Source organism: Mustelus asterias, unplaced genomic scaffold (assembly GCF_964213995.1).
Source record: "Mustelus asterias unplaced genomic scaffold, sMusAst1.hap1.1 HAP1_SCAFFOLD_74, whole genome shotgun sequence".
In the NCBI taxonomy this organism is placed as follows: Eukaryota; Metazoa; Chordata; class Chondrichthyes; order Carcharhiniformes; family Triakidae; genus Mustelus; species Mustelus asterias.
In genome coordinates, this window is record NW_027590134.1 from 913,148 (window position 1) to 1,056,324 (window position 143,177).

Genomic DNA, 143,177 nt, shown 5'->3' on the forward strand with positions numbered 1-143,177 from the left:
TGATCAGTGTGAGCAAAGCACAGAATTAAAATGATAGGAATTATCACAAATAGTGTGATACTTGTGGACTGAATGGAAATGTTCCACAATCTGTGCATCTGTCATCAGAATGTAGAGCAGAGTACATTGTGAGCAGCAAATACAGCACACTACATTTAAATGATTAGTCCAGGAGGATTCATTGAGGGGGTTTCTGATGAGGAGAAAAGAGGTAAAAGGCCTGTTGTTGCACCTTGACAGGTGCCATGGAAAGTCAAAACGACTAGTAGAAGCTGTTAGAAAAGGACTGCGGTATTCGGCGGGGAAGGAATGTTTGGTGACAGCATCACACAAGCTAGAGGTGGTAAAAATGCTGAGAGCTAATCCATTGAAAAAGTTGGTAATTTAAAGGAGGAAGCATTATCATAATATAGAGAAGATAGAGACGGGGTGAGAGCAGAGGTGTGGGACAAGAGCAGACACAGATGAGTATGCTGTCAGCCACAGAGTGGGGAGATCAGTGGCTGAGGAAAAAGGAAGAAATATCAGAATTTCTCAAATGGAAAGCTCCATTATCAGTACGCATTGTTCAAGACCTTAATTATACGGCCAGGAGAAATATTGATGTATCTGAACGTTTTATGTTTCAATTTTGTAGAATACATTCAATGCTCACAATGTGGTTTGCTCTGGGTTGGATAGATTGAGTGTCTGCTTTGTGAAACACCTGTCTTCAGGCAGAACAAAGATTCAAATCCAAGCTTAAACTGAAGTCCCAGCTCTAAACAAAGGAAACTCAGAATGTATTACAGGTGAGTTGGCTAAAATAGATTGGGGAACTCGATGAAGGGGCACGAAGGTGGATAGACAGTGTCTGATATTTAAGGAAGAAATGCTTGCATTGTAACAGTTGTACATTTCCTTCAGTCGCAAAAACATAACAGGAAAAATGACCCAATCATGGCTAATAAAATTAGGTATTATTAGATCTGATGATGATTTTTATAAAGTTGAAAGAAAAAGTTGAAACCCGAAGGATTGGGAACAGTTTTTATTTCAGGAAAGGAGGACAAAGAGATTGATTAGAGGGATAAAATGCTGTACGAGAGTGAACTTGCAAGTCGCTTACAATTGGATTGTTAAAGCTTATGTTAGTATGTGAAAAAATATAACAAAGATAAATTTAGGTGCTTTGCATTCGGATATGGGCAAATTTATAATGGAGAACAAGGAAATGGCAGCGCAATTAAATAAGTGTTTTCATGCTGTCTTCATGGAGAAACACACAAATAACTTCCCAGCAATGCTCGGGAACCATGGTCTAGAAATTGGGGGGATTTAATATTACTAAAATATATAGTGCTGGAGAAATTACTGGGACTGAGGGCTGAAAAATCTCCAAAGCCCAATAATCTACATCACAGGGTTCTAAACGAAGTGGCAATGGGAAGAATGGATCCAACATTCTCTACATTCTTTAACAGTCTAAGCAGTTTGGAGAGTGGAAAATCTAACCCCTGAGCACAGTTTCACAGCAGAGAGCACAGTTCCACAGCAGAGATCACAGTTTGACAGCAGAGAGCACAGTTCCACAGCAGAGAGTATTTTTCCACAACAGGGAAATGAGTTCCACAGCGGAGATCACAGTTCCACAGCGGAGATCACAGTTCCACAGCAGGGATCACAGTACCACAGCAGATATCACAGTTCCACAGCAGAGAGCACAGTTCCACAGCAGAGAGCACAGTTCCACAGCAGGGAGCGCAGTTCCACAGCAGGGAGCGCAGTTCCACAGCAGAGAACGCAGTTCCACAGCAGAGAGCACAGGTCCACAGCAGAGAGCACAGTTCCACAGCAGAGATCACAGTTCCACAGCAGAGATCACAGATCCAGAGCAGAGATCACAGATCCACAGCAGAGATCACAGATCCACAGCAGAGATCACAGTTCCACAGCGGAGAGCACAGTTCCACAGCAGAGAGCACATTTCCACAGCAGGGAGCACAGTTCCACAGCAGAGAGCACAGTTCCACAGCAGAGTTCACAGTTCCACAGCAGAGCACAGTTCCACAGCACTGAGAACTTTTCCACAACAGGGAAAAGAGTTCCACAGCAGAGATCACAGTTCCACAGCAGAAAGTACAGTTCCACAGCAGGGATCACAGTTCCACAGCAGGGATCACAGTTCCGCAGCAGGGATCACAGTTCCGCAGCAGGGATCACAGTTCCACAGCAGGGATCGCAGTTCCACAGCAGAGGATCTATTTAGAAACAAGGAAGCAGAATTAAACAAGAAGAAGGTGGTTAGAAACAGGAGACATCTTGGGATTTACATTAATGACCACTCAGTCCATTCTCCTTTGCCTGTGTGTGATCTTGTGTATCCTGACTATCTGTCGCTTCGTCTGTGTGTCTTTCTGTGTTTTCCATTCTTGGTGACAGTGGAATTGTGGCGCCAGGGGGAGCAGCCGAGCGCATGCACTCCAATGATGAACACGGAAGTGAATACCTGTGACACATTCACAATAGCTCGCAGGCAATTTTAATTGTGGAGCAGAGTGGCGCAGCGGAAGCGTGCTGGGCCCATAACCCAGAGGTCGATGGATCGAAACCATTCTCTGCTATTACGTTTTGAGCAACAGCAAAAATAATTCCTCAGCGGCTCCTTCAAAATGATTTGACATTTCCGCCCAGGATGCTGTAATTTTCTTCCGCTTCTCGCTACTAGTTAACATTTGAATGAACAACAGATCGCTAAAATGCCATTTCCTCACACACGGACACAAGCTGTAAATATTGCAAAGATACACAAGCCAAGGTTTTTCCCTTTCAGCCCGTTTCTCCCAAACAGCTGACACAGGCGTGATGATCCGAATGATCTTGAATTATTCACCATCACTCTATGATTGTCCGAATAGAAAAAAAGCTATTTTCTGAAAATGAAAACAATCTAGTGAAGTTTAGACATATTAACTGCACTATTTCTGATCTCCGGGGCACTCTGCAGTAAGCCACCATGCTTATATGGGCAGCAGCGTGCTCCCTGTGACATGTACTATTCAGAAGGACAAGAATATCAGCACAGTGGACACAGCATCACGTTAAAGACAGAGTTAATCCTTATTTGGACAGAAATCACTATTTTTTTCTTAATTACTGGTTTAAAACATGAAATTCAGTTCCCAAAATCACCATAAACTGAGAAAGTGAAGTTTCCTTTCTTCAGGCTTGCATTAGATACACATTGTATGAAATACTTTTTTCAGTCTCTCTGATTGTTCCCTTGATTGGCCTCTTCATAGCTGGACGGATTTTAACGTGTTCAGTTTACAACACATTTCACCCTTCTCGGCCTTACTTCAGGTCAAAACTGTGACCTGCGTGTGTCCTTTCTCCACGCACTGAATGTCTGCCTCTAAAATATTGTGGTCACTCAGTGTTTGATGTTTATTTACTGTCAGATTATTAATTAATCCTGCTCCTGCCTCATTACTAATATTAGTGGAACCTTTTGTCTTGTGCTTTCCAAAGCAAGGTGGAGGGCAGGAGTGATTAAGTAATAAAAGAATTGGTGCTGCAAGGCTAAAGGGAGTGGGAAAGGAACAAGTAACAGCAAACAGAGATGTGTCTGAAGGAGGTGTGAATGGAAGAATGATGAACAGCTGCCAGCTGAAAGCAAAATCAAGAGAAAATATAGATGAAAACCAAAAATCAAAATAAAATGGAATCAATTATGACGGTTACTATCATGTTAGAAATACGGACAGGAGTCAGGCCATTCAGCCCCTCAATCCTGCATCATCATTCAAGAAGGGGAGGCGATGGTCTCGTGGTATCATCGCTAGACTATTAATCTGGAAACTCAGCTAATGTTCTGGGCACCCATGTTCGAAACCCTCCACAGCAGATGGTAGAATTTGATTTCAATCAAAAGTAATTTGAAAATAAGAATCTAGTGATGGCGATGGAACCATTGTTGGAAAAATCCATCTGGTTCACTAATGTGCTTTAGGGCAGGAAATCTGATGAAATTACCTTGTGTGGCCGACATGTGACTTCAGAGCGACAGCAATGTGGTTGACTCGATACGTGGATGGGTAATAAATGCTGGCCAGTGATGCACACATCCTATGAATGGACCAAGGAAAAAGATCATAACTAAAATAATTGTGGCTGCAATTCGACTTTTCGAACTTTTGCAGCAATCATTCACTCCCTTGTATAATCTGTCTAATTCAGCCTAGAACATATTCAATGATCCAGTCTCAACTGTTGTCTGGGGAAGGGAATTCCACTGACTAACGATCCTCTGAGATGAGATGAGAGTGACTGCCCTTGACATCAAAACAGGATTTGACCGAGTTCAGCATCAAGGATCCTCAGCAAAAGCAAAGTCGATGGGAATCATGGAAACCTCTCCACTGGTTGGAACTTTATCCAGCATAAAGCCAGATGGTTGTGGTGGTCAGTCATTTCATCCTCAGGAGACCATTTCCCGAGTTTGTCAAGTTACCGTCCCAGACCCTTCCACCATAAGGTCAGAACTGGAGATGCTCGCTGATGACTGTGCAATGTTTAGCACCATTCAGGACTCTTCAGTTACCGAAGCAGCCCATTCCTAAATGCAGCAAGAACTGGACAGTATCCAAGCTTGGGCTGAGAAGTGGCAAATAACACTCACACCACACATGTACCAGACCAAGACCATTTCCAGCAAGACAGAATCTAACCATTGTCCCTTGACATTAAATGAAATTATATCAATATCTTTGTGATGACCTTCAATTGGACTAGCGATGTAATACAAGGGCTACAAGGCAGGTCAGAGACACAGAATCCCATGGTGAGTAACAAAGATCCTGACTGCCAAACACTGTTCACCATCTACCAGGCACAAATCAGGAGTATGATGGATTAATCTCCACTTGCCTGGGTTAATGCAGCACCAGCAACACTCAAGAGGTTTGACACCATCCCGGACAAAGCATCCCTCATGATTGACATCCCATCTGTAAACACACATGCCCTTGACCACTGACACACAGTGGCAGCAGTACTTACTACCTCCAAGATGAGCTACTGGAACTCACAAATGTTCCTTCAGTAGCATCTTTCAAACCAAAGAGCACTACCGTCTAGAGAAGGACAAGAACAGTTGACTCATGGAAACACCATTAAATGGACCTTCCCCTCCAAGTCACTTACCATTCTCACTTGGGAATATATCGCTGTTCCTTCATTGTGGCTGGATTCATTCTGTATCTGTCATTCTCTGGTGCAATATATCTGTACCATATGCCATATGTATCTTGCATTTTTTGCTGCAGGATGCATGTTGCATCATTATTTGAACCTGTGTTTGGAACAGTAGTTGAGCAAGGGATTTTGTCTATCAGTTACTTTCTGATACTGCAAGTGAATTTGGGACTCATTCTGAATCTCTTAAGAATAGCATGTGTGAACATTCAAAATCTGAGCAGGAATAGACCACTCGAGTCTGCTCCTCCATTCTATAACATCATGGCTGATCTGATTTGAACATCGACTCCACACTCCTGTCTAACCTTAATACCTTTTACCTCTTTGCTTATCAACAATCTATCTACCTTTGGCTTAAAGACTCCATTTCAGTTAGTGTGTGTGTGTTTGTGTGTGTGACTATCAGTCAGTGCTATTGTATATGAATTTAAACACAATTCTGAATAGGAATCTTTCTGGTACCTCACGAGTGCAGGATTCAGTATTCTCTGAAATTGTATGAGTTTGGCAGGCATTCTGATCTGTCACAAAGATGGAATATTAGGGAAGGATTTATGTTTCTGTCTCTGGTACCATACGTGATTTGGGGTTCATTCAGCATCTGAGTATATCTGCTGCTGTTTCTAAAGGGTGCAAATCATGTGTATTGGTCAGACTGTCATAATGTGTGTGAGTGTGGGATCATTCTGAATCTGTCACTGGTACTCAATGTCTGGGATACTGCAATGTAAGTGTGATAATCAGATGTAACTTTCAGTCCCTGGTGCTGTGTGTGCAGCATGAGATTCATTCATCTAACACTGAGCACATGTGTGAGAATTATCGTGTGTATGTCAGAGTCTATGACTCAATGTGAGCATGGGATTCATCATGTAATCTTCAATCTATTTATAAGTTTGGATTCATTCTATATAAATTTCCAGCAAAGCAACAGGCCACTGATGTGGTAGGTTTGAAGCAAACAATGTATGTGAATTTCGGCCCAACATTAAATCTGTGTCACTCTGAACACAATTGTGAAAGATAATGTATCCTTCAATCTGATACTGGATTGCTATGCAAGCTTCACTCAGGTTGTTCACATTGATTTGATCTGTGACACTCAGCCTGATTCTGAGGAAGAATTTTGACATGAATGTTAAAGGAAACTCAGTCTGGAATTCATATAGTATCGTCTATCTGGCTCAGTGTGAGTGGGGAGTTAGGATTAGTTAATAAGCTATCGTTCAATTCAAAGTAATCAAATTGATATTGTAACTTTAAGTTTCATAATCTGGGTGAGTTTTCAACTGGAATCTGAATTTGTATCTCAGGTTATACTCGCTCTCAGAATATCTCAATCTGAGAATGTATTTGAGATTAGGCTTTGTATCGAATGTATTTGTGAGGATACAAACTATGGGCCACTTTTAAACCCCTGATGTGGGTGGTATTTAACTCGAATCTCAGTGTACATTATTAAGGTGCATTGTGTAACTTTTAACCGAAAACCATTTGTCAGTTTTCTCAGATATTGAATTTGGAGCTGTGGCTGCTCTATTGTGGGATTGACACAGTGATGATCCAATATTAGGTGAGAATTTGGACTGGGATTTATGGATCCCCCTATCAATGGCACTGAGTTTGATTTGATGTATTGGTATACAGTGAAAGGTATTGCTTCTTGCGTAAAACGGACGAATTCATACCGTTCATAGAGTAGAGGAGAGAAGGAAAGGAGAGGGTGCAGACTGTAGTGTTAAAAATTCATTTACCAGGAGTCGGGTTCGAACCCACGCAGATCTCTGGCCATTGGATCTTAAGCCTTAACCACTCGGCCATTCTGGTACGAGAACTGGCTGTCAAATCGGCACATCATCTGTCTCTCCTGCTGTTTGGGTCTGTGGAATTGATCAGCTGTCTGTGTCTCTGAGCTGTCAGTGACAATGTACGGACTGTGTGTGAGAAGGAGTTGGCGACAATTTCCCCTGTAACTTGTGTGGAGGAAATATCACGTTTGTTTTGGATCTGTCAAATATTTGTCTGTGAAACAAAGTACATTCAATAACTCAAATACAGATTCCGTCAGTTTAATCTCTATTAATAATCATTGTGAGCGGTTTGTGAGGCTGCAGCCAGACTCTAGCTCTGATTGGTCACTCACATTTCAATCACATTCTTAACCAATCGGAGTGCCAGGTCGAAGAAATGGGAGGTTTTGATTGGTTCACATTTTCAAATTGGAAAAACCCGCCAATTTCAGTGCAGAAAAAAAAATAACGGAACGCCTGAATGTTCAGGAAACTATTTCAATCTCACACTTTATAATCTGTTTATTGTATTTTCCCTCACAGAATCTTGGCGCTATTGTAGGAACAGTTTGAATTTCTCAATCTCTTATCTATAACCCGCGGTAATCAGACCCCGTTCAGCAATTTAAAACGGAGCAAATCTCAGCTCAGTGAAAAAAGCAGAACCAAAGAGATCACCAACCAACCCCTTCACACAGGCTTCACAGGGACAGAGAGAAACGGCTGATTTCTGATCCTATCCCCTGAAAGCGGCCGAGAATGTTACAATGGGAAGTGCGGAGAGAATCCCTGACTCTATCCCGCCGGTGGAACAAGGCAGCTTTGTCACCGGAGAAGGAGGAGGGCCTGGGGGAGACAGATCTGAAAAGCGCTGCAATGGACTCAGGTCCTGTGTGTGCAGAAATCTCAGTGATTCCGTCCTCTGGGAAAGCTGCGGAATAAACAGATCAGCCCGAGAATAACCTCTTCATTCCCGCCTTTACTCTGTTCCGGGAGCGGCTCCCAGATCGCCCGAGAAAAAAATAATAATTTAATTCAGAGTCGTGAAACTCTGAATATAGTTATAATCAAATTTAAATAATTACCTCCTGATATTTTTTCTGCCCATTGTCCGTGACGATCCCCAGACTGGGATTTAAAATCTGCTCTCAGTTCAGTTTGATTGTCCCTTCAATGTGAAAGTGTGTGTGAGGGGCGGATATGAAGTCCCATTCACAGCATTCTGCACCGGGACAAATCTCTATCCTCCAGAAAGACATTTCTCATTCACTCAATAAGGGAAAAGATGGCGCAGCTTTTTCACAGAGATTGTGGGTGGCTCTTAAAAGAGCCGTTGTGTTTGGGGTGTTTTTCAGTCCATGGGGGAGTTTTACTTGGAGCTGGTGTACTTGGTCACCGCCTTTGTCCCTTCCGACACGGCGTGCTTGGCCAGTTCTCCGGGCAGCAGCAGGCGCACGGCGGTCTGGATCTCCCGGGAGCTGATGGTGCTGCGCTTGTTGTAATGGGCCAGGCGGGAAGCCTCACCCGCGATGCGCTCGAAAATATCGTTCACGAACGAGTTCATGATGCTCATGGCCTTGGAGGAGATGCCGGTGTCGGGGTGAACCTGCTTCATCACTTTGTAGATGTAGATGGAGTAACTCTCTTTCCTCGACCTTCGCCGCTTCTTGCCGCCCTTTGTTCCCGGTTTCTTAATCACTTTCTTCGCTCCCTTCTTGGGAGCTGGTTTCGATGTTGGTTTCTTCTCATCAGCCATCTTCAATTTCACGCAGAAATAAAGCAAACCCCTTCCGAGCGCTGATTAAATAGACAGTCCCACAGAACTATGCTAATGAGGAATTGGGAAAGCAATGATTGTGATTGGACATTTTGAAAGTTATTACAGTCACTTATCAGGGATTCATTTGAGTGAATATGAAAACAGACCAATCTGATTGAGGTGTTTCCGCCAATCACAAGCCTCCTTACTAAATCAGGAAATACATTTTACAAAGAATCTCCAGCGCCAGTTTGTCAGTGTGTAAAGATCCACCGGGAAATGTCCCCTGACTGTCGGTGTGAGGGACCGTTCTCCACAGAGGGACTGTGCGGGAGTGTGGGATTCCTTCAGGAACTGTGAATCTCTGGTAAAGTGTGTGAGTGTGGGATTTACTCACTCTCTAACACAGTGTGTGTGTGGGATTTACTCACTCTCTGATACAGTGTGAGTGTGGGATTTACTCACTCTGATACAGTGTGAGTGTGGGATTTACTCTCTCTGATACAGTGTGTGAGTGTGGGATTTACTCACTCTCTGATACAGTGTGAGAGTGTGGGATTTACTCACTCTCTGATACAGTGTGAGAGTGTGGGGTTTACTCACTCTCTGATACAGTGTGTGAGTGTGGGGTTTACTCACTCTCTGATACAGTGTGTGAGTGTGGGATTTACTCACTCTCTGATACAGTGTGTGAGTGTGGGATTTACTCACTCTCTGATACAGTGTGTGTGTGGGATTTACTCACTCTCTGATACAGTGTGTGAGTGTGGGGTTTACTCACTCTCTGATACAGTGTGTGAGTGTGGGATTTACTCACTCTCTGATACAGTGTGTGAGTGTGGGGTTTACTCACTCTCTGATACAGTGTGAGTGTGGGATTTACTCACTCTCTGATCCGGTGTGTGAGTGTGGGATTTACTCACTCTCTGATCCGGTGTGTGAGCGTGGGATTTACTCACCCTCTGATGCAGTGTGGGATTTACTCACTCTCTGATACAGTGTGTGTGGGGGTGGGGGGGGGGGATTTACTCACTCTCTGATACAGTGTGAGTGTGGGATTTACTCACTCTCTGATACAGTGTGTGAATGTGGGATTTACTCACTCTCGGATACAGCGTGAGTGTGGGATTTACTCACTCTCTGATGCAGTGTGAGTGTGGGATTTACTCACTCTCTGATACAGTGTGAGTGTGGGATTTACTCACTCTCTGATACAGTGTGAGTGTGGGATTTACTCACTCTCTGATGCAGTGTGAGTGTGGGATTTACTCACTCTCTGATGCAGTGTGTGAATGTGGGATTTACTCACTCTCGGATACAGCGTGAGTGTGGGATTTACTCACTCTCTGATACAGTGTGAGTGTGGGATTTACTCACTCTCTGATACAGCGTGAGTGTGGGATTTACTCACTCTCTGATACAGTGTGAGTGTGGGATTTACTCACTCTCTGATGCAGTGTGTGAATTTGGGATTTACTCACTCTCTGATACAGTGTGTGTGGGGGGGGATTTACTCACTCTCTGATACAGTGTGTGTGTGTGTGGGATTTACTCACTCTGATACAGCGTGTGAGACCATAAGTTATCGGAGTAGAATTCGGCCACTCAGACCATCGAGTCTGGTCCGCCAATCATGACTGATATTTTTCTCTTTCCCATTCTCCTGCCTTTTCCCCATAATCCCTGGTCCCCTTATTAATCAAGTCTATCTATCTCTGTCTTAAAAACACTCAATGACTTGGCCTCCACAGCCTTCTGCGACAACGAGTTCCACAGATTCACCAGTCTCTGGCTGAAGAAATTACTCCACATCTCTGTTTTAAAGGATCGTCCCTTTAGCCTGAGATTGTGCCCTCTGGTTCTAGTTTTTCCTGATTTTGGAAATAACCTCTCCATGTCCACTCTATCCAGGCCTCACAGTATCCTATAAGTTTCAACAAGGTCCCCCCTCATCCTTGTGAACTCCAATGAGTGCAGACCCAGAGTCCTCAACCGTTCCTCATATGACAAGCTTTTCATTCCAGGGATCATTCTTGTGAACCTCCTCTGGGCCCTTTCCAAGGCCAGCACATCCTTCCTTAGATACGGGGCCCAAAGCTGCTCACAATACTGCAAATGGGGTGTGACTGGAGCCTTGTACAGCCTCAGAAGTACATCACTGCTCTTGTATTGTATCCCTCTCGCCATGAATGCTAACATTGCCTTTGCCTTCCGAACTGCCAACTGACCCTGCCAGTTAACCTTAAGAGAATCTTGAACAATGACTCCCAAGTCCCTTTGCGCTTCTGATTTCCTCAGCATTTCCCCATTTAGAAAATAGTCTATGCCTCCATTCCTCCCTCCAAAGTGCATAACCTCACACTATTCCACATTGTATTCCATCTGCCACTTCTTTGCCCACTCTCCTAGCCTGTCCAAGTCCTTCTGCAGCCCCCCTGCTTCCTCAATACTACCTGTCCCTCTCCATATCTTTGTATCATCTGCAAACCTAGCAACAGAGCTTTCACTTCCTGCTTCCAAATTGTGAATGTATATGGTGAAAAGTTGTGGTCCCAGCACTGATCCCTGAGGCACACCACTCAACATCGGCTGCCATCCTGAAACAGACCTCTTTATCCCCACTCTCTGCCTTCTGCCAGTCAGCCAATCCTCTATCCATGCCTGGATCTTACCCTTAACACCATGGACTCTTAACTTATTTAGCAGTCTCCGACTCAGCACCGTGTCAGAGGGCCTTCTGGAAATCTAAATAAATCACGTACACTGGTTCTCCTTTATCGAACTTCCTTTTACCCCCTCAAAGAACTTTAAAACTTAGTGTGGGATTTACTCACTGATAGAGCATGTGAGTGTGGGATTTGTATCTGTGAATGGATGAGAACATTTCTGAGTTTATGATTCATTCTGTATCTGGGTCTCATTGTGTGTCTGTCCAAAAGTGGTGCATGTGATTGCATGTAGTAATAATTCTCTTCTTGGTGGTATTTGTTTTATTTTTGCATGTATCCCTCTCCTCCACAATATCAGTGTGTTCATTTTATTCTGCATCTGTCAGTCTCTAGCTGTATTTAAGTGCACGTGCTGCAGAATGGCAGTGGAATCACACACTGACTCTGTTTGACTGTTCTTCCTTTGCGCTTGATAAGCAATTGCTAAAATACTCAATGTATAGCGTATTTTCTACCTATCCTCTTAAATTTAATCAACATTTTTCCTTCTGACAGGCAAAGAGTTGAAACCAGCAGAATAAATGGAGAGATTCTTTCACACAAGGAGAATTGCAGCCAGCTCCTCACATACAGTAAGTGTCACTCACACACAGCAGAGATGGCCAAGAGGTTCACTTGCTGGAGTTCTGATCCATTGTGCTCTGCAAGCACAGGCCCCAAGCACAATATTGTTGTTGGTTTATGGTTCAGTTGTCTGGTTGGTGAGGGTTTCAACTAAATTGACAGCGGGTTCGACACCAGCATATAGAAGTAGCAGAAAGGAATAAGGGCAGAAAGGAGGGAGAGTGATGGATAATACTGGAGAAGGAGCAGACTATGAAGCATTGAAGTTAGTCCTCTTCCAATTTAGAATGTCTACTTCAGATTGTTCCTTGCTAATGTCAAGCTTGTGATACAATGATCACTGGATAAAAACACAGACACTTGATTCATGTGGCCAACCTTGGCCCACCCCATTCCCCAGCACCAGATCCAGCAATGCTTTGTTCATAGTTTCTTGAGAATACTCTGGTCCAAGAAATTCTCTTGAACATATTTCAAAAATTCCCAGACTGATGAATGTATGAATTAGGAGCAGGCATAGGTCATTTGGCCCCTTGAGCCTGCTCCACCATTCAATATGATCATGACTGGTCTGATTGTAACTTCAAACCCACATCCTTACCTATCCCCGATAATCTTTCACCTCCTTGCTTCCTCATAGAACTAGGGAGCCGGGTTCAATTCCAACCTTGGGTGACTGTCTGGAATTTGCACATTCTCCCTGTGTCAACATTTGTTCATTTGGGTGCTTTTTCTGAGTGGCAGTCAGTGACTAGTGGGGTTCTGCAGGGATCAGTGCTAGGACCCCAACTGTTCACATTATATATTAATGATTTAGAAGAGGGAACTGAATGTATTGTCTCCAAATTTGCAGATGATACGAAGTTGGGTGGGAGGGTAAGCTGTGAGGAGGATGCAGAGTTACTTCAGTGTGATTTGGACAAGCTGAGTGCATCGGCATCGCATGTCAGATGCAGTATAATGTGGATAAATGTGAGGTTATGCACTTTGGTAGAAGGAATCGGAAAAAAGATTATTTCATGAATGGTTGTAAATTTAGAGAGGTGGATATTCAATGAGAGCTTGGAGTCCTCATGCATCAGTTGCTGAAAGTAAGAACGCAGGTAGAGCAGGCAGTAAAGAAGGCAAATGGTATGTTGGCCTTAATAGCGAGAGGATTTGAGTACAGAGATAGGGATGTTTTGCTGCAATTGTGTAGGGTGTTGGTGAGGCCACACCTGGAGTATTGTGTGCACTTTTGGTGTCCTTATCTGAGGAAGGATGTCCTTGCTGTAGAGAGAGTACAATTGAGGTTTACTTGGCTGATTCCTGGGCTGGCAGATCTGTCATATGATGAGAGACTAAATCGCTTAGGATTCAGAGAGACTAAGTTGGCTGGAAAGAATGTTCCAAATGGTGGGGGAGTCCAGAACTAGGGGTCTTGGTTGAGGATAAGGGGTAAAGCTTTTAGAACTTAGGTGAGGAGAAATTTCCTCACCCAGAGGGTGGTGAATGCGCAGAATTCACGACCACAGAATGTAGTTGAGGCCAAAACGTTGTCTGGTTTCAAGAAGAAATTAGATATAGCTCTTGGGTTCAAAGGGATCAAGGGATAGCGGGGGGCGGGGGGGTGGGGGGGGAAGAGTGGGGATCAGGATATTGAATTCAATGATCAGAATGAATTGTGGAGCAGGCTCGATGGGCTGAATGGCCTACTCCTGCTTCTGATTTCTATGTTTCTATGCTCCAGTTTCCTCACACATTCCAAAGATGTGCAGGTTAGGTGGATTGACCATGCTAACTTGCTTCTTTGTGTCCCAAGATGTGTAGGTTAGGGGGATTAGCAGGGTAAATGCATGGGGTTACAGGTTTGCAGCAAGGAGTGGGCCTCAGAAAGATGCTCTGTTGGAAAATCGGTGCAAACCCGAGGGGCCAAATGGCCTTCGTCGACACTGTAGGTATTCTATGATTTTCTATCCACCTCTGCAATCAAAATATTGAAAGACTTTGCTTGCTTTGCCTTTTGAGGAAGGGAGTTCCATCGACACACAACCCTCTGAGAGAAAATAATCTCGCCTCATCTGTGCCTTAAATGGATGACCCTTTATTTTTAAACAGTGACCCCTCATTCTAGATTCCCCCACAAGAGGAAATATGCTCTCCACATCCATCCTGTCAAGACCACTCAGATCTGTAAAGTTTCAATCAAGTCGACACTTACTCTTCTAACCTCTCGGATGCAAATTTATCCCCTCCAACATTTCCTCATGAGACAACCCGCTCCTTCCTGGTATTAATCCCGTAAACCTTCTCTGAACTGTTTCAAGCACATCTACATATTGAGCTGAAGCTAAACGAAGCACGTTATTTATTGGGAAAATTATTATATATTATCTTTATTTGTTCTAGCAAGAAGTCTCACAATACCAGGTTAAAGTCCATCTGGTTTTTTTGGTGGCATGAGCTTTCAGAGCGCTGCTCCTTGTTAGAGTGTAACAGGGGACAACTTTGATTGGATGTAATGTGACCAATGGGAACAAGATGTAAGGGTCAGCTGACCCAACAAAGCATGGAACCAATCAGAGTGATGTAATAGTCAGCTGATGAGCTGATACACTATAAATAAGGATCTGTGTCAAATTGTGGGGAGCCTGGAGTGGCCCAGGGTGAGGCCCCAAGTTTGGAGTAATGATGTTTCTTTATTAAACCCGTTCTTTGATTTATAAGATGGAGTAAGTTTTGTTGTATTTTCACTCGCTGCATTTTGAAGAGTTCCTTCTGAAGAAACACTCCTTCCTCAGGTGAGTGGAGAGTTGGATTCACAAACAGGGCATATATAGAAACATGTCTATCTATGCCTTGTTTGTGAACCCAATTCTCCACTCACCTGAGGAAGGAGAAGTGCTCCGAAAGCTCGTGCTACCAAATAAACCTGTTCGACTTGAACCTGGTGTTGTGAGACTTCTTACCGTGCCCACCCCAGTCAAATGCCGGCATCACAACATCTGATTTGTTCTAGTATAAGGTGTAAATTTTACATTGAAGACACGTCAGGTGAAGACAGCTGAGTGGAATGTGCGGTTTGTCTCATGTGGGGAGTCTTGGATGCTGCCAGTGTCTTGAATGACCACATGTGCAGGAAGTGTTCCCAGCTGCAGAAACTGGAGCTCCAGGTTTCGGACCTTGAGGAGCAGCTGGACAGACTGTAATGCATTTGAGAGGCTGAGAGTTATGTGGACAGCACATTTAGAGAGATGGTCACAGCACAGCTCAAGGTTCTAGAGGAAAGAAGGGAAGGGGTGACCACTGAGCAGTCCAGGAAGAACAGGCATGTGGAATCATGGAATAGAATCATGGAATCCCTCCAGTGCAGAAGGGGGCCATTCAGCCCATCGAGCCTGCACCAATATCCATCCTACCCAGCCCCTATCCCCATAACCCCAGGTATTTACGCTGCCAATCTCTCCAACCTACACATCTTGGGGCACTAAAGGGCAATTTAGCATGGTCAATCCACCTAACCTGCACATTTTTGGACTGTGGGAGGTAACCAGAGCACCAGGAGGAAACCCACACATAAACCGGGAGAATGTGCAAACTCCACACAAACAGCCATCCAAGGCCAGAATTGAAGCCGGGTCCCTCATGCTGTGAGGCAGCAATGCAAACCACTTTGTCACCCTGCCACCCAAACGGGTACTGCAGGAGTCCCCTGGGATCCTAGTCACGAACATGTCTTCCATTTTGGATGCAGATGAGGGTGTTGGTCAGCACCCCAGAGGAGCGCAGTCAGAGCCAAGATTCTGGCACCACAAGCATCTTGCTTGAACAGGTGAGGAAGAAGAAGACAGGAAGAGCAATAGTGATAGGGAATTCATCAGTCAGTAGAGCAGACAGGCATTTCTGTGGCCAAGGATTTGACTTCAGGATGGTGTGTTATCTCCCTGGCCAGTGTCAGGGATGTCACTGAATCGCTGAAGGACATCCTGAAAGAGGAGGGTGATAGGATAGAGGTTGTGATACATATAAAAGTAGCAGAAAGGAATAAGGGCAGAAAGGAGGGAGAGTGATGGATAATACAGGAGAAGGAAGTAATACCATGTTGGATAGAAGGAGACAAACAAGTACTATGAAGAATGTCAAGACAGGTTTCCAATGTATGTAAACACAAAGTGTGATAAACAAGGTTGATGAGCTTGAAGGACCAAGAGAAATGTGGGAATCTGATGCGAAGGCAATGACAGAAATGTGGCTTAAAGAGTGAAGACAGGGTGCTGAATATTCAAGAATTGTGTTCAGAAAGAGATAGATAATAGAAAAGGAGAGGTGGGATGACAATACTGACCAGGGAAGTCATTGTAGTGTTGGAGAGTGGAGATGTCCTTGAGGTGACAAGGACACAATCCAGTTGTTTAAAGTCTGAAATCAGTGTAAGGGGAACTATTGAGAAAAATTGTGAGGGTCAAAATTAATCTCCATTTGCAGAGGCAAGGATTAATCAAGGATAGTCAGCATGGCTTTGTTCGGGGGAGATCATGTCTAACAAATTAGATTGAATTTTTTGGGGAGTTGTCTCGCCTTGTAGGTCAGGGCAGTGAGTTGATGTTGTCCACATGGACTTCAGTAAGGCATTTGACAATGGGAGACTGGTCAAGAAGATATGAGCCCATGGGATCCAGTATAATTTGGAAAATTGCATCAAAAACATTCGTAGTGGCATAAAGCAGAGGGTGATGGTCACAGGTTGCATGTTCCTTTGTGTTCCAGCTTGTGCAGATTCAATGGTTTGTGGGTTATTTGGATAGTGTGGGAGGGGGTTGTGTGGGAAAATGTAAGATGCTGAGTCAGTGCAGACTAGATGGCATAAATATCCTCCCCCACTATAGCGATGCAAAGAACAAAGAACAATACAGAACAGAAACAGATCCTTTAGCCCACCAAGTCTGTACCGATGTAGATGCCTCTCTGATCTTTGGAACAAGTTTGGTGAACCTTTGTTACACTTTCTATCACAAAATAATTATCCTTCCTAAGGTAAGGGGACCAAAACTACACACAGTTCTCCAGGTGCCGTCTAACCAAGCTGCTAGACAATTAAAGTAAGGCTTCACTTCTGCTGTACTCAAAACCTTTTGCAATAATGTCCAACATATCATTAGCCTTCCTAATTGCCATCTGGACCTGCATGTTAACATTTTTAGTCCTTTTGTACATCTACATTTTCTTATCTTTTATCTTGACAGGTATATATCACAGGAATAAAACAAATTCATCCACTCACAGATATAAAACACGGTGTCACCTTGATCACACATTAAGTAACAATTCTTCGCTCAGACAGACAAAAGATAATTGTACAATACTGAATAAATTACAATTAATTACCTGATAAATATGTAAATGAATCCAAAAAAGCTCAATATGAGTAAGACAGAAAGATGTAACAGCAATTCCTTTGCTTCCAATTGCAGGAATTGCTTCCCAGGTTATGTATCCAATTGTTACCATTCACAGAATTACAAATTGAATACTCACACACAGCTGCTGAATATAAACAGGGACAGTCAAATGTACTGGAAATCTATGAAAAAATAAATTGAAAGATGAACAAATATCAATACATTATGTTTTTAGCATGTAGTGTTTATCACAATGTCTGAGATACATGTAAAGTTAAAGTACAGAAGTATCCCACACTTCAACACAACGCAAGAGACACATGGATAAAGATTGATTCCTACACCCACATGGATAATCAGAGAATCACAGATGTAAAATTAATCCTACTTTCTCAAACTCTCTAGAGACAGATGGAAGAACAAGGAATTCCAAAACATACTAGAGAATGACAACTACAGAATGATACCTACATTCAAACTTAAGACCATAAGACCATAAGACATAGGAGCGGAAGTAAGGCCATTCGGCCCATCGAGTCCACTCCACCATTCAATCATGGTTGATTTCAACTCCATTTACCCGCTCTCTCCCCATAGCCCTTAATTCCTCGAGAAATCAAGAATTTATCAATTTCTGTCTTGAAGACGCTCAACGTCTCGGCCTCCACAGCCCTCTGTGGCAATGAATTCCACAGACCCACCACTCTCTGGCTGAAGAAATTTCTCCTCATCTCTGTTGTAAAGTGACTCCCTTTTATTCTAAGGCTGTGCCCCCGCGTCCTAGTCTCCCCTGTTAATGGAAACAACTTCCCTACGTCCATCCTATCTAAGCCGTTCATTATCTTGTAAGTTTCTATCAGATCTCCCCTCAACCTCCTAAACTCCAATGAATATAATCCCACGATCCTCAGACGTTCATCGTATGTCAGGCCTACCATTCCTGGGATCATCCGTGTGAATCTCCGCTGGACCCGCTCCAGTGCCAGTATGTCCTTCCTGAGGTGTGGGGCCCAAAATTGCTCACAGTACTCCAAATGGGGCCTAACCAGTGCTTTATAAAGCCTCAGAAGTACATCCCTGCTTTTGTATTCCAAGCCTCTTGAGATAAATGACAACATTACATTTGCTTTCCTAATTACGGACTCAACCTGCAAGTTTACCTTTAGAGAATCCTGGACTAGGACTCCCAAGTCCCTTTGCACTTTAGCATTATGAATTTTGTCACCGTTTAGAAAATAGTCCATGCCTCTATTCTTTTTTCCAAAGTGTACGACCTCGCACTTGCCCACGTTGAATTTCATCAGCCACTTCTTGGACCACTCTCCTAAACTGTCTAAATCTTTCTGCAGCCTCCCCACCTCCTCAATACTACCTGCCCCTCCACCTATCTTTGTATCATCGGCAAACTTGGCCAGAATGCTCCCAGTCCCGTCATCTAGATCGTTAATATATAAAGAGAACAGCTGTGGCCCCAACACTGAACCCTGCGGGACACCACTTGTCACCGGTTGCCATTCTGAGAAAGAACCTTTTATCCCAACTCTCTGCCTTCTGTCTGACAGCCAATCGTCAATCCATGTTAGTACCTTGCCTCGAATACCATGGGCCCTTATTTTACTCAGCAGTCTCCCGTGAGGCACCTTGTCAAAGGCCTTTTGGAAGTCAAGATAGATAACATCCATTGGCTCTCCTTGGTCTAACCTATTTGTTATCTCTTCAAAGAACTCTAACAGGTTTGTCAGGCACGACCTCCCCTTACTAAATCCATGCTGACTTGTCTTAATCCGACCCTGCACTTCCAAGAATTTAGAAATCTCATCCTTAACGATGGATTCTAGAATTTTGCCAACAACTGAGGTTAGGCTAATTGGCCTATAATTTTCCATCTTTTTTCTTGTTCCCTTCTTGAACAGTGGGGTTACAACAGCGATTTTCCAATCCTCTGGGACTTTCCCTGACTCCAGTGACTTTTGAAAGATCATAACTAACGCCTCCACTATTTCTTCAGCTATCTCCTTTAGAACTCTAGGATGTAGCCCATCTGGGCCCGGAGATTTATCAATTTTCAGACCTTTTAGTTTCTCTAGCACTTTCTCCTTTGTGATGGCAACCATATTCAACTCTGCCCCCTGACTTTCCTGAATTGTTGGGATATTACTCATGTCTTCTACTGTGAAGACTGACGCAAAGTACTTATGAAGTTCCTCAGCTATTTCCTTGTCTCCCATCACTAGATTACCAGCGTCATTTTGGAGCGGCCCAATGTCTACTTTTGCCTCCCGTTTGTTTTTAATGTATTTAAAGAAACTTTTACTATCATTCCTAATGTTACTGGCTAGCCTACCTTCATATTTGATCCTCTCCTTCCTTATTTCTCTCTTTGTTATCCTCTGTTTGTTTTTATAGCCTTCCCAATCTTCTGACTTCCCACTACTCTTTGCCACATTATAGGCTCTCTCTTTTGCCTTGATGCATTCCCTGACTTCCTTTGTCAGCCATGGCTGCCTAATCCCCCCTCTGATAACCTTTCTTTTGTTTGGGATGAACCTCTGCACTGTGTCCTCAATTACTCCCAGAAACTCCTGCCATTGCTGTTCTACTGTCTTTCCCACTAGGCTCTGCTTCCAGTCTGTTTTGAGAAACAGTGAAGCAAAATGAAGTCCACTCTCACACAGTATCACAAGTAGCATCCATAGAATGAACCCTGCATTCACACACAACACCACAGACAGACAGAAAAGCACACTCAGATGTTGTACCAGAGTCCGATGCATACAGTATGATTCAGACACTTATGCAGTTACTCAATGACACATGCCTGCAGAACTGAAATCAAACTCCCATTCAATTCAAGACACTGGCATGAGCAGAATTTACCCCATATTAACATACACAGTGGAGACTGATATAGTGCATGAGTCACAAAATTATGTTCAGCCAATCTCACACATGCAAGCTGGCAATCAACAGACAAATACACATTTTGTTTCACATACTGTACCCAATACTTACAAGCACATAATTAATCACATTCTGTACATGAAATAGAGAGATGCTATTTCAGTCCCACACTCAGCCTCACTGATTTAGAATAGGATCCCTCCAGTGCAGAAGGATGTCATTTGACCCAACAAGTCTGCACTGACTCAACATTTTACCCAGGCCCTATCCCCATAACCCCACAAATTTACCACGGCTACATCCCCTAACTACACATCTTGGGGTACCAAGGGGCAATTAACATGGCCAATCCAAATAACCTGCACAACTTTGAACTGTGGGAGGAAACCAGTGCACTTGGAGAAAACCCATGCAGATAAGGGGAGAATATGCAACCTCCACAAAGACAGGCGTCCGAGGCCGGAAACGAACCTGGGTCCCTGGTATTGTGAGGCAGCTCTCTAACCATTGTGTCGCCCGTTCTTGCAGTGTACTTCACAAATGGTGCACACTGTGTATGAATGGTTGAGGGAGTAAATGCTGAAGCTGGTGAATGGTTTGCAAGTGAAACCAAAAACTAGATTTGTTTCTGAGATTATTTGGTGTTGTTGGAGGTGCACTGACCAGTGAGTGGAGAGTATTCCATCCCTTACCTAAATGTGGAATTCAATTGTGGAAAGTCTGTTGGAAAATAGGAGGTCAGTCACTAGCTCTGGACATGCTCTGTTCTATTTTTAAAGCCAAAGTCATATTGTGACAGGATACAAGAAGTACCTTGTACTCATTTATCGTTAATTACAGTCACAGAATGATGACCATGCTAAAACATAATTAGAAGATAAGAAATTGGAGCAAGAGTCGGCCATTCGGCTCTTCGAGTCCACATTGCCATACAGTGAAATCATGACTGATTTTCCACTTCAACACCATTTTCCTGAGCTATCCCCGTAACCCTTGATGTTTTTGACATGTAGAATCATAGAAACCCTACAGTGCAGAAGGAGGCCATTCGGCCCATCGAGTCTGCACCGACCACAATCCCACCCAGGCCCTACCCCCACATATTTTACCCACTAATCCCTCTAACCTACGCATCCCAGGACTCTAAGGGGCAATTTTTTAAACCTGGCCAATCAACCTAACACACACATCTTTGGACTGTGGGAGGAAACCGGAGCACCCGGAGGAAACCCACGCAGACACGAGGAGAATGTGCAAACTCCACACAGACAGTGACCCGAGCCGGGAATCGAACCCGTGACCCTGGAGCTGTGAAGCAGCAGTGCGAACCACTGTGCTACCGTGCCGCCCGACTTATTTATCAATCTCACTCTTGAACATATTTAATGATTAAATCTCCTCATATCTCTCCGCATTGCTTCTATCTGCAAAATTGTTGCCCATTTGCTCAGCCTCTTCAAATACACACAAAGAGTCTTTGCCTCCTTCTCACAACTCACACATCCACCTTGTTTGTGACAGCTACCAATTTAGAAATATTACCTTTAATCCCAAATCATTGATACACAGATTGTAGAAAGCAGTGGCCCAAACACTGATCCTTGTGGTAGCCCACTTGTCATAGCCTGCTAACTTGAAAATGACCCATTTGTTCCTACTCTCAGTTTTCTGTCCATCAGCTCGTTCTCAGTCTATTCCAGGACATTCTCTCCCCCAGCCCCCCCCCCCCCCCCCCGCCAGCCCCCACCATTCCACGTGCTCTCATTTTCTTTATTTGCCTCTGGTGTGGAACCGTATCAAGGCTTGTAGCCAGTAATATCCAATTCTGATTCCACTCCTTCTTGCAGTCAGCTTTTTGTTTTAGCAACAATGTCAATGTGGCTGTTGCTCATCAAACTTGTTCCCCTTCCACACGCCCAGATATTCTGCACTGCCAGCTCCCGGTGATGGGCGGAAGTAAAGCAGAGCAGTTGGTGCTGGTGAGGAAGGGGAAATGTATGAACAGTATCAGCAGTCTGATAGAGTGATGTGGGATGAGCAGCAGAGAGAATGCGCTGGTGCGGCAGAGGGAGTGAGAGGGTCAGGGGGTTGGGTGGATCGGGGCGGACAAGGGGAAAGGACGGATTGACAACAGACTGGTTGCTGCTCAAATCCACAAACTCTGTGTTTGGGTATCTGAACTAACCAATCAGAGAGAGAGCGTCACGAATTGACATCACTGTGAATGAGCGAATGGGGAACAGGGCTTTCAGCAATCCTTCATTAGCATAGGCCTCTGCTTTGGTCTATAAAAGAGGAGTTCCGAGCGCGATTCAGTAATTCTGTGTCTGAAATTAACTGTGAGGATGGTGGATGAGAAGAAAGCAGCTCCTAAGAAGGGGGCGAAGAAAGTGATTAAGAAACCGGTAATAAAGGGCGGCAAGAAGCGGCGAAAGTCGAGGAAGGAGAGTTACTCCATCTACATCTACAAAGTGATGAAGCAGGTTCACCCCGACACCGGCATCTCCTCCAAGGCCATGAGCATCATGAACTCGTTCGTGAACGATATTTTCGAGCGCATCGCGGGTGAGGCTTCCCGCCTGGCCCATTACAACAAGCGCAGCACCATCAGCTCCCGGGAGATCCAGACCGCCGTGCGCCTGCTGCTGCCCGGGGAACTGGCCAAGCACGCCGTGTCGGAAGGGACAAAGGCGGTGACCAAGTACACCAGCTCCAAGTAAAACCCCCCATGGACTGAAAAACATCCCAAACACAACGGCTCTTTTAAGAGCCACTCACAATCTCCCTGAAAAAGCTGTATCATCCATTTAGTTTCAATTAATCTTTCACTCTGAAGCGTCTCGAACAATCTAATAGTTGTTTTTACTGTTGATCAATGATAAGTACTGAGTAATGCAAGTTGATCGCCCAGCGTCTGATTAATAATGTTTCAATTAATTAATTGGTTTCCGACCGCCTCTGCACTTAGATCTCAGAGGCCCGTTTCCCCGACTTTAGAGAGAGAGAGAGAGCTAATGGAGCAAATGTGTCAGCTTCCAATTCTGTTCCAGTTTGGTCTTAATAATCGATCAGTTTATTCCCTATCAGCCCCGGTTGTGCAGGAACCTCAGTCTCGGCACTGGTCAATTTACACCGAAAATGTTCACTCCCCTCTTGATTCTCACGAATATGGAGAACATCCCGTCCGTTTACAGAACGATGTCAATGAGACTTTCTGGCGGCGAGTTCGAGAGTTTTAAAAAGGGCCGAGATTAACCCCGAATGGATCCAGGATTCTAAAAGCAAATCTGCAACTTGGGATAAAATGTGAAATGGTGCAAACACAGACTGATGTTTTAAACACTTTGTTGTTAGACAGTTAATTATTGAGAGATTTTATTTGAAATGTATTTCTTGTTTTATAAATACATCTGCGAACTTTTCAAAAATGAATAGTGAAAATTTTGTTATTTTCGACTTATTTTCCGAAAAACCCAGGCTGAAAATCAGAAACTGCCAGATACAGGTTAACTATAGACTGGGGAAGGAGAGAAAGGGAGATTCTTACCTTACTCAAAATTAATTAACCATTACCTATTCGTATAATTTTCGAAACTCTTGTTCTTTCCGCTTTGGCGGCTTTTACAGTTTGAAATGAAATCGGTTGGAATCTGAGATTTTGGCGCCGTTATTTTCCGCCCTCACTCCGTGGGCTCTCCGGATTGGTGAGTTAAGCAGATTTCTGATTGGTCATATGAACAAGATACTGAGAGGCAGCAACAAAGTGACCAATCAGCAATGTCCGCACCTCCATTCCTCCCGGAGCTATAAGAGAAGCGAAAGGGAGTGGATTTCAGCATTCTTTGTGAAAGTGTTTGTGAGATTGTGCAAATGTCTGGAAGAGGAAAGGGCGGCGGGAAAGCTCGGGCCAAGGCCAAGTCTCGCTCCTCCCGGGCTGGACTGCAGTTCCCGGTGGGCCGTGTTCACAGGCACCTGAGAAAGGGCAACTATGCTGAGCGTGTGGGTGCCGGAGCCCCGGTCTATTTGGCTGCTGTGCTCGAGTATCTGACCGCTGAAATCCTGGAGCTGGCCGGGAACGCGGCCCGGGACAACAAGAAGACCCGCATCATCCCCAGACACCTGCAGCTGGCCGTCCGCAACGACGAGGAGCTCAACAAGCTGCTGGGAGGGGTGACCATCGCTCAGGGCGGGGTGCTGCCTAATATCCAGGCCGTGCTGCTGCCCAAGAAAACTTCTGCGGCCTCGTCCAAGAGCAAGTGAAGCGACCATTCTTTAATCTGATAACCCAAAGGCTCTTTTCAGAGCCACTCACTTTTTCTGGAAAAGGGCGATCTATTGTTTGCCCCTCAGATGCTGCGCTGCTATTCACAGTCCAGCTGTTTCCCTCTTTGTTTTATCAATCCGGAGTTTCCCCCTGTGTACGATAGTAAATAGACCCCATCAGTCTCGCAGCAGATAGAGGAATTCATCAGGCGAATACACCATCCACGTTACGATAATATTGTCACAGGCAGTATTTTAATGCATGCAAGTTGCTGTTTTTTATTAATAGTTGATATCTGGAACTCGGGTTCTGATTTCAGTTAATCAACAATTTCATCATTTGCGCCGTTTTTTTGTGCAGCAAATAACCATCTGTGCAAACTAAGACTTTATTCCATTCTTACACAGATTGTTACAGGTACAGAGAGGATTTGAAGTCTATCTTCCTCCACTTAGTGCGTTAGACTCGATCTCTGTCCCTTTTCACTCAAGCCCATTCAGATTTAACACATAAGCTCACAGGATCAGTGAAAGGGCTGCTTCCTGGCAGCAGGGAGTCAGAGATGGAGTGACTGTCACGGTGGATTGATCTGTTTCTGATTTGTTTACTGATGTTTCAGTTCCCTCTCTATATTGAGCTCAAGTGAATAATTGAACGACATGGTGTCAGAATCAAGGTTTTTATAAATCCTTCAGTTTGCTTCATACCGAGTCTATCCCGGCGCATTATCGACAACAAGGAAGAATTTCGCAGTTGGAGAATGATATATTTTCCTCTGTCGGATGATCTGGGCGTCGCTCCCGGAACAGAGTAAAGGCGGGAATGAAGAGGTTATTCTCGGGCTGATCTGTTTATTCCGCAGTTTTCCCAGAGGACGGAATCAGCGAGATTTCTGCACACACAGGACCTGAGTCCATTGCAGCGCTTGAAGATCTGCCTCCCCCCGGCGCTCCCTATTCTCCAGACACAAAGCTGCCTGTTCCACCGGCGGGATCGGGCCGGGGATTCTCTCCGCACTTCCCATTGTAACATTCCCGGCCGCTTTCAGGGGATAGGATCAGAAATCAGCCGTTTCCCTCTGTCCCTGTGAAGCCTGTGTGAAGGAGTTGGTTGGTGATCTCTATGTTTCTGCTTTTCCACTGAGCTGAGATTTGCTCCGTTTTAAATTGCGGAACGGGGTCTGATTACCGCGGGTTATAGATAAGAGATTGAGAAATTCAAACTGTTCCTAAAATAGCGCCAGGATTCTGTGGCGGAAAATACAATAAACAGATTATAAAGTGAGATTGAAATAGTTTCCTGAACATTCAGGCGTTCGGTTATTTTATATTTTTCCTGCACTGAAATTGGCGGGTTTTTCCAATTTGAAAATGTGAACCAATCAAAACCTCCCATTTCTTCTCCCTGATCCTCCCATTGGTTACGAATCTGATTGAAATGTGAGTGACCAATCAGAGCTGGAGTCTGGCTGCAGCCTCACAAACCGCTCACAATGATTATTAATAGAGATTAAACTGACGGAATCTGTATCTTCTCTCTCACCTGTACTTGAATTTTAAAATATACTTTGTTTCCACAGACAAATTATTGAAGGAACGTGAATAAATGTGATGTCTCCTCCACGCAAGTTACAGGGAAGTGAGTCGCCGGCTCCTTCTCACGTTGTCTCTGACGGAGCTCAGACAGTAAGAAGTCTCACAACACCAGGTTAAAGTCCAACAGGTTTATTTGGCAGCACAAGCTTTTGGAGTCTCAGGCTCCTTCAGGTGAGTGAGAAGCTGTGTTCACAAACAGGGCACATACAGGCACAAACTCAATTTACAAGATAATGGTAAGAATGCGAGTCTTTACAGGTAATCAAGTCTTAAAATTGCAGACAGTGTAAGTGGAGAGAGGGCCAAGCACTGGTTAAAGAGGTGTGTATTGTCTCCAGCCAGGACAGTTATTGATATTTTGCCCAGGCAAGTTGTGGGGGTTACAGATAGTGTGACATGATCCCAAGGTCCCGGTTGAGGCCGTCCTCATGTGTGCGGAACTTGGCTATCAGTTTCTGCTGAGTGATTCTGCGTTGTCATGTGTCGTGAAGGCCACCTTGGAGAACGCTTACTCGAAGATCAGAGGTTGAATGCCCATGACTGCTGAAGTGTACCCCGACAGGAAGGAAGCACTCCTGCCTGGCGATTGTTGAGCGGTGTTCATTCATCCGTTGTCATAGCGTCTGCATAGTCTCTCCAATGTGCCATGCCTTGGGACATCCTTTCCTGCAGCGTGTCAGGTAGACAACATTGGCCAACTCGCAAGAATATGTACCGTGTACGTGGTGGATGGTGTTCTCATGTGAGATGATGGCATCAGTGTCAATGATCCGGCACATTTACCGAGGTTGCTGTGGCAGGGTTGTGTGGTGACGTGGTCAATGTTCTCCTGAATGCTGGGTAATTTGCTGCAGACAATGGTCTGTTTGAGGTTATGCGATTGTTTGAAGGCGAGAAGTGAGGGTGTGGGGATGGCCTTGGCGAGATGTTCGTCTTCATACTTGACATGTTGAAGGCTCCGGAGAAGATGTCGTAGCTTCTCTGCTCTGGGGAAGGATTGGACAATGAAGGGTACTCTGTCTATCGTGTCCTGTGTTTGTCTTCTGTGGCACATCGGAACTGTCGATCAATGAGTCGAGCACCATATCCTGTTGTTATGAGGGCATCTTTCAGCGTCTGTAGGTGTCTGTTGCAATACTCCTCATCTGAGCAGATCCTGTGTATGCAGAGGGCTTGTCCACAGAGGACGGCTTCTTTAACGTGTATAGGATGGAAGCTGGAGAAGTGGAGCATCATGAGGTTATCCATGTGCTTGCGGTACAGTGAAGTGCTGAGGTGACCGTCCTTGATGGAGATGCGTATGTCCAAGAATGCAACCAATTCCAGACACACAGATATCTTATTAGTTCAACGGTCTCAGAGAGCAGAAATAGTTGCAGACACATTTTCAACCCATCAATCAAACAGAGCAGGAGAGACAGACATTTTTGTCCATGTGACTCTAAATATCCTACCAGGATGGCCGAGTGATTAAGCGGTTGGACTTAAGATCCAATGGACTTATGTCTGTGTGCATTTGAACCGCACTCCAATTAAATGGACATTTAACACTACATTCTGCACCCTCTCCTTTTCTTCTGCTCTATGTGCTGTATGAACTGTCTGCTTTGTCTGTATAGCACGCAAGAAAACAATACTTTTCACTGTATACCAATGCATGTGACAATAATAAATCAAATCAAACCCAGTACCATTGATAGTGGGATCCATAAATCCAAGTCCAAATTGACTCCTGCCATCAGATCATCACAGTGCCAATCCCACAATAGAGCAGCCTTAGCTCCAAATTAAATATATGATAAAACTGACACATGGAATCTAATTAAAAGTTACACAATGAACATTAATAATGTACTCTGAGATTCGACTTAAATACATCACGCAAATCAGGGGTTTTGAATTGACTGTACTAATGGCCACAGTGAATATTCACAAATACATTTGATACAAATCCAAATCTGAAATACATTCTCAGATTGAGGTATGATTTGATTTATTATCGTCACATGTATTAGTAAATAGTGAAAAGTATTGTTTCTTGCGTGCTCTACAGACAAAGCATAGAATTCACAGAGAAGGATAGGAGAGAGTGCAGAATGCAGTGTTACAGTCATAGCTAGGGTGCTGAGGCCATCTTCACCGCCCCATATGGAACAGTGTGAGTGAGAGGAAACAGAGAGTAGTGGTTAATGGTTGTGTTTCAGACTGGAGGAAGGTTTCTAGTGGAGTTCCCCAGGGCTCGGTTTTAGGAGCCCTGCTCTTCCTGATATATATTAATGACACACACCTTGGTGTACAGGACTCAAGCTCAACATTTCCATACGCCACCAATCTTGGAGGCATTGGCAACTGTGAGGAGGAAAGTGGGAAACTTCAATAAGACACGGGCAGCTTGGTGGAATGGGAGTGGTACAGTGGTTAGCACTGCTGCCTCACTGCGCCAGGGACCCGGGTTCGATTCCTGGCTTAGGTCACTGTCGATGCGAAGTCTACACAATCTCCCCATGTCTGCATAGGTTTCCTCTGGTCATTGGTCATGCTAAATGCTCTCTCAGTGTACCCAAACAGGCGCCAGAGTGCAGTGACTAGAGAGTTTTCAGAGTAACTTCATTGCAGTGTTAATGTAAGCCCTACTTGTGACACAAATAAATAAACTTTACAAGTGGCACTGGGGAATGTTCCAGCACAGATTGCCCTGTGGCTGTGCCTGGGCAAGTCAGTGTCCTGGATAGAGCACTTTCCGGGGCACAGAGCATTGTTTTTATTAATTCAGGTGATGTGGGCATCACTGGCTTGTTAGGCCATTTCAGAGGGCACTTAAGAGTCAACCACATTGCTGTGTGTCTGGAGATACATGTAGGCCAGAACAGTAAATTTGGGCAGATTTGCTTGCCTGAAGGAGCATCAGTAAATGAAGTGGGTTGTCATGATGTGGTCATCATTAGACCTTAATTCCAGATTTTTTTAAAGTTCAAATTGCACTCTCTGCTGTGGTAAAATTTGCTCCCATTGCATTACACTGGATCACTAGTCCAGTGACAATACCACGACACCATTACCTCCCCATGTGGGAACTGCGGCCGCCATGAGTGGATATTTGGAAGTGTTTTATCTCATGCTGATTGTCAGTGAGCTGAAACATGAACTCTGTTTCTCTCTTCGCAGATGCTACCTGACCTGTTGTGTATTCCAGAATTTTCACCTTGTTTCAAAATTCCAGTGGCCACATGATTTTACCAGTTTATTATTGTAGCTGTTGCTCAGAAAAATGAGGCCAGAAATGGACAAAGAATCCATTTGAACCAGGGTGGATGTTGGTTGTGAAAATTGGTGTCTCACTTTCTGTGAAGGTATGTTCTTGTTGGCTGGCTTTGAACTGGAGTGTTGATAGTGGAAAAGCTGATGGGTTTAACCCTGAGTACATTTGAGACCAGTCGGGCCCAAACATTTCTCATCAAGGTGTCCTGGACAGTAACAGAGACTGACAGAGACATTGCATACTCATATAAAATTAGTAATGGAAAGGGAATCAGTTCTGCACTCATATGCAATGTCAAAAGTAAGTTAATTCCACACTGAAGTACTGAAACAGAGACTAAGGGAGTTAGTTCCACATTGACATCAAATCAGAACATATGAAGCAGGAGTAGCAGAAGGCAATTTGTTCTTTCGGGTTGCCCCACCATTCAGTAAGATCGTGGTTGATGTGATTATGGCCTCAACTCCATTTTATTGCCTGCCCTATAACCCTTGTCTCTCTCGTAGATCAAAATTCTTCCTACCTTAGGATGGAATCTAATCAATGCCAAAAATTAAGGACACTTTGAGAGGAGAAATTCCTTCTCATCTCCATCTTAAGTGGGGCATACTTTATTTTTAAACTGTGTCCTGTAGTTCCAATTTTGCCCATAAATGGAAACATTCCTCTCAACATCTACCCTGTCCAGTCTCCTCAGATTCTTCAATGTTTCAATATGATCATCTCTCATTCTTCTCAACTTCTATGATATTAGCTTAACTTGATTAAACTTTCCTCATAAGATGACTCCTTCATCTTAGCAATCAACCAAGTGAATCTTCATTGCCTACAATACAAGTGTTTCCCTCTTTAAATCAGAGAAAGCATATAAACGTGTAGACTCAGCAATGCCATGGATTTGCAGCAACATTTCCCTACTTTTATACTCCACATATGTACTTATAATTACAGTTAGATCCTCTGTACTGTAACATTCTGCTGTCTCTTCCTCTAATTAAATAATGTTCTGCCTTCCAATTCTTCCCACTGAAGTGGAAAGCTTCACTCTTTCCTACATTGTATCCTACCTGCCAGATTTGTGTCCACTCACTTAACCTCTCTATATCCCCTTGCAGACTTTTTGTGTCCTCCTCACAACCTGCTTTCCCACTTACCTATATATTGCCTGAAAGTTTGGTGTTGATCTGTCCCCTCATCTGGGTCATTAGTATAGATTGTAAATAGCTGAGAACCCAGCACTGATCCCTGTGGCTCTCTACTAGCAGCAGTTTGCTAAGCTGACAGTGACCCACTTCCATACAGTAACAGAGACTGACAGTTAATTGCATACATTATTAATAGATAGCTAGGGAGTTATTTCCACAATCACACAGTAACAGATTGAGAGAGAGTTAATTCCACATTCACACTCAGTAATCGTTTGAGAGGGAGTTAATTACACATACACAGTAATTGGTTGAGAGAGTGTTAATTTCACACTCTCACACTGTAACATATTGAGAGAGAGTTACATCCACACTCTCACACAGTAATAGATTGAGAGAGAGTTCTTCCATCCTCACACACAACAATACAGTGAGAGACAGTTAATTCCACGCTCGCACACAGTGCAATAGATTGAGAGAGAGTCAATTCCACACTGACACACAGTAATAGATTGAGAGTTAATTCCACACTGAAACACAGTAATAGTTTGAGAGAGAGTTAATTACACACTCACACAGTGATAGATTGAGAGATTATTCATTGCACACTCGCACACAGTAATAGATTGAGAGAGATAATTCCACACTCTCTCACAATTCAATTCAGAGGGTGTTAATTCCACACACACACACTAACAGATTGAGACGGTTAATTCCACACTATCACATAGTAATAGATTGAGAGAGAGTTAATTCCACACACTCTCAGGAATAGATTGAGAGGGAGTTAATTCCACACTCATGCATAGTAATAGATGGGAGTTAATTCCACCCTCTCACACAGTAATAGATTGAGAGAGAATTAATTCCACACTCGCACTCAGTAATCGATTGAGAGAGAGTTAATTCCACACACTCTCAGGAATAGATTGAGAGGGAGTTAATTCCACACTCACACCTAGTAATAGATGTGAGTTAATTCCACCCTCTCACACAGTAATAGATTGAGAGAGTACTATTTGCACACTTGCACTCAGAAATAGATTGAGAGATAGTTAATTCCACCCTCTCACACAGTAATAGATTGAGAGAGTATTATTTGCACACTTGCACTCAGTAATAGATTGTGAGAGAGTTAATTCCACACTGACAGAGCAATAGATTGAGAGAGAGTTAATTCCAAAAGCACACAGTGATAGATGGCGAGAGAGTTAATTCAACACACACACAGCAATAGATTGAGAGAGCTACTTCCACAATCACACAGAGGAATAGATTGAGAGAGAGTTAATTCCACACACACGCACACATGCACACACAGTAATAGGATAGAGTTAATTCCACACTCACATACAATAATAGATTGAGAGAGTTAATTCTGCACAGTAATCGATAAAGTAATAGAAGAGAGTCATTTCCACACTCACACACAGTAATAGAATGAGAGAGTTAATTCTACACTCGCACACTAATAGATTGAGAGAGTTAATTCGACACTCATACACAGTAATAGACCGACAGAGGGTTAATTACACACTCACACACCTTAATAGATTGAGAGAGAATTAATTCTACACACAGTAACAGATTGAGAGAGTGATAATTCTACACTCTCACATAGTAATAGATTGTCAGAGAGTTACTGCCACACTCTCACATAGTAATAGATTGAGAGAGAGTTTCTGCCACACTGACTCACAGTAGTAGATTGAGACAATTATAATTGCCGCTCTCACACACTAATGGATTGAGAGAGTCAACTCCACACACACACACACACACACACAGTAATAGATTGAGAGAGAGTTAGTTCCACACACACCACATACACACTCACACAGTAATACATTGAGAGTTAGTTCCACACATACACACACACACACTCACACAGTAATATATTGTCAGCTCGTTAATTCCACACACTCTCACACAGTAATAGATTGAGAGAGAGTTAGTTCCACATACACACACACACACAGTAATATATTGTCAGCTAGTTAATTCAACACACTCTCACACAGTAATAGATTGAGAGGGAGAGTTAATTCCACACTCTCTCACAGTAATAGACTGAGAGAGAGAGTTAACCACACACTCACACACACTAATAGATTGTCAGTGTTACTTGCACACTCTCTCACAGTAATAGATTAAGATAGAGTTAATTCCACACCGACAAACAGCAACTGATTGAGAGAAAGTTAATTCCACACCCACACACACTGTTAGATTGAGAGAGTTTTAATTCCACACACACACAGACAGTAATAGATTCTCAGAAGGTTAATTCCACCCAAACACAGCACTAGATTAAGATAGAGTTAATTACACACTGAGACACAGTAATAGATTGAAAGAGAGTTAATTCCACACTCTCACACTAATAGATTGAGAGTTAATTCCACACCCATACAGTAATAGATTGAGAGAGTTGATTCTTCACGCACACACGCTGATAGATTGAGAGAGTATTCATTGCACACTTACACTGCTTCTAACGTGTTTACATCTTTCTTTCAATAAGGGGACCAGTACTGCATACAATCCTCCAGATGTGGTCTCACCTCGTCCTGTTCAAGTGAAGCATCAATTCCCTACAATTCCTCACATTAAGCAATAACATTCTATTTGCATTCCTAATTATTTGCTGCACATCTATATTAGCCTTTTCTGATTCATGCACTAGGAACCCAGAACCAGAGGGTTTTCACACACAGAGTTGTGAGTGTCTGGAACGAGCTGCCAGAGGCAGTCGGAGAGGTGGGTACAATTTTGTCTTTTAAAAGGCATTTAGACAGTTACATGGGTAAGATTGGTATAAATTGGAATTGTAGGGAATTGGGGCGGCACGGTAGCACAGTGGTTAGCACTGCTGCTTCACAGCTCCAGGGACCTGGTTTCGATTCCTGGCTTGGGTCACTGTCTGTGTGGAGTTTGCACATTCTCCTCGTGTCTGCATGGGTTTCCTCTGGGTGCTCCGGTTTCCTCCCACAGTCCAATATTGTGCAGGTTAGGTTGATTGGCCATGCTAAAATTGCCGCTTCGTGTCCCGAGATGCGTAGGTTAGAGGGATTAGCGGGTAAATATGTCGGGATAAGGGGGTAGGGCCGGGATGGCATTGTGGTCGGTGCAGACTCGATGGGCCAAATGGCCTCTTTCTGCACTTTCGGGCTTCTATGATTCTGAAGGGATACAGGCCGAATGCAGGCAATTGAGACGAGCTTAGTGGTATAAACAGGGCAGCTTGGACAAGTTGGGCCAAAGAGCTGTTTCCATGCTGTAAACCTCTATGACTCCAAGGATCCTATCAGCCTTATTAATAACTGTTTCAACTTGCCTTGCCCGCAACAGAGCATTATACACTTGAAACCCAAGTTCTCTCTGCTCCTGTACTTCCCCTAAATGCTGTACCATAATGGGCATATTTTCTCCTCATGTTTCTTGTACCAAAATGCATTTCCTCACATTTTGCTGCATTGCAATTCATCTGCGGTGTCTGCCCATTTGGGCAACTTGTCAATGTCCCTCTAAAGTCACTCAGCATCATTCTCACAATTCACTATTCTCCCCAGCTTGGTATTGTATGCAAATTTTGCCCTTAACATCGATCTCTAAATGGTTTATATAAATCAGAAAAAGCAAGTGTCCCAACACTGATCCCTGGGGAACACCACTTTCAACTCGTCTCGAGTCTGAGAAATGCACATCTATACCCAACCTCTGTTTCCTATCTTTCAGCCAACTTCTAATCCATGCTGCCAAGGACCCATCAATCACAAACATTTCTAATTCGCTCACCAACCTGCCATGTGGCACCATATCAAATGCTTTCTGAAAGTCCAAATATACAACATCCACGGCACTACCCTCATCCAATGTCTGTGTCTCATCTTGCCAAACATGACCTGCCCTTGAGAAAATTATGTCATCTGCCGAGTATGAACTTATATTTCTCTGAGAGTATATATATATCTTATTTCATACTGTGGCCTCCATCTGTTTTCTCACTATTGATGTCCAGCTGAGAGGTCTGTAGTTTCCTGGGATATCCTTTGCCCCTTTCCTGAAAAACAGCATTACATTTGCAATCCTCCAATCCCATGGGACTAATTCTGTGTTCAAAGAGGCCAGGAAGTTTCTGTCAATGGCTGCGCAATTTGCTCCCTCACCTCTCAGCAATCTACGATGCATCCAGTCTGGACCTGGTGACTTCTCTACTGAGAGTGCTGCCAGAGTTTTAGTGCCTCTTCTTTATCTATCACTATACTGTTCAGTTACTGAGCACCCATATTTTCAACAAGGCCATTGTCACATTGTTTAATTTTGTAAAGACAGAAGCACCGTACTCATTTAGTATCTCTGCCATACCCTCTGCTTCAGTGACCAGTTTACCCTGCTCGTCCCTTATGAGCCCCACTTTATCCTTCACGAACCTTTTCACATGTATATGTTTGAAGAACATTTTACTATTTGTTTTAGCGCAGCCTGCTATCCTTTCCTCATGCTCCCTCTTAGCCTCCCTTATTAAAGCCTTAGCCTCTCTCCTGCATTTGAACTGTTTTTCCTGATTTCTATTGCTATTATTATTCCAGCATGCATCCTATGTCTCTTTTTTCTTCCTTATTTTCTCATCAATATCCTTAGACTCCAGGATACTCTAGCTTTGGATGCCGTGTATTTATTTCTGGTGGCTATGTACCTGGCTGGCACCCTATTCATCTCAACTTTGAAAGTCTCAATTTTTCATCCACTGTTTCATCCTCGCAATTTGCCTCATTTTGCCAATTCACATAACCTATCTGTTTCCTTTTGTAGCCTCCTTACGTACACTTTGCAATTAATTTCTTGTCAATCTTTATGCTGTCAGCAAATTTAACAACCGTATCTTCAGTCCCTTCATCAAAGCCATTTTTATAAATTGTAACAAGTTGTGGCCCTGGTACAGATACACCATTCGACATATCCTGCCACCCAGAAAAAGATGTGGAGATGCTGGCGTTGGACTGGGGTAAACAGAGGAAGAAGTCTGACAACACCACGTTAAAGTCCAACAGGTTTATTTGGTAGCAAAAGCCACCAGCTTTCGGAACAGGCTGCCCCTTCATCGTCGAACAGCTGTCAGGGTAACAGCCTGTAGTTCCCTGTTTTCTCTCTCCATCTCTTTTTGAATAAAGGTGTTACACTTTCTATATTTCATTCTAATGGAACATTCTCTGAACAATGAGAAGTCTCACATCAACAGGTTAAAGTCCAATAGGTTTATTTGGTAGCACAAGGTTTACTTAGTAGTAAAATAAACCTGTTGGACATTAACCTGGTGTTGTAAGACTTCTTATTGTGCTTACCCCCCAGTCCAACGTCGGCATCTCCACATCACATTCTCTGAAGCCAGGGAATTTTGCAAAATTAAAACAAATGCATCAGCTATCTCATTAGCCACTGATTTCATGTCCTGAGTGTGAAGCCCATCCGGACGCAGGGATTTGTCAGCCTCCAGATCCGACAATTTGCTCAATACCACTTTCCCTGGTGATTGTAATTTTCCTGAGTTCCTCCCTCCCTTCCATTTGCTGATTTCCAGCTATTTTTGGGATGTTACTTGTGTCCTCTATAGTGAACACAAATGAAAACTACCTGTTCAATTCATTTGTCAATATCCTATTTTCCATTATCAATTCCCCAGATGCACTTTCGATAGAACCAATGCTCACTTTAATTCTTTTATTGTTTAAATACCTACAGAAACTCTGACTATCCACCTTCATGTTACTGGCTGCTTGTCGTCTTCAGCTTGTTAATTTCCTGATAAACTCAGCTTTAAAAATTGTTTGTGGACAATTCAACATTCCCACCATCCTCTATCAAGAAGCTTTTCCTGAAATTAAATAAGGGGATCAGGGATTATGGGGAAAAGGCAGAACAGTGGGGATGAGAAAAATATCAGCTATGCTTCATTGGCAGAGCAGACTCAAGCGGCCGAGTGGCCTAATTCTTATATTTTATATTCTTATATCTTATGGTCTAAATTATCCCTGAAATGTCTCACTCTCATTTTACGGTGAGGTTCCCCCATTCAGAGCTAACATAGAACATAGAACAGTACAGCACAGAACAGGCCCTTCAGCCCACGATGTTGTGCCGAGCTTTATCTGAAACCAAGATCAAGCTATCCCACTCCCTATCATCCTGGTGTGCCCCATGTGCCTATCCAATAACCGCTTAAATGTTCCAAAAGTGTCTGACTCCACTATCACTGCAGGCAGTCCATTCCACACCCCAACCACTCTCTGTGTAAAGAACCTACCTCTGATATCCTTCCTGTATCTCCCACCACGAACCCTATAGTTATGCCCCCTTGTAATAGCTCCATCCACCCGAGGAAATAGTCTTTGAACGTTCACTCTATCTATCCCCTTCATCATTTTATAAACCTCTATTAAGTCTCCCCTCAGCCTCCTCCGCTCCAGAGAGAACAGCCCTCGCTCCCACAACCTTTCCTCATAAAACCTACCCTCCAAACCAGGCAGCATCCTGGTAAATCTCCTCTGCATTCTTTCCAGCGCTTCCACATCCTTCCTATAGTGAGGTGACCAGAACTGCACACAATACTCCAAATGTGGTCTAACCAAGGTCCTGTACAGTTGCAGCATAACCCCACGGCTCTTAAACTCCAACCCCCTGTTAATAAAAGCTAACACACTATAGGCCTTCTTCACAGCTCTATCCACTTGAGTGGCAACCTTTAGAGATCTGTGGATATGAACCCCAAGATCTCTCTGTTCCTCCACAGTCTTCAGAACCCTACCTTTGACTCTGTAATCCACATTTAAATTAGCCCTACCAAAATGAATCACCTCACATTTATCAGTCCAAAGATGTGCGGGTTAGGTTGATTGGCCAGGTTAAAAATTGCCCCTTAGAGTCCTGGGATGCGTAGGTTAGAGGGATTAGCGGGTAAATATGTGGGGGTAGGGCCTGGGTGGGATTGTGGTCGGAGCAGACTCGATGGGCCGAATGGCCTCCTTCTGCACTGTAGGGTTTCTATGGTTTAAACTCCATTTGCCATTTTTCAGCCCAGCTTTGCATCCTATCTATGTCTCTTTGCAGCCTACAACAGCCCTCCACCTCATCCACTATTCCACCAATCTTGGTGTCATCAGCAAATTCACTGATCCACCCTTCAGCCCCCTCCTCTAAGTCATTAATAAAAATCACAAAGAGCAGTGGACCAAGCACTGATCCCTGCGGCACTCCGCTAGCAACCTGCCTCCAATCCGAAAATTTTCCATCGACCACCACCCTCTGTCTTCGATCAGACAGCCAGTTACCTATCCAATCGGCCAACTTTCCCTCTATCCCACACCTCCTCACTTTCATCATAAGCCGACCATGGGGGACCTTATCAAACGCCTTACTAAAATCCATGTATATGACATCAACTGCCCTACCTTCATCAACACACTTAGTTACCTCCTCAAAAAATTCTATCAAATTTGTGAGGCACGACTTGCCCTTCACGAATCCATGCTGACTATCCCGGATTAATCCGCATCTTTCTAAATGGTCGTAAATCCCATCTCTAAGGATCTTTTCCATCAATTTACCAACCACCAAAGTAAGACAAACAGGTCTATAATGACCAGGGTCATTTCTATTCCCTTTCTTCAACAGAGGAACAACATTCGCCATTCTCCAGTCCTCTGGCACCATCCCCGTGGACAGCGAGGACCCAAAGATCAAAGCCAAAGGCTCTGCAATCTCATCCCTTGCCTCCCAAAGAATCCTCGGATACATTGGGCGGCATGGTAGCACAGTGGTTAGCACTGCTGCTTCACAGCTCCAGGGTCCCAGGTTCGATTCCCAGCTCGGGTCACTGTCTGTGTGGAGTTTGCACATTCTCCTCGTTTCTGCGTGGGTTTCCTCCGGGTGCTCCGGTTTCCTCCCACAGTCCAAAGATGTGCAAGTTAGGTTGATTGGCCAGGTTAAAAATTGCCCATAAGAGTCCAGAGATGTGTAGGTTAGAGGGATTAGCAGGTAAAATATGTGGGGGTAGGGCCTGGGTGGGATTGTGGTCAGTGCAGACTCGATGGGCCGAATGGCCTCCTTCTGCACTGTAGGGTTTCTATGATTTCTATGATTTCATCAGGCCCAGGGGACTTATCGACCTTCAGTTTATTCAAAACTGCCAGGACATCCTCCCTCCAAACATCTATTTCCTCCAGCCTATTCGCCTGTAACACCTTCTCTTCCTCAAAAACATGGCCCCTCTCCTTGGTGAACACTGAAGAAAAGTATTCATTCATCACCTCGCCTATCTCTACTGACTCCATACACAAGTTCCCACTACTGTCCTTGACCGGCCCTAACCTCACCCTGGTCATTCTTTTATTCCTCACATAAGAGTAAAAAGCCTTGGGGCTTTCCTTGATCCGACCCGCCAAGGACTTCTTGTGTCCCCTCCTAGCTCTCCTAAGCCCCTTTTTCAGCTCATTCCTTGCTAACTTGTAACCCTTAATCGAGCCATCTGAACCTTGTTTCCTCGTCCCTACATAAGCTTCCCTCTTCCCTTTCACAAGACATTCCACCTCTTTCGTGAACCATGGTTCCCTCACTCGGCCATTTCCTCCCTGCCTGACAGGGACATACCTATCAAGGACATCCAGTATTTGTTCCTTGAAAAAGTTCCACTTTTCATTAGTTCCTTTCCCTGACAGTTTCTGTTCCCAACTTATGCCCCCTAATTATTGCCTAATCGCATCATAATTACCTCTCCCCCAATTGTAAACCTTGCCCTGCCGTACGGCCCTATCCCTCGCCATTGCAATAACAAAAGACACCGAATTGTGGTCACTATCTCCAAAGTGCTCTCCCACAACCAAATCTAACACTTGGCCCGGTTCATTTCCCAGTACCAAATCCAATGTGGCCTCACCTCTTGTCGTCCTATCCACATATTGTGTCAGGAAACCCTCCTGTACACACTGCACACAAACTGCCCCATCCGAACTATTTGACCTACAAAGGTTCCAATCAATATTTGGAAAGTTAAAGTCTAACTACCCTGTGACCCCCACACATATGCATAATCTGCTTAGCAATTTCTTCCTCCACATCTCTATTACTATTTGGGGGCCTATAGTAAACTCCTAACAACGTGACCGCTCCTTTCCTATTTCTACCCTCAGCCCATATTACCTCAGTGAGCAGATCCCCCTTGAAGTGCCTTTCCGCAGCCGTTAAACTATCCTTGATTAACAATGCCACTCCTCCACCTCTTTTACCAGCTTCCCTACACTTAGTGAAACATCTATTCCCCGGAACGTCCAACAACCATTCCTGTCCTTGTTCTACCCACGTCTCCGTAATGGCCACAACATCGTAGTCCCAAGTACCAATCCACGCCCCAAGTTCATCTACCTTGTTCCGGATGCTCCTTGCATTGAAGTAGACACACTTCAACCCACCTTCCTGTCTACCGGTACCCACCCTTGACCCTGATACCTTCCCCAATACCTCACCACCCTCACTGACTTGTGGACTACAACTCCTTTTCCCACTCCCCTGACAAATTAGTTTAAACCCCCCTGAAGAGCCGTAACAAATTTCCCTCCCAGGATATTGGTGCCCCTCTGGTTCAGGTGCAGCCTGTCCTGTTTGTACAGGTCCCACCTTCCCCAGAATGTGTTCCAATTATCCACGTATCTGAAACCCTCCCTCCTACACCATCCCTGCAACCACATGTTTAACTGCACTCTCTCCCTGTTCCTCAACTCGCTATCACATGGCACCGGCAACGTACCAGAGATGACCACATGTTTTGTCTTGGCTCTCAGCTTCCAGCCCAGCTCCAGAAATTCCTGCTTTAAATCCCCGTCCCTTCTCTTACCTATGTCATTGGTACCAATGTGTACCACGACTTGTGACTGTTTCCCCTCCCCCTGCAGAATCCGGAAAACACGGTCTGAGACGTCACGGACCTTGGCATCTGGTAGGCAACATACCATCCGTGAGTCTCTTTTGCTGCCACAGAACCTCCTATCTATCCCTCAAACTAACGAGTCCCCAATTACTATTGCCCTCCCGCTCTGCCCCTTACCCTCCCGAGCCACAGAGACGGACACAGTGCTGCAGATCCTCTCACTGCGGCTCACCACTGGTATGTCATCCCCCTCAACCGTATCCAAAGCGGAATACTTGTTGCTAAGGGGAACGACCACCGGGGATCCCTGCACGGACTGCTTCCTCCCAGCCCCTCTCAACGTCACCCATCTGTTTTCATTCTAACAGTTTATCTCTCTGCACCCTATCAAATCATTCACTGTAAACATCTCACTCACATCACCACTTAATCTTCCATGTTCAGGTTATTACAGGACTAGTCTTTGCAATCTGTCCTCATCATTTGAGTCTGGCATCACTGGTGAAATTCTGCTGCTCCCACTCCAAGGCCAATCTAACCTTCCTGGGATGAACACAGTGATCTCAATGGGGTCTGAACAGAGTTTTCTGCAACTGTAACACAAATTCCAATCCTTCATAGACTATTAGCTTTATTACTTCACTGTGGTGAACCATCGTTGGTTCCCACTGTGGGATTAATACACCTGTGGTTGTTACTGTTGTGGCACATCCCAGTCGGGCTCCGCCTCCTGGGAGAGGTATAAGACCCCCTGCTCGGGCGGGACCTCGTCAGTCTGGGAAAGTGTGTTTACGTTCTATTAGTTCCATTGTTAGACAATAAAAGCCTTCTGTTACCGAAGCTTCGTGCCTCGTGTTCAATTGGCGCGCATCAATTTTATTGTCTAACATTAAGCTCTCGACGGAAGGGAAAAAGAAAGGAGAGTATGGAGCAAATCCTAAAGCCAGAACGTCTGACGCTAGATCCACGTGCGGTGGGCGCTTCTAACACCTTCGACCACTGGCTGAAGTGTTTTGAAGACTACCTGGCAGCCTCCGCAGCGGTCACCACAGATGATGACAGACTCCGGGTCCTCCATTCGAGGGTAAGCGACACAGTCTACCTCGCGATCCGTGCGGCCACCAGTTACCCGAGGGCCCTCGAGCTTTTAAAAAAGCACTACACGAAACCTCCCAACGAGATCAACGCTCGTTACCTCCTCGCTACACGACGTCGGCAGTCGGGCGAAACCATGGAGGATTACGCCAATGAGCTCTTGCAGCTTGCCAGGGGCTGTGACTGCAAAGCTGTGTCGGCTGAGCAGTACATGTATGACCTCACCCGAGATGCGTTTGTGGCAGGGGTAGGGTCTTCATACATCCGTCTCAAGCTGCTAGAAAAGGGAAATCTCAACCTGACCCAAGCTATGGAATTGGCTGAAATGCTTGAGGCGGCTTCGAAGAGCTTGGTCCTGTATCCGGAGGACCACGTGGAGACAACGTGGCAGGAGCAGTCGCAAATCCCTCCTCGCCCCACGGGCTCGAAGTGCAGTGTTATGGTGTGCTCCCATGTAGACCCGACGACGGCTGCTGCCCCATGCGGCCCGCGGTGGTACTTCTGCGGAGGAGCCAAGCATCCATGACAAAAGTGTCCCACTAAAGCGGTGGTCTGTAACCTATGCGGTAAAAAGGGGCATTATGCGAAGGTGTGCAGATCGAAGCCCAAGAACGGCAGTGCAGCCTGTAACCCTTCGGAATGGGGATCATCACCATCGACATCGAAGTACTCACGGGGTTCGTCCACGTGCGAGTCCAGGACGACGCCATTGTGGTCGATGGAGTCGGAGGAGTCGGAGGAGGATGACCACCAGGAGTCGTTATGTTTGGCGCCCTCAACCATGTGCGATTCATGGGGGCGGCCATTTTGGTCGACGATGACCATGAGCGACCAGCAGGGGTCCTCAGCATCGACCTCAGCTGCCTGCAGTGACGTTCACGGACCAACGGTGGCGTCGATCACCCTGAACCAGGCTAAGCACCACAGGCTTGACTGTTCAATGATGGATATACAGGTAAATGGTCGTGCAATTTATTGTCTGTTTGACAGCGGGAGTACTGAGAGCTTTATTCACCCTGACACTGTAAAGAGGTGTGGACTCCAGATTCAACCTGCCAAACAGACAATCTCTATGGCATCAAGGTCCCGGTCTGTCCCTGTGCTAGGACGTTGTGTGGTAACCTTGAAAGTGCAAGGCACAATTTACGAGCGATTCAGGCTCCTTGTGTTGCCGCATCTTTGCGCACCAATTCTCCTCGGACTAAACTTTATGGTCCACATGAAGAGTGTGATCCTACAGTACGGTGGGCCACTCCCTTCGCTGACAGTAGGGGAACAGCTGCAGTCTCCAAATTGTCCAAAGTGCCCCGCATGCAATCTTTCTACATTAAAGATCACCACACTCTCTTTATTCAAGAATCTGGTACCAGGCTGCAAGCACATCGCTACTAAAAGTAGGCGTTACAGCACTGAAGATCGGATCTTCATCAGATCTGAGGTTCAGCGACTCCTCAAAGAAGGTATCATACAGCCCAGTGTTAGTCCGTGGAGAGCACAGGTTGTGGTGGTCAAGAGTGGGAACAAACCCCGGATGGTCATTGATTACAGTCAGACCATTAATCGATATACGCAGCTGGATGCGTATCCCCTCCCGCGCATATCTGATATGGTCAATCAGATTGCGCAGTACCGGGTGTTCTCCACCATAGACCTTTGGTCCGCCTACCACCAACTCCCCATTCGCCCAGAGGACCGACACTACACGGCCTTTGAGGCGGATGGTCGTCTGTATCAGTTTCTTAGGGTTCCATTTGGTGTCACCAATGGGGTCTCGGTCTTCCAGCGTGCTATGGACCGAATGGTGGACCAGAACAGGCTGCGGGCTACCTTCCGGTACCTGGATAATGTCACCATCTGCGGCCGTGATCAGCAGGACCATGACACAAATCTCCAGAACTTTTTACGCACTGCATCTCGCCTGAATTTGACCTCGAACAGGGAGAAGTGTGTATTCCATACGCGCCGGTTAGCCATCCTGGGATACGTGGTGGAAAACGGGGTCATTGGCCCTGATCCCGACCGTATGCGCCCCCCTGCTGAACTTCCCTTGCCCGCTAGCGCAAAAGCACTGAGAAGATGCCTAGGCTTCTTCTCCTATTAGGCGCAGTGGGTCCCTAACTACGCGGACAAAGCCCGTCCGCTTATTAAGTCCACGACTTTTCCACTCACGCCAGAGGCCCAATTGGCCTTCAAGGAATTGAAACACGACATCGCGAAAGCCACGATGCACGCGGTAGACGAATCCATCCCTTTTCAGGTGGAAAGCGATGCATCTGATTTCGCCCTGGCCGCCACACTGAACCAGGCGGGCAGGCCCATCGCGTTTTTTTCCCGCACCCTCCAAGGCCCCGAAATTCGGCATTCAGCGGTGGAAAAGGAGGCCCAGGCCATTGTGGAGGCCGTCAGACACTGGCACCATTACCTGGCGGGGAAGCGGTTCACTCTGATCACGGACCAGCGGTCCGTGGCGTTCATGTTCAACAACACGCAGAGGGGCAAGATCAAGAATGATAAGATCTTGTGGTGGAGAATTGAACTCTCCACCTATAACTACGATATCATGTATCGTCCAGGGAAACTCAATGAGCCCTCGGATGCCCTCTCGCGCGGAACATGCGCTACTATGCAGGAGGATCGCTTGAACGCCCTCCATAATGACCTGTGCCATCCTGGGGTCACTCGGCTCTACCACTTTATCAAAGCCCGCAACCTGCCTTACTCGGTGGAGGACGTCAGGTCGGTGACAAGGAGCTGTCGGATTTGCGCGGAATGCAAACCGCACTGTTACCGACCTGACCGGGCACATTTGGTCAAGGCCACTCGCCCCTTCGAGAGGCTGAGTGTGGATTTTAAGGGCCCCCTTCCCTCAACAGATCGGAACGTGTACTTTCTGAACATAATAGATGAGTACTCCCGGTTCCCGTTTGTTGTCCCCTGCGCGGACACGTCGACTGCCACGGTGATCAAGGCATTCCGTGATCTTTTTACCCTGTTCGGGTACCCCAGCTATATCCATAGCGACAGGGGCTCGTCGTTCATGAGTAATGACTTGAGGCAATTCCTGCTCTCATGCGGGATTGCCTCTAGTAGGACCACGAGTTACAACCCTAGGGGTAATGGACAGGTGGAAAGAGAGAATGCTACAGTCTGGAAGGCTGTCCTATTGGCGCTGAAGTCCAAAGGCCTTCCAGTCTCCCATTGGCAGGAGGTCCTCCCTAATGCGCTTCACTTCATTCGCTCCCTCCTGTGTACGGTAACCAATGCTACTCCCCATGAGAGGATGTTCTCATTCCCTCGGAAGTCGTCCTCGGGGATATCTTTACCAGCCTGGTTGACATACCCAGGACCCGTCCTTCTGCGGCGACAGGTAAGGGTCCGCAAGTCCGACCCCTTGGTCGAACAGGTCCACCTCCTCCACGCCAACCCTCAGTATGCCTATGTGGCATATCCTGACGGGCGAGAGGACACAGTCTCGATCCGAGACCTGGCGCCCGCAGGGGACGTAGCAACTCCTGTCGCTCCCATACCCCCAGTGACGAATCCCTTATTTCTCCCCCGGACATGGCGCGGACAGCATCGGGACCAGTGCTTAACAGTTTTACTCCAATGCACAGCTTGCCTGAGCCCCGGAGATCGGCGCCATCGCAGAATGTACCGGGATCCCCTGCACTACCGCTTCATCAGGGTCAACCGGCCTGTGAGTCCGTGGGGGAACAGCTGGACGCTGTTTTGGGGAGAACGCCACCGCAAGCACCTACTCCGGTGTCACCGCCGGTATTGAGGAGGTCACAACGACGGTGCGGTCCTCCAGACCGTCTGAACTTATAATCTGTTGACATTTTAGTCTGTTTTCGTACCCCGCCGGCCTTTGTTCTCAAAGGAGGGGTGAATGTGGTGAACCATCGTTGGTTCCCACTGTGGGATTAATACACCTGTGGTTGTTACTGTTGTGGCACATCCCAGTCGGGCTCCGCCTCCTGGGAGAGGTATAAGACCCCCTGCTCGGGCGGGACCTCGTTAGTCTGGGATAGTGTGTTTACGTTCTATTAGTTCCATTGTTCGACAATAAAAGCCTTCTGTTACCGAAGCTTCGTGCCTCGTGTTCAATTGACGCGCATCATTCACCTACCAGTTAATGATGTCTGTACACGGGGGGAGGTGATGGCCGAGTGGTATTATCACTATGCTATTAATCCAGAAACTCAGCTAATGTTCTGGGGACCCGGGTTCGAATCCTGCCACGGCAGTTGATGGAATTTAAATTTGATAAAAAAATATCTGGAATTAAGAATCTACTGATGACCGTGAAGCTATTGTCGATTGTCAGAAAATCCTATCTGGTTCACTTCCTTTCGGGAGGAAATCTGCCGTCCTTACCCGGTATGGCCGTCATGTGACTCCAGAGCCACAGCACTGTGGTTGACTCTCAACTGTCCTCTGAACAAGGGCAACTCAGGATGTGCATTAAATGCTGGCCAGTCAGCGATGCCCATGTCCCACAAATGATTTTTAAAAAAACACGGCCCTCTGTTCGTCTGCAGTTTCCTGCATCTCGCCACAAATATAACCACTCTGCTCTACTACATCACAAGGACGTTTCAAACTATATGTGTTCCCAAGGATAATCTGTTTCTGTCACTATGAACTTTTCTCGTTGTTCTTTCAGCCGGTGTAAATCCAGAGAATGGAAGGGATGGAGGGAAAAATCTTTCCCGAATCCTATTTGGTCATCATTCCAATAACATTTGGGTGAGGAAATCTAATCGTCAGTCTCTGTGAAAAGCTGTATCCGGCACCTTCCTATTCGATGGTTAGAATGTAAAATGGAATAACTTCGACTGCTGTTTGTGTCTCCTGTCCTGTAAACCAAACATTAACCCAGAATTCACTCACTGCCTTCGCTTTGTGCTGAAAACTGTTATTATTCTGTTGTTTTCACAGCTCCAAAATGACCTCATTAGCGGCTGTTTTTCGCGGTAACGGGCCCTTCTCTCAATTCCTGAAATGTTCATTGATTCATCATTTTATTCACAGTAATTCTCCGCAGGGTAACAGTCCGGAGTGGGATTATTACAGAGCGGAATAAGGACAGTGTGCGGACTCGATCCGGCTCCCTGTTTTCTGTGAAGGAGAGTGGGTTCTGATTGAAGACGAAACGGAGTGTTTTCCTTCTGGGAATGCTGTGAACAGGGATTGATTCCCGCCCGGGACAGTTAGAAAGCGATAGGAGAATGAAGCACATTGAAATAAAATGTTAAAGCCGCGCCTGCGATTGGTGACGGGAAGAGCTGAATAAAAGCAAATCAATAGAAGGGATTTGAAATCTCTGACTAAGGACGACATTGATTTGAATTCGCTCCTTTCCCACAATGAAATTGGCGGCTTTTGGAAATGGACAAATTCTCTGCTTCTGCCGGATGTTGTGGGGAAGTCCCGCCCTCTTCTGTTTCCAGTGAGCTGATTGGTGAAGAATATAGGCAAATGAGGTGAATAGAGCAGCGGCCAATCAGAGGAGCTGTCAGTTTATAAGAACAGTCAATGCTGGAGAAATTGCTGATTCTTTGTGAAAGTGTTTGTGAGATTGTGCAAATGTCTGGAAGAGGAAAGAGCGGCGGGAAAGCTCGGGCCAAGGCCAAGTCTCGCTCCTCCCGGGCTGGACTGCAGTTCCCGGTGGGCCGTGTTCACAGGCTCCTGAGAAAGGGCAACTATGCTGAGCGTGTGGGTGCCGGAGCCCCGGTCTATCTGGCTGCTGTGCTCGAGTATCTGACCGCTGAAATCCTGGAGCTGGCCGGGAACGCGGCCCGGGACAACAAGAAGACCCGCATCATCCCCAGACACCTGCAGCTGGCCGTCCGCAACGACGAGGAGCTCAACAAGCTGCTGGGAGGAGTGACCATCGCTCAGGGCGGGGTGCTGCCTAATATCCAGGCCGTGCTGCTGCCCAAGAAAAGCAGCGCTGGGGCCGCGAAGAGCAAGTGAAGCGCCCATTCTTTAATCTGATAACCCAAAGGCTCTTTTCAGAGCCACTCATTTTATCTGAAAAAGGGCGACCTGGTGTCTATCGGTCAGTTTCTGCACTGCTATTCACAGCACAGCTGTTTCCCGCTTTGTTCTATCAATCCGTACTATTGACACATACAGTATTTTAATGCAACTTGCTGCTGTTTATCGGGGAAACTATCCCAGTGAACATAAATGATCCTATTTCAAATATAATTGCTTTAAAATGTGATAGTCTGCGAGGACATTCATCTGCAGCCCATCGGTTTTCAAAGTCAGTCACTATCTGGAAAAGTGTTAATTATTGTCCATGCGAATGTGCAAGCGTTTCTGCAATGGCTATATCTGTGTGAGTGGGCTCCTGTTTGAGACATGCTTCATATTCTGAACCTAATTGACGCAATTTTCAACACTCGCTGCGACTCGAAACATGTGCGGAGAAAGTCGATTTGCGGAATTATTGCTCGGAAACTGAAATGATCGCAGGTTTAATAAAACCACTTTAAAATTGAATTGCGGTAGAACTGTTAACGGCATCGTTTTTACTCTAACCATCGAAGGATTGGAGATATGAGTGACCTCAATGCAACGGAGGGTTAATTGTAACATTGAGAGGTTTCAGTACTGGAGTCCTGGGAATATTCTGTCCTGGGAATTCAAACACTAGAATCGTTAACAGGAGATCGCAGCTCTTTCATTTGCCGATTTGGTGGCTCTTAAAAGAGCCGTTGTTGTACTTGGTGCTGAAGTCGGGGTTTAGGCGCGTTCCCCGCGGATGCGGCGGGCCAGCTGGATGTCTTTGGGCATGATGGTGACTCGCTTGGCGTGGATGGCGCACAGGTTGGTGTCCTCAAAGAGCCCCACCAGGTAAGCCTCGCTGGCCTCCTGCAGGGCCATGACGGCCGAGCTCTGGAAGCGCAGGTCTGTCTTGAAGTCCTGAGCTATCTCTCGCACCAGGCGCTGGAAGGGCAGTTTGCGGATCAGCAGCTCGGTGGATTTCTGGTAGCGGCGGATCTCCCTCAGAGCCACAGTGCCGGGTCTGTAGCGATGAGGCTTCTTCACTCCGCCCGTGGCTGGAGCGCTCTTCCGGGCCGCTTTAGTAGCCAGCTGTTTGCGAGGAGCTTTCCCTCCGGTCGATTTGCGCGCTGTCTGCTTGGTCCTGGCCATTTTCTGAGCGGATTCAGCGCAATCTCTGAGACGCAAACTATCTGTCCTGCATCCGCCTTTTTAAACTCTGTGAGGAACCGCCCCCAGCGGGAATTGGCCCAGGAAGTTTCAATCAAACTCTGACCAGGGAATTAATGTCTGTAACTCAGGTTCTGATTGGTTCAGTTGTTTTGTTAACCGCGCCTTTCAGAAATTGGGCCGTTTTCGATGCAGGAAATAGCCGTCTGTATAAAAGACTTTATCCCGTCCTTATTAAAACAAACATGACTCGAAATATTGAAGAAGTCTATCTCCCTGCCCTTAGTGCTTTAGACCCTTTCCCCGCTCTCTGGGCTGTTCATTCCCAGAATCTCCCGCTGTTCCACTCGATCCCTGTCCCTCTGCGCTCCAGCCCATTCAGATTTCCCCTCTCCTGCGGCTTGTAACATTCGCCGCCGTTTCCGGGAAAGGATCAGAAATCCTTCTCTGTGTCTCCCTGAAGCCGGTGTGAAAGGGGTTGAGTCTGTTGTTTGTTCCAGAGAGTGACTTCATATTTGTCCCGTTTGACATTACTGAATAGAACCGTTTGCCGCCCGTGGCGGACAAATGTTCACAAATGAAAACTCTTTGTAAAATAATCTTACAGCAGAATATTAATTGAGAATCTATTTTTAATAAGTTAAGAATTTGTCTCAATTCCCTTTCCCGCGCTGAAATTGGCGGCATTTCCCCCCAATTCAAAATTTCTGCCGGTTGACAGTTGAAGCCAATGATTGGCTCAATGTTCACATTCGATGCTCTGCGATTGGTTCAGAGCTGCGAATGTGGAGAGGATGGCCAATCAGAAGCAGGCTGGGGTTGGAGCGGCTAAAACTGCGGGAATTGCGGGTTTGTGAATGACTGAGCGGAAACTGATCAGTTTCACAAAGCGTCAGTTTCAGTGCAGGAAACAACCGTCTGGGGGCAAATAGCATCACAACTGGGACTGGTTCCAGTGAACGATTCACCGGCTGCTGCTACTAAACTCCGCTATTCCAGAGAAAGCTTTGATACACTATGAAAACACTGTGATTAGGCAGGAGTGATGTGGCGTTTCACTGAGGGCACATGTCAACTGTGGGCTGATTCGACAATACACTAAATTTCAAAAACAATCCGCATGGCTGCTCCAAATGAAATGTTAAATTCGGTGATTCCCGCACTGTAACCTAAACAAAACAAACATGCATCTCAAACACTGAACAGCCTGTCCCAGCTCCGTCCCCAGGTCACTGCTCTCTCTGTGAAGCGGTGAGTGGCCCTTAAAAGAGCCTTTGTTGTGTGTTCGGGAGGAAGGTTGCAGTTGTTCAGCCGCCGAATCCATAGAGAGTGCGGCCCTGGCGTTTCAGAGCGTACACCACATCCATGGCAGTGACCGTCTTGCGCTTGGCGTGTTCAGTGTAGGTGACCGCATCCCTGATCACATTCTCCAGGAAAACCTTCAGCACCCCGCGAGTCTCCTCATAGATCAAACCCGAGATCCGCTTGACACCGCCACGGCGAGCCAGGCGGCGGATTGCTGGCTTGGTGATGCCCTGGATATTATCACGAAGCACTTTGCGGTGCCGCTTTGCGCCGCCTTTACCCAGTCCTTTGCCTCCTTTCCCTCTGCCAGACATGATGATTCTTCACTCAGATCACTGCACAATATGAGACAGGAACTTTTTCAGGCTCCTTTTATACAGCCCGCCCCGACCTGACTCAGAAAGGCGGAGTGAGAGCAGCGAGGGGAGGAGACAGAGTGAAGATTAAACACAGAGCGGGAGGGAGGAGAGAGCCGGACTGACACACACACACAGAACGGCCCCTGATCTTTCAGCTCCACCTCCAGTTTCTGCAACCGCCAATTTCAACCCGTTTATTAACAATGGAAGCGAAACACAGCTCCCCACACAAACCCTTCCAGAGCCGCCCTTCACACACAAGAGTTTCCACAAACCCGGAACTTTGAAATATGGAATCAAAACAGAAAATGCTGCAAATAATCAGCAGCTCCGGCAGCTTTTGTGAAGAGAGAGAGAGAGACAGAGTTAACGTTTCGGGTCGTGACTCTTTGCTTTTGTGTTTTTAAACCTGGCCCCGTTATAATAAGAAGTCTCACAACACCAGGTTAAAGTCCAACAGGTTTATTTGGTAGCAAATACCATAAGCTTTCGGAGCAATGCTCCTTCGTCAGATGGAGTGGTCTCTGTTACAGACATCAAGTTTCTACAAACATGCAAGAAAGCAGACAAGATACCGAAAGGACTACGGATCACGAACCCACTCAGGTCAACCTTTAACACGGACTACGCTGAGAGACTGTGCCGTCACACCTCTCTCACCCTCCTCAAACACCTCATACACCAACTCTACAGCAAACGCCGCAGCCTGGAAACCAAGATCGAATCCATAGTCTCAACCTGCGCTCAGGACGCAGACCAGCTGCGAAACTCTGCCAAGCAGACGAGACAAAGGAACGACACCATCTACATGCACACCAAGAACAGGAAACTTGAGAAACTCGGCATCACCACCAGCAGCAACCAAGCCTCCCCCGGTATCACAGTAGAAAACAGTACCACTGCAGGAAAGTCCATTGTCAACCTATCGGACTACACACTTCAGCCAGATGAAATTGAAGTTCTCAGCCGAGGGCTCAACTTTTGCCCCACTACCAAAATAGACCCCATCAGTCTCGCAGCGGACACAGAGGAATTCATCAGGCGAATGAGGCTGCGGGAGTTCTTCCACAAACCCCAAGAGGCCAACAGCGAACACAATGAGACAGCTAATGAACCGGAACAGCAGACAGAGAGATCCGCAGTGCAACCGAAGAGGAAAGAGTCGAATTGGACTCCTCCGGAAGGCCGCTGCCCTCGACTTGACATGTATGCCCAAGGCATCAGGAGGCGCGTCAACACCAAATTCATCAGCCGCACTCACAAGACAGCACCGAACATCACCCAAGCACAACGCAACGCCATCCACGCTCTCAAGACCAACCGCAACATTGTCATCAAACCAGCAGACAAAGGAGGGGCCATCGTCATACTGAACAGAACGGATTACTGCAAAGAAGTGTACCGACAACTGAACAATGAGGAACACTACAGATAGTTACCCACAGATCCGACCAAAGAACACACCCGTCCACTCAACACTCTGATCAAAACCTTTGATCCGGACCTTCAGAGCACCCTCCGTGCTCTCATCGCACGTACTCCACGCGTTGGAGATCTCTACTGCCTCCCAAAAATACACAAGGCAAACACACCCGGCCGTCCCATCGTTTCAGGAAACGGAACCCTGTGCGAGAACCTCTCCGGCTATGTCGAGGGCATCTTGAAACCCATTGTACAAAGAACCCCCAGCTTTTGTCGCGACACTACGGACTTCCTACAGAAACTCAACACACATGGAGCAGTTGAACCAGGAGCACTCCTCGTCACAATGGATGTCTCGGCACTCTACACCAGCGTCCCCCACGATGATGGCATTGCTGCAACGGCCTCAGTACTCAATGCCGTCAACTGCCAGTTTCCAGATGCAATTTTACAACCCATCCGCTTCATCCTGGATCACAATATCTTCACCTTCAACAACCAGTTCTTCATCCAGACACAAGGAACAGCCATGGGGACAAAATTCGCACCTCAATATGCCAACATCTTCATGCACAGGTTCGAACAAGACTTCTTCACTGCACAGGACCTTCAACCGATGCTATACACTAGATACATCGATGACATTTTCTTCCTTTGGAGTCATGGTGAGCAATCACTGAAAAAACTATATGATGACATCAACAAGTTCCATCCCACCATCAGACTCACCATGGACTACTCTCCGGAATCGGTTGCATTCTTGGACACACGCATCTCCATTAAGGATGGTCACCTCAGCACCTCACTGTACCGCAAGCCCACGGATAACCTCATGATGCTCCACTTCTCCAGCTTCCACCCGAAACACGTAAAAGAAGCCATCCCCTACGGACAAGCCCTCCGAATACACAGGATCTGCTCGGATGACGAGGATCGCAACAGTCACCTCCAGACGCTGAAAGATGCCCTCATAAGAACAGGATATGGCGCTCGACTCATCGATCAACAGTTTCGACGTGCCACAGTGAAAAACCGCACCAACCTCCTCAGAAGACAAACACGGGACACGGTGGACAGAGTACCCTTCGTCGTCCAGTACTTCCCCGAAGCGGAGAAGCTACGGCATCTCCTCCGGAGCCTTCAACATGTCATTGATGAAGACGAACATCTCGCCAAGGCCATCCCCACACCCCCACTTCTTGCCTTCAAACAACCACGCAACCTCAAACAGACCATTGTTCCCAGCAAACTACCCAGCCTTCAGGAGAACAGTGACCAAGACACCACACAACCCTGCCACAGCAACCTCTGCAAGACGTGCCGGATCATCAACACGGATGCCATCATCTCACGTGAGAACACCATCCACCAGGTACACGGTACATACTCTTGCAACTCGGCCAACGTTGTCTACCTGATACGCTGCAAGAAAGGATGTCCCGAGGCATGGTACATTGGGGAAACCATGCAGACGCTACGACAGCGGATGAATGAACACCGCTCGACAATCACCAGGCAAGACTGTTCTCTTCCTGTGGGGGAGCACTTCAGCAGTCACGGGCATTCAGCCTTGGATCTTCAGGTAAGCGTTCTCCAAGGTGGCCTTCACGACACACGACAGCGCAGAGTCACTGAGCAGAAACTGATAGCCAAGTTCTGCACACATGAGGACGGTCTAAACCGGGATGTTGGATTTATGTCACATTATCAGTAACCCCCACAGCTTGACTCCTGGACTTGCACAATTTCACAAGCTGTACTGTCTGGAGACAATACACATCTCTTTAACCTGTGTTGAATGCTCCCTCCACCCACATTGTCTGTGCATTTAAGACCTGGCTGGCTGTAGAGATTTGCATTCTAATCAGTATTCTGTAATTTGATTTCTGTGTCTGTGCCCTGTTTGAGAACAGAGACCACTCCATCTGACGAAGGAGCATTGCTCCGAAAGCTTATGGTATTTGCTACCAAATAAACCTGTTGGACTTTAACCTGGTGTTGTGAGACTTCCTACTGTGCTTACCCCAGTCCAACGCCGGCATCTCCACATCCCGTTATAATTCCCAGTCAGTAATATTCCGACCTAAACACAGCAAGAATCTCCCTCAGTAACATCCTCACCCACATCCGCTTCCAGCTGTTTACAAATACCTTATTGCAGCTGTTTGGAGAAATCTCCTGTGTTAAAATTGAAGTTGGAAAGCGCTTTTTAGCCGCCAGTGTTACTGTCTCACACTGAATCTACCAGACATCTTTATTATGAGAGAAAGTGACGATTGAACAAATGTGAAATTCAAATGAAATTCAGCATCTGCTGTGTTTTGCTTTAGTCTGAATTTGAAATGATCTCTATTGAGAACGAGCCGGGCCGCGGGACAGGAATCATTTTCTTGCGGGATCAGCTCTTTCCTGAGAGATGTGGGTGGCTCTGAGAAGAGCCTTTGGGTTCAGGGGTTTACAATTTGCTCGGGTTGTTTCACTTCTTTCCTGACGCTTTCTTCGCTTTTGCTGCTTTCACTTTGGGTTTGGCCTTCGATTTAGTCGCTTTTTTGACAGACTTTCCGGCCGTCACCTTCTTCACAGGAGACTTTTTCTTCAGGGCTGCTTTCTTCACCACCTTTTTTGGAGTTGCCGCCTTCTTGCTGCTTGTTTTCTTCACTGTTGATTTCTTCACTGGAGTTTTCTTTGCTGCGAGTTTCTTGGCTGCTGCTTTCTTTGTTGTCACCTTCTTGGCCGCTGTTTTCTTTACTAAAGATTTCTTGGCTGTTGGTTTCTTCAACTTCTTTCCCATTTTCCCCAGGCTTTCCTTCTGAGCGAGTTTGAAGGAGCCGGAGGCGCCCTGTCCCTTTGTCTGCACCAGAGAGCCTTTCTCCACCTTCCTCTTGATAGTTAACCTGATCTGGGAGCCGCGCTTCCCCACATCCACTCCGCTGCCAGCCAAAGCTTTCTTTATCGCGGCCAGGGACATCCCCTTGCGATCGCTGCAACCCGCCACAACATTGAGGATCTGCTCGCCTAACTTGGGACCGGCTGCCGCAGGTCGGGGAGCCGCCTGCTTCTTCCTCGGAGACTTCACTTGAGCGGGAGCGGCTGGAGGAGCCGTTTCGGCGGCTGCAGTTTCAGTCATATCCGAGAGTGTGTGGAAAATCTGTGTGAGTCAGAACTGGATCCGAAATGAACCCAGTAGTGGCGGCACAGAGCAACTTAAAGGCAGAGAGCGGACGGAGCAGAGACAAGCTGCTGTCAGCTCCCGGCTCCTCCAGCCTCTCTGTGTTTCTCTCTCCTCACAAACTCTCCCCTTGCAATGAAATTCCGCCTCTCCAGAGATCCAGCTCACATCCTTCATGTCTCTGACACACGAATGTTTGCTGTTGAAAAGGTTTCACTCGAACTGAGGACTCCATTTTCCACTGAAACCCGTTTTACTGCTGCACTGATCGCGCTCTCACACGCGATAGCTGACATGTTCTCTACTTTTCCACTGAAATCTTCAATTTAGCGAAACAATTGCCTTGAAATCTCACTTTGGGGCTCAGCAGGGGGATTGGGGGGAATCTTTGATTGAAAATCGTTTTATTTTACACAAGAGAGACTCGGAGATCTCATGATCAGAACAGACACACAAACACAGTTGGATTAGTCTGACCCGCCCGCTCCTTTCATACACTCTCTCTTACACAATATTCACATCTACACATTCACAGGACAAAACTTTCACCAACTGTAAGGTCCCAGGACGGAATTTCTCCTCCTTCCGGCCTTTGCTCCGGGTTCCAGGGGGTTAGTTATAGTTTTTCATCTCAGTAACTGTTAAACACTCTGAAGCCCGCTCCCTGCAGATTGCCTTTGAATTCATTCATGGAATGTGAGTGTCGCTGTCTGGGTCAGCATTTATTGCCCATCCCTAATTGCCCTTGGGAAGGTGGTGATGAGCTGCCTTCTGGAACTCTTTCCGGCCTTTGCTCCGGATTCCAGGGGGTTAGTTACAGTTTTTCACCTCAGGAACTGTTAAACACTCTGAGGCCCGCTCCCCACAGTTTGTCTTTGAATTCATTCATGGAATGTGAGTGTCGCTGTCTGGGTCAGTATTTATTGCCCAGACTAGCTGCAGGAAGGATGTTTTCCTTGGTTGGGGAATGTAGAACAAGGGGACACAGTCTTAGGATACAAGGTTCACCATTTAGAAATGAGATGAGGAGAGATTTCTTCACTTAGAACCTGTGGAATTCTCTACCACAGAAGCTGTGGCGACCAAGTCACTGCATATATTCAAGAAGGAGAGAGAGAAATTTTTCGATTTTAATGGCATCAAGGGGTATTGGGGAAAACTGAGAATATGGAATTGCGATATAGGATCAGACATGACCACATTGAATGATGCAACAGGCTCAAAGGCCTGAATGGCCGACTCCTGTTCCGAGTTTCTGTGTTTCCAAGTTCTGATGAAAGGTCACAGACCTGAAAAACTAACTCTGTTTCTCTCTGTAGACAGATGCTGCACAATCTGCTGAGCTTTCTTTTCTGTTTCATTTCAGATTTCCAGCGTCTGAACTGAACCCCGCCCGCTCCTTTCATACACTCTCTCTTCCACAATATTCACACCTACACATTCACAGGACAAAACTTTTACCAACTGTAAGGTCCCAGCACAGAATTTTTTACTCCTTTCACAATTCTGAACACTTCTATCAAATCTCCTCTCAACCTTCTCTTCGTCAAAGAGAACAGACCCAAATTCTCAATCTACCGACGTAACTGAACTTCCTCATCCCTGGACCCATGCCCAGAGATTTATTGCACCCTCTCCAATGCCTTCACATCCTTTCCAACGACTGCTGTCCAGATCAGAGTCAAATACTCCAACTGAGGCCAAACCAGTGTTTTATACAGGTTTCCCATAACCTGCTTGCTCTTGTACTCTATGTCCCTACGTATAAAGCTCACAAAACCAAATACTTTATTAACAATGCTCTCAACCTGCCACTCAAACAGCAATTATTAGTGTCACATTTAACTGCAGGCCCCTTGTTCCTGCATGCTTTTACAATTGTATCATTACTTTTATATTGTCTCAACCTTTTCTTCCCAATGAAATAAATCATTTCACACTTCTCTGCTTTAAATTGGTCTTGTTTGACCAATCCACAAGCTGTATCAGGAACTTTGAGCTTCAGCAGTACCCCCTCACTGTTCACAATGCTGCCATGTATTGTATAATTACCACAGTTTGAATGTGTGCTCTGTACAGCATTGCCGATGTCCAAAGCCTTAACCACTCAGTCATTGCAGCTGCACATGTGTCAGAATGATGGAACCACCCCAATAACGTTCATATTAACTTCATCAGGTACCAGGATTGTGCAGAGCACAGTGTGTGAGCTGTAATTTAATCTTTGTCTCTGATGGAGAACTCATTTATTAGGTCAGAGATTTGGTTTTCTATTTCAATAATTTTTCATTTGAAACGAATTACGTCCGAAGAAAAAAATGAAACTTTTAATTATTTTATTTCATTCCTGTCAAATGTTGCGTTCGTACTGTTTTTGTCCACTCGGTTTAAAACACAAGAGACCGTGGACAAGGTTCTTCATAAACTATAAATGTGATAGCCGGGAATCGAACTCGGGTCAATTGTTTGGAAGGCAGCTGTGCTCACCACTATACCACCATCACTCAATCTGCTCAAACAGCCCTTCTTTTCAATAGTTATAATTAGGAACTACCTTCGCTGCTGATTTCATCAGACATTTGGTGTATCCATGGCACAGTTTGTAAACTGAACTTGGCTTTTCTCGTTTTTCTGGACAGTTTCAGCCACCTTTTTACTATTGTTTCTGACTGAGAACTCATTGATTAGTTTTGAGGCCTGTTCTTTCATTTTAACAAAGTTTCCACAAAGTAAATTGAAGCTGGATTTTCCATTAGAACCACAGTGATGGTGAGAATCTTTCGTGAATTTTATTTTAGGAATGCCCACCTGCTGTTGTGACCTGCGATAGTTAATTAAATAAATCACCACTGTGATGGTCAGGAACTGACTCTTGGTCAAATGCTCGCACAGTCACTACTCCACCACCATCGCTCACCTGGCTCTTCCACCCCTTCTGTAACAAAGTTCAGCTTTGACAGTGAATCTGGTTTCCTCAGGCCCAATCGGAGGATGGTCGGAAACTGTCCATCACTATCAGAAACTTCACTTTCAGCGAGTGTGGGATGATTATTTAACTGGCTGTCACTGGTTGTTGAGGTTGTGATTTACTGTTACCTGTCAGTGCAGAAGAAACAAATAAAACAGGAAATCGAGAGACTCCGAGAGCAAATAATTTGTATTTTCACCCGAAAGACACAATGATCTCTGCAATCACTATAATAACTGAAAACCCCCAGATATTATTAGCTCTGGCCACGGAATCTGGTTAACAGATGTGGTCCCACACCACATGGACTGCAGCGGTTCCGGAAGGCAGCTCATCACCACCTTCCCAAGGGCAATTAGGGATGGGCAATAAATGCTGACCCAGACAGCGACACCTACATTCCATGAATGAATTCAAAGGCAATCTGCAGGGAGCGGGCTTCAGAGTGTTTAACAGTTACTGAGATGAAAAACTATAACTAACCCCCTGGAATCCGGAGCAAAGGCCGGAAGGAGGAGAAATTCCGTCCTGGGACCTCACAGTTGGTGAAAGTTTTGTCCTGTGAATGTGTAGGTGTGAATATTGTGTAAGAGAGAGTGTATGAAAGGAGCGGGCGGGTCAGACTAATCCAACTGTGTTTGTGTGTCTGTTCTGATCATGAGATCTCTGAGTCTCTCTTGTGAAAAATAAAACGATTTTCAATCAAAGATTCCCCCCAATCCCCCTGCTGAGCCCCAAAGTGAGATTTCAAGGCAATTGTTTCGCTAAATTGAAGATTTCAGTGGAAAAGTAGAGAACATGTCAGCTATCGCGTGTGAGAGCGCGATCAGTGCAGCAGTAAAACGGGTTTCAGTGGAAAATGGAGTCCTCAGTTCGAGTGAAACCTTTTCAACAGCAAACATTCGTGTGTCAGAGACATGAAGGATGTGAGCTGGATCTCTGGAGAGGCGGAATTTCATTGCAAGGGGAGAGTTTGTGAGGAGAGAGAAACACAGAGAGGCTGGAGGAGCCGGGAGCTGACAGCAGCTTGTCTCTGCTCCGTCCGCTCTCTGCCTTTAAGTTGCTCTGTGCCGCCACCACTGGGTTCATTTCGGATCCAGTTCTGACTCTCACACAGATTTTCCACACTCTCTCGGATATGACTGAAACTGCAGCCGCCGAAACGGCTCCTCCAGCCGCTCCCGCTCAAGTGAAGTCTCCCAGGAAGAAGAAGGCGGCTCCCCGACCTGCGGCAGCCGGTCCCAAGTTAGGCGAGCAGATCCTCAATGTTGTGGCGGGATGCAGCGATCGCAAGGGGATGTCCCTGGCCGCGATAAAGAAAGCTTTGGCTGGCAGCGGAGTGGATGTGGGGAAGCGCGGCTCCCAGATCAGGTTAACGATCAAGAGGAAGGTGGAGACAGGGTCTCTGGTGCAGATAAAGGGACAGGGCGCCTCCGGCTCCTTCAAACTCGCTCAGAAGGAAAGCCTGGGGAAAATGGGAAAGAAGGTGAAGACACCAACAACCAAGAAATCTTTAGTAAAGAAAACAGCGGCCAAGAAGGTGACAACAAAGAAAGCAGCAGCCAAGAAACCCGCAGCAAAGAAACCCGCAGCAAAGAAAACTCCAGTGAAGAAAACAAGCAGCAAGAAGGCGGCAACTCCAAAAAAGGCGGTGAAGAAAGCAGCCCTGAAGAAAAAGTCTCCTGTGAAGAAGGTGACGGGCGGAAAGTCTGTCAAAAAAGTGACTAAATCCAAGGCCAAACCCAAAGTGAAAGCAGCAAAAGCGAAGAAAGCGCCAGGAAAGAAGTGAAACAACCCGAGCAAATTGTAAACCTCTGAACCCAAAGGCTCTTCTCAGAGCCACCCACATCTCTCAGGAAAGAGCTGATCCCGCAAGAAAATGATTCCTGTCCCGCGGCCCGGCTCATTCTCAATAGAGATCATTTCAAATTCAGACTAAAGCAAAACACAGCAGAGGCTGAATTTCATTTGAATTTGACATTTGTTCAATCGCCACTTTCTCTCATAATAAAGATGTCTGGTAGATTCAGTGTGAGACAGTAACACTGGCGGCTAAATACCGCTTTCCAACTTCAATTTTAACAGGAGATTTCCCCAAACAGCTGCAATAAGGTATTTGTAAACAGCTGGAAGCGGATGTGGGTGAGGATGTTCCTGAGGGAGATTCTTGCTGTGTTTAAGTCGGAATATTACTGACTGGGAATCATAACGGGGCCAGGTTTTAAACACAAAAGCAAAAAGTCACGAACCGACTCGTTAACTCCCTCTTCACAAAAGCTGCCGGAGCTGCTGATTATTTGCAGCATTTTCTGTTTTGATTCCATATTTCAAAGCTCCAGGTTTGTGGAAACTCTTGACTGTGAAGGGCGGCTCTGGAAGGGTTTGTGTGGGGAGCTGTGTTTCGCTTCCATTGTTATTAAACGGGTTGAAATTGGCGGTTGCTGAAACTGGAGGTGGAGCTGAAAGATCAGGGGCCGTTCTGTGTGTGTGTGTCAGTCCGGCTCTCTCCTCCCTCCCGCTCTGTGTTTAATCTTCACCCTATCTCCTCCCCTCTCTGCTCTCACTCCGCCTTTCTCAGTCAGGTCGGTGCGGGCTGTATAAAAGGAGCCTGAAAGATTTCCTCTCTCATATTGTGCAGAGATCTGAGTGAAGAATCATCATGTCTGGCAGAGGGAAAGGAGGCAAAGGACTGGGTAAAGGCGGAGCAAAGCGGCACCGCAAAGTGCTCCGTGATAATATCCAGGGCATCACCAAGCCAGCAATCCGCCGCCTGGCTCGCCGTGGCGGTGTCAAGCGGATCTCGGGTTTGATCTATGAGGAGACTCGCGGGGTGCTGAAGGTTTTCCTGGAGAATGTGATCAGGGATGCGGTCACCTACACTGAACACGCCAAGCGCAAGACGGTCACTGCCATGGATGTGGTGTACGCTCTGAAACGCCAGGGCCGCACTCTCTATGGATTCGGCGGCTGAACAACTCGCTCCTTTCTCCCGAACACACAACAAAGGCTCTTTTAAGAGCCACTCACCGCCTCACAGAGAGAGCAGTGACCTGGGAGCGGGGGCTGGGATAGGCTGTTCAATGTTTGAGATGCATGTTTGTTTTGTTTAGGTTACAGTGCGGGAATCACCGAATTTAACATTTCATTTGGAGCGGCGATGGGAATTGTTTTTGAAATTTTTAAGAGGATTGTCTGAGCAGCCCCCAGTTGACATGTGCCCTCAGTGAAACGCCACATCACTCCTGTTTAATCACTCAGTGTTTGGATAGAGTTTATAAAAGCTTTCTCTGGAATAGCGGAGTTTAGTAGCAGCAGCCGGTGAATCGTTCACTGGAACCAGTCCCAGTTGTGATGCTATTTGCCCCCAGACGGTTGTTTCCTGCACTGAAACTGACGCTTTGTGAAACTGATCAGTTTCCGCTCAGTCATTCACAAACTCGCAATTCCCGCAGTTTGAGCCGCTCCAAACCCCAGCCTGCTTCTGATTGGCCATCCTCTCCACATTCGCAGCTCTGAACCAATCGCAGAGCATCGAATGTGAACATTGAGCCAATCATTGGCTTCAACTGTCAACCGGCAGAAATTTTGAATTGGGGGAAATGCCGCCAATTTCAGCGCGGGAAAGGGAATTGAGACAAATTCTTAACTTATTAAAAATAGATTCTCAATTAATATTCTGCTATAAGATTATTTTACAAAGAGGTTTCATTTGTGAACATTTGTCCGCCACGGGCGGCAAACGGCTCTATTCAGTAATGTCAAACGGGACAAATATGAAGTCACTCTCTGTAACAAACAACAAACTCAACCCCTTCCACACCGGCTTCAGGGAGACACAGAGAAGCGACTGATTTCTGATCCTTGCCCCCGAAAACGGCAGCGAATGTTACAAACGACAGGAGAGGGGAAATCTGAATGGGCTGGAGAGGAAAGGGACAGGGATCGAGTGGAACAGCGGGAGATTCTGGGAATGAACAGCCCAGAGAGCGGGGAAAGGGTCTAAAGCACTAAGGGCAGGGAGATAGACTTCTTCAATATTTCGAGTCATGTTTGTTTTAATCAGGACGGGATAAATACCCGTCTTTTATACAGACGGCTATTTCCTGCATCGAAAACGGCCCAATTTCTGAAAGGCGCGGTTAACAAAACAACTGAACCAATCAGAACCTGAGTTACAGACATTAATTCGCTGGTCACCGTTTGATTGAAACTTCCTGGGCCAATTCCCGCTGGGGGCGGTCCCTCACAGTTTAAAAAGGCGGATGCAGCGCAGACTCTGTATTAACAGTTTGTGTCTCAGATTGTGCTGAATCCGCTCAGAAAATGGCCAGGACCAAGCAGACAGCGCGCAAATCGACCGGAGGGAAAGCTCCTCGCAAACAGCTGGCTACCAAAGCGGCCCGGAAGAGCGCTCCAGCCACGGGCGGAGTGAAGAAGCCTCATCGCTACAGACCCGGCACTGTGGCTCTGAGGGAGATCCGCCGCTACCAGAAATCCACCGAGCTGCTGATCCGCAAACTGCCCTTCCAGCGCCTGGTGCGAGAGATAGCTCAGGACTTCAAGACAGACCTGCGCTTCCAGAGCTCGGCCGTCATGGCCCTGCAGGAGGCCAGCGAGGCTTACCTGGTGGGGCTCTTTGAGGACACCAACCTGTGCGCCATCCACGCCAAGCGAGTCACCATCATGCCCAAAGACATCCAGCTGGCCCGCCGCATCCGCGGGGAACGCGCCTAAACCCCGACTTCAGCACCAAGTACAACAACGGCTCTTTTAAGAGCCACCAAATCGGCAAATGAAAGAGCTGCGATCTCCTGTTAACGATTCTAGTGTTTGAATTCCCAGGACAGAATATTCCCAGGACTCCAGTACTGAAACCTCTCAATGTTACAATTAACCCTCCGTTGCATTGAGGTCACTCATATCTCCAATCCTTCGATGGTTAGAGTAAAAACGATGCCGTTAACAGTTCTACCGCAATTCAATTTTAAAGTGGTTTTATTAAACCTGCGATCATTTCAGTTCCGAGCAATAATTCCGCAAATCGACTTTCTCCGCACATGTTTCGAGTCGCAGCGAGTGTTGAAAATTGCGTCAATTAGGTTCAGAATATGAAGCATGTCTCAAACAGGAGCCCACTCACACAGATATAGCCATTGCAGAAACGCTTGCACATTCGCATGGACAATAATTAACACTTTTCCAGATAGTGACTGACTTTGAAAACCGATGGGCTGCAGATGAATGTCCTCGCAGACTATCACATTTTAAAGCAATTATATTTGAAATAGGATCATTTATGTTCACTGGGATAGTTTCCCCGATAAACAGCAGCAAGTTGCATTAAAATACTGTACGTGTCAATAGTACGGATTGATAGAACAAAGCGGGAAACAGCTGTGCTGTGAATAGCAGTGCAGAAACTGACCGATAGACACCAGGTCGCCCTTTTTCAGATAAAATGAGTGGCTCTGAAAAGAGCCTTTGGGTTATCAGATTAAAGAATGGGCGCTTCACTTGCTCTTCGCGGCCCCAGCGCTGCTTTTCTTGGGCAGCAGCACGGCCTGGATATTAGGCAGCACCCCGCCCTGAGCGATGGTCACTCCTCCCAGCAGCTTGTTGAGCTCCTCGTCGTTGCGGACGGCCAGCTGCAGGTGTCTGGGGATGATGCGGGTCTTCTTGTTGTCCCGGGCCGCGTTCCCGGCCAGCTCCAGGATTTCAGCGGTCAGATACTCGAGCACAGCAGCCAGATAGACCGGGGCTCCGGCACCCACACGCTCAGCATAGTTGCCCTTTCTCAGGAGCCTGTGAACACGGCCCACCGGGAACTGCAGTCCAGCCCGGGAGGAGCGAGACTTGGCCTTGGCCCGAGCTTTCCCGCCGCCCTTTCCTCTTCCAGACATTTGCACAATCTCACAAACACTTTCACAAAGAATCAGCAATTTCTCCAGCATTGACTGTTCTTATAAACTGACAGCTCCTCTGATTGGCCGCTGCTCTATTCACCTCATTTGCCTATATTCTTCACCAATCAGCTCACTGGAAACAGAAGAGGGCGGGATTTCCCCACAACAACCGGCAGAAGCAGAGAATTTGTCCATTTCCAAAAGCCCGCCAATTTCATTGTGGGAAAGGAGTGAATTCAAATAAATCAATGTCGCCCTTAGTCAGAGATTTCAAATCCCTTCTATTGATTTGCTTTTATTCAGCTCTTCCCGTCACCAATCGCAGGCGCGGCTTTAACATTTTATTTCAATGTGCTTCATTCTCCTATCGCTTTCTAACTGTCCCGGGCGGGAATCAATCCCTGTTCACAGCATTCCCAGAAGGAAAACACTCCGTTTCGTCTTCAATCAGAACCCACTCTCCTTCACAGAAAACAGGGAGCCGGATCGAGTCCGCACACTGTCCTTATTCCGCTCTGTAATAATCCCACTCCGGACTGTTACCCTGCGGAGAATTACTGAGAATAAAATGATGAATCAATTAACATTTCAGGAATTGAGAGAAGGGACCGTTACCGCGAAAAACAGCCGCTAATGAGGTCATTTTGGAGCTGTGAAAACAACAGAATAATAACAGTTTTCAGCACAAAGCGAAGGCAGTGAGTGAATTCTGGGTTAATGTTTGGTATACAGGACAGGAGACACAAACAGCAGTCGAAGTTATTCCATTTTACATTCTAACCATCGAATAGGAAGGTGCCGGATACAGCTTTTCACAGAGACTGACGATTAGATTTCCTCACCCAAATGTTATTGGAATGATGACCAAATAGGATTCGGGAAAGATTTTTCCCTCCATCCCTTCCATTCTCTGGATTTACACCGGCTGAAAGAACAACGAGAAAAGTTCATAGTGACAGAAACAGATTATCCTTGGGAACACATTTAGTTTGAAACGTCCTTGTGATGTAGTAGAGCAGAGTGGTTATATTTGTGGCGAGATGCAGGAAACTGCAGACGAACAGAGGGCCGTGTTTTTTAAAAATTCATTTGTGGGACATGGTCATCGCTGACTGGCCAGCATTTAATGCACATCCTGAGTTGCCCTTGTTCAGAGGACAGTTGAGAGTCAACCACAGTGCTGTGGCTCTGGAGTCACATGACGGCCATACCGGGTAAGGACGGCAGATTTCCTCCCGAAAGGAAGTGAACCAGATAGGATTTTCTGACAATCGACAATAGCTTCACGGTCATCAGTAGATTCTTAATTCCAGATATTTTTTTATCAAATTTAAATTCCATCAACTGCCGTGGCAGGATTCGAACCCGGGTCCCCAGAACATTAGCTGAGTTTCTGGATTAATAGCATAGTGATAATACCACTCGGCCATCACCTCCCCCCGTGTACAGACATCATTAACTGGTAGGTGAATGATGCGCATCAATTGAACACGAGGCACGAAGCTTCGGTAACAGAAGGCTTTTATTGTCGAACAATGGAACTAATAGAACGTAAACACACTATCCCAGACTGACGAGGTCCCGCCCGAGCAGGGGGTCTTATACCTCTCCCAGGAGGCGGAGCCCGACTGGGATGTGCCACAACAGTAACAACCACAGGTGTATTAATCCCACAGTGGGAACCAACGATGGTTCACCACATTCACCCCTCCTTTGAGAACAAAGGCCGGCGGGGTACGAAAACAGACTAAAATGTCAACAGATTATAAGTTCAGACGGTCTGGAGGACCGCACCGTCGTTGTGACCTCCTCAATACCGGCGGTGACACCGGAGTAGGTGCTTGCGGTGGCGTTCTCCCCAAAACAGCGTCCAGCTGTTCTCCCACGGACTCACAGGCCGGTTGACCCTGATGAAGCGGTAGTGCAGGGGATCCCGGTACATTCTGCGATGGTGCCGATCTCCGGGGCTCAGGCAAGCTGTGCATTGGAGTAAAACTGTTAAGCACTGGTCCCGGTGCTGTCCGCGCCACGTCCGGGGGAGAAATAAGGGATTCGTCACTGGGGGTATGGGAGCGACAGGAGTTGCTACGTCCCCTGCGGGCGCCAGGTCTCGGATCGAGACTGTGTCCTCTCGCCCGTCAGGATATGCCACATAGGCATACTGAGGGTTGGCGTGGAGGAGGTGGACCTGTTCGACCAAGGGGTCGGACTTGCGGGCCCTTTCCTGTCGCCGCAGAAGGACGGGTCTTGGGTACGTCAACCAGGCTGGTAAAGATATCCCTGAGGACGACTTCCGAGGGAATGAGAACATCCTCTCGTGGGGAGTAGCATTGGTTGCCGTACACAGGAGGGAGCGAATGGAGTGAAGCGCATTAGGGAGGACCTCCTGCCAATGGGAGACTGGAAGGCCTTTGGACTTCAGCGCCAATAGGACAGCCTTCCAGACTGTAGCATTCTCTCTTTCCACCTGTCCATTACCCCTAGGGTTGTAACTCGTGGTCCTACTAGAGGCAATCCCGCATGAGAGCAGGAATTGCCTCAAGTCATTACTCATGAACGACGAGCCCCTGTCGCTATGGATATAGCTGGGGTACCCGAACAGGGTAAAAAGATCACGGAATGCCTTGATCACCGTGGCAGTCGACGTGTCCGCGCAGGGGACAACAAATGGGAACCGGGAGTACTCATCTATTATGTTCAGAAAGTACACGTTCCGATCTGTTGAGGGAAGGGGGCCCTTAAAATCCACACTCAGCCTCTCGAAGGGGCGAGTGGCCTTGACCAAATGTGCCCGGTCAGGTCGGTAACAGTGCGGTTTGCATTCCGCGCAAATCCGACAGCTCCTTGTCACCGACCTGACGTCCTCCACCGAGTAAGGCAGGTTGCGGGCTTTGATAAAGTGGTAGAGCCGAGTGACCCCAGGATGGCACAGGTCATTATGGAGGGCGTTCAAGCGATCCTCCTGCATAGTAGCGCATGTTCCGCGCGAGAGGGCATCCGAGGGCTCATTGAGTTTCCCTGGACGATACATGATATCGTAGTTATAGGTGGAGAGTTCAATTCTCCACCGCAAGATCTTATCATTCTTGATCTTGCCCCTCTGCGTGTTGTTGAACATGAACGCCACGGACCGCTGGTCCGTGATCAGAGTGAACCGCTTCCCCGCCAGGTAATGGCGCCAGTGTCTGACGGCCTCCACAATGGCCTGGGCCTCCTTTTCCACCGCTGAATGCTGAATTTCGGGGCCTTGGAGGGTGCGGGAAAAAAACGCGATGGGCCTGCCCGCCTGGTTCAGTGTGGCGGCCAGGGCGAAATCAGATGCATCGCTTTCCACCTGAAAAGGGATGGATTCGTCTACCGCGTGCATCGTGGCTTTCGCGATGTCGTGTTTCAATTCCTTGAAGGCCAATTGGGCCTCTGGCGTGAGTGGAAAAGTCGTGGACTTAATAAGCGGACGGGCTTTGTCCGCGTAGTTAGGGACCCACTGCGCCTAATAGGAGAAGAAGCCTAGGCATCTTCTCAGTGCTTTTGCGCTAGCGGGCAAGGGAAGTTCAGCAGGGGGGCGCATACGGTCGGGATCAGGGCCAATGACCCCGTTTTCCACCACGTATCCCAGGATGGCTAACCGGCGCGTATGGAATACACACTTCTCCCTGTTCGAGGTCAAATTCAGGCGAGATGCAGTGCGTAAAAAGTTCTGGAGATTTGTGTCATGGTCCTGCTGATCACGGCCGCAGATGGTGACATTATCCAGGTACCGGAAGGTAGCCCGCAGCCTGTTCTGGTCCACCATTCGGTCCATAGCACGCTGGAAGACCGAGACCCCATTGGTGACACCAAATGGAACCCTAAGAAACTGATACAGACGACCATCCGCCTCAAAGGCCGTGTAGTGTCGGTCCTCTGGGCGAATGGGGAGTTGGTGGTAGGCGGACCAAAGGTCTATGGTGGAGAACACCCGGTACTGCGCAATCTGATTGACCATATCAGATATGCGCGGGAGGGGATACGCATCCAGCTGCGTATATCGATTAATGGTCTGACTGTAATCAATGACCATCCGGGGTTTGTTCCCGCTCTTGACCACCACAACCTGTGCTCTCCACGGACTAACACTGGGCTGTATGATCCCTTCTTTGAGGAGTCGCTGAACCTCAGATCTGATGAAGATCCGATCTTCAGTGCTGTAACGCCTACTTTTAGTAGCGATGGGCTTGCAGCCTGGTACCAGATTCTTGAATAAAGAGAGTGTGGTGATCTTTAATGTAGAAAGATTGCATGCGGGGCGCTTTGGACAATTTGGAGACTGCAGCTGTTCCCCTACTGTCAGCGAAGGGAGTGGCCCACCGTACTGTAGGATTTGTACTTCATGTGGACCATAAAGTTTAGTCCGAGGAGAATTGGTGCGCAAAGATGCGGCAACACAAGGAGCCTGAATCGCTCGTAAATTGTGCCTTGCACTTTCAAGGTTACCACACAACGTCCTAGCACAGGGACAGACCGGGACCTTGATGCCATAGAGATTGTCTGTTTGGCAGGTTGAATCTGGAGTCCACACCTCTTTACAGTGTCAGGGTGAATAAAGCTCTCAGTACTCCCGCTGTCAAACAGACAATAAATTGCATGACCATTTACCTGTATATCCATCATTGAACAGTCAAGCCTGTGGTGCTTAGCCTTATTCAGGGTGATCGACGCCACCGTTGGTCCGTGAACGTCACTGCAGGCAGCTGAGGTCGATGCTGAGGACCCCTGCTGGTCGCTCATGGTCATCGTCGACCAAAATGGCCGCCCCCATGAATCGCACATGGTTGAGGGCGCCAAACGTAGCGACTCCTGGTGGTCATCCTCCTCCGACTCCGTCGACCACAATGGCGTCGTCCTGGACTCGCACGTGGACGAACCCCGTGAGTACTTCGACGTCGATGGTGATGATCCCCGTTCCGAAGGGTCACAGGCTGCACTGCCGTTCTTGGGCTTCGATCTGCACACCTTCGCATAATGCCCCTTTTTACCGCATAGGTTACAGACCACCGCTTTAGCGGGACATTTTTGTCGTGGATGCTTGGCTCCTCCACAGAAGTACCACCGCGGGCCGCATGGGGCAGCAGCCGTCGTCGGGTCTACATGGGGGCACGCCATAACACTGCACTTCGAGCCCGTGGGGCGAGGAGGGATTTGCGACTGCTCCTGCCACGTTGTCTCCACGTGGTCCTCCGGATACAGGACCAAGCTCTTCGAAGCCGCCTCAAGCATTTCAGCCAATTCCATAGCTTGGGTCAGGTTGAGATTCCCCTTTTCTAGCAGCTTGAGACGGATGTATGAAGACCCTACCCCTGCCACAAACGCATCTCGGGTGAGGTCATACATGTACTGCTCAGCCGACACAGCTTTGCAGTCACAGCCCCTGGCAAGCTGCAAGAGCTCATTGGCGTAATCCTCCATGGTTTCGCCCGACTGCCGACGTCGTGTAGCAAGGAGGTAACGAGCGTGGATCTCGTTGGGAGGTTTCGTGTCGTGCTTTTTTAAAAGCTCGAGGGCCCTCGGGTAACTGGTGGCCGCACGGATCGCGAGGTAGACTGTGTCGCTTACCCTCGAATGGAGGACCCGGAGTCTGTCATCATCTGTGGTGACCGCTGCGGAGGCTGCCAGATAGTCTTCAAAACACTTCAGCCAGTGGTCGAAGGTGTTAGAAGCGCCCACCGCACGTGGATCTAGCGTCAGACGTTCTGGCTTTAGGATTTGCTCCATACTCTCCTTTCTTTTTCCCTTCCGTTGAGAGCTTAATGTTAGACAATAAAATTGATGCGCGCCAATTGAACACGAGGCACGAAGCTTCGGTAACAGAAGGCTTTTATTGTCTAACAATGGAACTAATAGAACGTAAACACACTTTCCCAGACTGACGAGGTCCCGCCCGAGCAGGGGGTCTTATACCTCTCCCAGGAGGCGGAGCCCGACTGGGATGTGCCACAACAGTAACAACCACAGGTGTATTAATCCCACAGTGGGAACCAACGATGGTTCACCACAGTGAAGTAATAAAGCTAATAGTCTATGAAGGATTGGAATTTGTGTTACAGTTGCAGAAAACTCTGTTCAGACCCCATTGAGATCACTGTGTTCATCCCAGGAAGATTAGATTGGCTTTGGAGTGGGAGCAGCAGAATTTCACCAGTGATGCCAGACTCAAATGATGAGGACAGATTGCAAAGACTAGTCCTGTAATAACCTGAACATGGAAGATTAAGTGGTGATGTGAGTGAGATGTTTACAGTGAATGATTTGATAGGGTGCAGAGAGATAAACTGTTAGAATGAAAACAGATGGGTGACGTTGAGAGGGGCTGGGAGGAAGCAGTCCGTGCAGGGATCCCCGGTGGTCGTTCCCCTTAGCAACAAGTATTCCGCTTTGGATACGGTTGAGGGGGATGACATACCAGTGGTGAGCTGCAGTGAGAGGATCTCCAGCACTGTGTCCGTCTCTGTGGCTCGGGAGGGTAAGGGGCAGAGCGGGAGGGCAATAGTAATTGGGGACTCGTTAGTTTGAGGGATAGATAGGAGGTTCTGTGGCAGCAAAAGAGACTCACGGATGGTATGTTGCCTACCGGATGCCAAGGTCCGTGACGTCTCAGACCGTGTTTTCCGGATTCTGCAGGGGGAGGGGAAACAGTCACAAGTCGTGGTACACATTGGTACCAATGACATAGGTAAGAGAAGGGACGGGGATTTAAAGCAGGAATTTCTGGAGCTGGGCTGGAAGCTGAGAGCCAAGACAAAACATGTGGTCATCTCTGGTACGTTGCCGGTGCCATGTGATAGCGAGTTGAGGAACAGGGAGAGAGTGCAGTTAAACATGTGGTTGCAGGGATGGTGTAGGAGGGAGGGTTTCAGATACGTGGATAATTGGAACACATTCTGGGGAAGGTGGGACCTGTACAAACAGGACAGGCTGCACCTGAACCAGAGGGGCACCAATATCCTGGGAGGGAAATTTGTTACGGCTCTTCAGGGGGGTTTAAACTAATTTGTCAGGGGAGTGGGAAAAGGAGTTGTAGTCCACAAGTCAGTGAGGGTGGTGAGGTATTGGGGAAGGTATCAGGGTCAAGGGTGGGTACCGGTAGACAGGAAGTTGGGTTGAAGTGTGTCTACTTCAATGCAAGGAGCATCCGGAACAAGGTAGATGAACTTGGGGCGTGGATTGGTACTTGGGACTACGATGTTGTGGCCATTACGGAGACGTGGGTAGAACAAGGACAGGAATGGTTGTTGGACGTTCCGGGGTATAGATGTTTCACTAAGTGTAGGGAAGCTGGTAAAAGAGGTGGAGGAGTGGCATTGTTAATCAAGGATAGTTTAACGGCTGCGGAAAGGCACTTCAAGGGGGATCTGCTCACTGAGGTAATATGGGCTGAGGGTAGAAATAGGAAAGGAGCGGTCACGTTGTTAGGAGTTTACTATAGGCCCCCAAATAGTAATAGAGATGTGGAGGAAGAAATTGCTAAGCAGATTATGCATATGTGTGGGGGTCACAGGGTAGTTAGACTTTAACTTTCCAAATATTGATTGGAACCTTTGTAGGTCAAATAGTTCGGATGGGGCAGTTTGTGTGCAGTGTGTACAGGAGGGTTTCCTGACACAATATGTGGATAGGACGACAAGAGGTGAGGCCACATTGGATTTGGTACTGGGAAATGAACCGGGCCAAGTGTTAGATTTGGTTGTGGGAGAGCACTTTGGAGATAGTGACCACAATTCGGTGTCTTTTGTTATTGCAATGGCGAGGGATAGGGCCGTACGGCAGGGCAAGGTTTACAATTGGGGGAGAGGTAATTATGATGCGATTAGGCAATAATTAGGGGGCATAAGTTGGGAACAGAAACTGTCAGGGAAAGGAACTAATGAAAAGTGGAACTTTTTCAAGGAACAAATACTGGATGTCCTTGATAGGTATGTCCCTGTCAGGCAGGGAGGAAATGGCCGAGTGAGGGAACCATGGTTCACGAAAGAGGTGGAACGTCTTGTGAAAGGGAAGAGGGAAGCTTATGTAGGGACGAGGAAACAAGGTTCAGATGGCTCGATTAAGGGTTACAAGTTAGCAAGGAATGAGCTGAAAAAGGGGCTTAGGAGAGCTAGGAGGGGACACAAGAAGTCCTTGGCGGGTCGGATCAAGGAAAGCCCCAAGGCTTTTTACTCTTATGTGAGGAATAAAAGAATGACCAGGGTGAGGTTAGGGCCGGTCAAGGACAGTAGTGGGAACTTGTGTATGGAGTCAGTAGAGATAGGCGAGGTGATGAATGAATACTTTTCTTCAGTGTTCACCAAGGAGAGGGGCCATGTTTTTGAGGAAGAGAAGGTGTTACAGGCGAATAGGCTGGAGGAAATAGATGTTTGGAGGGAGGATGTCCTGGCAGTTTTGAATAAACTGAAGGTCGATAAGTCCCCTGGGCCTGATGAAATCATAGAAATCATAGAAACCCTACAGTGCAGAAGGAGGCCATTCGGCCCATCGAGTCTGCACTGACCACAATCCCACCCAGGCCCTACCCCCACATATTTTACCTGCTAATCCCTCTAACCTACACATCTCTGGACTCTTATGGGCAATTTTTAACCTGGCCAATCAACCTAACTTGCACATCTTTGGACTGTGGGAGGAAACCGGAGCACCCGGAGGAAACCCACGCAGAAACGAGGAGAATGTGCAAACTCCACACAGACAGTGACCCGAGCTGGGAATCGAACCTGGGACCCTGGAGCTGTGAAGCAGCAGTGCTAACCACTGTGCTACCGTGCCACCCAATGTATCCGAGGATTCTTTGGGAGGCAAGGGATGAGATTGCAGAGCCTTTGGCTTTGATCTTTGGGTCCTCGCTGTCCACGGGGATGGTGCCAGAGGACTGGAGAATGGCGAATGTTGTTCCTCTGTTTAAGAAAGGGAATAGAAATGACCCTGGTCATTATAGACCTGTTTGTCTTACTTCGGTGGTTGGTAAATTGATGGAAAAGGTCCTTAGAGATGGGATTTACGACCATTTAGAAAGATGCGGATTAATCCGGGATAGTCAGCATGGATTCGTGAAGGGCAAGTCGTGCCTCACAAATTTGATAGAATTTTTTGAGGAGGTAACTAAGTGTGTTGATGAAGGTAGGGCAGTTGATGTCATATACATGGATTTTAGTAAGGCGTTTGATAAGGTCCCCCATGGTCGGCTTATGATGAAAGTGAGGAGGTGTGGGATAGAGGGAAAGTTGGCTGATTGGATAGGTAACTGGCTGTCTGATCGAAGACAGAGGGTGGTGGTCGATGGAAAATTTTCGGATTGGAGGCAGGTTGCTAGCGGAGTGCCGCAGGGATCAGTGCTTGGTCCACTGCTCTTTGTGATTTTTATTAATGACTTAGAGGAGGGGGCTGAAGGGTGGATCAGTGAATTTGCTGATGACACCAAGATTGGTGGAATAGTGGATGAGGTGGAGGGCTGTTGTAGGCTGCAAAGAGACATAGATAGGATGCAAAGCTGGGCTGAAAAATGGCAAATGGAGTTTAAACCATAGAAACCCTACAGTGCAGAAGGAGGCCATTCGGCCCATCGAGTCTGCTCCGACCACAATCCCACCCAGGCCCTACCCCCACATATTTACCCGCTAATCCCTCTAACCTACGCATCCCAGGACTCTAAGGGGCAATTTTTAACCTGGCCAATCAACCTAACCCGCACATCTTTGGACTGATAAATGTGAGGTGATTCATTTTGGTAGGGCTAATTTAAATGTGGATTACAAGTCAAAGGTAGGGTTCTGAAGACTGTGGAGGAACAGAGAGATCTTGGGGTTCATATCCACAGATCTCTAAAGGTTGCCACTCAAGTGGATAGAGCTGTGAAGAAGGCCTATAGTGTGTTAGCTTTTATTAACAGGGGGTTGGAGTTTAAGAGCCGTGGGGTTATGCTGCAACTGTACAGGACCTTGGTTAGACCACATTTGGAGTATTGTGTGCAGTTCTGGTCACCTCACTATCGGAAGGATGTGGAAGCGCTGGAAAGAATGCAGAGGAGATTTACCAGGATGCTGCCTGGTTTGGAGGGTAGGTTTTATGAGGAAAGGTTGTGGGAGCGAGGGCTGTTCTCTCTGGAGCGGAGGAGGCTGAGGGGAGACTTAATAGAGGTTTATAAAATGATGAAGGGGATAGATAGAGTGAACGTTCAAAGACTATTTCCTCGGGTGGATGGAGCTATTACAAGGGGGCATAACTATAGGGTTCGTGGTGGGAGATACAGGAAGGATATCAGAGGTAGGTTCTTTACACAGAGTGGTTGGGGTGTGGAATGGACTGCCTGCAGTGATAGGGGAGTCAGACACTTTTGGAACATTTAAGCGGTTATTGGATAGGCACATGGGGCACACCAGGATGATAGGGAGTGGGATAGCTTGATCTTGGTTTCAGATAAAGCTCGGCACAACATCGTGGGCTGAAGGGCCTGTTCTGTGCTGTACTGTTCTATGTTCTATGTTAGCTCTGAATGGGGGAACCTCACCGTAAAATGAGAGTGAGACATTTCAGGGATAATTTAGACCATAAGATATAAGAATATAAAATATAAGAATTAGGCCACTCGGCCGCTTGAGTCTGCTCTGCCAATGAAGCATAGCTGATATTTTTCTCATCCCCACTGTTCTGCCTTTTCCCCATAATCCCTGATCCCCTTATTTAATTTCAGGAAAAGCTTCTTGATAGAGGATGGTGGGAATGTTGAATTGTCCACAAACAATTTTTAAAGCTGAGTTTATCAGGAAATTAACAAGCTGAAGACGACAAGCAGCCAGTAACATGAAGGTGGATAGTCAGAGTTTCTGTAGGTATTTAAACAATAAAAGAATTAAAGTGAGCATTGGTTCTATCGAAAGTGCATCTGGGGAATTGATAATGGAAAATAGGATATTGACAAATGAATTGAACAGGTAGTTTTCATTTGTGTTCACTATAGAGGACACAAGTAACATCCCAAAAATAGCTGGAAATCAGCAAATGGAAGGGAGGGAGGAACTCAGGAAAATTACAATCACCAGGGAAAGTGGTATTGAGCAAATTGTCGGATCTGGAGGCTGACAAATCCCTGCGTCCGGATGGGCTTCACACTCAGGACATGAAATCAGTGGCTAATGAGATAGCTGATGCATTTGTTTTAATTTTGCAAAATTCCCTGGCTTCAGAGAATGTGATGTGGAGATGCCGACGTTGGACTGGGGGGTAAGCACAATAAGAAGTCTTACAACACCAGGTTAATGTCCAACAGGTTTATTTTACTACTAAGTAAACCTTGTGCTACCAAATAAACCTATTGGACTTTAACCTGTTGATGTGAGACTTCTCATTGTTCAGAGAATGTTCCATTAGAATGAAATATAGAAAGTGTAACACCTTTATTCAAAAAGAGATGGAGAGAGAAAACAGGGAACTACAGGCTGTTACCCTGACAGCTGTTCGACGATGAAGGGGCAGCCTGTTCCGAAAGCTGGTGGCTTTTGCTACCAAATAAACCTGTTGGACTTTAACGTGGTGTTGTCAGACTTCTTCCTCTGTTTACCCCAGTCCAACGCCAGCATCTCCACATCTTTTTCTGGGTGGCAGGATATGTCGAATGGTGTATCTGTACCAGGGCCACAACTTGTTACAATTTATAAAAATGGCTTTGATGAAGGGACTGAAGATACGGTTGTTAAATTTGCTGACAGCGTAAAGATTGACAAGAAATTAATTGCAAAGTGTACGTAAGGAGGCTACAAAAGGAAACAGATAGGTTATGTGAATTGGCAAAATGTGGCAATTGAGGCAAATTGCGAGGATGAAACAGTGGATGAAAAATTGAGACTTTCAAAGTTGAGATGAATAGGGTGCCAGCCAGGTACATAGCCACCAGAAATAAATACACGGCATCCAAAGCTAGAGTATCCTGGAGTCTAAGGATATTGATGAGAAAATAAGGAAGAAAAAAGAGACATAGGATGCATGCTGGAATAATAATAGCAATAGAAATCAGGAAAAACAGTTCAAATGCAGGAGAGAGGCTAAGGCTTTAATAAGGGAGGCTAAAAGGGAGCATGAGGAAAGGATAGCAGGCTGCGCTAACACAAATAGTAAAATGTTCTTCAAACATATACATGTGAAAAGGTTAGTGAAGGATAAAGTGGGGCTCAAAAGGGCAGGGTAAACTGATCACTGAAGCAGAGGGTATGGCAGAGATACTAAATGAGTACCCTGCTTCTGTCTTTACAAAATTAGACACTATGACAATGGCCCTGTTGAAAATATGGGTGCTCAGTCACTGAACAGTATAGTGATAGATAAAGAAGAGGCGCTAAAACTCTGGCAGCACTCTCAGTAGAGAAATCACCAGGTCCAGACTGGATGCATGGTAGATTGCTGAGAGGTGAGGGAGCAAATTGCGCAGCCATTGACAGAAACTTCCTGGCCTCTTTGAACACAGAATTAGTCCCATGGGATTGGAGGATTGCAAATGTAATGCTGTTTTTCAGGAAAGGGGCAAAGGATACCCCAGGAAACTACAGACCTCTCAGCTGGACATCAATAGTGAGAAAACAGATGGAGGCCACAGTCTGAAATAAGATATATATATACTCTCAGAGAAATATAAGTTCATACTCGGCAGATGACATAATTTTCTCAAGGGCAGGTCATGTTTGGCAAGATGAGACACAGACATTGGATGAGGGTAGTGCTGTCGATGTTGTATATTTGGCCTTTCAGAAAGCATTTGATATGGTGCCACATGGCAGGTTGGTGAGCAAATTAGAAATGTTTGTGATTGATGGGTCCTTGGCAGCATGGATTAGAAGTTGGCTGAAAGATAGGAAACAGAGGTTGTGTATAGATGTGCATTTCTCAGACTCGAGACGAGTTGAAAGTGGTGTTCCCCAGGGATCAGTGTTGGGACACTTGCTTTTTCTGATTTATAAAAAACCATTTAGAGATCGATGTTAAGGGCAAAATTTGCATACAATACCAAGCTGGGGAGAATAGTGAATTGTGAGAATGATGCTGAGTGACTTTAGAGGGACATTGACAAGTTGCCCAAATGGGCAGACACCGCAGATGAATTGCAATGCAGCAAAATGTGAGGAAATGCATTTTGGTACAAGAAACATGAGGAGAAAATATGCCCATTATGGTACAGCATTTAGGGGAAGTACAGGAGCAGAGAGAACTTGGGTTTCAAGTGTATAATGCTCTGTTGCGGGCAAGGCAAGTTGAAACAGTTATTAATACGGCTGATAGGATCCTTGGAGTCATAGAGGTTTACAGCATGGAAACAGCTCTTTGGCTCAACTTGTCCAAGCTGCCCTGTTTATACCACTAAGCTAGTCTCAATTGCCTGCATTCGGCCTGTATCCCTTCAGAATCATAGAAGCCCTATAGTGCAGAAAGAGGCCATTTGGCCCATCGAGTCTGCACCGACCACAATCCCATCCCGGCCCTACCCCCTTATCCCGACATATTTACCCGCTAATCCCTCTAACCTACGCATCTCGGGACACAAAGCGGCAATTTTAGCATGGCCAATCAACCTAACCTGCACATCATTGGACTGTGGGAGGAAACCGGAGCACCCAGAGGAAACCCATGCAGACACGAGGAGAATGTGCAAACTCCACACAGACAGTGACCCAAGCCAGAAATCGAACCCAGGTCCCTGGAGCTGTGAAGCAGCAGTGCTAACCACTGTGCTACCGTGCCACCCCAATTCCCTACAATTCCAATTCCAATTTATACCAATCTTACCCATGTAACTGTCTAAATGCTTTTTAAAAGACAAAATTGTACCTACCTCTACGACTGCCTCTGGCAGCTCGTTCCAGACACTCACAACTCTGTGTGTGAAAACCCTCTGGTTCTGGGTTCCTAGTGCATGAATCAGAAAAGGCTAATATAGATGTGCAGCAAATAATTAGGAATGCAAATAGAATGTTATTGCTTAATGTGAGGAATTGTAGGGAATTGATGCTTCACTTGAACAGAACGAGGTGAGACCACATCTGGAGGATTGTATACAATACTGGTCCCCTTATCGAAAGAAAGATGTAAACACGTTAGAAGCAGTGTCAGTGTGCAATGAATACTCTCTCAATCTATCAGCGTGTGTGCGTGAAGAATCAACTCTCTCAATCTATTACTGTATGGGTGTGGAATTAACTCTCAATCTATTAGTGTGAGAGTGTGGAATTAACTCTTTCTCAACCTATTACTGTGTCTCAGTGTGTAATTAACTCTATCTTAATCTAGTGCTGTGTTTGGGTGGAATTAACCCTCTAACAATCTATTACTGTCTGTGTGTGTGTGGAATTAAAACTCTCTCAATCTAACAGTGTGTGTGGGTGTGGAATTAACTTTCTCTCAATCAGTTGCTGTGTGTCGGTGTGGAATTAACTCTATCTTAATCTATTACTGTGAGAGAGTGTGCAAGTAACACTGACAATCTATTAGTGTGTGTGAGTGTGTGGTTAACTCTCTCTCTCAGTCTATTGCTGTGAGAGAGTGTGGAATTAACTCTCCCTCTCAATCTATTACTGTGTGAGAGTGTGTTGAATTAACTAGCTGACAATATATTACTCTGTGTGTGTGTGTGTGTGTGTATGTGGAACTAACTCTCTCTCAATCTATTACTGTGTGAGAGTGCGTGGAATTAACGAGCTGACAATATATTACTGTGTGAGTGTGCGTGTGTGTATGTGTGTGTGTGGAACTAACTCTCAATCTATTACTGTGTGAGTGTGTGTGTGGTGTGTGTGGAACTAACTCTCTCTCAATCTATTACTGTGTGTGTGTGTGTGTGTGGAGTTGACTCTCTCAATCCATTAGTGTGTGAGAGCGGCAATTATAATTGTCTCAATCTACTACTGTGTGTCAGTGTGGCAGAAACTCTCTCTCAATCTATTACTATGTGAGAGTGTGGCAGTAACTCTCTGACAATCTATTACTATGTGAGAGTGTAGAATTATCACTCTCTCAATCTGTTACTGTGTGTAGAATTAATTCTCTCTCAATCTATTAAGGTGTGTGAGTGTGTAATTAACCCTCTGTCAGTCTATTACTGTGTATGAGTGTCGAATTAACTCTCTCAATCTATTAGTGTGTGAGTGTAGAATTAACTCTCTCACTCCATTACTGTGTGTGAGTGTGGAAATGACTCTCTTCTATTACTTTATCGATTACTGTGCAGAATTAACTCTCTCAATCTATTATTGTATGTGAGTGTGGAATTAACTCTATCCTATTACTGTGTGTGCATGTGTGCGTGTGTGTGGAATTAACTCTCTCTCAATCTATTCCTCTGTGTGATTGTGGAAGTAGCTCTCTCAATCTATTGCTGTGTGTGTGTTGAATTAACTCTCTCTCAATCTATTGCTCTGTCAGTGTGGAATTAACTCTCTCTCAATCTATTGCTCTGTCAGTGTGGAATTAACTCTCTCACAATCTATTACTGAGTGTGAGTGTGGAATTAACTATCTCTCAACCTATTACTGAGTGCAAGTGTGCAAATAATACTCTCTCAATCTATTACTGTATGGGTGTGGAATTAACTCTCAATCTATTAGTGTGAGAGTGTGGAATTAACTCTTTCTCAACCTATTACTGTGTCTCAGTGTGTAATTAACTCTATCTTAATCTAGTGCTGTGTTTGGGTGGAATTAACCCTCTAACAATCTATTACTGTCTGTGTGTGTGTGGAATTAAAACTCTCTCAATCTAACAGTGTGTGTGGGTGTGGAATTAACTTTCTCTCAATCAGTTGCTGTGTGTCGGTGTGGAATTAACTCTATCTTAATCTATTACTGTGAGAGAGTGTGCAAGTAACACTGACAATCTATTAGTGTGTGTGAGTGTGTGGTTAACTCTCTCTCTCAGTCTATTGCTGTGAGAGAGTGTGGAATTAACTCTCCCTCTCAATCTATTACTGTGTGAGAGTGTGTTGAATTAACTAGCTGACAATATATTACTCTGTGTGTGTGTGTGTGTGTGTATGTGGAACTAACTCTCTCTCAATCTATTACTGTGTGAGAGTGCGTGGAATTAACGAGCTGACAATATATTACTGTGTGAGTGTGCGTGTGTGTATGTGTGTGTGTGGAACTAACTCTCAATCTATTACTGTGTGAGTGTGTGTGTGGTGTGTGTGGAACTAACTCTCTCTCAATCTATTACTGTGTGTGTGTGTGTGTGTGGAGTTGACTCTCTCAATCCATTAGTGTGTGAGAGCGGCAATTATAATTGTCTCAATCTACTACTGTGTGTCAGTGTGGCAGAAACTCTCTCTCAATCTATTACTATGTGAGAGTGTGGCAGTAACTCTCTGACAATCTATTACTATGTGAGAGTGTAGAATTATCACTCTCTCAATCTGTTACTGTGTGTAGAATTAATTCTCTCTCAATCTATTAAGGTGTGTGAGTGTGTAATTAACCCTCTGTCAGTCTATTACTGTGTATGAGTGTCGAATTAACTCTCTCAATCTATTAGTGTGTGAGTGTAGAATTAACTCTCTCACTCCATTACTGTGTGTGAGTGTGGAAATGACTCTCTTCTATTACTTTATCGATTACTGTGCAGAATTAACTCTCTCAATCTATTATTGTATGTGAGTGTGGAATTAACTCTATCCTATTACTGTGTGTGCATGTGTGCGTGTGTGTGGAATTAACTCTCTCTCAATCTATTCCTCTGTGTGATTGTGGAAGTAGCTCTCTCAATCTATTGCTGTGTGTGTGTTGAATTAACTCTCTCTCAATCTATTGCTCTGTCAGTGTGGAATTAACTCTCTCTCAATCTATTGCTCTGTCAGTGTGGAATTAACTCTCTCACAATCTATTACTGAGTGTGAGTGTGGAATTAACTATCTCTCAACCTATTACTGAGTGCAAGTGTGCAAATAATACTCTCTCAATCTATTACTGTGTGAGAGGGTGGAATTAACTCACATCTATTACTAGGTGCGAGTGTGGAATTAACTCCCTCTCAATCTATTCCTGAGAGTGTGTGGAATTAACTCTCTCTCAATCGATTACTGAGTGTGAGTGTGGAATTAATTCTCTCTCAATCTATTACTGTGTGAGAGGGTGGAATTAACTCACATCTATTACTATGCATGAGTGTGGAATTAACTCCCTCTCAATCTATTACTATGTGATAGTGTGGAATTAACTGTCTCAATCTGTTAGTGTGTGTGTGTGGAATTAACACCCTCTGAATTGAATTGTGAGAGAGTGTGGAATTATCTCTCTCAATCTATTACTGTGTGCGAGTGTGCAATGAATAATCTCTCAATCTATCACTGTGTGAGTGTGTAATTAACTTTCTCTCAAACTATTACTGTGTTTCAGTGTGGAATTAACTCTCAATCTATTACTGTGTGTCAGTGTGGAATTGACTCTCTCTCAATCTATTGCACTGTGTGCGAGCATGGAATTAACTGTCTCTCACTGTATTGTTGTGTGTGAGGATGGAAGAACTCTCTCTCAATCTATTACTGTGTGAGAGTGTGGATGTAACTCTCTCTCAATACGTTACAGTGTGAGAGTGTGAAATTGACACTCTCTCAACCAATTACTGTGTATGTGTATTTAACTCCCTCTCAAACTATTACTGAGTGTGAATGTGGAATTAACTCTCTCTCAATCTGTTACTGTGTGATTGTGGAAATAACTCCCTAGCTATCTATCAATAATGTATGCAATTAACTGTCAGTCTCTGTTACTGTATGGAAGTGGGTCACTGTCAGCTTAGCAAACTGCTGCTAGAAGAGAGCCACAGGGATTAGTGCTGGGTTCTCAGCTATTTACAATCTATACTAATGACCCAGATGAAGGGACAGATCAACACCAAATTTTCAGGCAATATATAGGTAAGTGGGAAAGCAGGTTGTGAGGAGGACACAAAAAGTCTGCAAGGGGATATAGAGAGGTTAAGTGAGTGGACACAAATCTGGCAGGTAGGATACAATGTAGGAAAGAGTGAGGCTTTCCACTTCAGTGGGAAGAATTGGAAGGCAGAACATTTAATTAGAGGAAGAGACAGCAGAATGTTACAGTACAGAGGGTCTAACTGTAATTATAAGTACATATGTGGAGTATAAAAGTAGGGAAATGTTGCTGCAAATACATGGCATTGCTGAGTCTACACGTTTATATGCTTTCTCTGATTTAAAGAGGGAAACACTTGTATTGTAGGCAATGAAGATTCACTTGGTTGATTGCTAAGATGAAGGAGTCATCTTATGAGGAAAGTTTAATCAAGTTAAGCTAATATCATAGAAGTTGAGAAGAATGAGAGATGATCATATTGAAACATTGAAGAATCTGAGGAGACTGGACAGGGTAGATGTTGAGTGGAATGTTTCCATTTATGGGCAAAATTGGAACTACAGGACACAGTTTAAAAATAAAGTATGCCCCACTTAAGATGGAGATGAGAAGGAATTTCTCCTCTCAAAGTGTCCTTAATTTTTGGCATTGATGAGATTCCATCCTAAGGTAGGAAGAATTTTGATCTACGAGAGAGACAAGGGTTATAGGGCAGGCAATAAAATGGAGTTGAGGCCATAATCACATCAACCACGATCTTACTGAATGGTGGGGCAACCCGAAAGAACAAATTGCCTTCTGCTACTCCTGCTTCATATGTTCTGATTTGATGTCAATGTGGAACTAACTCTCTTAGTCTCTGTTTCAGTATTTCAGTGTGGAATTAACTTACGTTTGACACTGCATATGAGTGCAGAACTGATTCCCTTTCCATTACTAATTTTATATGAGTGTGCAATGTCTCTGTCAGTCTCTGTTACTGTACAGGACACCTTGATGAGAAATGTTTGGGCCCGACTGGTCTCAAATGTACTCAGGGTTAAACCCATCAGCTTTTCCTCCATCAACACTCCAGTTCAAAGCCAGCCAACAAGAACATACCTTCACAGAAAGTGAGACACCAATTTTCACAACCAACATCCACCCTGGTTCAAATGGATTCTTTGTCCATTTCTGGCCTCATTTTTCTGAGCAACAGCCACAATAATTCACTGGTAAAATCATGTGGCCATGGAATTTTGAAACAAGGTGAAAATTCTGGAATACACAACAGGTCAGGTAGCATCTGCAAAGAGAGAAACAGAGTTCATGTTTCAGCTCACTGACAATCAGCATGAGATAAAACACTTCCTAATATCCACTCATGGCGGCCGCAGTTCCCACATGGGGAGGTAATGGTGTAGTGGTATTGTCACTGGACTAGTGCTCCAGTGTAATGCAATGGGAGCAAATTTTACCACAGCAGAGAGTGCAATTTGAACTTTAAAAAAATCTGGAATTAAGGTCTAATGATGACCACGTCATGACAACCCACTTCATTTACTGATGCTCCTTTAGGCAAGCAAATCTGCCCAAATTTACTCTTCTGGCCTACATGTGACTCCAGACACACAGCAATGTGGTTGACTCTTAAGTGCCCTCTGAAATGGCCTAACAAGCCAGTGATGCCCACATCACCTGAATTAATAAAAACAATGCTCTGTGCCCCGGAAAGTGCTCTATCCAGGACACTGACTTGCCCAGGCACAGCCACAGGGCAATCTGTGCTGGAACATTCCCCAGTGCCACTTGTAAAGTTTATTTATTTGTGTCACAAGTAGGGCTTACATTAACACTGCAATGAAGTTACTCTGAAAACTCTCTAGTCACTGCACTCTGGCGCCTGTTTGGGTACACTGAGAGAGCATTTAGCATGACCAATGACCAGAGGAAACCTATGCAGACATGGGGAGATTGTGTAGACTTCGCATCGACAGTGACCTAAGCCAGGAATCGAATCTGGGTCCCTGGCGCTGTGAGGCAGCAGTGCTAACCACTGCACCACTCCCATTCCACCAAGCTGCCCGTGTCTTATTGAAGTTTCCCACTTTCCTCCTCACAGTTGCCAATGCCTCCAAGATTGGTGGCGTATGGAAATGTTGAGCTTGAGTCCTGTACACCAAGGTGTGTGTCATTAATATATATCAGGAAGAGCAGGGCTCCTAAAACCGAGCCCTGGGGAACTCCACTGGAAACCTTCCTCCAGTCTGAAACACAACCATTAACCACTACTCTCTGTTTCCTCTCACTCACACTGTTCCATATGGGGCGGTGAAGATGGCCTCAGCACCCTAGCTATGACTGTAACACTGCATTCTGCACTCTCTCCTATCCTTCTCTGTGAATGGTATGCTTTGTTTGTATAGCACGCAGGAAACAATACTTTTCACTATTTACTAATACATGTGACGATAATAAATCAAATCATACCTCAATCTGAGAATGTATTTCAGATTTGGATTTGTATCAAATGTATTTGTGAATATTCACTGTGGCCATTAGTACAGTCAATTCAAAACCCCTGATTTGCGTGATGTGACTGGTATTTAAGTCGAATCTCAGAGTACATTATTACTGTTCATTGTGTAACTTTTAATTAGAATCGATGTGTCAGTTTTACCACATATTTAATTTGGAGCTAAGGCTGCTCTATTGTGGGATTGACACTGTGATGATCTGATGGCAGGAGTCAATTTGGACTTGGATTTATGGATCCCACTATCAATGGTACTGGGTTTGATTTGATTTATTATTGTCACATGCATTGGTATACAGTGAAAAGTATTGTTTTCTTGCGTGCTATACAGACAAAGCAGACAGTTCATACAGCACATAGAGCAGAAGAAAAGGAGAGGATGCAGAATGTAGTCCATTTAATTGGAGTGCGGTTCAAATGCACACGGACATAAGTCCGTTGGATCTTAAGTCCAACCCCTTAACCACTCGGCCATCCTGGTAGGATATTTAGAGTCACATGGACAAAAATGTCTGTCTCTCCTGCTCTGTTTGATTGATGGATTGAAAACGTGTCTGCAACTATTTCTGCTCTCTGAGACCGTTGAACTAATAAGATGTCTGTGTGTCTGGAATTGGTTGCATCCTTGGACATACGCATCTCCATCAAGGACGGTCACCTCAGCACTTCACTGTACCGCAAGCTCATGGATAACCTCATGATGCTCCACTTCTCCAGCTTCCATCCTATTCACGTTAAAGAAGCCATCCCCTACGGACAAGCCCTCCGTATACACAGGATCTGCTCGGATGAGGAGTGTTGCAACAGACACCGACAGACGCTGAAAGATGCCCTCATAACAACAGGATATGGTGCTCGGCTCATTGATCGACAGTTCCGATGTGCCACAGAAGACAAACACAGGACACGATAGACAGAGTACCCTTCATTGTCCAATCCTTCCCCAGAGCGGAGAAGCTACGACATCTTCTCCGGAGCCTTCAACATGTCAAGTATGAAGACGAACATCTCGCCAAGGCCATCCCCACACCCTCACTTCTCGCCTTCAAACAATCGCATAACCTCAAACAGACCATTATCTGCAGCAAATTACCCAGCATTCAGGAGAACATTGACCACGACACCACACAACCCTGCCACAGCAACCTCGGTAAATGTGCCGGATCATTGACACTGATGCCATCATCTCACATGAGAACACCATCCACCACGTACACCGTACATATTCTTGCGAGTTGGCCAATGTTGTCTACCTGACACGCTGCAGGAAAGGATGTCCCAAGGCATGGCACATTGGAGAGACTATGCAGACACTATGACAACGGATGAATGAACACCGCTCAACAATCGCCAGGCAGGAGTGCTTCCTTCCTGTCGGGGTACACTTCAGCAGTCATGGGCATTCAACCTCTGATCTTTGAGTAAGCGTTCTCCAAGGTGGCCTTCACGACACATGACAACGCAGAATCACTGAGCAGAAACTGATAGCCAAGTTCCGCACACATGAGGACGGCCTCAACCGGGACCTTGGGATCATGTCACACTATCTGTAACCCCCACAACTTGCCTGGGCAAAATATCAATAACTGTCCTGGCTGGAGACAATACACACCTCTTTAACCAGTGCTTGGCCCTCTCTCCACTTACACTGTCTGCAATTTTAAGACTTGATTACCTGTAAAGACTCGCATTCTTACCATTATCTTGTAAATTGAGTTTGTGCCTGTATGTGCCCTGTTTGTGAACACAGCTTCTCACTCACCTGAAGGAGCCTGAGACTCCAAAAGCTTGTGCTGCCAAATAAACCTGTTGGACTTTAACCTGGTGTTGTGAGACTTCTTACTGTCTGAGCTCCGTCAGCGACAACGTGAGAAGGAGCCGGCGACTCACTTCCCTGTAACTTGCGTGGAGGAGACTTCACATTTATTCACGTTCCTTCAATAATTTGTCTGTGGAAACAAAGTATATTTTAAAATTCAAGTACAGGTGAGAGAGAAGATACAGATTCCGTCAGTTTAATCTCTATTAATAATCATTGTGAGCGGTTTGTGAGGCTGCAGTCAGACTCGAGCTCTGATTGGTCACTCACATTTCAATCAGATTCGTAACCAATCGGAGAGCCAGGGAGAAGAAATGGGAGGTTTTGATTGGTTCACATTTTCAAATTGGAAAAACCCGCCAATTTCAGTGCAGGAAAAATACAAAATAACGGAACGCCTGAATGTTCAGGAAACTATTTCAATCTCACACTTTATAATCTGTTTATTGTATTTTCCGCCACAGAAACCTGGCGCTATTTTAGGAACAGTTTGAACTTCTCAATCTCTTATCGAGAACCCGCGGTAATCAGACCTCGTTCAGCAATTTAAAACGGAGCAAATCTCAGCTCAGTGGAAAAGCAGAAACATAGAGATCACCAACCAACCCCTTCACACAGGCTTCACAGGGACAGAGGGAAACGGCTGATTTCTGATCCTATCCCCTGAAAGCGGCCGGGAATGTTACAGTGGGAAGTGCGGAGAGAATCCCCGGCCCGATCCCGCCGGTGGAACAGGCAGCTTTGTGTCTGGAGAATAGGGAGCGCCGGGGGGAGGCAGATCTTAAAGCGCTGCAATGGACTCAGGTCCTGTGTGTGCAGAAATCTCGCTGATTCCGTCCTCTGGGAAAACTGCGGAAGAAACAGATCAGCCCGAGAATAACCTCTTCATTCCCGCCTTTACTCTGAGCGACGCCCAGATCATCCGACAGAGGAAAATATATCATTCTCCAACTGCGAAATTCTTCCTTGTTGTCGATAATGCACCGGGATAGACTCGGTATGAAGCAAACTGAAGGATTTATAAAAACCTTGATTCTGACACCATGTCGTTCAATTATTCACTTGAGCTCAATATAGAGAGGGAACTGAAAACATCAGTAAACAAATCAGAAACAGATCAATCCACCGTGACAATAACTCCATCTCTGACTCCCTGCTGCCAGGAAGCAGCCCTTTCACTGATCCTGTGAGCTTATGTGTTAAATCTGAATGGGCTTGAGAGAAAAGGGACAGAGATCGAGTCTAACGCACTAAGTGGAGGAAGATAAACTTCAAATCCTCTATGTACCTGTAACAATCTGTGTAAGAATGGAATAAAGTCTTAGTTTGCACAGATGGTTATTTGCTGCACAAAAAAACGGCGCAAATGATGAAATTGTTGATTAACTGAAATCAGAACCCGAGTTCCAGATATCAACTATTAATAAAAAACAGCAACTTGCATGCATTAAAATACTGCCTGTGACAATACTATCGTAACGTGGATGGTGTATTCGCCTGATGAATTCCTCTATCTGCTGCGAGACTGATGGGGTCTATTTACTATCGTACACAGGGGGAACTCCGGATTAATAAAACAAAGCGGGAAACAGCTGGACTGTGAATAGCAGCGCAGCATCTGAGGGGCAAACAATAGATCGCCCTTTTCCAGAAAAAGTGAGTGGCTCTGAAAAGAGCCTTTGGGTTATCAGATTAAAGAATGGTCGCTTCACTTGCTCTTGGACGAGGCCGCAGAAGTTTTCTTGGGCAGCAGCACGGCCTGGATATTAGGCAGCACCCCGCCCTGAGCGATGGTCACTCCTCCCAGCAGCTTGTTGAGCTCCTCGTCGTTGCGGACGGCCAGCTGCAGGTGTCTGGGGATGATGCGGGTCTTCTTGTTGTCCCGGGCCGCGTTCCCGGCCAGCTCCAGGATTTCAGCGGTCAGATACTCGAGCACAGCAGCCAGATAGACCGGGGCTCCGGCACCCACACGCTCAGCATAGTTGCCCTTTCTCAGGTGCCTGTGAACACGGCCCACCGGGAACTGCAGTCCAGCCCGGGAGGAGCGAGACTTGGCCTTGGCCCGAGCTTTGCCGCCGCTCTTTCCTCTTCCAGACATCTGCACAATCTCACAAACACTTTCACAAAGAATGCTGAAACCCACTCCCTTTCGCTTCTCTTATCGCTCCGGGAGGAATGGAGGTGCGGACATTGCTGATTGGTCACTTTGTTGCTGCCTCTCAGCACCTTGTTCATATGACCAATCAGAAATCTGCTTAACTCACCAATCCGGAGAGCCCACGGAGTGAGGGCGGAAAATAACGGCGCCAAAATCTCAGATTCCAACCGATTTCATTTCAAACTGTAAAAGCCGCCAAAGCGGAAAGAACACGAGTTTCGAAAATTATACGAATAGGTAATGGTTAATTAATTTTGAGTAATGTAAGAATCTCCCTTTCTCTCCTTCCCCAGTCTATAGTTAACCTGTATCTGGCAGTTTCTGATTTTCAGCCTGGGTTTTTCGGAAAATAAGTCGAAAATAACAAAATTTTCACTATTCATTTTTGAAAAGTTCGCAGATGTATTTATAAAACAAGAAATACATTTCAAATAAAATCTCTCAATAATTAACTGTTGAACGACAAAGTGTTTAAAACATCAGTCTGTGTTTGCACCATTTCACATTTTATCCCAAGTTGCAGATTTGCTTTTAGAATCCTGGATCCATTCGGGGTTAATCTCGGCCCTTTTTAAAACTCTCGAACTCGCCGCCAGAAAGTCTCATTGACATCGTTCTGTAAACGGACGGGATGTTCTCCATATTCGTGAGAATCAAGAGGGGAGTGAACATTTTCGGTGTAAATTGACCAGTGCCGAGACGGAGGTTCCTGCAAAATCGGGGCTGATAGGGAATAAACTGATCGATTATTAAGACCAAACTGGAACAGAATTGGAAGCTGACACACTTGCTCCATTAGCTCTCTCTCTCTCCCCCTCTCTAAAGTCGGGGAAACGGGCCTCTGATGATCTAAGTGCAGACGCGGTCGGAAACCAATTAATTAATGAATGAAACATTATTAATCAGACGCTGGGAGATCAACTTGCATTACTCAGTACCTATCATTGATCAACAGTAAAAACAACAATTAGATTGTTCGAGACGCTTCAGAGGGAAAGATTAATTGAAACTAAATGGATGATATAGCTTTTTCAGGGAGATTGTGAGTGGCTCTTAAAAGTGCCGTTGCGTTTGGGATGTTTTTCAGTCCATGGGGGGTTTTACTTGGAGCTGGTGTACTTGGTCACCGCCTTTGTCCCTTCCGACACGGCGTGCTTGGCCAGTTCCCCGGGCAGCAGCAGGCGCACGGCGGTCTGGATCTCCCGGGAGCTGATGGTGCTGCGCTTGTTGTAATGGGCCAGGCGGGAAGCCTCACCCGCGATGCGCTCGAAAATATCGTTCACGAACGAGTTCATGATGCTCATGGCCTTGGAGGAGATGCCGGTGTCGGGGTGAACCTGCTTCATCACTTTGTAGATGTAGATGGAGTAACTCTCCTTCCTCGACTTTCGCCGCTTCTTGCCGCCCTTTACTACCGGTTTCTTAATCACTTTCTTCGCCCCCTTCTTCGGAGCTGCTTTCTTCTCATCCACCATCCTCACAGTTAATTTCAGACACAGAATCACTGAGTCGCGCTCGGAACTCCTCTTTTATAGACCAAAGCAGAGGCTATGCTAATGAAGGATTGCTGAAAGCCCTGTTCCCCATTGGCTCATTCACAGTGATGTCAATTCGTGACGCTCTCTCTCTGATTGGTTAGTTCAGATACCCAAACACAAGAGTTTGTGGATTTGAGCAGCAACCAGTCTGTTGTCAATCCGTCCTTTCCCCTTGTCCGCCCCGATCCACCCAACCCCCTGACCCTCTCACTCCCTCTGCCGCACCAGCGCATTCTCTCTGCTGCTAATCCCACATCACTCTATCAGACTGCTGATACTGTTCAGACATTTCCCCTTCCACACCAGCACCAACTGCTCTGCTTTACTTCCGCCCATCACCGGGAGCTGGCAGTGTACAATATCTGGGCGTGTGGAAGGGGAATAAGTTTGATGAGCAACAGCCACATTGACATTGTTGCTAAAACAAAAAGCTGACTGCAAGAAGGAGTGGAATCAGAATTAGAACATAGAACATAGAACATTACAGCGCAGAACAGGCCCTTCGGCCCACGATGTTGCACCGACCAGTTAAAAAAAAACTGTGACCCTCCAACCTAAACCAATTTATTTTCGTCCATGAACCTATCTACGGATCTCTTAAACGCCCCCAAACTAGGCGCATTTACTACTGATGCTGGCAGGGCATTCCAATCCCTCACCACCCTCTGGGTAAAGAACCTACCCCTGACATCGGTTCTATAACTACCCCCCCTCAATTTAAAGCCATGCCCCCTCGTGCTGGATTTCTCCATCAGAGGAAAAAGGCTATCACTATCCACCCTATCTAAACCTCTAATCATCTTATATGTTTCAATAAGATCCCCTCTTAGCCGCCGCCTTTCCAGCGAAAACAATCCCAAATCCCTCAGCCTCTCCTCATAGGATCTCCCCTCCATACCAGGCAACATCCTGGTAAACCTCCTCTGCACCCTCTCCAAAGCCTCCACATCCTTCCTGTAATGTGGGGACCAGAACTGCACACAGTACTCCAAGTGCGGCCGCACCAGAGTTGTGTACAGTTGCAACATAACGCTACGACTCCTAAATTCAATCCCCCTACCAATAAACGCCAAGACACCATATGCCTTCTTAACAACCTTATCTACTTGATTCCCAACTTTCAGGGATCTATGCACACATACACCTAGATCCCTCTGCTCCTCCACACTATTCAAAGTCCTCCCGTTAGCCCTATACTCAACACATCTGTTATTCCTACCAAAGTGAATTACCTCACACTTCTCCGCATTAAACTCCATCCGCCACCTCTCGGCCCAACTTTGCAACCTGTCTAAGTCTTCCTGCAGACTACGACACCCTTCCTCACTGTCTACCACACCACCGACTTTGGTGTCATCAGCAAATTTGCTAATCCACCCAACTATACCCTCATCCAGATCATTAATAAATATTACAAACAGCAGTGGCCCCAAAACAGATCCCTGAGGTACACCACTTGTAACCGCACTCCATGATGAATATTTACTATCAACCACCACCCTCTGTTTCCTATCCGCTAGCCAATTCCTGATCCAATTTCCTAGATCACCCCCAATCCCATACATCTGCATTTTCTGCAGAAGCCTACCATGGTGAACCTTATCAAACGCCTTACTAAAATCCATATATACCACGTCCACTGCCTTGCCCCCATCCACCTCCTTGGTCACTTTCTCAAAAAACTCAATAAGGTTAGTAAGGCACGACCTACCTGCCACAAAACCATGCTGACTATCACCTATCAATTCATTACTCTCCAAATAACTATAAATCCTATCCCTTATAATTTTTTCCAACATCTTGCCGACAACAGAAGTGAGACTCACCGGTCTATAATTCCCGGGGAAGTCTCTGTTCCCCTTCTTAAACAATGGGACAACATTCGCTAACCTCCAATCTTCTGGTACTATACCAGAGGCCAACGACGACCTGAAGATCAGAGCCAGAGGCTCTGCAATCACTTCTCTTGCCTCCCAGAGAATCCTTGGATAAATCCCATCCGGACCAGGGGATTTATCTATTTTCAGACCCTCCAGAATATCCTGCACATCCTCCTTATCAACTGTAATACTGTCTATTCTACTCCCTTGCAACCCAGTGTCCTCCTCAGCTATATTCATGTCCCCTTGCGTGAACACCGAAGAGAAATATTGGTTCAATGCTTCACCAATCTCCTCCGGTTCCACACATAACTTCCCTCTGCCATCTATAACTGGCCCTAAACTTGCCCTAACCAACCTTCTGTTCTTGACATACCTATAGAACGCCTTAGGATTCTCTTTAACCCTATCCGCCAAAGTCTTCTCATGTCCCCTTTTAGCCCTTCTAAGCTCGCTCTTCAACTCCCTCTTAGCCAATCTAAAGCTTTCTAGTGCACTACCCGAGTGCTCACGTCTCATCCGAACATAAGCCTCCTTTTTCTTTTTAACCAACAAAGAAACTTTTTTGGTGCACCACGGTTCCCTAGCCCTACCAATTCCTCCTTGCCTGACAGGGACATACCTATCACAGACTCGCAGTAGCTGCTCCTTGAAAAAACTCCACATGTCGGACGTTCCCAGTCCCTGTAATCTCCTAGTCCAACCTATGTTTCCTAATTCTCTCCTAATAGCCTCATAATTACCCTTCCCCCAGCTAAAACCACTGGCCCGAGGTTCATGCCTATCCCTTTCCATCACTAAGGTGAACGTAACCGAATTGTGGTCACTATCACCAAAATGCACACCAACTTCCAAGTCTAGCACCTGGTCTGGCTCATTTCCCAGCACCAGATCCAATATAGCCTCACCTCTAGTTGGCCTGTCTACATACTGAGTCAAAAAACCTTCCTGCACGCTTTGAACAAAAACTGACCCCTCTAACGAGCTAGAGCTATAACAATTCCAGTCAATATTAGTCAAGTTAAAATCCCCCATAACAATTGCCCTATTACTTTCACTCCTAAGCAGGATTGACTCCGCAATCCTTTCCTCAACCTCTCTAGAACTTTTAGGAGGTCTATAAAAGACTCCCAACAGGGTGACCTCTCCTCTCCTATTTCTAATCTCCGCCCATACTACCTCAACAGATAAGTCCTCATCAAACCTCCTCTCTGACACTGTGATACAATCTCTGACCAATAATGCTACCCCTCCCCCTCTTCTACCTCCTTCCCTACTTCGACTAAAACATTTGAACCCCGGGACCTGCAGCATCCATTCCTGCCCCTGCTCTATCCATGTCTCTGAAATAGCCACAACATCGAAGTCCCAGGTACTGATCCACGCTGCAAGTTCACCCACTTTATTGCGAATACTCCTGGCATTGAAGTATACACATTTCAAACCCTGCTCCACCCCACCTCTGCAATGCCGTGCATTGCAGTCCCCATCCATGCATCCCTCACTTTCAGCCCCACTACTCAGGATCCCTCCCCCCCCCCGAATCAGTTTAAACCTCCCTGCATGGCCTTAGCAAATTTACCCCCCAGGATATTGGTCCCCTTCTGATTAAGGTGTAGACCATCCTTCTCATAGAGGTCACACCTTCCCCAGTACGAGCCCCAATTGCTTAAGTACCTGAACCCCTCCCTCCTGCACCATCCCCTCAGCCATGAATTCAAACCTTCCCTCTCCCTATTCCTCTCTAAACTATCCCGTGGTACAGGCAAGAGTCCAGAGATAACCACTCTGTCAGTCTTGGCCTTTAGTTTCCACCCCAACTCCATAAATCCCTGCCTAATATCCCCTTCCCCTATCCTCCCTATGTCGTGTGTCCCCACATGTACAATAACTTGTGGTTTATCTCCCTCCCCCCTAAGAGTCCTGAATACCCTGTCAGACACATCCCGGACCCCAGCCCCTGGTAGGCAACACACCAACCCTGAGTCCCTACCTTTAGTTCCGACCCTCCTATCTGTCCCCTTAATTGTGGAGTCCCCAATCACAAGGCCCAGTCTTTTACAGCCCCTAACCACCTGAGCTTTCTCACTCGGCTCACCCCCAGAGATCTGCTCTCTATGCTCAGTTGATTCCTCCTCAACTGTAGCCTCCAGCACCGAAAACCTATTATGGAGGGGAACCGCCCCAGGGGATTGTCTTCCCGATTGCTTCTTACCCCTCCTCCTGGCATTGACCCAAGCCTCATTTCTAGGAGTTACTATTTCTCTATAACTCCTATCAACTTCCACCTCCGCCTCCCGAATTATGCGGAGTTCCTCTACCTCCCCCTCCAGCTCCTTTACACGCTCCTCCAGAAGCTGCAATCTAATGCACTTCTTACAACTAAAATCTCCTGAAACACTACTGGATTTCCTCACCACATACATCCCACAGGAGATGCAGCATACTGCCTGAACTGCCATCCCTGAAGCCATTACCAGCAAGAAAAAAAGAAAACAAAAAAACTTCCCCACACTTCCCCAACTGTCACTCTCCACTGCAGCCCGAGCAACACTCCCTCACTGAGACACCAACTGTCACACTCTACTGCAGCCCGAGCAGCACTCCCACACTGAGACACCAACTGTCACACATTGGATATTACTGGCTACAAGCCTTGATTCGGTTCCGCACCAGAGGCAAATAAAGAAAAAAATGAGAGCACGTGGGATGGGGGGTGGGGGGGGGGGGGGGGGGGGGGGATGGTGGCGGGGCGGGGGAAGAGAATATCCTGAGAAAGAGCTGATGGACAGAGAACTGAGAGTAGGAACAAATGGGTCATTTTCGAGTTAGCAGGCTATGACAAGTGGGCTACCACAAGGATCAGTGTTTGGGCCACTGCTGTCTACAATCTGTGTATCAATGATTTGGGATTAAAGGTAATATTTCCAAATTGGTAGCTGACACATACAAGATGGATGTGTGAGTTGTGAAAAGGAGGCAAAGACTCTTTGTGTGTATTTGAAGAGGCGAAGCGAATGGGCAACAATTTTGCAGATAGAATGCAATGCGGAGAGATATGAGGAGATTTAATCATTAAATATGTTCAAGAGTGAGATTGATAGATTTCTACATATCAAAAACATCAAGGGTTACGAGGATAGTTCAGAAAAATGGTGTTGAAGTGGAAAATCAGTCATGATCTCACTGTATGGCAATGTGGACTCGAAGAGCCGAATGGCCGACTCTTGCTCCAATTTCTTATCTTCTAATTATGTTTTAGCATGGTCATCATTCTGTGACTGTAATTAACGATAAATGAGTACAAGGTACTTCTTGTATCCTGTCACAATATGACTGTGGCTTTAAAAATAGAACAGAGTATGTCCATAGCTAGTGACTGACCTCCTATTTTCCAACAGACTTTCCACAATTGAATTCCACATTTAGGTAAGGGATGGAATACTCTCCACTCACTGGTCAGTGCACCTCCACCAACACCAAAGAATCTCAGAAACAAATCTAGTTTTTGGTTTCACTTGCAAACCATTCACCAGCTTCAGCATTTACTCCCTCAACCATTCATACACAGTGTGCACCATTTGTGAAGTACACTGCAAGAACAGGCGACACAATGGTTAGACAGCTGCCTCACAATGCCAGGGACCCAGGTTCGTTTCCGGCCTCGGACGCCTGTCTTTGTGGAGGTTGCATATTCTCCCCTTATCTGCCTGGGATTTCTCCAAGTGCACTGGTTTCCTCCCACAGTTCAAAGTTGTGCAGGTTGTTCGGATTGGCCATGTTAATTACCCCTTGGTATCCCAAGATGTGTAGTTAGGGGATGTAGCCCTGGTAAATTTGTGGGGTTATGGGGATAGGGCCTGGGTAAAATGCTGAGTCAGTGCAGACTTGATGGGTCAAATGACATCCTTCTGCACTGGAGGGATTCTATTCTAAATCAGTGAGGCTGAGTGTGGGACTGAAATGGCATCTCTCTATTTCATGTCCAGAATGCGATTAATTATGTGCTTGTAAGTATTGGGCACAGTATGTGAAACAAAATGTGTATTTGTCTGTTGATTGCCAGCTTGCATGTGTGAGATTGGCCGAACATAATTTTGAGACTCATGCACTATATCAGTCTCCACTGTGTATGTTAATATGGGGTAAATTCTGCTCATGCCAGTGTCTTGAAGTGAATGGGAGTTTGATTTCGGTTCAGCAGGCATGTGTCATTGAGTAACTGCACAAGTGTCTGAATCATACTGGATGCATCGGTCTCTGGTACAACATCTGAGTGTGCTTTTCTGTCTGCCTCTGGTGTTGTGTGTCAATGCAGGGTTCATTCTATGGATGCTACTTGTGATACTGTGTGAGAGTGGACTTCATTTTGCTTCCCTGTTGCTCAAAACAAAAGTTTGAATGTAGGTATCATTCTGCAGTTGTCATTCTCTCGTATGTTTTGGAATTCCTTGTTCTTCCATCTGTCTCGAGAGAGTTTGAGAAAGTAGGATTAATTTTACATCTGTGATTCTCTGGTTATCCATGTGGGTGTAGGAATCAATCTTTATCCATGTATCTCTTGCGTTGTGTTGAAGTGTGGGATACTTCTGTACTTTAAGTTTACATGTATCTCAGACCTTGTGATAAACACTACATGCTAAAACCATAATGTATTGATATTTGTTCATCTTTCAATTTATTTTTTCATGTAGATTTCCAGTACCTTTGACTGTCCCTGTTTATATTCAGCAGCTGTGTATGAGTATTCAATTTGTAATTCTGTGAATGGTAACAATTGGATACATAACCTGGTAAGTAATTCCTGCAGTTTGTAACAAAGGAATTGCTGTTACATCTTTCTGTCTTACTCAGATTGAGCACTTTTGGATTCATTTACATATTTATCCCTGTATATAGTATCAGGTAATTAATTGTAATTTGTTCAGTATTGTACAATTATCTTTTGTCTGTCTGAGTGAAGAATTGTCACTTAATGTGTGACCAAGGTGACACCGTGTTTTATATCTGTGAGTGGATGAATTTGTCTTATTCCTGTGATATATACCTGTCAAGATAAAAGATAAGAAAATATAGATGTACAAAAGGACTCAACATGTTAACATGCAGGTCCAGATGGCAATTAGGAAGGCGAATGATATGTTGGACGTTATTGCAAAAGGTTTTGAGTACAGCAGAAGTGAAACCTTACTTTAATTGTATAGCAGCTTGGTTCGACTGCACCTGGAGAACTGTGTGTAGTTTTGGTCCCCTTACCTTAGGAAGGGTAATTATTTTGTTATAGAAAGTGTAACAAAGGTTCACCAAACTTGTTCCAAAGATCAGAGAGGCATCTGCATCGGGACAGTCTTGGTGGGCTAAAGGGTCTGTTTCTGTTCTGTATTGTTCTTTGCATCCCGATAGTGGGGGAGGATATTTATCCCATCTAGTCTGCACTGACTTAGCATCTTACATTTGCCCACACAACCCCCTCCCACACTATCCAAATAACCCACAAACCACTGAATCTACACAAGCTGGAACACAAAGGAACATGCAACCTGTGACCATCACCCTCTGCTTTATGTCACCACGAAAGTTGTTGATGCAATTTTCCAAATTATACTGGATCCCATGGGCTCATATCTTCTTGACCAGTCTCCCATTGTCAAATGCCTTACTGAAGTCCATGTGGACGACATCAACTCACTGCCCTGACCTACAAAGCTAGACAACTCCCCAAAAAATTCAATCTAATTTGTTAGACATGATCTCCCCCGAACAAAGCCATGCTGACTATCCTTGATTAATCCTTGCCTCTGCAAATGGAGATTAATTTTGACCCTCACAATTTTACTCAATAGTTCCCCTTACACTGATTTCAGATTTTAAACAACTGGATTGTGTCCTTGTCACCTCAAGGACATCTCCACTCTCCAACACTACAATGTCTTCCCTGGTCAGTATTGTCATCCCACCTCTCCTTTTCTCTTATCTATCTCTTTCTGAACACAATTTTTGAATATTCAGCACCCTGTCCTCACTCTTTTTAAGCCACATTTCTGTCATTGCCTCTGCATCAGATTTCCACATTTCTCTTTGTCCTTCAAGCTCATCAACCTTATTTATCACACTCTGTGTGTTTACATACATTGGAAACCTGTCTTGACATTCTTCATAGTACTTGTTAGTCTCCTATCCAACATGGTATTACTTCCTTCTCCTGTATTATCCATCACTCTCCCTCCTTTCTGCTCTTATTCCTTTCTGCTACTTTTATATGTATCACAACCTCTATCCTATCACCCTCCTCTTTCAGGATGTCCAGCAGCGATTCAGTGACATCCCTGACACTGGCCAGGGAGATAACACACCATCCTGAAGTCAGATCCTTGGCCACAGAAATGCCTGTCTGTTCTACTGACTGATGAATCCCCTATCACTATTGCTCTTCCTGTCTTCTTCCCCACCTGTACAAGCAAGATGCTTGTGGTGCCAGAATCTTGGCTCTGACTGCACTCCTCTGGGGTGCCGACCAGCACCCTCATCTGCATCCAAAATGGAAGACTGGGATCCCAGGGGACTCCTGCAGTACCTGTTTGGGTGGCAGCGTGACAAAGTGGTTCGCATTGCTGCCTCACAGCATGAGGGACCCGGCTTCAATTCCAGCCTTGGGTGGCTGTTTGTGTGGAGTTTGCACATTCTCCCCGTTTGTGCGTGGGTTTCCTCCCACAGTCCAAACATCTGCAGGTTAGGTGGATTGACCATGCCCCTATGTGCCCCAAGATGTGTCAGTTAGAGAGATTGGCAGCGTAAATACCTGGGGTTATGGGGATAGGGGCTGGGTAGGATGGTTGTTGGTGCAGGCTCGATGGACTGAATGGCCCCCTTCTGCACTGTAGGGATTCTATTCTATGATTCCACATGCCTGTTCTTCCTGGACTGCTCAGTGGTCACCCATTCCCTTCTTTCCTCTAGAACCTTGAGCTGTGCTGTGACCATCTCTCTAAATGTGCTGTCCACATAACTCTCAGCCTCTCAAATGCATTACAGTCTGTCCAGCTGCTCCTCAAGGTCCGAAACCTGGAGCTCCAGTTTCTGCAGCTGGGAACACTTCCTGCACATGTGGTCATTCAAGACACTGGCAGCTTCCAAGACTCCCCACATGAGACAAACCACACATTCCACTCAGCTGTCTTCACCTGACGTGTCTTCAATGTAAAATTTACACCTTATACTAGAACAAATCAGATGTCGTGATGCTGGCATTGGACTGGGGTGGGCACGGTAAGAAGTCTCACAACACCAGGTTCAAGTCGAACAGGTTTAATTGGTAGCACGAGCTTTCGGAGCACTTCTCCTTCCTCAGCTGAGTGGAGAATTGGGTTCACAAACAGGGAATATATGGACATGTTTCTATATATGCCCTGTTTGTGAATCCAACTCTCCACTCACCTGAGGAAGGAGTGTTTCTTCAGAAGGAACTCTTCAAAATGCAGCTAGTGAAAATACAACAAAACTTACTCCATCTTATAAATCAAAGAACGGGTTTCATAAAGAAACATCACCACTTCAAACTTGTGGCCTCACCCTGGGCCACTCCAAGCGCCCCACAATTTGACACAGATTCTTATTTATAGTGAATCAGCTCATCAGCTGACTATTACAACACTTTGTGATTGGTTCCATGCTTTGTTGGGTCAGCTGACCCTTACATCTTGTTCCCATTGGTCACATTACATCCAATCAAAGTTGTCCCCTGTTACACTCCAACAAGGAGCAGCACTCTGAAAGCTCATGCCACCAAAAAAAACAGATGGACTTTAACCTGGTATTTGTGAGACTTCCTGCTAGAACAAATAAAGATAATATATAATAATTTTCCCAATAAATAACGTGCTTCGTTTAGCTTCAGCTAAATATGTAGATGTGCTTAAAACAGTTCAGAGAAGGTTTATGGGATTAATACCAGGAAGGAGCGGGTTGTCTCATGAGGAAATGTTGGAGGGGATAAATTTGCAGGCGAGAAGTTAGAAGAGTAAGTGTCGACTTGATTGAAACTTTACAGATCTGAGTGGTCTTGACAGGACGGATGTGGAGAGCATATTTCCTCTTGTGGGAGAATCTAGAATGAGGGGTCACTGTTTAAAAATAAAGGGTCATTCATTTAAGGCACAGATGCGGTGAGATTATTTTCTCTCAGAGGGTTGTGTGTCGATGGAACTCCCTTCCTCGAAAGGCAAAGCAAACAAAGTCTTTCAATATTTTGATTGCAGAGGTGGATAGAAAATCATAGAATACCTACAGTGTTGACGAAGGCCATTTGGCCCCTCGGGTTTGCACCGATTTTCCAACAGAGCATCTTTCTGAGGCCCACTCCTTGCTGCATCCCTGTAACCCCAAGCATTTACCCTGCTAATCCCCCTAACCTACACATCTTGGGACACAAAGAAGCAAGTTAGCATGGTCAATCCACCTAACCTGCACATCTTTGGAATGTGTGAGGAAACTGGAGCATAGAAACATAGAAATCAGAAGCAGGGGTCGGCCATTCAGCCCATCGAGCCTGCTCCACAATTCATTCTGATCATTGAATTCAATATCCTGATCCCCACTCTCCCCCCCACCCCCCATCCCTTGATCCCTTTGAACCCAAGAGCTATATCTAATTTATTCTTGAAACCAGACAACGTTTTGGCCTCAACTACATTCTGTGGTCATGAATTCCACACATTCACCACCCTCTGGGTGAGGAAATTTCTCCTCACCTAAGTTCTAAAAGCTTTACCCCTTATCCTCAACCAAGACCCCTAGTTCTGGACTCCCGCACCATTTGGAACATTCTTTCCAGCCAACTTAGTCTCTCTGAATCCTAAGCGATTAAGTCTCTCATCATATGACAGATCTGCCAGCCCAGGAATCAGCCAAGCAAACCTCAATTGTACTCTCTCTACAGCAAGGACATCCTTCCTCAGATAAGGACACCAAAAGTGCACACAATACTCCAGGTGTGGCCTCACCAACACCCTACACAATTGCAGCAAAACATCCCTATCTTTGCACTCAAATCCTTTCGCTATTAAGGCCAACATGCCATTTGCCTTCTTTACTGCCTGCTGTACCTGCGCTCTTACTTTCAGCAACTGATGCATGAGGACTCCAAGCTCTCATTGAATATCCACCTCTCTAAATTTACAACCATTCATGTATAATAATCTTTTTTCCGATTCCTTCCACCAAAGTGGATAACCTCACATTTATCCACATTGTACTGCATCTGACATGCGATGCCCATGCACTCAGCTTGTCCAAATCACACTGAAGTAACTCTGCATCCTCCTCACAGCTTACCCTCCCACCCAACTTCGTATCATCTGCAAATTTGGAGATAATACATTCAGTTCCCTCTTCTAAATCATTAATATAAAATGCGAACAGTTGGGGTCCTAGCACTGATCCCTGCAGAATCCCACTCGTCACTGACTGCTACTCAGAAAAAGCACCCAGAGGAACAAATGTTGACACAGGGAGAATGTGCAAATTCCAGACAGTCACCCAAGGTTGGAATTGAACCCGGCTCCCTGGTTCTATGAGGAAGCAAGGAGGTGAAAGATTATCGGGGATAGGTAAGGATGTGGGTTTGAAGTTACAATCAGACCAGTCATGATCATACTGAATGGTGGAGCAGGCTCAAGGGGCCAAGTGGCCTACGCCTGCTCCTAATTCATACATTCATCTGTCTGGGAATTTTTGAAATATGTTCAAGAGAATTTCTTGGACCAGAGTATTCTCAAGAAACTATGAACAAAGCATTGCTGGATCTGGTGCTGGGGAATGGGGTGGGCCAAGGTTGGCCACATGAATCCAGTGTCTTTGTTTTTATCCAGTGATCATTGTATCACAAGCTTGACATTAGCAAGGAACAATCTAAAGTAGACATTCTAAATTGGAAGAGGACTAACTTCAATGCTTCAGTGCTTCTTAGTCTGCTCCTTCTCCAGTATTATCCATCACTCTCCCTCCTTTCTGCCCTTATTCCTTTCTGCTACTTCTACATGCTGGTGTCAAACCCGCTGCCAATTTAGTTGAAACCCTCACCAACCAGACGACTGAACCATAAACCAACAACAATATTGTGCTTGGGGCCTGTGCTTGCAGAGCACAATGGATCAGAACTCCAGCAAGTGAACCTCTTGGCCATCTCTGCTGTGTGTGAGTGACACTTACTGTGTGTGAGGAGCTGGCTGCAATTCTCCTTGTGTGAAAGAATCTCTCCATTTATTCTGCTGGTTTCAACTCTTTGCCTGTCAGAAGGAAAAATGTTGATTAAATTTAAGGGGATAGGTAGAAAATACGCTATACATTGAGTATTTTATCAATTGCTTATCAAGCGCAAAGGAAGAACAGTCAAACAGAGTCAGTGTGTGATTCCACTGCCGTTCTGCAGCACATGCACTTAAATACAGGTACAGAGACTGGCAGATACAGAATAAAACGAACACACTGATATTGTGGAGGAGAGGGATACATCCAAAAATAAAACTAATACCACCAAGAAGAGAATTATTACTACATGCAATCACATGCACCACTTTTGGACAGACACACAATGAGACCCAGATACAGAATGAATCATGAACTCAGATATGTTCTCATCCAGTCACAGATACAAATCCCACACTCACATGCTCTATCAGTGAGTAAATCCCACACTAAGTTTTAAAGTTCTTTGAGGAGGTAAAAGGAAGTTCGATAATGGAGAACCAGTGCATGTGATTTATTTAGATTTCCAGAAGGCCTTCTGACACGGTGCTGAGTAGGAGACTGTTAAATAAGTTAAGAGCCATGACATTAAGGGTAAGATCCAGGCATGGATAGAGGATTGGCTGACAGGCAGAAGGCAGAGAGTGGGGATAAATAGGTCTTTTTCAGGATGGCAGCCGATGTTGAGTGGTGTGCCTCGGGGATCAGTGCTGGGACCACAACTTTTCACCATATACATTAACAATTTGGAAGCAGGAACTGAAAGCTCTGTTGCTAAGTTTGCAGATGATACAAAGATATGGAGAGGGACAGGTAGTACTGAGGAAGCAGGGGGGCTGCAGAAGGACTTGGACAGGCTAGGAGAGTGGGCAAAGAAGTGGCAGATGGAATACAATGTGGAAAAGTGTGAGGTTATGCACTTTGGAGGGAGGAATGGAGGCATAGACTGTTTTCTAAATGGGGAAATGTTTAGGAAATCAGAAGCGCAAAGGGACTTGGGAGTCATTGTTCAAGATTCTCTTAAGGTTAACCGGCAGGGTCAGTTGGCAGTTCGGAAGGCAAATGCAATGTTAGCATTTCTGTCGAGAGGGATACAATACAAGAGCAGTGATGTACTTCTGAGCCTGTACAAAGCTCCAGTCACACCCCATTTGCAGTATTGTGAGCAGCTTTGGACCCCGTATCTAAGGAAGGATGTGCTGGCCTTGGAAAGGGCCCAGAGGAGGTTGACAAAAATGATCCCTGGAATGAAAAGCTTGTCATATGAGGAACGGTTGAGGACTCTGGGTCTGTACTCATTGAAGTTCACAAGGATGAGGGGGGACCTTATTGAAACTTATAGGATACTGTGAGGCCTGGATAGAGTGGACATGGAGAGGTTGTTTCCAAAATCAGGAAAAACTAGAACCAGAGGGCACAACCTCAGGCTAAAGGGACGATCCTTTAAAACAGAGACGTGGACTAATTTCTTCAGCCAGGGACTGGTGAATCTGTGGAACTCTTTGTCGCAGAAGGCTGTGGAGGCCAAGTCATTGAGTGTTTTTAAGACAGAGATAAATAGACTTGATTAATAAGGGGACCAGGGATTATGGGGAAAAGGCAGGAGAATGGGGAAGAGAAAAATATCAGTCATGATTGGCAGATCAGACTCGATGGGCCGAGTGGCCTAATTCTGCTCTGATAACTTATGGTCTCACACAACGTATCAGAGTGAGTAAATCCCACACTCACACACTGTGTCAGAGAGTGAGTACATCCCACACACACACACACTGTACCTGAGAGTGAGTAAATCCCACACTCACACACTGTATCAGAGAGTGAGTAAATCCCACACACACACACACTGTACCTGAGAGTGAGTAAATCCCACACTCACACACTGTGTCAGAGAGTGAGTACATCCCACACACACACACACTGTACCTGAGAGTGAGTAAATCCCACACTCACACACTGTATCAGAGAGTGAGTAAATCCCACACTCACACACACTGTACCTGAGAGTGAGTAAATCCCACACTCACACACTGTGTCAGAGAGTGAGTACATCCCACACACACACACACTGTACCTGAGAGTGAGTAAATCCCACACTCACACACTGTATCAGAGAGTGAGTAAATCCCACACTCACACACTGTATCAGAGTGAGTAAATCCCACACACACACACTGTATCCGAGAGTGAGTAAATCCCACACACACACACTGTATCAGAGAGTGAGTAAATCCCACACACACACTGCATCAGAGAGTGAGTAAATCCCACACTCACACTGTGTCAGAGAGTGAGTAAATCCCACACTCACACACTGTATCAGAGTGAGTAAATCCCACACACACACACACTGTATCAGAGAGTGAGTAAATCCCACACTCTCACACTGTATCAGAGTGAATAAATCCGACACTCTCACACTGTATTAGAGTGAATAAATCCGACACTCACACACTGTGTCAGAGAGTGAGTAAATCCCACACTGTATCAGAGAGTGAGTAAATCCCACACTCGCACACTGCATCAGAGAGTGAGTAAATCCCACTCACACACTGTATCAGAGAGTGAGTAAATCCCACACTCGCACACTGCATCAGAGAGTGAGTAAATCCCACACACACACACACTGTATCAGAGAGTGAGTAAATCCCACACTCACACACTGCATCAGAGAGTGAGTAAATCCCACACACTGTATCAGAGAGTGAGTAAATCCCACACACTGTATCAGAGAGTGAGTAAATCCCATACTTCACACACTGTATCAGAGAGTGAGTAAATCCCACACTCACACACTGTATCAGAGAGAGTGAGTAAATCCCACACTCACGCACATTACCAGAGATTCACAGTTCCGGAAGGAATCCCACTCTCCCGCACAGTCCCTCTGTGGAGAAGGGTCCCTCACACCGACAGTCAGGCGACATTTCCCGGTGGATCTTTACACACTGACAAACTGGCGCTGGAGATTCTTTGTAAAATGTAGTTCCCGATTTAGTAAGGAGGCTTGTGATTGGCGGAGACCCCTCAATCTGATTGGTCTGTTTTCATATCCATTCAAATGAATCCCTGATAAGTGACTGTAATAACTTTCAAAATGTCCAATCACAATCATTGCTTTCCCAATTCCTCATTAGCATAGTTCTGTGAGACTGTCTATTTAATCAGCGCTCGGAAGGGGTTTGCTTTATTTCTGCGTGAAATTGAAGATGGTTGATGAGAAGAAACCAACATCGAAACCAGCTCCCAAGAAGGGAGCAAAGAAAGTGATTAAGAAACCGGGAACAAAGGGCGGCAAGAAGCGGCGAAAGTCGAGGAAGGAGAGTTACTCCATCTACATCTACAAAGTGATGAAGCAGGTTCACCCCGACACCGGCATCTCCTCCAAGGCCATGAGCATCATGAACTCGTTCGTGAACGATATTTTCGAGCGCATCGCGGGTGAGGCTTCCCGCCTGGCCCATTACAACAAGCGCAGCACCATCAGCTCCCGGGAGATCCAGACCGCCGTGCGCCTGCTGCTGCCCGGGGAACTGGCCAAGCACGCCGTGTCGGAAGGGACAAAGGCGGTGACCAAGTACACCAGCTCCAAGTAAAACTCCCCATGGACTGAAAACACCCCAAACACAACGGCTCTTTTAAGAGCCACCCACAATCTCTGTGAAAAAGCTGCGCCATCTTTTCCCTTATTGAGTGAATGAGAAATGTCTTTCTGGAGGATAGATTTGTCCCGGTGCAGAATGCTGTGAATGGGACTTCATACCCGCCCCTCACACACACTTTCACATTGAAGGGACAATCAAACTGAACTGAGAGCGGATTTTAAATCCCAGTCTGGGGATTGTCACGGATAATGGGGAGAAAAAATATCAGGAGGTAATTATTTAAATTTAATTATAACTATATTCAGAGTTTCACAACCCTGAATTATTTTTTTTTTCTCGGGTGATCTGAGAGCCGCTCCCGGAACAGAGTAAAGGCGGGAATGAAGAGGTTATTCTCGGGCTGATCTGTTTATTCCACATCTTTCCCAGAGGACGGAATCACTGAGATTTCTGCACACACAGGACCTGAGTCCATTGCAGCGCTTTTCACATCTGTCTCCCCCCGGCCCTCCTTTTTCTCCGGTGACAAAGCTGCCTGTTCCACCGGGATTGAGTCAGGAATTCTCTCCGCACTTCCCATTGTAACATTCCCGGCCGCTTTCAGGGGAGAGGATCAGAAATCAGCCGTTTCCCTCTGTCCCTGTGAAGCCTGTGTGAAGGAGTTGGTTGGTGATCTCTATGTTTCTGCTTTTCCACTGAGCTGAGATTTGCTCCGTTTTAAATTGCTGAACGGGGTCTGATTCCCGCCGGTTACAGATAAGAGATTGAGAAATTCAAACTGTTCCTAAAATAGCGCCAGGATTCTGTGAGGGAAAATACAATAAACAGATTATAAAGTGTGAGATTGAAATAGTTTCCTGAACATTCAGGCGTTCCGTTATTTTGTATTTTTCCTGCACTGAAATTGGCGGGTTTTTCCAGTTTGAAAATGTGAACCAATCAAAACCTCCCATTTCTTCTCCCTGGCTCTCCCATTGGTTAAGAATGTGATTGAAATGTGAGTGACCAATCAGAGCTAGAGTCTGGCTGCAGCCTCACAAACCGCTCACAATGATTATTAATAGAGATTAAACTGACGGAATCTGGATTTGAGATATTAAATGTACTTTGTTTCCACAGACAAATCTTTGACAAAACAAACGTGATATTTCCTCCACACAAGTTACAGGGAAATTGTCGCCAACTCCTTCTCACACACAGTCCGTACATTGTCACTGACAGCTCAGAGACACAGACAGCTGATCAATTCCACAGACACAAACAGCAGGAGAGACAGATGATGTGCCTATTTGATGGCCAGTTCTCATACCAGGATGGCCGAGTGGTTAAGGCGTTGGACTTAAGATCCAATGGACATATGTCTGCGTGGGTTCGAACCCCACTCCTGGTAAATGCATTATTAACACTACAGTCTGCACCCTCTCCTTTCCTTCTCCCCTCTACTCTATGAACGGTCTGCTTCGTCCGTTCTACGCAAGAATCAATACCTTTCACTGTATACCAACACATCAAAACAAACTCAGTGCCATTGATAGGGGGACCCATGAATCCCAGTCCAAATTCTCACATAATATTGGATCATCACTGTGTCAATCCCACAATAGAGCAGCCACAGCTCCAAATTCAATATCTGATCAAACTGACAAATGGTTTTCGGATAAAAGTTACACAATGCACCTTAATAATGTACACTGAGATTCGAGTTAAATACCACCCACATCAGGGGTTTAAAAGTGGCCCATAGTTTGTATCCTCACAAATACATTCATACAAAGCCTAATCTCAAATACATTCTCAGATTGAGATATTCTGAGAGCGAGTATAACCTGAGATACAAATTCAGATTCCAGTTGAAAACTCACCCAGATTATGAAACTTAAAGTTACAATATCAATTTGATTACTTTGAATTGAACGATAGCTTATTAACTAATCCTAACTCCCCACTCACACTGAGCAAGATGGACGATACTATACGAATTCCAGACTGAGTTTCCTTTTACATTCATGTCAAAATTCTTCCTCAGAATCAGACTGAGTGTCACAGATCAAATCAATGTGAACAACCTGAGTGAAGCTTGCATAGCAATCCCGTATCAGATTGAAGGATACATTATCTTTCACAATTGTGTTCAGAGTGACACAGATTTAATGTTGGGCCGAAATTCACATACATTGTTTGCTTCAAACCTACCACACCAGTGGCCTGTTGCTTTGCTGGAAATTTATATAGAATGAATCCAAACTTATAAATAGATTGAAGATTACATGATGAATCCCATGCTCACACTGAGTCATAGAGTCTGACAGACACACGATAATTCTCAAACATGTGCTCAGCGTTAGATGAATGAATCTCATGCTGCACATGCAGCACCAGAGACTGAAAGTTACATCTGATTATCACACTTACATTGCAGTATCCCAGACACTTGAGTACCAATGACAGATTCAGAATGATCCCACACTCACACACATTATGACAGTCTGACCAATACACATGATTTGCACCCTTTAGAAACAGCAGCAGATATACTCAGATGCTGAATGAACCCCACTGTATGGTACCAGAAACAGAAACATAAATCCTTCCCTAATATTCCATCTTTGTGACAGATCAGAATGCCTGCCAAACTCATACAATTTCAGAGAATACTGAATACTGCACTCGTGCGGTACCAGAAAGATTCCTATTCAGAATTGTGTTTAAATTCATATACAATAGCACTGACTGATAGTCACACACACAAACACATGCACACTAACTGAAATGGAGTCTTTAAGCCAAAGGTAGATAGATTGTTGATAAACAAAGACTAAAAGGTATTAAGTTTAGACAGGAGTGTGGAGTCGATGTTCAAATCAGATCAGCCATGATGTAATAGAATGGAGGAGCAGACTCGAGTGTTCTATTCCTGCTCAGAATTTGAATGTTCACGCATGCTATTCTTAAGAGATTCAGAATGAGTCCCAAATTCACGTGCAATATCAGAAAGTAACTGATGGACAAAATCCCTTGCTCAACTACTGTTCCAAACACAGGCTCAAACAATGATGCAACATACATCCTGCAGCAGAAAATGCAAGATACATATGACATATGGTACAGATATATTGCACCAGAGAATGAGAGATACAGAATGAATCCAGCCACAATGAAGGAACAGCAATATATTTCCAAGTGAGAATGGTAAGTGACTTGGAGGGTAAGGTCCATTTAATGGTGTTTCCATGAGTCAACTGTTCTTGTCCTTCTCTCGACAGTAGTGCTCTTTGGTTTGAAAGATGCTACTGAAGGAACCTTTGTGAGTTCCAGTAGCTCATCTTGGAGGTAGTAAGTACTGCTGCCACTGTGTGTCAGTGGTCAAGGGCATGTGTGTTTACAGATGGGATGTCAATCATGAGGGATGCTTTGTCCGGGATGGTGTCAAACCTCTTGAGTGTTGCTGGTGCTGCATTAACCCAGGCAAGTGGAGATTAATCCATCATACTCCTGATTTGTGCCTGGTAGATGGTGAACAGTGTTTGGCAGTCAGGATCTTTGTTACTCACCATGGGATTCTGTGTCTCTGACCTGCCTTGTAGCCCTTGTATTACATCGCTAGTCCAATTGAAGGTCATCACAAAGATATTGATATAATTTCATTTAATGTCAAGGGACAATGGTTAGATTCTGTCTTGCTGGAAATGGTCTTGGTCTGGTACATGTGTGGTGTGAGTGTTATTTGCCACTTCTCAGCCCAAGCTTGGATACTGTCCAGTTCTTGCTGCATTTGGGAATGGGCTGCTTCGGTAACTGAAGAGTCCTGAATGGTGCTAAACATTGCACAGTCATCAGCGAGCATCTCCAATCTGACCTTATGGTGGAAGGGTCTGGGACAGTAACTTGACAAACTCGGGAAATGATCTCCTGAGGATGAAATGACTGACCACCACAACCATCTGGCTTTATGCTGGATAAAGTTCCAACCAGTGGAGAGGTTTCCATGATTCCCATCGACTTTGCTTTTGCTGAGGATCCTTGATGCTGAACTCGGTCAAATCCTGTTTTGATGTCGAGGGCAGTCACTCTCATCTCACCTCAGAGGATCGTTAGTCAGTGGAATTCCCTTCCCCAGACAACAGTTGAGGCTGGATCATTGAATATGTTCTAGGCTGAATTGGACAGATTATACAAGGGAGTGAATGGTTGCTGCAAAAGCTCGAAAAGTCGATTTGCAGCCACAATGATTTCCTTGGTCCATTCATAGGGTGTGCGTATCACTGGCCAGCATTTATTACCCATCCACGGATCGAGTCAACCACATTGCTGTTGCTCTGAAGTCACATGTAGGCCACACAAGGTAATTTCATCAGATTTCCTGCCCTAAAGCACATTAGTGAACCAGATGGATTTTTCCAACAATGGTTCCATCGCCATCACTAGATTCTTATTTTCAAATTACTTTTTATTGAAATCAAATTCTACCATCTGCTGTGGAGGGTTTCGAACCTGGGTCCCCAGAACATTAGCTGAGTTTCCAGATTAATAGTCTAGCGATGATACCACGAGACCATCGCCTCCCCTTCTTGAATGATGGTGCAGGACTGAGGGGCTGAATGGCCTGACTCCTGCCCGTATTTCTAATATGATAGTAACCGTCATAATTGATTCCATTTTATTTTGATTTTTGGTTTTCATCTATATTTTCTCTTGATTTTGCTTTCAGCTGGCAGCTGTTCATCATTCTTCCATTCACACCTCCTTCAGACACATCTCTGTTTGCTGTTACTTGTTCCTTTCCCACTCCCTTTAGCCTTGCAGCACCAATTATTTTATTACTTAATCACTCCTGCCCTCCACCTTGCTTTGGAAAGCACAAGACAAAAGGTTCCACTAATTTCAGTAATGAGGCGGGAGCAGGATAAATTAATAATCTGACAGTAAATAAACATCAAACACTGAGTGACCACAATATGTTAGGGCACACGGAGTTGGGGGTAGTGTGTTATAATGGATTGGGGACTGGCTATCCGACAGGAAGCAAAGAGTCGGAATAAATGGGTATTTTTCCGGTTGGAGGAAGGTAACTAGTGGCGTGCCGCAGGGATCGGTACTCGGGCCGCAACTATTTACCATTTATATAGATGATCTGGAGGAGGGGACGGAGTGTAGGGTAACGAAGTTTGCAGACGACACAAAGATAAGTGGAAAAGTGAATCGTGTGGAGGACGGAGAAGATCTGCAGAGAGATTTGGACAGGCTGAGTGAGTGGGCGAGGATATGGCAAATGGAGTATAATGTTGAGAAATGCGAGGTTATACACTTTGGAGGAAATAATAACAAATGGGATTACTATCTCAATGGAAACAAATTAAAACATGCTACCGTGCAAAGGGACCTGGGGGTCCTTGTGCATGAGACGCAAAAGCCCAGTCTGCAGGTACAACAGGTGATCAAGAAGGCAAATGGGATGTTGGCCTATATTGCGAAGGGGATAGAATATAAAAGCAGGGATGTCTTGATGCACCTGTACAGGGCATTGGTGAGGCCGCAGCTGGAATACTGTGTGCAGTATTGGTCCCCTTATATGAGGAAGGATATATTGGCATTGGAGGGAGTGCAGAGAAGGTTCACCAGGTTGATACCGGAGATGAGGGGTTTGGATTATGAGGAGAGGCTGAGGAGATTGGGTTTGTACTCGTTGGAGTTTAGAAGGATGAGGGGGGATCTTATGGAGACTTATAAGATAATGCGGGGGCTGGATAGGGTGGAGGCGGAGAGATTCTTTCCACTTAGTAAGGAAGTTAAAACTAGAGGACACAGCCTCAAAATAAAGGGGGGTCGGTTTAAGACAGAGTTGAGGAGGAACTTCTTCTCCCAGAGGGTGGTGAATCTCTGGAATTCTCTGCCCACTGAGGTGGTGGAGGCTAGCTCGCTGAATATGTTTAAAGCGCGGATGGATGGATTCCTGATCGGTAAGGGAATTAAGGGTTATGGGGATCAGGCGGGTAAGTGGTACTGATCCACGTCAGATCAGCCATGATCTTATTGAATGGCGGGGCAGGCTCGAGGGGCTAGATGGCCTACTCCTGCTCCTATTTCTTATGTTCTTATGTTCTTATGTTCTTCTTATGTTAGAGGCAGACATTCAGTGTGAGGAGAAAGGACACACGCAGGTCACAGTTTTGACCTTAAGTAAGGCTGAGAAGGGTGAAACGTGTTGTAAACTGAACACGTTAAAATCCGTCCAACTGTGAAGAGGTGAATCAAGGGAACAATCAGAGAGACTGAAAAAAGTATTTCATACAATGTGTATCTAATGAAAGCCTGAAGAAAGGAAACTTCACTTTCTCAGTTTATGGTGATTTTGGGAACTCATGTTTTAAACCAGTAATTAAGAAAGAATAGTGATTTCTGTCCAAATAATGATTAACTCTGTCTTTAACGTGATGCTGTATCCGCTGTGCTGATATTCTTGTCCTTCTGAATGGTACATGTCACAGGGAGCACGCTGCTGCCCATACAAGCATGGTGGCTTACTGCAGGGTGCCCTGTAGATCAGAAATAGTGCAGCTAATACGTCTAAACTTCACTAGATTGTTTTCATTTAAGAACATAGCTTTTTTTTCTATTCGGACAATCATAGAGTGATGGTGAATAATCCAAGATCATTCGGATCATCACGCCTGTGTCAGCTGTTTGGGAGAAATGGCTGAAAGGGAAAAACCTTGGCTTGTGTATCTGTGGAGCTGTGCTCTCTGCTGTGGAACTGTGCTCTCTGCTGTGGAACTGTGCTCTCTGCTGTGGAATTGTGCTCTCTGCTGTGGAACTGTGCTCTCTGCTGTGGAACTGTGCTCTCTGCTGTAGAACTGTGCTCTCTGCTGTGGAACTGTGATCCCTGCTGAGGAACTGTGCTCTCTGCTGTAGAACTGTAATCCCCGCTGTGGAACTGTGCTCTCTGCTGTGGAACTGTGCTCTCTGCTGTGGAACTGTGCTCTCTGCTTTGGAACTCTTTTCCCTGTTGTGGAAAAGTTCTCAGTGCTGTGGAACTGTGCTTGCTGATGTGGAACTGTGCTCTCTGCTGTGGAACTGTGCTCCCTGCTGTGGAACTTTGCTCTGCTGTGGAATTGTGATCTCTGCTGTGGAATTGTGCACCCTGCTGTGGAACTGTGATCTCTGCTTTGGAACTGTGCTCTCTGCTTTGGAACTGTGCTCTCTGCTGTGGAACTGTCATCTCTGCTGTGGAACTGTCATCTCTGCTGTGGAACTGTCATCTCTGCTGTGGAACTGTGCTCTCCGCTGTTGAACTGTGCTCTCCGCTGTGGAACTGTGCTCTCTGCTGTGGAACTGTGATCTCTGCTGTGGAACTGTGCTCTCTGCTGTGGAACTGTGCTCTCTGCTGTGGAACTGTGCTCTCTGCTGTGGAACTGTGCTCTCTGCTGTGGAACTGTGCTCTCTGCTGTGGAACTGTGATCCCTGCTGTGGAACTGTGATCCTTGCTGTGGAACTGTGCTGTCTGCTGTGGAACTGCGATCTCCGCTGTGGAACTCATTTCCCTGTTGTGGAAAAGTACTCTCTGCTGTGGAACTGTGCTCTCTGCTGTCAAACTGTGATCTCTGCTGTGGAACTGTGCTCTCTGCTATGAAACTGTGCTCAGGGGTAACATTTTCCACTCTCCAAACTGCTGAGACTGTTAAAGAATGTAGACAATGTTGGATCCAATATTCCCATTGCCACTTCGTTTAGAACCCTGTGATGTAGATTATTGGGCCTTGGAGATTTTTCAGCCCTCAGTCCCATTAATTTCTCCAGCACTATATATTTTAGTAATATTAAATCCCCCCAATTTCTAGACCATGGTTCCCGAGCATTGCTGGGAAGTTATTTGTGTGTTCCTCCATGAAGACAGCATGAAAACACTTATTTAATTGTGCTGCCATTACCTTGTTCTCCGTTATAAATTTGTCCATATCCGAATGCAAAGCACCTAAATTTGTCTTTGTTATATTTTTTCACACACTAACATAAGCTTTAATAGTCCAATTGTAAGCGACTTGCAAGTTCACTCTCATACAGCATTTTATCCCTCTAATCAATCTCTTTGTCCTCCTTTCCTAAAATAAAAACTGTTCCCAATCCTTGGGATTGCAACTTTTTCTTTCAACTTTATAAAAATCATCATCAGATCTAATAATACCTAATTTTATTAGCCATGATTGGGTCATTTTTCCTGTTATGTTTTTGCGACTGAAGGAAATGTACAACTGTTACAACGCAAGCATTTCTTCCTTAAATATCAGACACTGCCTATCCACCTTCGTGCCCCTTCATCGAGTTTCCCAATCTATTTTAGCCAACTCACCTGTAATACATTCTGAGTTTCCTTTGTTTAGAGTTGGGACTTTAGTTTAAGCTTGGATTTAAATCTTTGTTCTGACTGAAGACAGGTGTTTCACAAAGCAGACACTCAGTCTATCCAATCAAGAGCAAACCACATTGTGAGCATTGAATGTATTCTACCAAATTGAAACATAAAACGTTCAGATACATCAATATTTCTCCTGGCCGTATAATTATAGTCTTGAACAATGCGTACTGATAATGGAGCTTTCCATTTGAGAAATTATGATATTTCTTCCTTTTTCCTCAGCCACTGATCTCCCCACTCTGTGGCTGACAGCATTCTCATCTGTGCCTGCTCTTGTCCCACACCTCTGCTCTCACCCCGTCTCTATATTCTCTGTATTATGATAATGCTTCCTCCTTTAAATTACCAACTTTTTCAATGGATTAGCTCTCAGCATTTTTACCACCTCCAGCTTGTGTGATGCTGTCACCAAACATTCCTTCCCCTCCGAATACCGCAGTCTTTTCCTAACAGCTTCTATTTGTCGTTTTGACTTTCCATGGCACCTGTCAAGGTGCAGCAACAGGCCTTTTACCTCCTCTCTCCTCATCAAATACCCCCTCAATGAATCCTCCTGGACTAATCATTTAAATGTAGTGTGCTGTATTTGCTGCTCACAATGTACTCTGCTCTACATTCTGATGTGGAGATGCCGGCGTTGGACTGGGGTAAACACAGTAAGAAGTTTAACAACACCAGGTTAAAGTCCAACAGGTTTTTTTGGTAGCAAAAGCCACACAAGCTTTCGGAACTCTTAGCCCCTTCTTCAGGTGAGTGGGAATTCTGTTCACAAACAGAGCTTATAAAGACACAGACTCAATTTACATGAATAATGGTTGGAATGCGAATACTTACAACTAATCAAGTCTTTAAGAGACAAAACAATGGGAGTGGAGAGAGCATCAAGACAGGCTAAAAAGATGTGTATTGTCTCCAGACAAGACAGCCAGTGAAACTCTGCAGGTCCACGCAACTGTGGGAGTTACAAATAGTGTGACATGAACCCAATATCCCGGTTGAGGCCGTCCTCGTGTGTGCGGAACTTGGCTATCAGTTTCTGCTCAGCGACTCTGCGCTGTCGTGTGTCGCGAAGGCCGCCTTGGAGAACGCTTACCCGAATATCAGAGGCCGAATGCCCATGACCGCTGAAGTGCTCCCCAACAGGAAGAGAACAGTCTTGCCTGGTGATTGTCTAGCGGTGTTCATTCATCCGTTGTCGCAGCGTCTGCATAGTTTCCCCAATGTACCATGCCTCGGGACATCTTCTCTAGTGCTCCAATGGAACTCATGCACCCCTCTTGACGACACAGTGCTCACTATCTTTACTTGTACTCTTACTATTTCCTTTAGACTGTTTGCCATTTTATGCGTGTGTGTTGCACACAATCACAAACCTCCCTTTTGGTTTTTTTTGCCATCTGCCGTTCTCCGTAGCATTTTCTTAAAGTCTTCGATCATATTTGTAACTTTCACCAGTGCTGATGAAAGGATGTTGATCTGAAAGTTTAAACCTGGTCACTATTTACCCCCGCAGGTGCATACTTGTTGTGTACATCCAGATTTTCAAAATTAAGTTTGTACTTCCAGCATTCATATTTTTTGATGTCTGCAGGCACGTTAGGGACGTTTTTTGCACAGAGGGTGGTGGGGGCCTGGAATGCACTGCCAAGTAGGGTGGTGGAGGCAGGCACGCTGACATCGTTTAAGACTTACCTGGATAGTCACATGAGCAGCCTGGGAATGGAGGGATACAAACGATTGGTCTAGTTGGACCAAGGAGCGGCACAGGCTTGGAGGTCCGAAGGGCCTGTTTCCTGTGCTGTACTGTTCTTTGTTCTTTGTTAACAGGAGTTTTCATGGAGGTGTTCAAAATCATTGGCAGCTTTAATAGAGTAAATTGGCATAAATTGTTCCTGTTACATGAGGACACTGATTCATTATGATTTGTTAAAAAAGTAACGATATTGTGAGCAAACACATGTTAACTTACATAGGTCGCTAGTTTCTGTGAATCCTGAATACGCTGTCTAAAAAACTGGGGAATCTAATGCAACATTTTTTCAAAGAGCAGTTGGAGAAAAAACGTTTTAAAGGGCGAATTTTAGGGCATAAAGAGGAAATGGGACGGATTCGCTACGAAATCTCTGGCAGAATTCCGATGAGTTTAACTATAACCCCATATGCTGTATTATTCCATGAAATGGTGGGCAGTGTAACCCAAGATGCGCCGCGAACGTGAAGACGGTCTATCTCATTCAGAATGATCCGCACTGCGCAGGCGTCGGGAGGCTCCGCCCCGGAGGCCGCCTGTCTGCGCGGAGCAGCTCCCGGAAGCTGAGCGGAACTGTGCAGGCGGAACAGCGGCGAGTCTCAGCGGCTCTCAGAGCCCGAATCAAAGCCGCCGGGCTCGGCGGACGTGCGGCGAGGGAGCCGGGGGAGCGGCACCATGAAGCGGATGGTGCAGCGAGGCCATCCTCACCGCCCCATATGGAACAGTGTGAGTGAGAGGAAACAGAGAGCAGTGGTTAATGGTTGTGTTTCAGACTGGAGGAAGGTTTCCAGTGGAGTTCCCAGGGCTCGGTGTTAGGAGCCCTGCTCCTCCTGATATATATTAATGACACACACCTTGGTGTACAGGACACAAGCTCAACATTTGAGTGATATATATAAATGATTTGGAAGAAGGTGTAACTGGTGTAATCAGCAAGTTTGCGGATGACACGAAGATGGCTGGACTTGCGGATAGCGAAGAGCATTGTCGGGCAATACAGCAGGATATAGATAGGCTGGAAAATTGGGTGGAGAGGTGGCAGATGGAGTTTAATCCGGATAAGTGCGAAGTGATGCATTTTGGAAGAAATAATGGAGGGAGGAGTTATACAATAAATGGCAGAGTCATCAGGAGTACAGAAACACAGAGGGACCTAGGTGTGCAAGTCCACAAATCCTTGAAGGTGGCAACACAGTGGAGAAGGTGGTGAAGAAGGCATACGGTATGCTTGCCTTTATAGGACGGGGTATAGAGTATAAAAGCTGGAGTCTGATGATGCAGCTGTATAGAACGCTGGTTAGGCCACATTTGGAGTACTGCGTCCAGTTCTGGTCGCCGCACTACCAGAAGGACGTGGAGGCGTTAGAGAGAGTGCAGAGAAGGTTTACCAGGATGTTGCCTGGTATGGAGGGTCTTAGCTATGAGGAGAGATTGGGTAAACTGGGGTTGTTCTCCCTGGAAAGACGGAGAATGAGGGGAGATCTAATAGAGGTGTACAAGATTATGAAGGGTATAGATAGGGTCAACAGTGGGAAGCTTTTTCCCAGGTCGGAGGTGACGATCACGAGGGGGTCACGGGCTCAAGGTGAGAGGGGCGAAGTATAACTCAGATATCAGAGGGACGTTTTTTACACAGAGGGTGGTGGGGGCCTGGAATGCGCTGCCAAGTAGGGTGGTGGAGGCAGGCACGCTGACATCGTTTAAGACTTACCTGGATAGTCACATGAGCTGCCTGGGAATGGAGGGATACAAACGATTGGTCTAGTTGGACCATGGAGCGGCACAGGCTTGGAGGGCCGAAGGGCCTGTTTCCTGTGCTGTACTGTTCTTTGTTCTTCATTTCCACACGCCACCAAACTTGGAGGCATTGGCAGCTGTGAGGAGGAAAGTGGGAAACTTCAAAAGGACACAGGCAGCTTGGTGGAATTGGAGACAAGTGGCAGTGGGGAAAGTTCCACCACCGATTGCCCTGCAGCTGCCCCTGGGCAGCATGCCCACTCTCAGTGCCTGGGCAAGTCAGTGTGTTGGATAGAGCGCTTTCTGGGTGCAGAGAATTATTTTTATTCATTCATGTGATATGTGCGTCACTGGCTTGGCCAGCATTCATTGCACTAATTACCTTTGAACTGAGTGGCTTGTTAGGCCATTTCAGAGGGCATTTAAGAGTCAAACACATTGCTGTGTGTCTGGAGTCACATGTAGGCCAGAAGAGGCAGATTTGCTTGTCGAAAGGGACATCAGTGAATCAAGTGGGTTTTTATGACATGGCCATCATTAGACCTTTAATTCCAGTTGTTTATTGAGCTCAAATGTCACTCTCTGTTGTGGTGATATTCAGGTCCCATTGCATTATTCTGGATCACTGGTCCAGTGACAATACCACTACACCATTAATTCCTCATGTGGGAATTAATGCCTGCTGCCATTCACAGACATCAGTAAGTGTATTATTGCAAGTCAATTGTCAGAGAGCTGAAACATGAACTCTGTTTCTCTCTGACCTGCCTGACCTGTTGAGTCATTCCAGAATTTTCACTTTGTTTCAGATGTTCAGTGTCCACATGATTTTACCGGTGAAATATTGCAGCTGTTCAGAAAACTGAGGCCTGAAATAGACAAATGAAGAACCCTTTGGAATGAAGGTGGATGTTCTGTGAAGGTACGTTCTTGTTGGCTGGCTGTGAACTGGAGTGTTGATGAAGGAAAAGCTGATGGGTTTAACCCTGAGTTCATTTGAGACCAGTCGAGCCCAAACATTTCTCATCAAAATTTCCTGTACAGGAACAGAGACTGGCAGAGACATTGCACTCTCATATAAAATAAGTAATGGATAGCAAATCAGTTCTGCACTCATATGCAGTATCAAACTTGTGTTAATTTCACACTGAAATACTGGAACAGAGCCTAACAGACAGTGAGTTAGTCCCACATTGACATCAAATCAGAACATAAGAAGCAGGAGCAGCAGAAGGCAATTTGTTCTTTAGGGTTGCCCCACCACTCGGTAAGATCATGGTTAATGTGATTATGGCCTCAACTCCATTTAATTGCCTGCCCCATAACCCTGTCTCTCGTGTAGATCAAAACTCTTTCTAACTTAGGATGGAATCTATTAAATTCCACAAATTAAGTACATTTTGAGAGGAGAAATTTCTTCTCATCTCCATCTTAAGTGGGACATACTTTATTTTTAAACTGTGTCCTCTTGTTTTAATTTTGCCCACAAATGAAAACATTCCTCTCAATATCTACCCTGTCCAATTCCCTCAGATCCTTCAATGTTTCAATCTGATCATCTCTCATTCTTCTCAACTTCTGAGATCGGCTCATTGATTGAACTTTCCTCAGAAGATATCTCAGCAATCAGCCGAGTGAATCTTCACTGCTTCCAATACAAGTATTTCCCTCTTTAAATCAGAGAAAACCTTTAAACTCAGCAATATCATGTATTTGTAGCAACATTTCCCTACTTTGATACTCCACATATATACTTATTACAGTTATTTCCTTCTTTTCTGGATCAATCTGCTGTATCTCCCTCTCTATTTAAATAATGTTCTGCCTTCCCATCCTTCCCACTGAAGTGGAAAGTCTCACATTTTCCTGCATTGTATCCTACCTGACAAATTTGTGTCCATTCACTTAACCTCGCTATATCTCCTTACAGACTCTTTGTGTCCTCCTCACAACCTACTTCCCCACCTATTTATGTATTGTCTGAAAATTTGGTGATGGTCTGTCCCTTCACCTGGGCCATTAGTACAGATTGTAAATAGCTGAGAACCCAGCACTGATCCATGTGGCTCTCTGCAAGCAGCAGTTTGCTAAGCTGACAGTGACCCACTTCCATGCAGTAAGAGAGACTGACAGACAGTGAGATAATTTCACACATTATTATTGATAGATAGGGAGTGAATTACACATTCAGATGCGGTAACAGATTGCCACAACGGTAATTGCAAACATAAATCCAGTGATGGTGATTAAAGGTTAGAGAATCAATTCCACACTAACATACAGTAACACAGACAGAGTTAATTCCACATTCAATTCTACTGAGCAAGAGTTAATGCTACATTCATACACAATAACCAAGACTGACAGTTAATTCCATTCTCACATGCTATAACAGCGATGAACAGAGAGTTAATGTCCCACTCACATTCAGTAATAGTGAATAACAAATACAGATTTAATTCCATCCTCGCATTCACTAATATAGACGAACTGATGTAATTCCATACTGAAACACATGAACAGAGAATGGCTGACAGCGTTAATTCCACACTCTCACACAGTAATAGATTGAGAAAATGTTAATTCCACACTCATGCACAGTAATAGATTGAGAGAGAGTTAATTCCACATTCAGACACACTAATCGATTGAGAGAGAGTTAATTCCACACCCACACACAGCATTAGATTGAGAGGGAGTTATTCTATGTTCCCACACAGTTATAGATTCAGAAAGAGTTAATTCCACACTGACACTGAAATAGATTGAGAGAGAGTTAATTCTACATTCTCACACCGTAATAGATTGAGAGAGAGTCAATTCCACATTCACACACAGGAATAGATTGAGAGTTAATTCCATGCTCTCACACAGCAACAGATTGAGAGGGAGTTAATTCCACACGTACACGCAGTAATAGATTGTGAGAGAGTGAATTCCACACTGACACAGGAATAGATTGAGAGTGAGTTAATTCAATGCTCACACACAGTAATAGATTGAGAGAGAGTTAATTCCACACTTTCACACAGTAATAAATTGAGAGAGTTAATTCCACACTCGGACACAAAAATAGATTGAGAGAGTTAATTGCACACGGACACAATAATAGATAGAGAGAGAGAGTTAATTCCACGCTGCCTCACGGGAGACTGCTGAGTAAAATAAGGGCCCATGGTATTCGAGGCAAGGTACTAACATGGATTGACGATTGGCTGTCAGACAGAAGGCAGAGAGTTGGGATAAAAGGTTCTTTCTCAGAATGGCAACCGGTGACAAGTGGTGTCCCGCAGGGTTCAGTGTTGGGGCCACAGCTGTTCTCTTTATATATTAACGATCTAGATGACGGGACTGGGAGCATTCTGGCCAAGTTTGCCGATGATACAAAGATAGGTGGAGGGGCAGGTAGTATTGAGGAGGTGGGGAGGCTGCAGAAAGATTTAGACAGTTTAGGAGAGTGGTCCAAGAAGTGGCTGATGAAATTCAACGTGGGCAAGTGCGAGGTCGTACACTTTGGAAAAAAGAATAGAGGCATGGACTATTTTCTAAACGGTGACAAAATTCATAATGCTAAAGTGCAAAGGGACTTGGGAGTCCTAGTCCAGGATTCTCTAAAGGTAAACTTGCAGGTTGAGTCCGTAATTAAGAAAGCAAATGTAATGTTGTCATTTATCTCAAGAGGCTTGGAATACAAAAGCAGGGATGTACTTCTGAGGCTTTATAAAGCACTGGTTAGGCCCCATTTGGAGTACTGTGAGCAATTTTGGGCCCCACACCTCAGGAAGGACATACTGGCACTGGAGCGGGTCCAGCGGAGATTCACACGGATGATCCCAGGAATGGTAGGCCTGACATACGATGAACGTCTGAGGATCGTGGGATTATATTCATTGGAGTTTAGGAGGTTGAGGGGAGATCTGATAGAAACTTACAAGATAATGAACGGCTTAGATAGGATGGACGTAGGGAAGTTGTTTCCATTAACAGGGGAGACTAGGACGCGGGGGCACAGCCTTAGAATAAAAGGGAGTCACTTTAGAACAGAGATGAGGAGAAATTTCTTCAGCCAGAGAGTGGTGGGTCTGTGGAATTCATTGCCACAGAGGGCTGTGGAGGCCGAGACGTTGAGCGTCTTCAAGACAGAAATTGATAAATTCTTGATTTCTCGAGGAATTAAGGGCTATGGGGAGAGAGCGGGTAAATGGAGTTGAAATCAACCATGATTGAATGGTGGAGTGGACTCGATGGGCCGAATGGCCTTACTTCCGCTCCTATGTCTTATGGTCTTATGGTCTTAATAGATTGAGGGAGAGTTAATTCCACATTGGCACACAGTAATAGATCGGAGAGAGAGATAATATAGGGCTAAACGGGGTCACAAAAAATCATTGCCCAGCAGGATTAAGGAAAATACCAAGGCTTTTTATACATATATAAAGAGCAAGAGGATAGCCAGGGAGAGGGTTGGCCCACTCAAGGACAAAGGAGGAAATCTATGCGTGGAGCCAGAGGAAATGGGTGAGGTATTCAATGAGTTCATTGTGTCAGTATTCACCAAAGAGAAGGACTTGGTGGATAATGAATCTGGGAAAGGGTGTGTCGATAGTTCGAGTCATGTTGAGATCAAGTGTTGGGGTTCTTGAGGAATATTAAGGTAGACAAGTCCCCAGGGCCTGATGGGACATACCCCAAAATACTGGGAGAGGCAAGGGAGGAAATTGCTGGGGCCTTGAGAGAAATTTTTGTATCCTCACTGGCTACAGGATTTACTGCCACTTGGAAATTAGTGGATGTATTTGCGAGAGGCAATATAGTTTTGTGAAGGGCTGGTCATGTCTCACTAACTTGATCGAGTTTTTTGAGGAAGTGACGAAGATGATTGATGAGGGTAGGGCAGTGGATGTTGTCTACATGGACTTCAGTAAGGCCTTTGACAAGGTCCCGCATGGCAGAATGGTGCAGAAGGTGAAGTCGCAAGGGATCAGAGGTGAGCTGGCAAGGTGGATACAGAACTGGCTTGGTCATAGAAGACAGAGGGTAGCAGTGGAAGGGTGCGATTCTGAATGGAGGACTGTGACAATTGGCGTTCCTCAGGGATCAGTGCTGGGACCTTTGCTGTTCGTAATATATATATATAACTGATTTGGAGGAAAATGCAACTGGTTTGATTAGTTAGTTTGCGAACAACACAAAGGTTGGTGGATTTGCTGATAGCGATGAGCACCATCAGAGGATACAGCAGGATATAGATAGGTTGGGGGCTTGGACGGAGAGATGGCAGATGGAGTTTAGTTTAATCCAGACAAATGTGAGGTAATGCATTTTGGATGGTCTAATACAGATAGGAAATATACAGTCAATGGCAGAACCCTTAGGAGTATTGATAGGCAAAGGGATCTGGGTGTACAGGTATATAGGTCACTGAAAGTGGCAATGTAGGTGGAGAAGGTAGTCAAGAAGGCATACGGCATGCTTACCTTCATCGGCCGGGGGATTGAGTTTAAAAATTGGCAAGTCATGTTGCAGCTTTATAGAATCTTAGTTAGGCTGCATTTGGAATATAGTTTTCAATTCTGGTTGCCACACTCCCAGAAGGATGTGGAGACTTTGGAGAGGGTACAGCAAAGACTTACCAGGATGTTGGCTGGTATGGAGGATATTAGCTGTGAGGAGAGGTTGGAGAAACTTGGTTTGTTCTCTCTGGAACGACAGAGGTTGAGCGGCGACCTGATGGAAGGCTACAAGATTATGAGGGGCATGGACAGAGTGGATAGTCAGAAGCTTTTTCCCCAGGGTGGAAGAGTCAATTACTGGGGGGCATTGGTTTAAGGTGCAAGGGGCAAGGTTTAAAGGAGATGTATGAGGCAAGTTTTTTACACAGAGGGTGGTGGGTGCCTGGAACTCACTGCTGGGGAAGGTGGTTGAAGCAGATACAATAGTGAGTTTTATGGTGCGTCTGGACAAATACATGAATAGGATGGGAATAGTGGGATATGGTCCCTGGAAGGGTCGGGGGTTTTAGTTCAGTTGGGCAGCAAGGTCGGTGCAGTGCCGAAGGGCATGTTCCTGTGCTGTAATTTTCTTTGTTCTTTGTTCTTAATTCCACACTGACACACAGCAATAGATTGAGAGAGAGTTAATTCCACACTGACACACACTAATAGATTGAGAGAGAGTTAATTCCACATTCATGCACAGTAATAGATTGGGAGTTAATTCCACGCTCACACACAGTAATAAATTGAGAGAGAGTTAATTCCACACACTCACACTAAGTGATAGAGAGGGAGTTAATTCCACACACAATACTAGAATGAGAGAGAGTTAATTCCACACTCTCACATAGTAATTGAGAGAGAGTTAATTCAACACTCTCACACTGTAATAGATTGGGAGAGAGTTAATTCCACATTCACACACAGGAATAGATGCAGAGTTAATTCCATGCTCACACACAATAATAGATTGAGACAGAGTTAATTCCACACTGACACACTGTAATAGATCGAGGGAGAGTTAATTCCACATTCATGCATAGTAATAGATTGAGAGTTAATTCCACACTAACACACAGTAATAGATCAGAGAGAGAGTTATTTCCACACTCTCGCACTGTAATAGATTGAGAGTTAATTCCACACACACACACACACACACACACACACACACACACACACACACACACACACACACACACACACAGTAATAGGTTGAGAGTGTGTTAATTCCATACTCACATACAGTATGAGATTGAGAGAGAGTTAATTCCACACACTCATACACTAATAGATTGCGAGAGACTTAGTTGCACTGTCACACTGTAATAGATTGAGACAGTTAATTCCACACTGACACACAGCAATAGATTGAGAGAGAGATAATTCCACACTGACGCACAGCAATAGATTGAGAGAGAGATAATTCCACACGTACACACAGTAATAGATTGAGAGCAAGAATTACACACTCTCACACAGTTATAGATTGGGAGTTAATTCCACACTGACACACACTAATAGATTGAGAGAGAGATAATTCCACATTCCCACACTAATAGATTGAGAGAGTTAATTCCACACTGCCACACAGTAATAGATTGAGAGAGAGTTAATTCCACACTGATTCAATCTATTGCTGTGTATCAGTGTGGAATTAACTCTCAACCTATTGCTGTATGAGTTAATTCCACACTTTCACACAGTAACAGATTGAGAGAGAGTCAATTCCACACTCAAACACAGTAATAGATTGGGAGTTAATTCCACACTCACACATAGTAATTGATTGAGAGAGTTTTAATTCCTCACTAACACACAGTAATGGATTGTGAAAGAGTTCATTGCACTGTCGCACCGTAATAGATTGAGACAGTTAATTGGACACTGATGCACAGTAATAGATTGAGAGAGGGTTAATTCCACACTATCTATTGGATCTCATGGGATAAAGGGGGAGGTGGCTAGATGGGTGGAGAACTGGCTTGGTCACAGAACACAGAGGTGGAAGTGGAAGGGTCTTTTTCAGGCTGGAGGCCTGTGACTAGTGGTGTTCCGCACGGCTCTGTATTGGGACCTCTGCTGTTTGTGATTTATATAAACGATCTGGAAGAAGGTGTAACTGGGGTGATCAGTAAGTTTGCGGACGACACAAAATTGGCAGGACTGGTACGTAGGACAGCTGAGGAACAGTGGAGGATTTTTAAGGAGATTTTTTAAGTACTCAGCAAACATATATTCCGGTGATAAAGAAGGACTGTAAGAAAAAGGATAACCGGACGTGGATAACGAAGGGAATAAAGGAGAGTATTAAAATAAAATCAGATGCGTACAGAGTGGCCAAAAATAGTGGAGAATTAGTGGATTGGGAAAGCTTTAAAGAAAAACAAAGAACGACTAAGAAAGCGATTAAGAAAGGAAAGATGGATTATGAAACTAAACTAGCTCAAAATATAAAAAATGATAGTAAAAGTTTTTACAAGTATATAAAAAGGAATAGAGTGGCTAGAGTGAATGTTGGACCCTTGGAAGATGAGAGGGGGGATTTAATAGTGGAAAACGAGGAAATGGCTGAGACTTTAAAGAAGTCCTTTGTGTCGGTCTTCACGGTGGAAGACACAAATAGTTTGCCGAATATTAGAGATCGAGAGTTGGTGGGAGGGGGGGTCCTTAATACAATTACTGTTACTAAGGAGGTGGTGCTTGGTAGACTAATAGGACTGAAGGTAGACAAGTCCCCGGGCCCGGATGGAATGCATCCCAGGGTACTGAAAGAAATGGCTGAGGTAATAGCAGATGCGTTAGTGGTAATTTATCAAAATTCGCTGGACTCTGGGGTAGTGCCGGCTGACTGGAAAACAGCTACTGTTACGCCGCTGTTTAAAAAAGGAAGTAGACAAAAGGCGGGTAACTACAGGCCGGTTAGCTTAACGTCCGTAGTTGGGAAGATGCTAGAGTCCATTATTAAAGAGGAAATAACAGAGCACCTGAATAAGAATGGTTCGATCAAGCAGACGCAGCATGGATTCATGAAGGGAAAGTCGTGTTTGACGAATCTACTGGACTTTTATGAAGATGTCACTAGTGCGGTTGACAGAGGGGAACCGGTGGATGTGGTGTTTTTAGATTTCCAGAAGGCGTTCGATAAGGTGCCTCACAAAAGGTTGCTGCAGAAGATTGGGGTACACGGAGTTAGGGGTAAGGTGTTGGCGTGGATTGGGGATTGGCTATCTAACAGGAAGCAGAGAGTTGGGATAAATGGGTGCTTTTCTGGTTGGCAGTTGGTGACCAGTGGCGTGCCGCAGGGATCGGTGCTGGGGCCTCAATTGTTTACCATTTACATAGATGATCTGGAGGAGGGGACTGAATCTAGGGTATTCAAGTTTGCTGATGACACGGAGGTGAGTGGGAAAGCGAATTGCGTGGAGGACGCGGAAAGTCTGCAGGGAGATTTGGATAGGCTGAGCGAGTGGGCGAGGATCTGGCAGATGGAATATAACGTTAGCAAATGTGAGGTTATCCACTTTGGAAGAAATAATAGTAAATTGGAATATTATTTAAATGGAGAAAAATTACATCGTGCAACTGTGCAGAGGGACCTGGGGGTCCTTGTGCACGAATCGCAAAAACTCAGTCTGCAGGTGCAGCAGGTGATCAAGAAGGCGAATGGAATGTTGGCCTTTATCGCGAGGGGGATAGAATATAAAAGCAGGGAGGTCTTGCTGCAACTGTACAAGGCACTGGTGAGGCCGCAACTGGAGTACTGTGTGCAGTTTTGGTCCCCTTATTTGCGAAAGGATATATTGGCCTTGGAGGGAGTGCAAAGAAGTTTCACCAGATTGATACCGGAGATGAGGGGTGTAGCTTATGAGGAGAGATTAAACAGATTGGGTCTGTCCTCATTGGAGTTTAGAAGGATGAGGGGTGATCTTATAGAGACATATAAGATAATGAAGGGGCTGGATAGGGTAGAGGTGGAGAGATTCTTTCCACTTAGAAGGGAAACCAGAACTAGAGGGCACAGCCTCAAAATAAGGGGGGGCCGGTTCAGAACAGAGTTGAGGGGGAACTTCTTCTCTCAGAGGGTAGTGAATCTCTGGAATTCTCTGCCCATTGAAGTGGTGGAGGCTTCCTTGTTGAATATGTTTAAATCACGGGTAGATAGTTTTCTGATCGATAAGGGAATTAGGGGATATGGGGAGCAGGCGGGTAAGTGGAACTGATTCGCTTCAGATCAGCCATGATCTTGTTGAATGGCGGGGCAGGCTCGAAGGGCCAGATGGCCTACTCCTGCTCCTATTTCTTATGTTCTTATGTTCTTGCAGATAGTGAGGAGCATTGTCAGAAGCTACAGAAGGATATAGATAGGCTGGAAATTTGGGCAAAGAAATGGCAGATGGAGTTCAATCCTGATAAATGCGAAGCGATGCATTTTGGTAGAAATAATGTAGGGAGGAGCTATACGATAAATGGCAGAACCATAAAGGGTGTAGATACGCAGAGGGACCTGAGTGTGCAAGTCCACAGATCCTTGAAGGTGAGTCACAGGTGGAGAAGGTGGTGAAGAAGGCATATGGCATGCTTGCCTTTATAGGACTTTATAGAGTATAAAAGTTGGGGTCTGATGTTGCAGATGTATAGAACGTTGGTTCGGCCGCATTTGGAATACTGCATCCAGTTCTGGTCGCCACACTACCAGAAGGACGTGGAGGCTTTGGAGAGAGTACAGAGGAGGTTTACCAGGATGTTGCCTGGTATGGAGGGGCTTAGCTATGAGGAGAGATTGGGTAAACTGGGGTTGTTCTCCCTGGAAAGACGGAGGATGAGGGGAGACTTAATAGAGGTGTATAAAATTATGAAAGGCATAGATAGGGTGAACGGTGGGAAGCTTTTCCCCAGGTTGGTGGTGACGTCCACGAGGGCTCATAGGTTCAAGGTGAAGGGGGGGAGGTTTAACACAGATATCAGAAGGACATATTTTACACAGAGGGTGGTGGGGGCCTGGAATGCGCTGCCAGGCAAGGTGGTGGAGGCGGACACACTGGGAACGTTTAAGACTTATCTAGACAGCCATATGAACGGAGTGGGAATGGAGGGATACAAAAGAATGGTCTAGTTTGGACCAGGGAGCGGCACGGGCTTGGAGGGCCGAAGGGCCTGTTCCTGTGCTGTATTGTTCTTTGTTCTTGATACACAGCAATAGACTGAGAGTTAACTCCACACTGACACACAGTAATAGATTGAGAGAGAGATCATTCCACATTCCCACACAGTAATAGAATTAGAGAGTTAATTCCACACACACACACAGTAATAGATTGAGAGAGTTAATTCCACACACACACACAGTAATAGATTGAGAGGGAGTTAATTCCATTGCACTGTCACACCGTAATAGATTGAGACAGTTAATTGGACACTGACACACACTAATAGATTGACACAGAGAGTTAATTTCACACTGACATAATAGATTGAGAGAGAGATAATCCACATTCAGACTCAGGAATAGATTGAGAGTTAGTTCCAGGTTGTCATACAGTAATAGATTGAGAGAGAGTTAATTCTACAAAGACACACTGTAATAGATTGAGAGTGCGTTAATTCCACACTCTCACACAGCAATAGATTGAGAGAGCGTTAATTCCATAGTCTCACACTGTAATAGATTGAGAGTTAATTCCATATTCACACACAGTAATTGAGAGATAGTTAATTCCACACTGACGCACAGTAATAGATGGAGAGGGAATTAATTCTGGACTGACACACTAATAGATTGAGAGAGAGTTAATTCCACACACACACAATAATAGATTGAGAGAGAGTTAATTCCACACCGACACACAGTAACAGAGTGAGAGACCGTTAAAATCCGTTATAATATATAAAATGAAGAAGAGTGGCAAAAGTAAACATTGGTTCTTTAGAGGACGAGAAGGGGGATGTAATAACTGGAAATGAGAAAATGGCCGAGGCATTGAACAGGTATTTTGTGTCGGTCTTCACAGTGGAAGACACAAATAACATGCCAAAAATTAATGACAGGAAGGCTATGGCAGGTGAGAACCTAGAAACTATCATCACGAAAGAGGTAGTGTTGGGCAAGTTTTGGGGGCTAAATGTAGGCAAGTCTCCTGGTCCTGATGGAATGCATCCCAGGGTACTAAAAGAGATGGCGGGAGGAATAGCAAATGCACTAGTGGTAATTTATCAAAATTCGCTGGACTCTGGGGTGGTTCTTGCGGATTGGAAAACAGCAAATGTGACGCCACTGTTTAAAAAAGGAGGTCGACAAAAGGCAGGTAACTATAGGCTGGTTAGCTTAACTTCTGTAGTAGGGAAAATGCTTAAATCTATCATCAAGGAAGAAATAGCGAGACATCTGGATATAAATTGTCCCATTGGTAAGACGCAGCATGGGTTCATAAAGGACAGGTCATGTTTGACTAATTTTTGGAATTCTTTGAGAACGTTACATGTGCAGTGGACAATGGGGAACCTGTGGATGTGGTGTATCTGGATTTCCAGAAGGCATTTGACAAGGAGCCGCACCAAAGACTGCTACATCAGATAAAGTTGCACAGTGTTATGAGTAATGTATTAGCATGGATAGAGGACTGGTTAACTAACAGAAAGCAAAGAGTGGGGGTAAGTGGGTATTTTTCTGGTTGGCGATCATTGACTAGTTGTGTGCCTCAGGGATCAGTGTAGGGACCGCAATTGTTTACGAATTACATAGATGATTTGGAGATGGAGACCAAATGTAGTGTGTCAAAATTTGCAGATGACACTCAGATGGGTGGAAGAGCAAAGTGTGCAGAGGACGCTGAAAGTCTGCAAAGGGATATAGATAATCTCAGTGAGTGGGCGGGGGTCTGGCAGATGGAGTACAATGTTGGTAAATGTGAGGTCATCGATTTTGGTTGGAATAACAGCAAAATGGACTATTATTTAAATGATTAAAAATTGCAACATGCTGCTGTGCAGAGGGACCTGGGTGTCCTTGTGCAGGAATCTCAAGGAGTTGGTTTGCAGGTGCAGCAGTTAATTAAGAAGGCAAATGGAATTTTGTCCTTCATTGCTAGAGGGATGGAGTTTAAAAACAGCGAGGTTATGTTGCAGCTGTATAAGATGCTGGTGAGGCCACACCTGGAGTACTGTGTACAGTTTTGGTCTCCTTCCTTGAGAAAGGATATACTGGCATTGGAGGGGATGCAGAGAAAATTCAATAGGTTGATTCCAGAGTTGAGAGGGTTGGCTTATGAGGAGAGACTGAGTCGACTGGGGCTATACTCGTTGGAATTGAGAAGAATGAGGGGAGATCTTATAGAAACATATAAGATTATGAAGGGAATAGACAAGATAGAAGCAGGTAAGTTGTTTCCACTGGCGGGTGAAACTAGAACTAGGGGGCATAGCCTCAAAATAAGGGGAAGCAGATTTAGGACTGAAGTGAGGAGGAACTTCTTCACACAAAGGGTTGTGAATCTGTGGAATTCTCTGCCTAGTGAAGCAGTTGAGGCGACCTCATTGAATGTTTTTAAGGCAAGGATAGATACATTTTTGAACAGTAAAGGAATTAAGGGTTATGGTGAGCGGGTGGGTAAGTGGAGCTGAGTCCACAAAAAGATCAGCCAAGATCTTATTGACTGGCGGAGCAGCCTCGAGGGGACAGATGGCCTATTCCTACTCCTAGTTCTTATGTTCTTCATCCCACACTCATACACAACAAATGATTGTGAGAGAGTAAATTTCACACACACACACAGTAATAGATTGAGAGAGAATTAATTCCAGACTGCCACACAGTAATACACTGAGAGAGTTATTTCCACTCTCGCACACATTAATAGATTGAGAGAGTGTTAATTCTGCACCGACACACAGTAATAGATTGAGAGGGAGTTAATTCCACACTGACACACAGTAATATGTTGAGACAGAGAGGTAAATTCATACTGACATACAGTAATAGATTGAGAGAGAGATAATTCCACACTCGTACAAAGAAAATTACAGCACAGGAACAGGCTCTTCGGCCCTCCAAGCCTGCACCGACCATGCTGTCTGACTCAACTGAAGCCCCCTACGCTTCCGGCGACCATATCCCTCTATTCCCATCTCATTCATGTACTTGTCAAGACGCCCCTTAAAAATCACTACCGTATCCGCTTCCACTCCCTCCCCCGGCAACGAGTTCCAGGCACCCACCACTCTCTGTGTAAAATATCTGCCTCGTATATTTCTTTTAAAACTTGCCCGTCGCACCTCAAACCTATGCCCCCTATTAATTGACTCTCCCACCCTGGGAAAAAGCTTCTCACTATCCACTCTGTCCATGCTTCTCATAAGCTTGTAGACTTCTATCAGGTCTCTCCTCAACCTCCGTCACTCCAGTGAGAACAAACCAAGTTTCTCCAACCTCTCCTCATAGCTAATGCCCTCCATACCAGGCAGCATCCTGGTAAATCTTTTCTGTACCCTCTCCAAAGCCTCCACACCCTTCTGGTAGTGTTGCGAACAGAATTGAACACTATATTCCAAGTGCGGCCTCACTAAGGTTCTATAAAGCGTCAACATGACTTGCCAACTTTTAAACTCAATACCCCGGCCGATGAAGGCAAGCATGCCGTATGCCTTCTTGACTACCTTCTCCACCTGCATTGCCACTTTCCGTGACCTGTGTACCTGTACACCCAGATCCCTTTGCCTATCAATACTCCTAAGGGTTCTGCCATTTACTGTATATTTCCTATCTATTAGACCTTCCAAAATGCATTACCTCACATTTGTCCGGATTAAACTCCATCTGCCATCTCTCCGCCCAAGTCTCCAACTGATCTATATCCTGCTGTATCCTCTGATGGTCCTCATTGCTATCCACAAATCCACCAACCTTTGTGTCGTCTACAATCTTACTAATCAATCCAGTTACATTTTCCTCCAAATCATTTATATATATTACAAACAGCAAAGGTCCCAGCACTGATCCCTGAGGAACACCACCACCCCAAGCAATAGATTGAGAGACTGTTAATCCCACAGTCACACACAATGAATGATTGAGAGAGAGTGAATTCCATACCGTCACACAGTAATAGATTGAGAGGGAATTAATTCCACACTCTCACAAACTAATAGATTGAGAAAGTTAATTCAACACACACACACTGTAATAGATTGAGACAGAGAGCTAATTCCACAGTGACATACAGTAATAGATTAAGAGGGAGATATTCCACACTCTCTCTGTTTTGGATTGCGAGAGAGATAATTCCACACTGAGACACGGTAATAGATTGAGAGAGTTAATTTCACATTCACACACACTAATAGACTGAGAGAGTTAATTCAACACACACACACTGTAATAGATTGAGACAGAGAGCTAATTCCACTGTGACATACAGTAATAGATTGAGAGAGAGAGAATTCCACACACTCACACAGTTATAGATTGAGAGAGAGTTAATTCCACACTCATACAAGTAATAGATTGAGGGACCGTTAATCCCACAGTCACACACACAAATGATTGAGAGGGAGTGAATTCCACTCCGACACATAGTAATAGATTCAGAGAGAGTTAATTCCAGACTGACACACAGTAATAAATTGAGAGAGTTATTTCCACTCTCTCACACAGTAATAGATTGAGAGAGAGTTAGTTCCACACTCAGACACACTAATCGATTGAGAGAGTTATTTCCACACCCATACACATCAATAGGTTGAGAGAGAGTTATTCTATGTTCCCACACAGTAATAGATTCAGAAAGAGTCAATTCCACACTGACACAGTAATAGATTGAGCGAGAGTTAATTCCACATTCACACACAGGAATAGATTGAGAGTTAATTCCATGCTCTCTCACAGCAACAGATTGAGAGAGCGTTAATTCCACACGTACACACAGTAATAGATTGAGAGAAAGTTAATTCCACACTGACACAGGAATAGATTGAGGGAGAGTTAATTCCACACTGACACAGGAATAGATTGAGGGAGAGTTAATTCAACACTCTCTCACAGTCAGAGATTGAGAGTTAATTCCACACTCTCACACAGTAATAGATTGAGAGGGAGTTAATTCCACACTGACACACAGTAATAGAGTGAGAGAGAGAGATAAATCGACACTCTCACACAATAAAAAATTGAGAGAGAGTGAATCCACACAGACGCACAGTAATAGATTGAGAGAGTTTATTCCACACTGAGACATAGTAATAGATTGAGAGAGAGTTAATTCCCCACACACACAGAAATAGATTGAGAGTTAATTCCACACTGACGTGCAGTAATAGATTGAGAGATAATTCCCCACACACACAGAAATAGATTGAGAGTTAATTCCACACTGACGTGCAGTAATATGTTGAGACAGAGAGGTAATTCCACACTGACATACAGTAATAGATTGAGAGAGAGATAATTCCACACTCACACAGGTGATAGATTGAGGGACCGTTAATCCCAGTCACACACACAAATGATTGACAGGGAGTGAATTCCACTCCGACACATAGTAATAGATTCAGAGAGAGTTAATTCCAGACTGACACAGTAAGAAATTGAGAGTTATTTGCACACACACACACACTGGCACACACACACACTGGCACACACACACACTGGCACACAGTAAAAGATTGAGAGGGAGTTAATTCCCCGCTCAGACACAGTAATAGATTGAGATATAATTCCACAGTGACACACGGTAATTGATTGAGAGAGAGTCAATTCCACATTCACACAATGTAACAGATTGAGAATTAATTCCACAGTGACATCGAGTAATAGATTGAGAGACAGTTAATTCCACATTCATACAAGTAATAGATTGAGAGACCGTTAATTCCACACTCTCACACAATAACAGATTGAGAGTTACTTCCTCACTCACACACAATGATCGATTCAGAATTAATTCCACACTCTCTCTCAGTAATAGATTGAGAGAGTTACTTCCACACTCTCTCACAATAATAGATTGAGAGAGAGTTAATTCAACACTGACACACACAAATAGATTGAGACAGGATTAATTCCGCACCCCCACACAATGATCGATTGAGAGAGAGCTAATTCCACACTCTCACGATGAAGCTCAGTGAATCAACACATACATTTTCAACTGGGCCATTGTCACATTGTCTAATTTGGTAAAGACGGCATATTTGTGTCTGGTGGCTATGTACCTGGCTGGCATCCCATTCAACTCAACTTTGAAAGTCTCCCATTTGTCAACCACTGTTTTATCCTCGCAATTTGCCTCATTTGCCACATTTTGCCCTCACTTAATCTATCTGTTTCCTTTTGAAGCCTCCTTACGTATACTTCACAATTAATTTCTTATCTATCTTTATGCTGTTGTTTTGTTTCTTAAAGACTTGATTAGTTGTAAGTATTCACATTCCAACCATTATTCATGTAAATTGAGTTTGTGTCTTTATATGCTCTGTTTGTGAACAGAATTCCCACTCACCTGAAGAAGGGGCTTGCAGCTCCGAAAGCTTGTGTGGCTTTTGCTACCAAATAAACCTGTTGGACTTTAACCTGGTGTTGTTAAACTTCTTAATTTGGTAAAGCCAGAAGTACAGTACTTATTTACTATCTCTGCCATACCCTCTGCTGCAGTGAGCAGTTTACCCTGCTTGGCCCTTATGAACCCCACTCTATCCTTCACTAATCCTTTACAATTAATATGTTTGAAGAAGATGTTATGATTTGTATTAGCGCAGCCTGCTAACATTTCCTCATGCTTCCTCTTCATTATTCCAGCCTTAGCCCCTCTCCTGCATTTAGAGCTGTTTTTCCTGATTTCTATTGCTATTATTATTCCAGCATGCATCATATGCCTCTTTTTTTCTTCCTTATTTTCTTGTCAATAACCTTAGACATCCAGGATACCCCAGCTTTGGACACTGCATATGTGTGTCTGGTAGCTATGTACCTGGCTGGCATCCCATTCAACTCAACTTTGAAAGTCTCCCATTTGTCAACCACTGTTTTATCCTCACAATTTGCCTCATTTGCCACATTTTGCCCTCACTTAATCTATCTGTTTCCTTTTGAAGCCTCCTTACGTATACTTCACAATTAATTTCTTATCTATCTTTATGCTGTCAGCAAATTTAGCAACGGTACCTTCAGTCCCTTCATCCAAGTAATTTTTATAAATTGTAACAATTTGTAGCCCCAGCATGAATACACCACTCATCAGATCCTGCCACCCAGAAAAATAACCATTTGTGCTCACTCTTTTTCACCTGTTAGCTAGCCAACCATCAATCCATGCCAAAATGTTACGCCCAAAACCATGAATGTTTATTTTACACAATAACCTTTGATCTGGCACTTTGGCAAATGTCTTCTGGAAATGTAAGAACCGGTTCCCCATTCACAGCACATGGGCCTCTTTCAAAAAACTCCAATAATTTAGTTAAACATGATTTCCCTTTCAGAAAACCATATTGACTCGAGCTGATTGCCTTGTATTTTTTCCAAGTTGCAGTATCTTTCAGAATGGCTTCGAACATTTTCCCGATGACAGCTGTGTTAGGCTAACAGCCTGTAGTTTCCTGCTTTCTGTCTCCATCCCTTTTTGAATCAAGGTATTACATTTGTTATATTTCAACTGAATGGAACATTCTCCAAAGCCAGGGAATTTTGCAAAATTAAAACAAATGCATCAACTATCTCATTCGCCACTTCTTTCATGTCCTTCACGAGAAGTCCATCCGGACCCAGGAATTTGTCAGCCTGTCGACCCGACAATTTGCTCAATACCACTTTCCCTGTTGATTGGAATTTTCCTGTGTTCCTCCCTCCCTTCCATTTGCTGGTTTACAGCTATTTCTGGGATGTTACTTGTATCCCCTATCGTGAACACCAATGAAAAGCACCTGTGCAATTCATTTGCCAATACCCTGTTTTCCATTATCAATCCCCCAGTTGCACTTTCTATAGAACCAATGCTCACTCTGCTAACTCTTTTCTTGTTTAACTATCTACAGAATCTCTGACTATCCACCTTCATATCACTGGCTACTTGTCAGCTTCAGCTTGGAAATTTCCTGATAAACGGAGCTTTAACAATTGTTTGTGGACAATTCAACATTTCCACCATCCTCTGTAAAGAAGCTTTTTCTGAAATTACCCCTGAAATGCCTCTCTGTCATTTTACGGTGAGGTTCCCCATTCAGAGCCAATAGTTTATCTCTCTGTACCCTGTCAAATTATTCATTGTAAACATCTCACTCACATCATCCCTTAATCTTCCATATTCAGGTAATGACAGGACTTGTCTTTGCAATCTGTCCTCATCATTTGAGTCTGGTATCACTGGTGAAATTCTGTTGCTCCCACTCCAAGGCCAATCTAACCTTCTTGAGGTGTGTTGTCCAGACTGAACGCAGTGATCTAAATGGGGTCTAAACAGAGTTTTCTATAACTGTAGCACTAGTTCCAATTCTTCATATTCTATTCGCTTTGTTACATTATTCTTTACCTTCCTGTCCACTAGCTGATAATGATGTCAGTACACGGCTCTCTGTTCCTCCACAGTTTCTTCCATCTCGCCACAAATATAACCACTCTGCTCTATTACATAACAAGGAAATTTCAAACTTAATGTGTTTCCCAAAGATAATCTGTTACTGCTCCATCACTAATAACGTTTTCCGTTGTTCTTTCAGCCGGTGTAAATCCAGAGAATGGAAGGGAGGAAGGAAAAATCTTGCTGCCTTTTTCCCGAATCCTATTTGATCATCATTCCAACAACAATTGGGTCAGGAAATCGAATTGGTTTTCCTCTGGGTGAATCATAGAATCCCAACAGTGCAGAAGGAGGCCATTCAGCCCATCAAGTCTGCACCAACAACAATCCCACCCAGGTCCGATCCCCGTAACCCCACATAGTTATCCCGCAAATCCCTCTAAACTATGCATCCCGGGACACTAAGTGGCAATTTAGCATGGCCAATCCACCTAACCCGCACATCTTTGGACTGTGGGAGGAAACCAGAGCACCTGGAGGAAACCAAGCAAACACAGGGAGAGCGTGCAGACTCCACAAAGACCGAAGCCAGCAATCAAACCCAGGTTCCTGGCGCTGTGAGGCAGCAGTGCCACCCCATAAACTTCTAATTTGCCCCATTAGGAATCCACCCCATTGGGATTTGAACCCAGGTCTCTGGGTTTCCAGACCAGTACATCCATCCTCTGCCTCTTTCCTCTTCTGAAAGAGGAAAGTGCTCCTGTTTTCTCCCACAGTCTAAAGATGTGCAAGTTGGGTGAATGCTAAATTCTCCCTCAGTGTACCCGAACAGGCGTCGGAGTGTGGCGACTGATGGATTTTCACAGTAATTTAATTGCAGTGTTAAATGTAAGCCTACTTGTGACTAATAAATTATCTTTTAAACTTTCGTTTGTGTCTCCTGTCCTGCAATCCAAACACTGACCCAGAATTCACTCAGCTGCCTTCGCTTTGTGCTGAAAACTGTTATTATTCTGTTATTTTCACAGCTCCTAAATTAGCGGCTGTTTTTCGCGGTAACGGTCCCTTCTCTCAATTCCTGAAATGTTCATTGATTCATCATTTTATTCGCAGTAATTCTCCGCAGGGTAACATTCCGGAGTGGGATTATTACAGAGCGGAATAAGGACAGTGTGAGGATTCGATCCGGCTCCCTGTTTTCTGTGAAGAAGAGTGGGTTCTGATTGAAGACGAAACGGAGTGTTTTCCTTCTGGGAATGCTGTGAACAGGGATTGATTCCCGCCCGGGACAGTTAGAAAGCGATAGGAGAATGAAGCACATTGAAAGAAAATGTTAAAGCCGCGCCTGAGATTGGTGACGGGAAGAGCTGAATAAAAGCAAATCAATAGAAGGGATTTGAAATCTCTGACTGATGACGACATTGATTTGAATTCGCTCCTTTCCCACAATGAAATTGGCGGCTTTTGGAAATGGACAAATTCTCTGCTTCTGCCGGATGTTGTGGGGAAATCCCGCCCTCTTCTGTTTCCAGTGAGCTGATTGGTGAAGAATATAGGCAAATGAGGTGAATAGAGCAGCGGCCAATCAGAGGAGCTGTCAGTTTATAAGAACAGTCAATGCTGGAGAAATTGCTGATTCTTTGTGAAAGTGTTTGTGAGATTGTGCAAATGTCTGGAAGAGGAAAGAGCGGCGGGAAAGCTCGGGCCAAGGCCAAGTCTCGCTCCTCCCGGGCTGGACTGCAGTTCCCGGTGGGCCGTGTTCACAGGCTCCTGAGAAAGGGCAACTATGCTGAGCGTGTGGGTGCCGGAGCCCCGGTCTATCTGGCTGCTGTGCTCGAGTATCTGACCGCTGAAATCCTGGAGCTGGCCGGGAACGCGGCCCGGGACAACAAGAAGACCCGCATCATCCCCAGACACCTGCAGCTGGCCGTCCGCAACGACGAGGAGCTCAACAAGCTGCTGGGAGGGGTGACCATCGCTCAGGGCGGGGTGCTGCCTAATATCCAGGCCGTGCTGCTGCCCAAGAAAAGCAGCGCTGGGACCGCGAAGAGCAAGTGAAGCGCCCATTCTTTAATCTGATAACCCAAAGGCCCTTTTCAGAGCCACTCACTTTATCTGAAAAAGGGCGACCTGGTGTCTATCGGTCAGTTTCTGCACTGCTATTCACAGTACAGCTGTTTCCCGCTTTGTTCTATCAATCCGTACTATTGACGCATACAGTATTTTCATACAAGTTGCTGCTGTTTATCGGGGAAACCATCCCAGTGAACTGAAATGATCCTATTTCAAATATAATTGCTTTAAAATGTGATAGTCGCATAGACATTCAGAGACAATAATTAACACTTTTCCAGATCCAGTGACTGACTTTGAAAACCGATGAATGTTCTCACAAAGTCAGTCACTGGATCTGGAAAAGTGTTAATTATTGTCTATGCGAATGTGCAAGCGTTCCTGCAATGGCTATATCTGTGTGAGTGGGTTACTGTTTGAGACATGTTTCATATTCTGAACTTAATTGACACAATTTTCAACATTCTCGCTGCGACTCGAAACACGTGCGGAGAAAGTGGATTTGCGGAATTATTGCTCGGAAACTGAAATGATCGCAGGTTTAATAAACTACTTTAAAATTAAATTGTAGTAAAATTGTTAACGGCATCGCTTTTACTCCAACCATCAAAGGATTGGAGATATGAGTGACCTCAATGCAACGGAGAGTTAATTGTAACATTGAGAGGTGTCAGTACTGGAGTCCTGGGAATATTCTGTCCTGGGAATTGAAACACTAGAATCGTTAACAGGAGATCGCAGCTCTTTCATTTGTCGAGTTGGTGGCTCTTAAAAGAGCCGTTGTTGTACTTGGTGCTGAAGCCGGATTTTAGGCGCGTTCCCCGCGGATGCGGCGGGCTAGCTGGATGTCTTTGGGCATGATGGTGACTCGCTTGGCGTGGATGGCGCACAGGTTGGTGTCCTCAAAGAGCCCCACCAGGTAAGCCTCGCTGGCCTCCTGCAGGGCCATGACGGCCGAGCTCTGGAACCGCAGATCTGTCTTGAAGTCCTGAGCGATCTCTCGCACCAGGCGCTGGAAGGGCAGTTTGCGGATCAGCAGCTCGGTGGATTTCTGGTAGCGGCGGATCTCCCTCAGAGCCACAGTGCCGGGTCTGTAGCGATGAGGCTTCTTCACTCCGCCCGTGGCTGGAGCGCTCTTCCGGGCAGCTTTGGTAGCCAGCTGTTTGCGAGGAGCTTTCCCTCCGGTCGATTTGCGCGCTGTCTGCTTGGTCCTGGCCATTTTCTGAGCGGATTCAGCACAATCTGAGAGACGAAGACTGTTAATACAGAGTCTGCGCTGCATCCGCCTTTTTAAACTCTGTGAGGAAATGCCCCCAGCGGGAATTGGCCCAGGAGGTTTCAATCAAATTGTGACCAGGGAATTAATATCTGTAACTCAGGTTCTAATTGGTTCAGTGGTTTCCTTAACCGCCCCTTTCAGAAATTGGGCCGTTTTCGATGCAAGAAATAACCGTCTGTTTCAAAGAAGACTTTATTCCGTCCTTATTAATATAACCATTACCAGAAACATTGAAGATTTGAAGTCCATCTCCCTCCACTTAGTGCTTTAGACCCTTTCCCCGCTCTCTGGGCTGTTCATTCCCAGAATCTCCCACTGTTCCACTCTATCCCCGTCCCTTTCCTCTCCAGCCCATTCAGATTGCCCCTCCCCTGTCGTTTGTGACATTCGCCGCCGCTTTCAGCGGAAAGGATCAGAAATCTGTCGCTTCTCTGTGTCCCCCTGAAGCCGGTGTGAAAGGGGTTGAGTCTGTTGTTTGTTACAGAGAGTGACTTCATATTTGTCCCGTTTGACATTACTGAATAGAGCCGTTTGCTTCCCGTGGCGGACAAATGAAAGCTTTTGTAAAATAATCTTACAGCAGAATATTAATTGAGAATCTATTTTTAATAAGTTAAGAATTTGTCTCAATTCCCTTTCCCGCGCTGAAATTGGCGGCATTTTCCCCAATTCAAAATTTATGCCGGTTGACAGTTGAAGCCAATGATTGGCTCAATCTTCACATTCGATGCTCTGCGATTGGTTCAGAGCTGCGAATGCGGAGAGGATGGCCAATCAGAAGCAGGCTGGGGTTGGAGCGGCTCAAACTGTGGGAATTGCGGGTTTGTGAATGACTGAGCGGAAACTGATCAGTTTCTACACCTTGGCGGGCCTTGTTGCCGCCGGGCGGCGGAGGTCCCCGCTGGAGGTCCCTCTACGGAGGGATCTCCCCCAATTACGTCGGGGACCTGGGGTGGAGGGTGATGCATGCAGCAGTTCCGCACAACCGTAGGATTCACTGGTTCACGGGCTCCGAAGACTGCCCTTTCTGTGGCCTTGTGGAGTCCGTGGACCATGTCTATGTTGTGTGTCTTAGGCTGCACTCCCTTTATGTTTTCCTAAAGAACCTTTTATTGATGTTTTGTTTGCACTTCAGTCCCACGCTCCTGATCTACGGACACCCGGTGCGGAGAGGGGAGGGTCGGGATTGCGACCTCCTCGTGAACCTGCTCCTGGGCCTGGCGAAACGCGCCATTTACCGGTCCAGGCAGCGGGCGATCGAGGGGGCCGTCCATCCTGACTGTCTTCCCCTCTGCCGCGGCTACGTTCGCGGCCAGGTGTCCCTGGAGAGGGAGCATGCGGTGTCCACGGGCGAGGTTGACGCTTTCCGTGCCCGCTGGGCACCGCAGGGGTTGGGGTGCATTATTGACCCCAATAATCACATTTTAATTTGATGTTTTTAAGTTTCCTTTGTACTTTGATTTCTGTTCGGGCTGTTCCCCCTCCTTTTTGGGAGCTGCCCCTTTTACTTTGTCCTGATTTAATCTGAGTTTGTTTACTTGGTTTGGTTTGACCTAAAAAGAGGACAAAGCCTGTCAGTTTCAGTGCAGGAAACAACCGTCTGGGGGCAAATAGCATCACAACTGGGACTGGTTCCAGTGAACGATTCACCGGCTGCTGCTCCTAAACTCCGCTATTCCAGAGAAAGCTTTTATAAACTCTATCCAAACACAGTGATTAAACAGGAGTGATGTGGCTTTTCACTGAGGGCACATGTCAACTGGGGAAAATCAACAACTGCAGAAACGGTAGAGCTATTTAGATCATCCAATTAAAAATAAAAACAATTTCAATCCCTACTGCAAATGAAATGTTAAATTCAACCTGAACAAAGCAAATATTCATCTCCACCACTGAACAGCCTGTCCCAGCCCCCGTCCCCAGGTCACTGCTCTCTCTGTGAGGCGGTGAGTGGCTCTGAAAAGAGCCTTTGTTGTGTGTTCGGGAGGAAGGTTGCAGTTGTTCAGCCGCCGAATCCATAGAGAGTGCGGCCCTGGCGTTTCAGAGCGTACACCACATCCATGGCAGTGACCGTCTTGCGCTTGGCGTGTTCAGTGTAGGTGACCGCATCCCTGATCACATTCTCCAGGAAAACCTTCAGCACCCCGCGAGTCTCCTCATAGATCAAACCCGAGATCCGCTTGACACCGCCACGGCGAGCGAGGCGGCGGATTGCTGGCTTGGTGATGCCCTGGATATTATCACGGAGCACTTTGCGGTGCCGCTTTGCGCCGCCTTTACCCAGTCCTTTGCCCCCTTTCCCTCTGCCAGACATGATGATTCTTCACTCAGATCTCTGCACAATATGGGAGAAGAACTCTTTCAGGCTCCTTTTATACAGCCCGCCCCGACCTGACTGAGAAAGGCGGAGTGAGAGCAGAGAGGGGAGGTACAGGGTGAAGATTAAACACAGAGCGGGAGGGAGGAGAGAGCCGGACTGACACACACACACAGAACGGCCCCTGATCTTTCAGCTCCACCTCCAGTTTCTGCAACCGCCAATTTCAACCCGTTTATTAACAATGGAAGCGAAACACAGCTCCCCACACAAACACTACCAGAGCCGCCCTTCACAGTCAAGAGTTTCCACAAACCCGGAGCTTTGAAATATGGAATCAAAACAGAAAATGCTGCAAATTATCAGCAGCTCCGGCAGCTTTTGTGAAGAGAGAGAGAGACAGAGTTAACGTTTCGGGTCGTGACTTTGTCCTTTTGTGTTTTTAAACCTGGTCCCGGAATAATTCCCAGACAGTAATATTCCGACCGAAACACAGTCGATTCTGTAGCAAGAATCTTCCTCCGGAACATCCTCACACACATCTGCTTCTCGCTGTTTGCAAACACTTTATTGAAGCTGTTTGGGGCAATCTCCTGTGTTAAAATTAAGGGAGTCAGGATGGCCGAGCGGTCTAAGGCCGCAGTCTCCTCTGGAGGCGTGGGTTCAAATCCCACTCCTGACATTGATGTTTGGCGAAGAATTGCCGTCTCACAGCGCCAGGCACCTGGGTTCGATTCCCGGCTGAGGTCACTGTCTGTGTGGAGTTTGCACATTCTCCCTGGGCTTCCTCCGGGTGCTCCGGTTTCCTCCCGCACAACAACGTGCCTGTCAGGTTGATTGGCCATGCTAAATTGCACCGGAGTGTCAGGGGGTAAGTCCGGTCAATAAATAGGGTCATGGGGATCCGGACTGGGTGGGATTGAGGTCGGTGCAGACTCGATGGGACGATTGGCCTCCTTCTGCATTGCAGGGATTCGGTTAAAAATGAGGCAGGAATGCGGTGTTTAGCCGCCAGTGTTACTGTCTCACACTGA

At 45.5% G+C, this 143,177-nt stretch overlaps 13 protein-coding genes, 1 long non-coding RNA gene, 2 other non-coding genes and 1 pseudogene across 17 annotated transcripts; 10 read left to right on the top strand and 7 right to left on the bottom strand.

The window, feature by feature from the left end:
* Positions 1-1,015: 1,015 nt before the first annotated feature.
* Positions 1,016-8,788, bottom strand: LOC144483488 (histone H2B-like). Of its 2 annotated transcripts, XM_078202180.1 has the most exons (3): positions 8,114-8,784; positions 6,993-7,260; positions 1,016-2,240 (listed from the first exon to the last, which is right to left on the bottom strand). In XM_078202180.1, exon 1 carries the CDS (start codon positions 8,782-8,784, stop codon positions 8,398-8,400), a length of 387 nt encoding a protein of 128 aa, XP_078058306.1. In that variant the 3' UTR covers positions 1,016-2,240; positions 6,993-7,260; positions 8,114-8,397. The 2 variants fall into 2 exon arrangements, with proteins under 2 accessions (XP_078058306.1, XP_078058307.1); XM_078202181.1 differs by lacking the exon at positions 6,993-7,260 and having other exon boundaries at positions 8,114-8,788.
* Positions 2,532-2,603, top strand: trnam-cau (transfer RNA methionine (anticodon CAU)). Its single transcript has one exon. It is a non-coding gene; the product is annotated as a tRNA-Met (tRNA).
* Positions 8,789-9,049: 261 nt separating the features above from the next.
* LOC144483482 (histone H2B 1/2-like) lies at positions 9,050-23,196 on the top strand. Its single transcript, XM_078202175.1, has 3 exons — positions 9,050-9,154; positions 12,012-12,088; positions 22,704-23,196. The coding sequence occupies exon 3, from the start codon at positions 22,705-22,707 to the stop codon at positions 23,077-23,079; it is 375 nt and encodes a 124-aa protein (XP_078058301.1). The 5' UTR covers positions 9,050-9,154; positions 12,012-12,088; position 22,704; the 3' UTR covers positions 23,080-23,196.
* Positions 23,197-24,229: 1,033 nt separating this feature from the next.
* On the top strand, positions 24,230-47,615 carry LOC144483477 (uncharacterized). Its single transcript, XM_078202170.1, has 2 exons — positions 24,230-24,615; positions 47,207-47,615. Exons 1-2 carry the CDS (start codon positions 24,230-24,232, stop codon positions 47,613-47,615), a joined length of 795 nt encoding a protein of 264 aa, XP_078058296.1.
* Positions 47,616-48,392: 777 nt separating this feature from the next.
* On the bottom strand, positions 48,393-48,803 carry LOC144483472 (histone H3). The gene has a single exon (XM_078202163.1). It carries the CDS (start codon positions 48,801-48,803, stop codon positions 48,393-48,395), a length of 411 nt encoding a protein of 136 aa, XP_078058289.1.
* Positions 48,804-50,128: 1,325 nt separating this feature from the next.
* Positions 50,129-50,440, bottom strand: LOC144483473 (histone H4). Its single transcript, XM_078202164.1, has one exon. The coding sequence runs from the start codon at positions 50,438-50,440 to the stop codon at positions 50,129-50,131; it is 312 nt and encodes a 103-aa protein (XP_078058290.1).
* A 3,943-nt stretch (positions 50,441-54,383) lies between these two features.
* On the bottom strand, positions 54,384-55,034 carry LOC144483466 (histone H1-like). Its single transcript, XM_078202155.1, has one exon. It carries the CDS (start codon positions 55,032-55,034, stop codon positions 54,384-54,386), a length of 651 nt encoding a protein of 216 aa, XP_078058281.1.
* A 4,148-nt stretch (positions 55,035-59,182) lies between these two features.
* LOC144483474 (histone H1-like) lies at positions 59,183-60,489 on the top strand. Its single transcript, XM_078202165.1, has 2 exons — positions 59,183-59,751; positions 60,378-60,489. The coding sequence occupies exons 1-2, from the start codon at positions 59,183-59,185 to the stop codon at positions 60,487-60,489; spliced, it is 681 nt and encodes a 226-aa protein (XP_078058291.1).
* Positions 60,490-60,703: 214 nt separating this feature from the next.
* LOC144483475 (histone H4) lies at positions 60,704-61,015 on the top strand. The gene has a single exon (XM_078202166.1). The coding sequence runs from the start codon at positions 60,704-60,706 to the stop codon at positions 61,013-61,015; it is 312 nt and encodes a 103-aa protein (XP_078058292.1).
* Positions 61,016-62,367: 1,352 nt separating this feature from the next.
* LOC144483476 (histone H3) lies at positions 62,368-62,778 on the top strand. The gene has a single exon (XM_078202169.1). It carries the CDS (start codon positions 62,368-62,370, stop codon positions 62,776-62,778), a length of 411 nt encoding a protein of 136 aa, XP_078058295.1.
* Positions 62,779-63,554: 776 nt separating this feature from the next.
* Positions 63,555-63,944, bottom strand: LOC144483480 (histone H2A-like). The gene has a single exon (XM_078202173.1). It carries the CDS (start codon positions 63,942-63,944, stop codon positions 63,555-63,557), a length of 390 nt encoding a protein of 129 aa, XP_078058299.1.
* A 23,918-nt stretch (positions 63,945-87,862) lies between these two features.
* LOC144483489 (histone H2A-like) lies at positions 87,863-88,252 on the bottom strand. Its single transcript, XM_078202182.1, has one exon. It carries the CDS (start codon positions 88,250-88,252, stop codon positions 87,863-87,865), a length of 390 nt encoding a protein of 129 aa, XP_078058308.1.
* A 1,160-nt stretch (positions 88,253-89,412) lies between these two features.
* Positions 89,413-89,814, bottom strand: LOC144483470 (histone H2B 1/2). The gene has a single exon (XM_078202161.1). It carries the CDS (start codon positions 89,785-89,787, stop codon positions 89,413-89,415), a length of 375 nt encoding a protein of 124 aa, XP_078058287.1. The 5' UTR covers positions 89,788-89,814.
* Positions 89,815-105,181: 15,367 nt separating this feature from the next.
* On the top strand, positions 105,182-105,643 carry LOC144483467 (histone H2B pseudogene; annotated as a pseudogene).
* Positions 105,644-106,884: 1,241 nt separating this feature from the next.
* Positions 106,885-106,967, top strand: trnal-uaa (transfer RNA leucine (anticodon UAA)). Its single transcript has one exon. It is a non-coding gene; the product is annotated as a tRNA-Leu (tRNA).
* Positions 106,968-116,176: 9,209 nt separating this feature from the next.
* Positions 116,177-137,403, top strand: LOC144483486 (uncharacterized). Its single transcript, XR_013496012.1, has 3 exons — positions 116,177-116,463; positions 118,284-118,396; positions 136,674-137,403. It is a non-coding gene; the product is annotated as an uncharacterized LOC144483486 (long non-coding RNA).
* Positions 137,404-138,142: 739 nt separating this feature from the next.
* On the top strand, positions 138,143-138,532 carry LOC144483487 (histone H2A-like). The gene has a single exon (XM_078202178.1). It carries the CDS (start codon positions 138,143-138,145, stop codon positions 138,530-138,532), a length of 390 nt encoding a protein of 129 aa, XP_078058304.1.
* The last annotated feature ends 4,645 nt before the right edge of the window (positions 138,533-143,177 follow it).

Excerpts from the sequence above, each read along its gene's own strand:
- LOC144483488 (XM_078202181.1), bottom strand. The coding sequence starts at position 8,784 with ATGGCTGATGAGAAGAAACCAACATCGAAACCAGCTCCCAAGAAGGGA.
- LOC144483475 (XM_078202166.1), top strand. The coding sequence starts at position 60,704 with ATGTCTGGCAGAGGGAAAGGAGGCAAAGGACTGGGTAAAGGCGGAGCA.
- LOC144483480 (XM_078202173.1), bottom strand. The coding sequence starts at position 63,944 with ATGTCTGGAAGAGGAAAGGGCGGCGGGAAAGCTCGGGCCAAGGCCAAG.
- LOC144483474 (XM_078202165.1), top strand. The coding sequence starts at position 59,183 with ATGACTGAAACTGCAGCCGCCGAAACGGCTCCTCCAGCCGCTCCCGCT. Across the intron at positions 59,752-60,377 it reads AAGAAGGTGACGGGCGGAAA|CTCCAGGTTTGTGGAAACTC; the intron begins GTCTGTCAAAAA and ends CATATTTCAAAG.
- LOC144483477 (XM_078202170.1), top strand. The coding sequence starts at position 24,230 with ATGTCTGGAAGAGGAAAGGGCGGCGGGAAAGCTCGGGCCAAGGCCAAG. Across the intron at positions 24,616-47,206 it reads GCGGCCTCGTCCAAGAGCAA|TGTTTGTGAGATTGTGCAAA; the intron begins GTGAAGCGACCA and ends TCTTTGTGAAAG.
- LOC144483487 (XM_078202178.1), top strand. The coding sequence starts at position 138,143 with ATGTCTGGAAGAGGAAAGAGCGGCGGGAAAGCTCGGGCCAAGGCCAAG.
- LOC144483472 (XM_078202163.1), bottom strand. The coding sequence starts at position 48,803 with ATGGCCAGGACCAAGCAGACAGCGCGCAAATCGACCGGAGGGAAAGCT.
- LOC144483489 (XM_078202182.1), bottom strand. The coding sequence starts at position 88,252 with ATGTCTGGAAGAGGAAAGAGCGGCGGCAAAGCTCGGGCCAAGGCCAAG.
- LOC144483476 (XM_078202169.1), top strand. The coding sequence starts at position 62,368 with ATGGCCAGGACCAAGCAGACAGCGCGCAAATCGACCGGAGGGAAAGCT.
- LOC144483482 (XM_078202175.1), top strand. The coding sequence starts at position 22,705 with ATGGTGGATGAGAAGAAAGCAGCTCCTAAGAAGGGGGCGAAGAAAGTG.
- LOC144483466 (XM_078202155.1), bottom strand. The coding sequence starts at position 55,034 with ATGACTGAAACTGCAGCCGCCGAAACGGCTCCTCCAGCCGCTCCCGCT.
- LOC144483470 (XM_078202161.1), bottom strand. The coding sequence starts at position 89,787 with ATGGTGGATGAGAAGAAAGCAGCTCCGAAGAAGGGGGCGAAGAAAGTG.
- LOC144483473 (XM_078202164.1), bottom strand. The coding sequence starts at position 50,440 with ATGTCTGGCAGAGGGAAAGGAGGCAAAGGACTGGGTAAAGGCGGCGCA.